Source organism: Leuresthes tenuis, unplaced genomic scaffold (assembly GCF_036924035.1).
Source record: "Leuresthes tenuis unplaced genomic scaffold, fLeuTen1.0.hap1 SCAF_83, whole genome shotgun sequence".
In the NCBI taxonomy this organism is placed as follows: domain Eukaryota; kingdom Metazoa; phylum Chordata; class Actinopteri; order Atheriniformes; family Atherinopsidae; genus Leuresthes; species Leuresthes tenuis.
Genome location: NW_027325437.1, coordinates 10,928 through 153,494, shown reverse-complemented (window position 1 = coordinate 153,494; position 142,567 = coordinate 10,928). Strand labels below are relative to the sequence as shown.

The following is a 142,567-nucleotide window of genomic DNA, read 5'->3' as shown; positions in this document are numbered from 1 at the left end:
AGCGACCATATTCTGGGAGCTACTGTACCCCCAGAAGGTACCCATCCCGCCCCACCCCACTCACCCAACCCCACTCCGGAGGACCTCTACAAAAAACAAACAAACAACAACAAAAAACAAACAAACAAACCACCCGGGTCACACCAGTCGCAGCAGCCCGGGCCTGAGACCCACCATCACCCAGGCCCCCCCAGAGCCCCCCTCAACAGGTGCGCTCTTGTGAAAAAGCAAACAGCGGCAGCAACAAAAACACAACGGGAACACCGTATTGAGGCTTTGTTCTGACCGCTCATTTGGTATGGCGTTTCTTTCAAGCAATTCTCCCGGTTAGCCGACACTCGGCTCACTCCCATAGCCGGGTTAAAGTCTACATCACATTCACTCTCTTTTCTCAGCAGACTAAAAGAAAGTTTCATCTTGGGCTCCCTGAAACTTGCATCCTGCACCGCTGTTTGCTTTTTCACAAGAGTAGAGAAGAGCGCACCGTTCCCAGCGGCACTGCAGTACGGGGTCAATGCTTGGAGTGAACGGAGCAAGCTACTTTTTCAACTCCTATTGCTAAAAATCCATTTAATATGTAGTCCTCGTATAGAGGACATATCAGATATTAAACTGATAAGAACAGATACTACACTTGATCTTAGCCAAAAGGCCGAGAAGCGACAACTGTCCACTGGTTCACGTCCGAGGGCCCTTCCTGGCACAATGCGCACTTGTCCGCTAACACCCCTGTTCTTTTTATGGCCATAGGTGGCCAGAGTGTCACTTTGCACCTCCGCCCACCCGCTGCACTGAGCACTCTTCAGCCCTTTTAAATGGTATAACTTTGCACTCCCGCACGCTCCAGCAAGCACCATTCAAGCAACAACTTTGCACTCCAGCTTCGAACATCGGCACAGTCGCAACAAGTAAGGCGACTCTACTCAGAGAAGTCACTCTGCACAGTAACAAGATTTCTTTTGCACAGACAGAAAGGGCTTCACCCGCAAAGGTAAAGCCTGCCAAAAATAGAAACAACTCATTAGTGCTGCTCTCCACAGAAGTCTTTAGTAAAAGGTGAAAGACTTGTACGTTATGAAGAGAAACCAGAGTACGATTATCCGTCACTGCGGGAGCAGGGCATCAGGCTAGTTGGCATAGCCACCTTCCCCATGGTGAGCTTTGCTTGGTTGAAACGCTTGCTCCCCCCCCCCCCCCCCCCCCCCCCCCCCCTTGCTCCTCGGCTGACCAAGTAGGAACAATCGGGCCCTATTCGATGGCTGCCTTGTCTTTTACTCTGTGCAAAAGACAAGGCAGCAACAAAAACACCACGGGAAAACCGTATTGAGCTTTGTTCTGACCGCTCATTCGGTGTCGCGTTTCTTTCAAGCAATTCTCCCGGTTAGCCCGCACTCGGCTCGCTCCCAGAGCCGTGTTAAGGTCTACTTCGCATTCACTCTCTTTTCTCAGCAGACTCTTGGGATTTTATCAATAAAATGAATTCCTTCACTCAAACTATGTTAAAACTGCTTTGTCCTTCATATTTACCATGTCTTGAAAGATTTAAACAAAAAAACCAACGTTGTACTTTGCAGTAAAAGAAATAGCAAATCTAAAGTTTCAGGAATCCGAGAATAAGCTTACTTTCATGAGTTCTTCACGATTTCGGATTTTGCTATAAAATGAATTCCTTCACTCAAACTAAATTAAAACTGCTAAACCGCTAATCTGTTACATGTAAGGCAGATGTCAAATTCACCGAATTAGGATTATTCGGTATTCGGCAATCGAGCTGTAGCAGCTTCGGTAAAAGAGTATAAGTTGAAGAGTTTGTGAATAAAGGTGTGCGCACACATAGTGAGCTGTAGGAAAATAGGCAGGGAGCAATGCCGGCTGGGGTATATGTTCTTGTATGTTGTCTGACTGTTTGATTTGAATGTGTTGTGTAAGTGTCCTGTTGAATGTTACATGTTTGGGCTTTGACACTTCACGGTGGTTGTTAACTGTGTGGTGTGTCCTGAAATGTTATATGTTTGGGCTGTGTGACATGCTTAATGCTTGTCAGTAGCTACCCACTTATCATATATAGCAAACTGACAACATAAGAAGTCTGGACATACTTTGATAGTAGTTGTAGAAGTATCCTTATTGATAATAGATAAACTAATTCATAGTGATAGAACAGTAGATGAACAGGTGCCTGCACATGTCTCACGAAAATAAAATGGGTGTATGATTGCTGACGGCAGAGCAATACTGCAAACTTATGAGTTCTTGTGGCAAACTTGATTCAGTGTCTTGACGTGTATACGCTGTTTCGCTGACTTGATTGTCACAAGAAACAAAGTGTGTTTGATAAGATCCGACCATTTTATTACGGGAGGATCAGTATGTATGGATTCTGATGTGACTGATAAACCCATTCGTATCGTAAGCATAATCTAATACGTGAGACAACGCCCTGGCACACAATCAAAAAAAAAAAAGAGAGAGCGGTTTTGTGTCCCCACAGTCCATAATGTAGAAAAGAGAGAAAAAAGCCTTTCTGATTTGGTGTGTGTTCTCACAGTGCAGAGTGTAGAGAAAAGAGAGAAAAGAAAGCCGTTTTGGTGTCACGGGTGTTGTAACTTACACACACACATTCTGAAGATTGAGAAAGGAAATTATTTTAGAGGAAGCACTAGAGTTTAGATCCCACATTTGTTGATAGGCATTCATTTATTTGTTCACTTCTGATGAAGTTTCAACAATAAACAACAAACTTTGTATTATGAGAAAGAACCAGACTCATTCTTCAGGAATCCGAAAATAAGCTCTATTTTACGAGTTATGCACGAATTCGGATTCTCCTATAAAACCTTAACTCTAACCAAGTTAAGACTGCTTTGTCCTTCATATTTATTCATGTCTAATCAAGTTTCAACGATAAACAACGTTGTACTTTGTACTTCTTCAGCAATAAGCATCTCTCGACATATGACGAAATACAGATTTTGCTATATAATTAATTCCTTCTATCAGCCTGACTCAAAACTGTTTGTCCTCCTTATTTATCCACTTCAAATCAAGTTTCAACAATTAAACAAATGTTGTAGTTTGAGAAAAAACAACTTAATCTTAAGCCAATCAGTAGGGTAAGAAAGGGTAAGAAAAGGTGCAAATGCCAACCATACATCACTAAAAGGTGGAGCGGAAGTATTCGGCTGCAAGTAGGTGCGAATGCCTGACAATGTATGATCAAAAGAGGGAGCGGAGGTTTTCGGCTGCAAGGTCTGAATGTCCAACCATAATTTGTAAAAACCGGGGAAGAAAAGGCTCGAAAGGCCCGACTATACACCATCAAAAGCGGGAGCGGAGGTGTTCGGCTGCAAGTAGGTGTGAATGTTCGACCATAATTTGTAAAAAGCGGGTAAGAAAAGGTTCGAATGCCCGACTATATATTAACCAAAGCAGGAGGAGAGGTCTTCGGATAAGAGTGGGTGAGAATTTACAACCATAATCTATAAAATGCGGTGAAAAAAAAGGTGTGAATACCCCATAGAACACTAAAAGGTAGAGCGGGAAGTGTTCGGCTGCAAGAAGGTGTGAATGTCTGACCATAGTTTGTAAAAAGCGGGTAAGAAAAGGTTCGAATGCCCGAACATACACCATCAAAGGAGGGAGCGGAGGTGTTCCGCTGTAAGAAGGTGTGAATGTCCGACCATAGTTGGCAAAAAGCAGGTAAGAAAAGATTAAAATACCCGATTGTACACAATCAATAGCGGGAGCAGAGTTGTTCCGCTACTAAAGGTGTGAAAGTCCGACCATGGTTTGTAAAAAGCGGGTAAGAAAAGGTGCGAATGCCCGACAATGTATGATCAAAAGAGGGAGCGGAGGTTTTCGGCTGAAACAAGGTCGAATGTCCATCCATATTTTGTAAAAATCTGGGAAGAAAAGGCTCGAAAGCCCGACTATACACCATCAACAGCTGGAGCGGAGGTGTTCAGCTGCAAGAAGGTCTGAATGTCCATCAATAATTGCTAGAAAACATGGAAGAGAATTTTCGAATATCAAACCGCACATGATCATAAGCGGGAGAGGAGGTGTTCAAATGCAAGAAGGTGTGAATGTCCACCCATAATTACTGCAAAATGGGTAAGAAAAGGTACGAATGCCCAACCATACATGATCCTAACAGGGAGCGGAGGTGTTTGGCTGCGACAAGGTGTGTTTGTCCACCCATAATTAATGAAAAGCGGGCAACAAGTAGGTTTGAATACCCATCATCAAAAGCAGGAGTGGATGTGTTCGGCTACAAGAAGGTTTGAATGTCTGACCATAGTTCGTAAAAAGCGGGTAAGAAAAGGTTCGAATGCCCGAACATACACCATCAAAGGAGGGAGCGGAGGTGTTCCGCTGTAAGAAGGTGGGAATGTCCAACAGTAATTGGCAAAAAGCGGGTAAGAAAAGGTTAAAATACCCTATTGTACACAATCAATAGCGGGAGCAGAGTTGTTCCGCTACTAAAAGGTGTGAAAGTCCGACCATGAATTGAAAAAGCAGGTAAGAAAAGGTGCGAATGCCCGACAATGTATGATCAAAAGAGGGAGCGGAGGTTTTCAGCTGAAAGAAGGTCTGAATGTCCATCCATAATTTGTAAAAATCTGGGAAGAAAAGGCTCGAAAGCCCGACTATACACCATCAACAGCTGGAGCGGAGGTGTTCAGCTGCAAGAAGGTCTGAATGTCCATCAATAATTGCTAGAAAACATGGAAGAGAATTTTCGAATATCAAACCGCACATGATCATAAGCGGGAGAGGAGGTGTTCAAATGCAAGAAGGTGTGAATGTCCACCCATAATTACTGCAAAATGGGTAAGAAAAGGTACGAATGCCCAACCATACATGATCCTAACAGGGAGCGGAGGTGTTTGGCTGCGACAAGGTGTGTTTGTCCACCCATAATTAATGAAAAGCGGGCAACAAGTAGGTTTGAATACCCATCATCAAAAGCAGGAGTGGATGTGTTCGGCTACAAGAAGGTTTGAATGTCTGACCATAGTTCGTAAAAAGCGGGTAAGAAAAGGTTCGAATGCCCGAACATACACCATCAAAGGAGGGAGCGGAGGTGTTCCGCTGTAAGAAGGTGGGAATGTCCAACAGTAATTGGCAAAAAGCGGGTAAGAAAAGGTTAAAATACCCTATTGTACACAATCAATAGCGGGAGCAGAGTTGTTCCGCTACTAAAAGGTGTCAAAGTCCGACCATGAATTGAAAAAGCAGGTAAGAAAAGGTGCGAATGCCCGACAATGTATGATCAAAAGAGGGAGCGGAGGTTTTCAGCTGAAAGAAGGTCTGAATGTCCATCCATAATTTGTAAAAATCGGGGAAGAAAAGGCTCGAAAGCCCGACTATACACCATCAACAGCTGGAGCGGAGGTGTTCAGCTGCAAGAAGGTCTGAATGTCCATCAATAATTGCTAGAAAACATGGAAGAGAATTTTCGAATATCAAACCGCACATGATCATAAGCGGGAGAGGAGGTGTTAAAATGCAAAAAGGTGTGAATGTCCACCCATAATTACTGCAAAATGGGTAAGAAAAGGTACGAATGCCCAACCATACATCATCAAAAGCAGGAGTGGATGTGTTCGGCTACAAGAAGGTTTTAATGTCCATCCATAGTTTGTAAAAAGCGGGTAAGAAAAGGTTCGAATGCCCGAACATACACCATCAAAAGAGGGAGCGGAGGTGTTCCACTGTAAGAAGGTATGAATGTCTGACCATAGTTGGTAAAAAGCGGGTAAGAAAAGGTGAAAATACCCGACTGTACACAATCAATAGCGGGAGCGGAGTTGTTCGGCTACTAAAAGGTGTGAAAGTCCGACCCTGGTTTGTAAAAAGCGGGTAAGAGAAGGTGCGAATGCCCGACAATGTATGATCAAAAGAGGGAGCGGAGGTTTTCGGCTGCAAGAAGGTCTGAATGTCCAACAATAATTTTGTAAAAACTGGGGAAGAAAAGGCTCGAAAGCCCGACTATACATCATCAAAAGCGGGAGCGGAGGTGTTCAGCTGCAAGAAGGTCTGAATGTCCATCAATAATTGCTAGAAAACATGAAAGAAAATTTTCGAATATCAAACCACACATCATCATAAGCGGGAGAGGAGGTGTTCAGCTGCAAGAAGGTGTGAATGTCCGACCATAGTTTGTAAAAAATGGGTAAGAAAAGGTGCGAATGCTCAACCATACATCATCAAAAGCAGGAGTGGATGTGTTCGGCTAAAAGAAGTTTTGAATGTCCGACCATAGTTCGTAAAATGCGGGTAAGAAAAGGTTCAAATGCCCAAACATACACCATCAAAAGAGGGAGCGGAGGTGTTCCGCTGTAAGACGGTGTGAATGTCCAACAATAGTTGGTAAAAAGCGGGTAAGAAAAGGTTAAAATACCCGACTGTACACAATCAATAGCGGGAGCGGAGTTGTTCGGCTACAAGAAGGTGTGAAAGTCCGACCATGGTTTGTAAAAAGCGGGTAAGAAAAGGTTCGAATGCCCGAATATATACCATCAAAAGCGGAAGCGGAGGTGTTCGGCTGCAAGAAGGTGTGAACGTCCAACCAAAGTTTGTAAAAAGCAGTGAAGAAAAGTTTCGAATATCCAACCAAACATAATCAAAAACGGGAGCAGAGCTGTTCGACTGCAAGTAGGTGTGAATGTCAGATCATAATTTGCAAAAAGCTAATGAGAAAGGGTGAGAATGCCCGACTATACACCATCAAATGCGGGAGCGGAAGTGTTCGGCTGTGAGTAGGTGTGAATGTAAAACCATAATTGCTGAAAAATGTGTTAGAAAAGACTAGAATGCCGGACCATACATCATCAAAAGCTGGAAAAGTGGTGTTCGGCTGCAAGTAGGTGTGAATGTCCAGCCATAATTACTCACAAACCGGTAAGAAAAGGTAGTATTGCCAGACCATACATTATCAAAACAGGGAGCGGAGGTGGTTCAGCTGCAAGGTGTGAATGTCTGACTAAAGTTTATAAAAAGCGGGTAAGACAAGGTGCGAATGCCTGACAATGTATGATCAAATGAGGGAGCGGAGGTTTTCGGCTGCAAGGTCTGAATGTACAACCATAATTTGTAAAAACCGGGGAAGAAAAGGCTCGAAAGCCCGACTATACACCATCAAAAGCGGGAGCGGAGGTGTTCGGCTGCAAGTAGGTGTGAATGTTCGACCATAATTTGTAAAAAGCGGGTAAGAAAAGGTTTGAATGCCCGACTATATATTAACAAAAGCAGGAGGAGAGGTCTTCGGATAAGAGTGGGTGAGAATTTCCAACCATAATCAATAAAATGCGGTGAAAAAAAAGGTGTGAATACCCCATAGAACACTAAAAGGTGGAGCAGAAGTGTTCGGCTGCAAGAAGGTGTGACTGTTCGACTATATTTGGTGAAAAGCAGGTGAAGCAAGGTCTGAATGCCCAACCTTACATCATCAAAAACGAGATCAGAGGTGTTTGGCTGCAAGAAGGCCATAGTTTGCCAAAAGCGGGTAAGCTGCGAATGACCGACTAAATATCAACAAAAGTGGGGGCGGAGGTCTTCGGATGCAAGTGGGTGTGACTATCCCACCATACAAGTATGGTGGAGAGGAAGCTGTGAATGGCCGACCATAGTAAAAAGCTGGTGAGAAAAGGTGTGAAAGTCCGACCATGGTTTGTAAAAAGCGGGTAAGAAAAGGTTCGTATGCCCGAATATACACTATCAAAACCGGAAGCGTAGGTGTTCGGCTGCAAGAAGGTGTGAACGTCCGACCAAAGTTCGTAAAAAAGCAGTTAAGAAAAGGTTAGAATATCTAACCAAACATAATCAAAAGCGGGAGCAGAGCTGTTCGACTGCAAGTAGGTGTGAATGTCAGAGAATAATTTGCAAAAAGCTGATGAAAAAGGGTGAGAAATCCCGACTATACACCATCAAATGCGGTAGCGGAGTTGTTCGGCTGTGAGTAGGTGTGATTCTCCAACCATAATTGCTGAAAAATGTGTTAGAAAAGGTAAGAATGCCGGTCCATACATCATCAAAAGCGGGAGAGGTGGTGTTCGGCTGCAAGAAGGTGTGAATGTCCATTAATAATTGCTTTAAAACATGAAAGAAAATTTTCGAATATCAAACCTTACATGATCATTAGCGGGAGAGGAGGTGTTCAGCTGCAAGAAGATGTGAATATCCACCCATAATTACTGAAAAATGGGTAGGAAAAGATGCGAATGTCCAACCATAAATTATCAAAAGCAGGAGTGGAGTTGTTCAGCTACAAGAAGGTATGAAAGTCCAACCATGGTTTGTAAAAAGCGGGTAAGAGAAGGTTCGAATACCCGAATATATACCATCAAAAGCGGAAGCGGGGGTGTTCGGCTGCAAGAAGGTGTGAACGTCCGACCAAAGTTTGTAAAAAGCAGTTAAGAAAAGGTTTGAATATCCAACCGAACATAATCAAAAGCGGGAGCAGAGCTGTTCGACTGCAAGTAGGTGTGAATGTCAGATCATAATTGCTGAAAAATGTGATAGAAAAGACTAGAATGCCGGACAATACATCATCAAAAGCGGGAGAGGTGGTTTTCGGCTGCAAGGTCTGAATGTCCAACCATAATTTGTAAAAATCGGGGAAGAAAAGGCTCGAAAGCCCTATACACCATCAAAAGCGGGAGCAGAGGTGTTCAGGTGCAAGAAGGTCTGAATGTCCGACCAATAATTACTGAAAAATGGGTAAGAAAAGGTGCGAATGCCAAATCATACATCATCAAAAGCAGGAGCGGATGTGTTCGGCTACAAGAAGGTTTGAATGTCCAACCATAGTAAGTAATAGGTGGGTAAGAAAAGGCTCGAATGCCCGACTATACACCATCAAAAGCGGAAGCGGAGGTGTTCGGCTGCAAGACGGTGTGAACGTCCAACCAAAGTTTGTAAAAAGCATTAAGAAAATGTTCGAATATCCAACCAAACATAATCAAAAGCGGGAGCAGAGCTGTTCGACTGCAAGTAGGTGTGAATATCAGATCATAATTTGCAAAAAGCTGATGAGAAAGGGTGAGAATGCCCGACTATACACTATCAAATGTGGGAGCGGAGGTGTTCGTCTGTGAGTAGGTGTGAATGTCCGACCATAATTGCTGAAAAATGTGTTAGAAAAGGTAAGAATGCCGGACCATATATCATCAAAAGCGGGAGAGGTTGTGTTCGGCTGCAAGAAGGTGTGAATGTCCAGCCATAATTACTCACAAACCGGTAAGAAAAGGTACTATTGCCAGACCATATATGATCAAAACAGGGAGCGGAGGTGGTTCAGCTGCAAGAAGGTTTGAATGTCCGACTAAAGTTTGTAAAAAGCGGGTAAGACAAGGTGTGAATGCCCGACAATGTATGATCAAAAGAGGAGCGGAGGTTTTCGGCTGCAAGAAGGTCTGAATGTCCACCCATAATTACTGAAAAATGGGTAAGAAAAGGTGCGAAAGCCCAACTGCACATGATCATAAGTGGATGAGAAGGTAGTAAGTAGTGCAAGTAGGTGTGAATCTAAGATCATAATTTGTAAAAAGCGGGTAAGAAAAGGTAAGAATGCCCAACCATAAATTATCAAAAGCGGCAGCAGAGTTTCGGCTGGTATTTATCAATGTCTAGATAGATTTCAACAAAAAACAACGTTGTACTTTGCAGTAAAAGAAAGTGCAAATCAAAAGTTTTAGGAATCCGAGAATAAGCTTATTTTCATGAGTTCTGCACGATTTCGGATTTTATGTATAAAATGAATTTCTTCACGCAAACTAAGTTAACACTGCTTTGTCCTTCATATGTACCCATTTCTACATATATTTCAAGCATAAACTTCCTCATACTACCCTGAATGAGAAAGAGCCACACTTGTGATTAAGCCATACCTCCCTTTTGAGGAGTTCTGCATGATTTGGGATTTTATCTATAAAATTAATTCCTTCACTCAAACTATGTTAAAACGGCTTTTACCTTCATATTTATCAATGTCTCGATAGATTTAAACAAAAAAAACAACGTTGTACTTTGCAATAAAAGAAAGAGCAAATCAAAAGTTTTAGGAATCCGAGAATAAGCTTATTTTCATGAGTTCTGCACGATTTCAGATTTTATGTATACAATGAATTCATTCACTCAAACCAAGTTAAAACTGCTTTTTCCTTCATATTTATCAATGTCTAGATCGACTTCAACAAAGAACAACATTGTATTTTGCAGTAGAAGAAAGAGCAAAACTGAAGGATCAGGAATCCGAGAATAAGCTTCTTTTCATACGTTCTGCATGATTTGGGATTTTATGTATAAAATGAATTCCTTCTCTCAAACTAAGTTAACACTGCTTTGTCCTTCATATGTACCCATTTCTACATATATTTCAAGCATAAACTTCCTCATACTACCCTGAATGAGAAAGAACCACACTTGTGATTAAGCCATACGCCCCTTTTGAGGAGTTCTGCATGATTTGGGATTTTATCTATAAAATCAATTCCTTCACTCAAACTATGTTAAAACGGCTTTTACCTTCATATTTATCAATGTCTCGATAGATTTAAACAAAAAAACAACGTTGTACTTTGCAGTAAAAGAAAGAGCAAATCTAAAGTTTCAGGAATCCGAGAATAAGCTTACTTTCATGAGTGCTTCACGATTTCGGATTTTGCTATAAAATGAATTCCTTCACTCAAACTAAATTAAAACTGCTAAACCGCTAATCTATTACATGTAAGGCAGATGTCAAATTCACCGAAATAGGATCTAAGGGTATTCGGCCAATCAAGCTGTAGCAGCTTTGGTAAAAGAGTATAAGTTGAAGAGTTTGTGAATAAAGGTGTGCGCACACATAGTGAGCTGTAGGAAAATAGGCAGGGAGCAATGCCGGCTGGGGTATATGTTCTTGTATGTTGTCTGACTGTTTGATTTGAATGTGTTGTGTAAGTGTCCTGTTGAATGTTTGGGCTTTGACACTTCACTGTGGTTGTTAACTGTGTGGTGTGTCCTGAAATGTTATATGTTTGGGCTGTGTGACATGCTTAATGCTTGTCAGTAGCTACCCACTTATTCATATATAGCAACTGACAACATAAGAAGTCTGGACATACTTTGATAGTAGTTGTAGAAGTATCCTTATTGATAATAGATAAACTAATTCATAGTGATAGAACAGTAGATGAACAGGTGCCTGCACGTCTCACGAAAATAAAATGGGTGTATGATTGCTGACGGCAGAGCAATACTGCCAAACTTATGAGTTCTTGTGGCAAACTTGATTCAGTGTCTTGACGTGTATACGCTGTTTCGCTGACTTGATTGTCACAAGAAACAAAGTGTGTTTGATAAGATCCGACCATTTTATTACGGGAGGATCAGTATGTATGGATTCTGATGTGACTGATAAACCCATTCGTATCTTAAGCATAATCTAATACGTGAGACAACGCCCTGGCACACAATCAAAAAAAAAAAGAGAGAGCGGTTTTGTGTCCCCACAGTCCATAATGTAGAAAAGAGAGAAAAAAGCCTTTCTGATTTGGTGTGTGTGCTCATAGTGCAGAGTGTAGAGAAAAGAGAGAAAAGAAAGCCGTTTTGGTGTCACGGGTGTTGTGACTTACACACACACATTTCTGAATTGAGAAAAGAAATTATTTTAGAGGAAGCAGTAGAGTTTAGATCCCACATTTGTTGATAGGCATTCATTTATTTCTTCACTTCTGATGAAGTTTCAACAATAAACAACAAACTTTGTATTATGAGAAAGAACCAGACTCATTCTTCAGGAATCCGAAAATAAGCACGAATTCGGATTCTCCTATAAAACGAATTAATTAACTCAAACCAAGTTAAGACTGCCTTGTCCTTCATATTTATTCATGTCTAATCAAGTTTCAACGATAAACAACGTTGTACTTTGTAGAATGAGAAAGAACTTCTTCAGCAATAAGCATCTCTCGACATATGACGAAGTACAGATTTTGCTAGAAAATTAATTCCTTCTATCAGCCTGACTTAAAACTGTTTGTCCTCCTTATTTATCCACTTCAAATCAAGTTTCAACAAATAAAAAGATGTTGTAGTTTGAGAAAGTACAACTTAATCTTCAGCAATCAGTATAAAAAGAGGTGCAAATGCCAACCATACATACCTAAAAGGTGGAGCGGAAGTATTCAGCTACAAGTAGGTGTGAATGTTCGACTATAATTTGTAAAAAGCGGGTAAGAAAAGGTTCGAATGCCCGACTATATATTAACAAAAGCGGGAGGAGAGGTCTTCGGATGAGAGTGGGTGAGAATTTCCAACCATAATCTATAAAATACGGTGAAAAAAAAATATGTGAATGCCTCATAGAACACTAAAAGCGGAAGTGTTCGGCTGCAAGAAGGTGTGAATGTCCGACTATATTTGGTGAAAAGCAGGTGAAGCAAGGTCTGAATGCCCAACCTTACATCATCAAAAGCGAGATCAGAGGTGTTTGGCTGCAAGAAGACCATAGTTTGCCAAAAGCGGGTAAGCTGCGAATGACCGACTAAATATCAACAAAAGTGGGGGCGGAGGTCTTCGGATGCAAGTGGGTGTGAATATCCCACCATACAAGTATGGTGGAGAGGAAGCTGTGAATGGCCGACCATAGTAAAAGGCGGGTGAGAGAAGGTGCGAATGTCAAACCATACCTGATCAAAAGAGGGAGCGGAGGTGTTCTGCTGTAAGAAGGTGTGAATGTCCAACCATAGTTGGTAAAAAGCGGGTAAGAAAAGGTTAAAATACCCGACTGTACACAATCAATAGCGGGAGCGGAGTTGTTCGGCTACTAAAAGGTGTGAAAGTCCGACCATGGTTTGTAAAAAGCGGGTAAGAAAAGGTGCGAATGCCCGACAATGTATGATCAAAAGAGGGAGTGGAGGTTTTCGGCTGCAAGAAGGTCTGAATGTCCAACCATAATTTGTAAAAACCGGGGAAGAAAAGGCTCGAAAGCCCGACTATACACCATCAAAAGTGGGAGCGGAGGTGTTCAGCTGCAAGACGGTCTGAATGTCCATCAATAATTGCTAGAAAACATGAAAGAAAATTTTCGAATATCAAACTGCACATGATCATAAGCGGGAGAGGAGGTGTTCAGCTGCAAGAAGGTGTGAATGTCTACCCATAATTACTGAAAAATGGGTAAGAAAAGGTGCGAATGCCTAACCATACATCATCAAAAGAGGGAGCGGAGGTGTTCCGCTGTAAGACGGTGTGAATGTCCGACCATAGATGGTAAAAAGCGGGTAAGAAAAGGTTAAATTACCCGACTGTACACAATCAAAAGAGGGAGCGGAGTTGTTCAGCTAAGAGAAGGTGTGAAAGTCCGACCTTGGTTTGTAAAAAGCGGGTAAGAAAAGGTTCGTATGCCCGAATATACACTATCAAAACCGGAAGCGTAGGTGTTCGGCTGCAAGAAGGTGTGAACGTCCGACCAAAGTTTGTAAAAAGCAGTTAAGAAAAGGTTCGAATATCTAACCAAACATAATCAAAAGCGGGAGCAGAGCTGTTCAACTGGAAGTAGGTGTGAATGTCAGATCATAATTTGCAAAAAGCTGATGAGAAAGGGTGAGAATGCCGGACTATACATCATCAAATGCGGGAGCGGAGTTGTTCGGCTGTGAGTAGGTGTGAATCTCCGACCATAATTGCTGAAAAATGTGTTAGAAAAGGTAAAAATGCCGGTCCATACATCATCAAAATCGGGAGAGGTGGTGTTCAGCTGCAAGAAGGTCTAAATGTCCATCAATAATTGCTAGAAAACATGAAAGAAAATTTTCGAAAATCAAACCACACATGATCATAAGTGGGAGAGGAGGTGTTCAGCTGCAAGAAGGTGTGAATGTCCACCCATAATACCTGAAAAATGGGTAAAAAAAAGGTGCGAATGCCCAACCATACATCATCAAAAGCAGGAGTGCATGTGTTCGGCTACAAGAAGGTGTGAACGTCCAACCAAAGTTTGTAAAAAGCAGTTAAGAAAAGGTTCGAATATCCAACCAAACATAATCAAAAGCGGGAGCAGAGCTGTTTGACTGCAAGTAGGTGTGAATGTCAGATCATAATTTGCAAAAAGCTGATGAGAAAGGGTGAGAATGCCCGACTATACACCATCAAATGCGGGAGCGGAGTTGTTCGGCTGTGAGTAGGTGTGAATCTCCGACCATAATTGCTGAAAAATGTGTTAGAAAAGGTAAGAATGCCGGTCCATACATCATCAAAAGCGAGAGAGGTTGTGTTCGGCTGCAAGTAGGTGTGACTGTTCGACTAAAGTTTGTAAAAAGTGGGTAAGACAAGGTGCGAATGCCTGACAATGTATGATCAAAAGCGGGAGCGGAGGTGTTCAGCTGCAAGAAGGTCTACATGTCCATCAATAATTGCTAGAAAACATGAAAGAAACTTTTCGAAAATCAAACCGCACATGATCATAAGTGGGATAGGAGGTGTTCAGCTGCAAGGTGTGAATGTCCACCCATAATTCCTGAAAAATGGGCAAAAAAAAGGTGTGAATGCCCAACCATACATCATCAAAAGCAGGAGTGGAAGTGTTCGGCTACAAGAAGGTGTGAACGTCCAACCAAAATATGTAAAAAGCAGTTAAGAAAAGGTTCGAATATCCAACCAAACATAATCAAAAGCGGGAGCAGAGCTTTCCGACTGCAAGTAGGTGTGAATGTCAGATCATAATTTGCAAAAAGCTGATGAGAAAGGGTGAGAATGCCCGACTATACATCATCAAATGCGGGAGCGGAGTTGTTCGGCTGTGAGTAGGTGTGAATCTCCGACCATAATTGCTGAAAAATGTGTTAGAAAAGGTAAAAATGCCGGTCCATACATCATCAAAAGCGAGAGAGGTTGTGTTCGGCTGCAAGTAGGTGTGAATGTCCAGCCATAATTACTCACAAACGGGTAAGAAAAGGTAGTATTGCCAGACCATATATGATCAAAACAGGGAGCGGAGGTGGTTCAGCTGCAAGAAGGTTTGAATGTCTCCGACTAAAGTTCAAATATATTAAAGAAAGCGGGAGGAGAGGTCTTCGGATGAGAGTGGTTGAAAATTTCCGACCATAATGTATAAAATGCGGTGAAAAAAAGGTGTGATAGAACACTAAAAGGTGGAGCGGAAGTGTTCGGCTGCAAGAAGGTGTGAATGTCCGACTATATTTGGTGAAAAGCAGGTGAAGCAAGGTCTGAATGCCCAACCTTACATCATCAAAAGCGAGATCAGAGGTGTTTGGCTGCAAGAAGGCAATAGTTTGCCAAAAGCGGGTAAGGTGCGAATGTCCGACAAAATATCAACAAAATTTGGGGCAGAGGTCTTCGGATGCAAGTGGGTGTGAATATCCAACCATACAAGTATGGTGGAGAGGAAGCTGTGAATAGCCGACCATAGTTTGGAAAAAGCGGGTAAGAAAAGGTTTGAATACCCGAACATACACCATCAAAAGAGGGAGCGGAGGTGTTCCGCTGTACGAAGGTGTGAATGTCCGACCATAGTTGGTAAAAAGCGGGTAAGAAAAGGTTAAAATACCCGACTGTACACAATCAATAGCGGGAGCGGAGTTGTTCGGCTACAAGAAGGTGTGAAAGTCCGACCATGGTTTGTAAAAAGCGGGTAAGAAAAGGTGCGAATGTCCGACAATGTATGATCAAAAGAGAGAGCGGAGGTTTTCGGATACAAGAAGGTTTGAATGTCCCACCATAGTTTGTAAAAAGCGGGTAAGAAAAGGTTCGAATGCCCGACTATACACAATCAATAGCGGGAGCGGATGTGTTCGGCTACAAGAAGGTGTGAAAGTCCGATCATGGTTTGTAAAAACCGGGAAGAAAAGGCTTGAAAGCCCGACTATACACCATCAAAAAGAAGGTTTGAATGTCCATCAATAATTGCTTTGAAACAAGAAAGTAAATTTTCGAATATCAAACCGTACATGATCATAAGCGGGAGAGGAGGTGTTCCGCTGTAAGACAGTGTGAATGTCCGACCATAGTTGGTAAAAAGCGGGTAAGAAAAGGTTAAAATACCCGACTGTACACAATCAATAGCGGGAGCGGAGTTGTTCGGCTACTAAAAGGTGTGAAAGTCCGACCCTGGTTTGTAAAAAGCGGGTAAGAAAAGGTTCGAATGCCCGAACATACACCATCAAAAGAGGGAGCGGAGGTGTTCCGCTGTAAGACGGTGTGAATGTCCGATCATAGTTGGTAAAAAGCGGGTAAGAAAAGGTTAAAATACCCGACTGTACACAATCAAAAGAGGGAGCGGAGTTGTTCAGCTAAGAGAAGGTGTGAAAGTCCGACCATGGTTTCTAAAAAGCGGGTAAGAAAAGGTTCGTATGCCCGAATATACACTATCAAAACCGGAAGCGTAGGTGTTCGGCTGCAAGAAGGTGTGAACGTCCGACCAAAGTTTGTAAAAAAGCAGTTAAGAAAAGGTTCGAATATCTAACCAAACATAATCAAAAGCGGGAGCAGAGCTGTTCGACTGCAAGTAGGTGTGAATGTCAGAGAATAATTTGCAAAAAGCTGATGAAAAAGGGTGAGAAATCCCGACTATACACCATCAAATGCGTTTGCGGAGTTGTTCGGCTGTGAGTAGGTGTGATTCTCCAACCATAATTGCTGAAAAATGTGTTAGAAAAGGTAAGAATGCCGGTCCATACATCATCAAAAGCGGGAGAGGTGGTGTTCGGCTGCAAGTAGGTGTGAATGTCCATTAATAATTGCTTTAAAACATGAAAGAAAATTTTCGAATATCAAACCTTACATGATCATTAGCGGGAGAGGAGGTGTTCAGCTGCAAGAAGATGTGAATATCCACCCATAATTACTGAAAAATTGGTAGGAAAAGATGCGAATGTCCAACCATAAATTATCAAAAGCAGGAGTGGAGTTGTTCAGCTACAAGAAGGTATGAAAGTCCAACCATGATTTGTAAAAAGCGGGTAAGAGAAGGTTCGAATACCCGAATATATACCATCAAAAGCGGAAGCGGGGGTGTTCGGCTGCAAGAAGGTGTGAACGTCCGACCAAAGTTTGTAAAAAGCAGTTAAGAAAAGGTTTGAATACCCAACCGAACATAATCAAAAGCGGGAGCAGAGCTGTTCGACTGCAAGTAGGTGTGAATGTCAGATCATAATTGCTGAAAAATGTGATAGAAAAGACTAGAATGCCGGACAACACATCATCAAAAGCGGGAGAGATTGTTTTTCGGCTGCAAGTAGATGTGAATGTCCAGCCATAATTACTCACAAACGGGGGAAGAAAAGGTAGTATTTCCAGACCACACATGATCAAAACAGGGAGTGGAGGTGGTTCAGCTGCAAGGTGTGAATGTCTGACTAAAGTTTGTAAAAACCGTGTAAGACAAGGGGCGAATGCCCGACAATGTATGATCAAAAGAGGGAGCGGAGGTTTTCGGCTGCAAGGTCTGAATGTCCAACCGTAATTTGTAAAAATCGGGGAAGAAAAGGCTCGAAAGCCCAACTATACACCATCAAAAGCGGGAGCAGAGGTGTTCAGGTGCAAGAAGGTCTGAATGTCCGACCAATAATTACTGAAAAATGGGTAAGAAAAGGTGCGAATGCCAAATCATACATCATCAAAAGCGGGAGAGGTGGTGTTCGGCTGCAAGTAGGTGTGAATGTCCATTAATAATTGCTTTAAAACATGAAAGAAAATTTTCGAATATCAAACCTTACATGATCATTAGCGGGAGAGGAGGTGTTCAGCTGCAAGAAGATGTGAATATCCACCCATAATTACTGAAAAATTGGTAGGAAAAGATGCGAATGTCCAACCATAAATTATCAAAAGCAGGAGTGGAGTTGTTCAGCTACAAGAAGGTATGAAAGTCCAACCATGGTTTGTAAAAAGCGGGTAAGAGAAGGTTCGAATACCCGAATATATACCATCAAAAGCGGAAGCGGGGGTGTTCGGCTGCAAGAAGGTGTGAACGTCCGACCAAAGTTTGTAAAAAGCAGTTAAGAAAAGGTTTGAATACCCAACCGAACATAATCAAAAGCGGGAGCAGAGCTGTTCGACTGCAAGTAGGTGTGAATGTCAGATCATAATTGCTGAAAAATGTGATAGAAAAGACTAGAATGCCGGACAACACATCATCAAAAGCGGGAGAGATTGTTTTTCGGCTGCAAGTAGATGTGAATGTCCAGCCATAATTACTCACAAACGGGGGAAGAAAAGGTAGTATTTCCAGACCACACATGATCAAAACAGGGAGTGGAGGTGGTTCAGCTGCAAGGTGTGAATGTCTGACTAAAGTTTGTAAAAACCGTGTAAGACAAGGGGCGAATGCCCGACAATGTATGATCAAAAGAGGGAGCGGAGGTTTTCGGCTGCAAGGTCTGAATGTCCAACCGTAATTTGTAAAAATCGGGGAAGAAAAGGCTCGAAAGCCCAACTATACACCATTAAAAGCGGGAGCAGAGGTGTTCAGGTGCAAGAAGGTCTGAATGTCCGACCAATAATTACTGAAAAATGGGTAAGAAAAGGTGCGAATGCCAAATCATACATCATCAAAAGCAGGAGCGGATGTGTTCGGCTACAAGAAGGTTTGAATGTCCAACCATAGTAAGTAATAGGTGGGTAAGAAAAGGCTCGAATGCCCGACTATACACCATCAAAAGCGGAAGCGGAGGTGTTCGGCTGCAAGACGGTGTGAACGTCCAACCAAAGTTTGTAAAAAGCATTAAGAAAATGTTCGAATATCCAACCAAACATAATCAAAAGCGGGAGCAGAGCTGTTCGACTGCAAGTAGGTGTGAATATCAGATCATAATTTGCAAAAAGCTGATGAGAAAGGGTGAGAATGCCCGACTATACACTATCAAATGTGGGAGCGGAGGTGTTCGTCTGTGAGTAGGTGTGAATGTCCGACCATAATTGCTGAAAAATGGGTAAGAAAAGGTACTATTGCCAGACCATATATGATCAAAACAGGGAGCGGAGGTGGTTCAGCTGCAAGAAGGTTTGAATGTCTGACTAAAGTTTGTAAAAAGCGGGTAAGACAAGGTGTGAATGCCCGACAATGTATGATCAAAAGAGGAGCGGAGGTTTTCGGCTGCAAGAAGGTCTGAATGTCCACCCATAATTACTGAAAAATGGGTAAGAAAAGGTGCGAAAGCCCAACCGCACATGATCATAAGTGGATGAGAAGGTAGTAAGTAGTGCAAGTAGGTGTGAATCTAAGATCATAATTTGTAAAAAGCGGGTAAGAAAAGGTAAGAATGCCCAACCATAAATTATCAAAAGCGGCAGCAGAGTTTCGGCTGGTATTTATCAATGTCTAGATAGATTTCAACAAAAAACAACGTTGTACTTTGCAGTAAAAGAAAGTGCAAATCAAAAGTTTTAGGAATCCGAGAATAAGCTTATTTTCATGAGTTCTGCACGATTTCGGATTTTATGTATAAAATGAATTTCTTCACGCAAACTAAGTTAACACTGCTTTGTCCTTCATATGTACCCATTTCTACATATATTTCAAGTATAAACTTCCTCATACTACCCTGAATGAGAAAGAGCCACACTTGTGATTAAGCCATACCTCCCTTTTGAGGAGTTCTGCATGATTTGGGATTTTATCTATAAAATTAATTCCTTCACTCAAACTATGTTAAAACGGCTTTTACCTTCATATTTATCAATGTCTCAATAGATTTAAACAAAAGAACAACGTTGTACTTTGCAATAAAAGAAAGAGCAAATCAAAAGTTTTAGGAATCCGAGAATAAGCTTATTTTCATGAGTTCTGCACGATTTCGGATTTTATGTATAAAATGAATTCATTCACTCAAACCAAGTTAAAACTGCTTTTTCCTTCATATTTATCAATGTCTAGATCGACTTCAACAAAGAACAACATTGTATTTTGCAGTAGAAGAAAGAGCAAAACTGAAGGATCAGGAATCCGAGAATAAGCTTCTTTTCATACGTTCTGCATGATTTGGGATTTTATGTATAAAATGAATTCCTTCTCTCAAACTAAGTTAACACTGCTTTGTCCTTCATATGTACCCATTTCTACATATATTTCAAGCATAAACTTCCTCATACTACCCTGAATGAGAAAGAGCCACACTTGTGATTAAGCCATACCTCCCTTTTGAGGAGTTCTGCATGATTTGGGATTTTATCTATAAAATTAATTCCTTCACTCAAACTATGTTAAAACGGCTTTTACCTTCATATTTATCAATGTCTCAATAGATTTAAGCAAAAAAACAACGTTGTACTTTGCAATAAAAGAAAGAGCAAATCAAAAGTTTTAGGAATCCGAGAATAAGCTTATTTTCATGAGTTCTGCACGATTTGGGATTTTATGTATAAAATGAATTCATTCACTCAAACCAAGTTAAAACTGCTTTTTCCTTCATATTTATCAATGTCTAGATCGACTTAAACAAAGAACAACATTGTATTTTGCAGTAGAAGAAAGAGCAAAACTGAAGGATCAGGAATCCGAGAATAAGCTTCTTTTCATACGTTCTGCATGATTTGGGATTTTATGTATAAAATGAATTCCTTCTCTCAAACTAAGTTAACACTGCTTTGTCCTTCATATGTACCCATTTCTACATATATTTCAAGCATAAACTTCCTCATACTACCCTGAATGAGAAAGAACCACACTTGTGATTAAGCCATACGCCCCTTTTGAGGAGTTCTGCATGATTTGGGATTTTTTCTATAAAATCAATTCCTTCACTCAAACTATGTTAAAACGGCTTTTACCTTCATATTTATCAATGTCTCGATAGATTTAAACAAAAAAACAACGTTGTACTTTGCAGTAAAAGAAAGAGCCAATCAAAAGTTTTAGGAATCCGAGAATAAGCTTATTTTCATGAGTTCTGCACGATTTCGGATTTTATGTATAAAATGAATTCATTCACTCAAACCAAGTTAAAACTGCTTTTTCCTTCATATTTATCAATGTCTAGATCGACTTCAACAAAGAACAACACTGTATTTTGCAGTAGAAGAAAGAGCAACACTGAAGGATCAGGAATCCGAGAATAAGCTTATTTTCTTATGGGCAAGTGGGATCTGCTTTGTCCTTCATATTTATCAATGTGTAGATGGATTTCAACTTCTTCTACTGCATCTTCTTCACACCTTCTTGTAGCCGAACACTTCCGCTCCCGCTATTGATTGTATACAGTCGGGTATTTTAACCTTTTCTTACCCGCTTTTTACCAACTATGGTCGGACATTCACACCGTCTTACAGCGGAACACCTCCGCTCCCGCTTTTTATGGTGTATAGTCGGGCATTCGAACCTTTTCTTACCCGCTATTTACAAACTATGGTAGGACATTCAAACCTTCGTGTATCCGAAAACCTCCGCTCTCTCTTTTGATCATACATTTTCGGACATTCGCACCTTTTCTTACCCGCTTTTTACAAACCATGGTCGGACTGTCACACCTTCTTGTAGCCGAACACATCCGCTCCCGCTATTGATTGTGTACAGTCGGGTATTTTAACCTTTTCTTACCCGCTTTTTACCAAGTATGGTCGGACATTCACACCTTCGTACAGCGGAACACCTCCGCTCCCTCTTTTGATGGTGTATGTTCGGGCATTCAAACCTTTTCTTACCCGCTTTTTCCAAACTATGGTCGGCTATTCACAGCTTCCTCTCCACCATACTTGTATGGTGGGATATTCCCACCCACTTGCATCCGAAAACCTCCGCCCCAAATTTTGTTGATATTTAGTCGGACATTCGCACCTTACCCGCTTTTGGCAAACTATGGCCTTCTTGCAGCCAAACAACTCTGATCTTGCTTTTGATGATGTAAGGTTGGGCATTCAGACCTTGCTTCACCTGCTTTTCACCAAATATAGTCGGACATTCACACCTTCTTGCAGCCGAACACTTCCGCTTTTAGTGTTCTATGAGGCATTCACATATTTTTTTTCACCGTATTTTATAGATTATGGTTGGAAATTCTCACCCACTCTCATCCGAAGACCTCTCCTCCTGCTTTTGTTAATATATAGTCGGGCATTCAAACCTTTTCTTACCCGCTTTTTACATATTATGGTCGAACATTCACACCTACTTGCAGCCGAACACCTCCGCTCCCGCTTTTGATGGTGTATAGTCGGGCTTTCGAGCCTTTTCTTCCCCGGTTTTTACAAATTATGGTTGTACATTCAGACCTTGCAGCCGAAAACCTCCGCTCCCTCATTTGATCATACATTGTCAGGCATTCGCACCTTGTCTTACCCGCTTTTTATAAACTTTAGTCAGACATTCACACCTTGCAGCTGAACCACCTCCGCTCCCTGTTTTGATAATGTATGGTCTGGCAATACTACCTTTTTTTACCGGTTTGTGAGTAATTATGGCTGGACATTCACACCTACTTGCAGCCGAACACCACTTTTCCAGCTTTTGATGATGTATGGTCCGGCATTCTAGTCTTTTCTAACACATTTTTCAGCAATTATGGTTTGACATTCACACCTACTCACAGCCGAACACTTCCGCTCCCGCATTTGATGGTGTATAGTCGGGCATTCTCACCCTTTCTCATCAGCTTTTTGCAAATTATGATCTGACATTCACACCTACTTGCAGTCGAACAGCTCTGCTCCCGCTTTTGATTATGTTTGGTTGGATATTCGAAACTTTTCTTCACTGCTTTTTACAAACTTTGGTTGGACGTTCACACCTTCTTGCAGCCGAACACCTCCGCTTCCGCTTTTGATGGTATATATTCGGGCATTCGAACCTTTTCTTACCCGCTTTTTACAAACCATGGTCGGACTTTCACACCTTCTTGTAGCCGAACAACTCCGCTCCCGCTATTGATTGTGTACAGTCGGGTATTTTAACCTTTTCTTACCCGCTTTTTACCAACTATTGTTGGACATTCACACCGTCTTACAGCGGAACACCTCCGCTCCCTCTTTTGATGGTGTATGTTCGGGCATTCGAACCTTTTCTTACCCGCATTTTACGAACTATGGTCGGACATTCAAAACTTCTTTTAGCCGAACACATCCACTCCTGCTTTTGATGATGTATGGTTGAGCATTCGCACCTTTTCTTACCCATTTTTTACAAACTATGGTCGGAAATTCACACCTTCTTGCAGCTGAACACCTCCTCTCCCGCTTATGATGATGTGTGCTTTGATATTCGAAAATTTTCTTTCATGTTTTCTAGCAATTATTGATGGACATTCAGACCTTCTTGCAGCTGAACACCTCCGCTCCCGCTTTTGATGATGTATAGTCGGGCTTTCGAGCCTTTTCTTCCCCGGTTTTTACAAAATTATTGTTGGACATTCAGACCTTCTTGCAGCCGAAAACCTCCGCTCCCTCTTTTGATCATACATTGTCGGGCATTCGCACCTTCTCTTACCCGCTTTTTACAAACCAGGGTCGGACTTTCACACATTTTAGTAGCCAAACAACTCCGCTCCCGCTATTGATTGTGTACAGTCGGGTATTTTCACCTTTTCTTACCCGCTTTTTACCAACTATGGTCAGACATTCATAACTTCTTACAGTGGAACACCTCCACTCCCTCTTTTGATGGTGTATGTTCGGGCATTCGAACCTTTTCTTACCCGCTTTTTACAAACTATGGTCGGACATTAAAACCTTCTTGTAGCCGAACACATCCACTCCTGCTTTTGATGATGTATGGTTGGGCATTCGTACCTTTTCTTACCCATTTTGCAGTAATTATGGGTGGACATTCACACCTTTTTGCATTTTAACACCTCCTCTCCCGCTTATGATCATGTGCGGTTTGATATTCGAAAATTCTCTTCCATGTTTTCTAGCAATTATTGATGGACATTCAGACCTTCTTGCAGCTGAACACCTCCGCTCCAGCTGTTGATGGTGTATAGTCGGGCTTTCGAGCCTTTTCTTCCCCGATTTTTACAAATTATGGATGGACATTCAGACCTTCTTTCAGCTGAAAACCTCCGCTCCCTCTTTTGATCATACATTGTCGGGCATTCGCACCTTTTCTTACCTGCTTTTTCAATTCATGGTCGGACTTTGACACCTTTTAGTAGCGGAACAACTCTGCTCCCGCTATTGATTGTGTACAATAGGGTATTTTAACCTTTTCTTACCCGCTTTTTGCCAATTACTGTTGGACATTCCCACCTTCTTACAGCGGAACACCTCCGCTCCCTCCTTTGATGGTGTATGTTCGGGCATTCGAACCTTTTCTTACCCGCTTTTTACAAACTATGGTCAGACATTCAAACCTTCTTGTAGCCGAACACATCCACTCCTGCTTTTGATGATGGGTATTCAAACCTACTTGTTGCCCGCTTTTCATTAATTATGGGTGGACAAACACACCTTGTCGCAGCCAAACACCTCCGCTCCCTGTTAGGATCATGTATGGTTGGGCATTCGTACCTTTTCTTACCCATTTTGCAGTAATTATGGGTGGACATTCACACCTTCTTGCATTTGAACACCTCCTCTCCCGCTTATGATCATGTGCGGTTTGATATTCGAAAATTCTCTTCCATGTTTTCTAGCAATTATTGATGGACATTCAGACCTTCTTGCAGCTGAACACCTCCGCTCCAGCTGTTGATGGTGTATAGTCGGGCTTTCAAGCCTTTTCTTCCCAGATTTTTACAAAATATGGATGGACATTCAGACCTTGTTTCAGCCGAAAACCTCCGCTCCCTCTTTTGATCATACATTGTCGGGCATTCGCACCTTTTCTTACCCGCTTTTTACAAACCATGGTCGGACTTTCACACCTTTTAGTAGCGGAACAACTCTGCTCCCGCTATTGATTGTGTACAATCGGGTATTTTAAGCTTTTCTTACCTGCTTTTTGCCAACTATGGTCGGACATTCACACCTTCTTACAGCGGAACACCTCCGCTCCCTCCTTTGATGGTGTATGTTCGGGCATTCGAACCTTTTCTTACCCGCTTTTTACAAACTATGGTCAGACATTCACACCTTCTTGCAGCCGAACACTTCCGCTCTACCTTTTAGTGTTCTATGGGGTATTCACACCTTTTTTTTCACCGCATTTTATAGATTATGGTTGTAAATTCTCACCCACTCTTATCCGAAGACCTCTCCTCCTGCTTTGGTTAATATATAGTTGGGCATTCGAACCTTTTCTTACCCGCTTTTTACAAATTATGGTCGAACATTCACACCTACTTGCAGCCGAACACCTCCGCTCCCGCTTTTGATGGTGTATAGTCGGGCTTTCGAGCCTTTTCTTCCCCGGTTTTTACAAATTATGGTTGGACATTCAGACCTTGCAGCCGAAAACCTCCGCTCCCTCTTTTGATCATACATTGTCAGGCATTCGCACCTACTTGCAGCCGAATACTTCCGCTCCACCTTTTAGTGATGTATGGTTGGCATTTGCACCTTTTCTTACCCTTTCTTACCCTACTGATTGCTTAAGATTAAGTTGTTTTTTCTCAAACTACAACATTTTTTTAATTGTTGAAACTTGATTTGAAGTGGATAAATAAGGAGGACAAACAGTTTTGAGTCAGGCTGATAGAAGGAATTAATTTTATAGCAAAATCTGTATTTCGTCATATGTCGAGAGATGCTTATTGCTGAAGAAGTACAAAGTACAACGTTGTTTATCGTTGAAACTTGATTAGACATGAATAAATATGAAGGACAAAGCAGTCTTAACTTGGTTAGAGTTAAGGTTTTATAGGAGAATCCGAATTCGTGCATAACTCGTAAAATAGAGCTTATTTTCGGATTCCTGAAGAATGAGTCTGGTTCTTTCTCATAATACAAAGTTTGTTGTTTATTGTTGAAACTTCATCAGAAGTGAAGAAATAAATGAATGCCTATCAACAAATGTGGGATCTAAACTCTAGTGCTTCCTCTAAAATAATTTCCTTTCTCAATTCAGAAATGTGTGTGTGTAAGTTACAACACCCGTGACACCAAAACGGCTTTCTTTTCTCTCTTTTCTCTACACTCTGCACTGTGAGAACACACACCAAATCAGAAAGGCTTTTTTCTCTCTTTTCTACATTATGGACTGTGGGGACACAAAACCGCTCTCTCTTTTTTTTTTTGATTGTGTGCCAGGGCGTTGTCTCACGTATTAGATTATGCTTAAGATACGAATGGGTTTATCAGTCACATCAGAATCCATACATACTGATCCTCCCGTAATAAAATGGTCGGATCTTATCAAACACACTTTGTTTCTTGTGACAATCAAGTCAGCGAAACAGCGTATACACGTCAAGACACTGAATCAAGTTTGCCACAAGAACTCATAAGTTTGGCAGTATTGCTCTGCCGTCAGCAATCATACACCCATTTTATTTTCGTGAGACATGTGCAGGCACCTGTTCATCTACTGTTCTATCACTATGAATTAGTTTATCTATTATCAATAAGGATACTTCTACAACTACTATCAAAGTATGTCCAGACTTCTTATGTTGTCAGTTGCTATATATGAATAAGTGGGTAGCTACTGACAAGCATTAAGCATGTCACTCAGCCCAAACATATAACATTTCAGGACACACCACACAGTTAACAACCACCGTGAAGTGTCAAAGCCCAAACATGTAACATTCAACAGGACACTTACACAACACATTCAAATCAAACAGTCAGACAACATACAAGAACATATACCCCAGCCGGCATTGCTCCCTGCCAATTTTCCTACAGCTCACTATGTGTGTGCACACCTTTATTCACAAACTCTTCAACTTATACTCTTTTACCGAAGCTGCTACAGCTCGATTGGCCGAATACCGAATAATCCTAATTCGGTGAATTTGACATCTGCCTTACATGTAACAGATTAGCGGTTTAGCAGTTTTAATTTAGTTTGAGTGAAGGAATTCATTTTATAGCAAAATCCGAAATCGTGAAGAACTCATGAAAGTAAGCTTATTCTCGGATTCCTGAAACTTTAGATTTGCTATTTCTTTTACTGCAAAGTACAACGTTGTTTTTTTTGTTTAAATCTTTCAAGACATGGTAAATATGAAGGACAAAGCAGTTTTAACATAGTTTGAGTGAAGGAATTCATTTTATTGATAAAATCCCAAGAGTCTGCTGAGAAAAGAGAGTGAATGCGAAGTAGACTTTAACACGGCTCTGGGAGCGAGCCGAGTGCGGGCTAACCGGGAGAATTGCTTGAAAGAAACGCGACACCGAATGAGCGGTCAGAACAAAGCCTCAATACGGTTTTCCCGTGGTGTTTTTGTTGCTGCCTTGTCTTTTGCACAGAGTAAAAGACAAGGCAGCCATCGAATAGGGCCCGATTGTTCCTACTTGGTCAGCCGAGGAGCAAGGGGGGGGGGGGGGGGGGGGGGGGGAGCAAGCGTTTCAACCAAGCAAAGCTCACCATGGGGAAGGTGGCTATGCCAACTAGCCTGATGCCCTGCTCCCGCAGTGACGGATAATCGTACTCTGGTTTCTCTTCATAACGTACAAGTCTTTCACCTTTTACTAAAGACTTCTGTGGAGAGCAGCACTAATGAGTTGTTTCTATTTTTGGCAGGCTTTACCTTTGCGGGTGAAGCCCTTTCTGTCTGTGCAAAAGAAATCTTGTTACTGTGCAGAGTGACTTCTCTGAGTAGAGTCGCCTTACTTGTTGCGACTGTGCCGATGTTCGAAGCTGGAGTGCAAAGTTGTTGCTTGAATGGTGCTTGCTGGAGCGTGCGGGAGTGCAAAGTTATACCATTTAAAAGGGCTGAAGAGTGCTCAGTGCAGCGGGTGGGCGGAGGTGCAAAGTGACACTCTGGCCACCTATGGCCATAAAAAGAACAGGGGTGTTAGCGGACAAGTGCGCATTGTGCCAGGAAGGGCCCTCGGACGTGAACCAGTGGACAGTTGTCGCTTCTCGGCCTTTTGGCTAAGATCAAGTGTAGTATCTGTTCTTATCAGTTTAATATCTGATATGTCCTCTATACGAGGACTACATATTAAATGGATTTTTAGCAATAGGAGTTGAAAAAGTAGCTTGCTCCGTTCACTCCAAGCATTGACCCCGTACTGCAGTGCCGCTGGGAACGGTGCGCTCTTCTCTACTCTTGTGAAAAAGCAAACAGCGGTGCAGGATGCAAGTTTCAGGGAGCCCAAGATGAAACTTTCTTTTAGTCTGCTGAGAAAAGAGAGTGAATGCGATGTAGACTTTAACCCGGCTATGGGAGCGAGCCGAGTGTCGGCTAACCGGGAGAATTGCTTGAAAGAAACGCCATACCAAATGAGCGGTCAGAACAAAGCCTCAATACGGTGTTCCCGTTGTGTTTTTGTTGCTGCCGCTGTTTGCTTTTTCACAAGAGCGCACCTGTTGAGGGGGGCTCTGGGGGGGCCTGGGTGATGGTGGGTCTCAGGCCCGGGCTGCTGCGACTGGTGTGACCGGGTGGTTTGTTTGTTTGTTTTTTGTTGTTGTTTGTTTGTTTTTTGTAGAGGTCCTCCGGAGTGGGGTTGGGTTGAGTGGGGTGGGGCGGGATGGGTACCTTCTGGGGGTACAGTAGCTCCCAGAATATGGTCGCTGCAGGCCCCGAGCCTGGTGGACATCAGGCCCTCCTGTCCTGTGTTGGCTCCCTGGTAGCGGGGATGCCTATTGCAGCCAGTCCCTGGCTGCCCCCAGTGTATATCCCCATTCTCCCTTCTGGCTCCTGTACACAGCACACACTCACACATGAAGGGTTTTGGGGGCGTGTGTGTTCGGTGGGGTGTAGTGGACTCTGCAGTAGTTGCACTCTGCAGTTCCCACCCCTGTTTTAATTACACCTTAGACATTACTACTTATCAAACACACTCACACACACACATTAGGTCTTGGGGGGTGGTTACACTGAGTGGCATCTGGTGGGCGGGGCTCTTTGGGTATGTAGGCTGCCCAGAGGGCCACGCTCCCAGTTCTACAAGTTTGGCTGCCCCTCAATTTTAATTGCTCACTATTAGAAAATATTGAAGAGCCAGAAGGGTGAGGGGAGGGGTCTTCTTCGCACACCCCTGCTTCCTGGTTGCTGCTCGGGGCGGGAGGGGCCAGGAGGATTAATTAATTGTTCTGCTGGTTTGGGGTCTGAGGTGGCTGGGGGGCTGCTGGCCCCCTGGTGTGCCCGCTGCACTACACCCCAGCGGAGTCGAGGGAGGGAGGACGTGTGGATGTATGGGACATGAAAGTGTGTGTGGTAATGATTGGGCCTGGATCTTGGACTTGCTGTCGCCTGGCCTGCCTGTGCTTCTCCCGATGGGGGGGGCGGCGTGGCCTCTCTCCGCTGCTCGCGACTTCACCCACCTGTGGGCACGTCTTGACTCCCAGGGCACTTGGCCAGGGGTGCTGGGGCAGGCGCTGACCCACTGTGTGGCTGTCTGGGGCGCTTGGCCCTCCTGGGTATTGGGTGGGGCCTCTGTCGGGGGGTTTGGGGGCGCTCGGGCTCCTGGGGCCCGGATCCAGTGCACGGCCCATGTCTGGGCGGCTGGGGCCTGGCGACGTCGGTGGGCTGTTGCCCCTGGCTCCCGGAGGGCCTCTGCCCTATGCTTATGGGGGCTCTTTCCGGGGGCTTCCTCTGCAGTCTTCTGGGTGGATGCGTGGTTGCCCCTGCGGTGGGCTTCCTGGGTTCTGTGCTCTGTGGGGGCTGCTGGTGGCCTGGGTCTTGTGGCCCTCTCTGCCTGCTTCTGATTGCTTGGGGGGGCTGTGGATTGTGGCCCTGTACGCTTATACACTCATAACTAAGCACGGTTATCATGTAGGTCCTGTGCCATGGGTGTTGCATGTTCTCACACACACACAACCACATTCATTAGTCCAGTAGTATGGTCGCTAAGCAGTTGATGTATTATCATGTCGTCTCAGGTCATCTATATCCACAGCTGTGTTGTATGCGATGTATGTTCTGTTTTTCTCTTCTTTCCTCTTCTTCTTTCCTTGTCCCCCGGTCCGGTTCAGTTCTATTACATGTCATATATTGTAAACAGAAATAAATAAATGGGCATCAAGGGGAGCTTTACATTTATAAAACTTCCCTTGGCAAAGCAAATCTGTTTGGCATCAAAGGTATTCAGACTACAATTCTGCTGCCATAATGCTGAACACGATAAGGGGAAAAAAAAAAAAAGTAAAGAAGACAGTTCTGCCGAAAGCCAGGGACTAGACCTGTTCTAAGTTCTGTACTTTTTAAAAGGGAGCCAACACAGGACAGGAGGGCCTGATGTCCACCAGGCTCGGGGCCTGCAGCGACCATATTCTGGGAGCTACTGTACCCCCAGAAGGTACCCATCCCGCCCCACCCCACTCAACCCAACCCCACTCCGGAGGACCTCTACAAAAAACAAACAAACAACAACAAAAAACATACAAACAAACCACCCGGTCACACCAGTCGCAGCAGCCCGGGCCTGAGACCCACCATCACCCAGGCCCCCCCAGGCCCCCCCTCAACAGGTGCGCTCTTGTGAAAAAGCAAACAGCGGCAGCAACAAAAACACAACGGGAACACCGTATTGAGGCTTTGTTCTGACCGCTCATTTGGTATGGCGTTTCTTTCAAGCAATTCTCCCGGTTAGCCCGCACTCGACTCGCTCCCAGAGCCGTGTTAAAGTCTACTTCGCATTCACTCTCTTTTCTCAGCAGACTAAAAGAAAGTTTCATCTTGGGCTCCCTGAAACTTGCATCCTGCACCGCTGTTTGCTTTTTCACAAGAGTAGAGAAGAGCGCACCGTTCCCAGCGGCACTGCAGTACGGGGTCAATGCTTGGAGTGAACGGAGCAAGCTACTTTTTCAACTCCTATTGCTAAAAATCCATTTAATATGTAGTCCTCGTATAGAGGACATATCAGATATTAAACTGATAAGAACAGATACTACACTTGATCTTAGCCAAAAGGCCGAGAAGCGACAACTGTCCACTGGTTCACGTCCGAGGGCCCTTCCTGGCACAATGCGCACTTGTCCGCTAACACCCCTGTTCTTTTTATGGCCATAGGTGGCCAGAGTGTCACTTTGCACCTCCGCCCACCTGCTGCACTGAGCACTCTTCAGCCCTTTTAAATGGTATAACTTTGCACTCCCGCACGCTCCAGCAAGCACCATTCAAGCAACAACTTTGCACTCCAGCTTCGAACATCGGCACAGTCGCAACAAGTAAGGCGACTCTACTCAGAGAAGTCACTCTGCACAGTAACAAGATTTCTTTTGCACAGACAGAAAGGGCTTCACCCGCAAAGGTAAAGCCTGCCAAAAATAGAAACAACTCATTAGTGCTGCTCTCCACAGAAGTCTTTAGTAAAAGGCGAAAGACTTGTACGTTATGAAGAGAAACCAGAGTACGATTATCCGTCACTGCGGGAGCAGGGCATCAGGCTAGTTGGCATAGCCACCTTCCCCATGGTGAGCTTTGCTTGGTTGAGACGCTTGCCCCCCCCCCCCCCCTTGCTCCTCGGCTGACCAAGTAGGAACAATCGGGCCCTATTCGATGGCTGCCTTGTCTTTTACTCTGTGCAAAAGACAAGGCAGCAACAAAAACACCACGGGAAAACCGTATTGAGGCTTTGTTCTGACCGCTCATTCGGTGTCGCGTTTCTTTCAAGCAATTCTCCCGGTTAGCCCGCACTCGGCTCGCTCCCAGAGCCGTGTTAAAGTCTACTTCGCATTCACTCTCTTTTCTCAGCAGACTTTTGGGATTTTATCAATAAAATGAATTCCTTCACTCAAACTATGTTAAAACTGCTTTGTCCTTCATATTTACCATGTCTTGAAAGATTTAAACAAAAAAACCAACGTTGTACTTTGCAGTAAAAGAAATAGCAAATCTAAAGTTTCAGGAATCCGAGAATAAGCTTACTTTCATGAGTTCTTCACGATTTCGGATTTTGCTATAAAATGAATTCCTTCACTCAAACTAAATTAAAACTGCTAAACCGCTAATCTGTTACATGTAAGGCAGATGTCAAATTCACCGAATTAGGATTATTCGGTATTCGGCCAATCGAGCTGTAGCAGCTTCGGTAAAAGAGTATAAGTTGAAGAGTTTGTGAATAAAGGTGTGCGCACACATGGTGAGCTGTAGGAAAATAGGCAGGGAGCAATGCCGACTGGGGTATATGTTCTTGTATGTTGTCTGACTGTTTGATTTGAATGTGTTGTGTAAGTGTCCTGTTGAATGTTACATGTCTGGGCTTTGACACGCTTCACTGTGGTTGTTAACTGTGTGGTGTGTCCTGAAATGTTATATGTTTGGGCTGTGTGACATGCTTAATGCTTCTCAGTAGCTACCCACTTATTCATATATAGCAACTGACAACGTAAGAAGTCCGGACATACTTTGATAGAGTAGTTGTAGAAGTATCCTTATTGATAATAGATAAACTAATTCATAGTGATAGAACAGTAGATGAACAGGTGCCTGCACATGTCTCACGAAAATAAAATTGATGTATGATTGCTGACGGCAGAGCAATACTGCCAAACTTATGAGTTCTTGTGGCAAACTTGATTCAGTGTCTTGACGTGTATACGCTGTTTCGCTGACTTGATTGTCACAAGAAACAAAGTGTGTTTGATAAGATCCGACCATTTTATTACGGGAGGATCAGTATGTATGGATTCTGATGTGACTGATAAAACCCATTCGTATCTTAAGCACAATCTAATACGTGAGACAACGCCCTGGCACACGATAAAAAAAAAAAGAGAGAGCGGTTTGGTGTCCCCACAGTCCATAATGTAGAAAAGAGAGAAAAAAGCCTTTCTGATTTGGTGTGTGTGCTCACAGTGCAGAGTGTAGAGAAAAGAAAGCCGTTTTGGTGTCACGGGTGTTGTGACTTACACACACACATTTCTAAATTGAGAAAGGAAATTATTTTAGAGGAAGCACTAGAGTTTAGATCCAACATTTGTTGATAGGCATTCATTTATTTCTTCACTTCTGATAAAAATGATAAGACTGACCTAAAGAATTGGAGGCCCATCACACTTTTAAACTTTGACTGTAAACTTTTTAGCAAGGTTTTAACGACACGGATGTCCTCTGTTTTAGAGGAGGTAATTCACCCAGACCAGGCTTGTGCCATCTCAGAGAGACAACTCACCGACAGCCTCGTACTGATTCGAGACATCATTGATTACGCTAGAGACAGAAACACCCGGCTTGTCATCTTAAATTTAGACTTTGAAAAAGCTTTTGATCGGGTGTCGCATCAATATCTCTTTCAGGTGTTGCAGCAATCGAATAGGGCCCGATTGTTCCTACTTGGTGAGATTTGCTTGGTTGAGACGCTTGCTCCCCCCCCTTGCTCCTCGGCTGACCAAGTAGGAACAATCGGGCCCTATTCGATGGCTGCCTTGTCTTTTACTCTGTGCAAAAGACAAGGCAGCCACAAACACCACGGGAACACCGTATTGAGGCTTTGTTCTGACCACTCATTCGGTGTCACGTTTCTTTCAAGCAATTCTCCCGGTTAGCCCACACTCGGCTCGCTTCCAGAGCTGTGTTAAAGTCTACTTCGCATTCACTCTCTTTTCTCAGCAGATTAAAAGAAAGTTTCATCTTGGTCTCCCTGAAACTTCCATCCTGCACCGCTGTTTGCTTTTTCACAAGAGCAGAGAAGAGCGCACCGTTCCCAGCGGCACTGCAGTACTGGGTCGATGCTTGGAGTGAACGGAGCAAGCTTCTTTTTCAACTCCTATTCTTAAAAATCCATTTAATATGTAGTCCTCGTATAGAGGACACATTAAACTGATAAGAACAGATACTACACTTGATCTTAGCCAAAAGGCCGAGAAGCGATAACTGTCCACTGTTTCAGGTCCGAGGGCCCTTGCTGGCACAATGCGCACTTGTAGCAGTGTTCTTTTTATGGCCATAGGTGGCCAGAGTGTCACGTTGCACCTCCGCCCACCCGCTGCACTGAGCACTCTTCAGCCCTTTTAAATGGTATAACTTTGCACTCCCGCATGCTCCAGCAAGCACCATTCAAGCAACAACTTTGCACTCCAGCTTCGAACATCGGCAAAATCGCAACAAGTAAGGCGACTCTACTCAGAGAAGTCACTCTGCACAGTAACAAGATTTCTTTTGCACAGACAGAAAGGGCTTCACCCGCAAAGGTAAAGCCTGCCAAAAATAGAAACAACTCATTAGTGCTGCTCTCCACGAAAGTCTTTAGTAAAAGGCGAAAGACTTGTATGTTATGAAGAGAAACCAGAGTACGATTATCCGTCACTGCGGGAGCAGGGCATCAGGCTAGTTGCCATAGCCACCTTCCCCATGGTGAGCGTTGCTTGGTTGAAACGCTTGCCCCTGTGCAATCGACAAGGCAGCAACAAAAACACCACGGGAACACCGTATTGAGGCTTTGTTCTGACCGCTCATTCGGTGTCGCGTTTCTTTCAAGCAATTCTCCCGGTTAGCCCACACTCGGCTCGCTCCCAGAGCCGTGTTAAAGTCTACTTCGCATTCACTCTCTTTTCTCAGCAGACTCTTGGGATTTTATCTATAAAATGAATTCCTTCACTCAAACTATGTTAAAACTGCTTTGTCCTTCATATTTACCATGTCTAGAAAGATTTAAACAAAAAAAAAACAACGTTGTACTTTGCAGTAAAAGAAAGAGCAAATCTAAAGTTTCAGGAATCCGAGAATAAGCTTACTTTCATGAGTTCTTCACGATTTCGGATTTTGCTATAAAATGAATTCCTTCACTCAAACTAAATTAAAACTGCTAAACCGCTAATCTGTTACATGTAAGGCAGATGTCAAATTCACCGAAATAGGATCTAAGGGTATTCGGCCAATCGAGCTGTAGCAGCTTTGGTAAAAGAGTATAAGTTGAAGAGTTTGTGAATAAAGGTGTGCGCACACATAGTGAGCTGTAGGAAAATAGGCAGGGAGCAATGCCGGCTGGGGTATATGTTCTTGTATGTTGTCTGACTGTTTGATTAGAATGTCTTGTGTAAGTGTCCTGTTGAATGTTACATATTTGGGCTTTGACACTTCACGGTGGTTGTTAACTGTGTGGTGTGTCCTGAAATGTTATATGTTTGGGCTGTGTGACATGCTTAATGCTTGTCAGTAGCTACCCACTTATTCATATATAGCAACTGACAACATAAGAAGTCTGGACATACTTTGATAGTAGTTGTAGAAGTATCCTTATTGATAATAGATAAACTAATTCATAGTGATAGAACAGTAGATGAACAGGTGCCTGCACATGTCTCACGAAAATAAAATGGGTGTATGATTGCTGACGGCAGAGCAATACTGCCAAACTTATGAGTTCTTGTGGCAAACTTGATTCAGTGTCTTGACGTGTATACGCTGTTTCGCTGACTTGATTGTCACAAGAAACAAAGTGTGTTTGATAAGATCCGACCATTTTATTACGGGAGGATCAGTATGTATGGATTCTGATGTGACTGATAAACCCATTCGTATCGTAAGCATAATCTAATACGTGAGACAACGCCCTGGCACACAATCAAAAAAAAAAAGAGAGATCGGTTTTGTGTCCCCACAGTCCATAATGTAGAAAAGAGAGAAAAAAGCCTTTCTGATTTGGTGTGTGTTCTCACAGTGCAGAGTGTAGAGAAAAGAGAGAAAAGAAAGCCGTTTTGGTGTCACGGGTGTTGTAACTTACACACACACATTTCTGAATTGAGAAAGGAAATTATTTTAGAGGAAGCACTAGAGTTTAGATCCCACATTTGTTGATAGGCATTCATTTATTTCTTCACTTCTGATGAAGTTTCAACAATAAACAACAAACTTTGTATTATGAGAAAGAACCAGACTCATTCTTCAGGAATCCGAAAATAAGCTCTATTTTACGAGTTATGCACGAATTCGGATTCTCCTATAAAACCTTAACTCTAACCAAGTTAAGACTGCTTTGTCCTTCATATTTATTCATGTCTAATCAAGTTTCAACGATAAACAACGTTGTACTTTGTACTTCTTCAGCAATAAGCATCTCTCGACATATGACGAAATACAGATTTTGCTATAAAATTAATTCCTTCTATCAGCCTGACTCAAAACTGTTTGTCCTCCTTATTTATCCACTTCAAATCAAGTTTCAACAATTAAAAAAATGTTGTAGTTTGAGAAAAAACAACTTAATCTTAAGCAATCAGTAGGGTAAGAAAGGGTAAGAAAAGGTGCAAATGCCAACCATACATCACTAAAAGGTGGAGCGGAAGTATTCGGCTGCAAGTAGGTGCGAATGCCTGACAATGTATGATCAAAAGAGGGAGCGGAGGTTTTCGGCTGCAAGGTCTGAATGTCCAAACATAATTTGTAAAAACCGGGGAAGAAAAGGCTCGAAAGCCCGACTATACACCATCAAAAGCGGGAGCGGAGGTGTTCGGCTGCAAGTAGGTGTGAATGTTCGACCATAATTTGTAAAAAGCGGGTAAGAAAAGGTTCGAATGCCCGACTATATATTAACCAAAGCAGGAGGAGAGGTCTTCGGATAAGAGTGGGTGAGAATTTACAACCATAATCTATAAAATGCGGTGAAAAAAAAGGTGTGAATACCCCATAGAACACTAAAAGGTAGAGCGGAAGTGTTCGGCTGCAAGAAGGTGTGAATGTCTGACCATAGTTTGTAAAAAGCGGGTAAGAAAAGGTTCGAATGCCCGAACATACACCATCAAAAGAGGGAGCGGAGGTGTTCCGCTGTAAGACGGTGTGAATGTCCGATCATAGTTGGTAAAAAGCGGGTAAGAAAAGGTTAAAATACCCGACTGTACACAATCAAAAGAGGGAGCGGAGTTGTTCAGCTAAGAGAAGGTGTGAAAGTCCGACCATGGTTTGTAAAAAGCGGGTAAGAAAAGGTTCGTATGCCCGAATATACACTATCAAAACCGGAAGCGTAGGTGTTCGGCTGCAAGAAGGTGTGAACGTCCGACCAAGGTTTGTAAAAAAGCAGTTAAGAAAAGGTTCGAATATCTAACCAAACATAATCAAAAGCGGGAGCAGAGCTGTTCGACTGCAAGTAGGTGTGAATGTCAGAGAATAATTTGCAAAAAGCTGATGAAAAAGGGTGAGAAATCCCAACTATACACCATCAAATGCGGCAGCGGAGTTGTTCGGCTGTGAGTAGGTGTGATTCTCCAACCAATGCCGGTCCATACATCATCAAAAGCGGGAGAGGTGGTGTTCGGCTGCAAGTAGGTGTGAATGTCCATTAATAATTGCTTTAAAACATGAAAGAAAATTTTCGAATATCAAACCTTACATGATCAAAAGCGGGAGCAGAGGTGTTCCGCTGTAAGACGGTGTGAATGTCCGACCATAGTTGGTAAAAAGCGGGTAAGAAAAGGTTAAAATACCCGACTGTACACAATCAATAGCGGGAGCGGAGTTGTTCGGCTACAAGAAGGTGTGAAAGTCACACCATGGTTTGTAAAAATCGGGAAGAAAAGGCTCGAAAGCCCGACTATACACCATCAAAAAGAAGGTTTGAATGTCCATCAATAATTGCTTTAAAATAAGAAAGTAAATTTTCGAATATCAAACCGTACATGATCATAAGCGGGAGAGGAGGTGTTCCGCTGTAAGACGGTGTGAATGTCCATTAATAATTGCTTTAAAACATGAAAGAAAATTTTCGAATATCAAACCTTACATGATCATTAGCGGGAGAGGAGGTGTTCAGCTGCAAGAAGATGTGAATATCCACCCATAATTACTGAAAAATGGGTAGGAAAAGATGCGAATGTCCAACCATAAATCATCAAAAGCAGGAGTGGAGTTGTTCAGCTACAAGAAGGTATGAAAGTCCAACCATGGTTTGTAAAAAGCGGGTAAGAGAAGGTTCGAATACCTGAATATATACCATCAAAAGCGGAAGCGGGGGTGTTCGGCTGCAAGAAGGTGTGAAAGTCCGACCAAAGTTTGTAAAAAGCAGTTAAGAAAAGGTTTGAATATCCAACCGAACATAATCAAAAGCGGGAGCAGAGCTGTTCGACTGCAAGTAGGTGTGAATGTCAGATCATAATTGCTGAAAAATGTGATAGAAAAGACTAGAATGCCGGACAATACATCATCAAAAGCGGGAGAGGTGGTTTTTCGGCTGCAAGTAGGTGTGAATGTCCAGCCATAATTACTCACAAACGGGGGAAGAAAAGGTAGTATTTCCAGACCACACATGATCAAAACAGGGAATGGAGGTGGTTCAGCTGCAAGGTGTGAATGTCTGACTAAAGTTTGTAAAAACCGTGTAAGACAAGGGGCGAATGCCCGACAATGTATGATCAAAAGAGGGAGCGGAGGTTTTCGGCTGCAAGGTCTGAATGTCCAACCATAATTTGTAAAAATCGGGGAAGAAAAGGCTCGAAAGCCCGACTATACACCATCAAAAGCGGGAGCAGAGGTGTTCAGGTGCAAGAAGGTCTGAATGTCCGACCAATAATTACTGAAAAATGGGTAAGAAAAGGTGCGAATGCCAAATCACACATCATCAAAAGCAGGAGCGGATGTGTTCGGCTACAAGAAGGTTTGAATGTCCAACCATAGTAAGTAATAGGTGGGTAAGAAAAGGCTCGAATGCCCGACTATACACCATCAAAAGCGGAAGCGGAGGTGTTCGGCTGCAAGACGGTGTGAACGTCCGACCAAAGTTTGTAAAAAGCATTAAGAAAATGTTCGAATATCCAACCAAACATAATCAAAAGCGGGAGCAGAGCTGTTCGACTGCAAGTAGGTGTGAATATCAGATCATAATTTGCAAAAAGCTGATGAGAAAGGGTGAGAATGCCCGACTATACACTATCAAATGTGGGAGCGGAGGTGTTCGTCTGTGAGTAGGTGTGAATGTCCGACCATAATTGCTGAAAAATGTGTTAGAAAAGGTAAGAATGCCGGACCATATATCATCAAAAGCGGGAGAGGTTGTGTTTGGCTGCAAGAAGGTGTGAATGTCCAGCCATAATTACTCACAAACGGGTAAGAAAAGGTACTATTGCCAGACCATATATGATCAAAACAGGGAGTGGAGGTGGTTCAGCTGCAAGAAGGTTTGAATGTCCGACTAAAGTTTGTAAAAAGCGGGTAAGACAAGGTGTGAATGCCCGACAATGTATGATCAAAAGAGGAGCGGAGGTTTTCGGCTGCAAGAAGGTCTGAATGTCCACCCATAATTACTGAAAAATGGGTAAGAAAAGGTGCGAAAGCCCAACCGCACATGATCATAAGTGGATGAGAAGGTGTTCGACTGCAAGTAGGTGTGAATGTAAGATCATAATTTGTAAAAAGCGGGTAAGAAAAGGTAAGAATGCCCAACCATAAATTATCAAAAGCGGCAGCAGAGTTTCGGCTGGTATTTATCAATGTCTAGATAGATTTCAACAAAAAACAACGTTGTACTTTGCAGTAAAAGAAAGAGCAAATCAAAAGTTTTAGGAATCCGAGAATAAGCTTATTTTCATGAGTTCTGCACGATTTCGGATTTTATGTATAAAATGAATTCATTCACTCAAACCAAGTTAAAACTGCTTTTTCCTTCATATTTATCAATGTCTAGATCGACTTCAACAAAGAACAACATTGTATTTTGCAGTAGAAGAAAGAGCAAAACTGAAGGATCAGGAATCCGAGAATAAGCTTCTTTTCATACGTTCTGCATGATTTGGGATTTTATGTATAAAATGAATTCCTTCACTCAAACTAAGTTAACACTGCTTTGTCCTTCATATGTACCCATTTCTACATATATTTCAAGCATAAACTTCCTCATACTACCCTGAATGAGAAAGAACCACACTTGTGATTAAGCCATACGCCCCTTTTGAGGAGTTCTGCATGATTTGGGATTTTATCTATAAAATCAATTCCTTCACTCAAACTATGTTAAAACGGCTTTTGCCTTCATATTTATCAATGTCTCGATAGATTTAAACAAAAAAAAAACAACGTTGTACTTTGCAGTAAAAGAAAGAGCCAATCAAAAGTTTTAGGAATCCGAGAATAAGCTTATTTTCATGAGTTCTGCACGATTTCGGATTTTATGTATAAAATGAATTCATTCACTCAAACCAAGTTAAAACTGCTTTTTCCTTCATATTTATCAATGTCTCAATATATTTAAGCAAAAAAACAACGTTGTACTTTGCAATAAAAGAAAGAGCAAATCAAAAGTTTTAGGAATCCGAGAATAAGCTTATTTTCATGAGTTCTGCACGATTTCGGATTTTATGTATAAAATGAATTCATTCACTCAAACCAAGTTAAAACTGCTTTTTCCTTCATATTTATCAATGTCTAGATCGACTTCAACAAAGAACAACATTGTATTTTGCAGTAGAAGAAAGAGCAAAACTGAAGGATCAGGAATCCGAGAATAAGCTTATTTTCTTATGGGCAAGTGGGAACTGCTTTGTCCTTCATATTTATCAATGTGTATTTGGATTTCAACTTCTTCTACTGCATCTTCTTCACACCTTCTTGTAGCCGAACACTTCCGCTCCCGCTATTGATTGTGTACAGTCGGGTATTTTAACCTTTTCTTACCCGCTTTTTACCAACTATGGTCGGACATTCACACCGTCTTACAGCGGAACACCTCCGCTCCCGCTTTTTATGGTGTATAGTCGGGCATTCGAACCTTTTCTTACCCGCTATTTACAAACTATGGTAGGACATTCAAACCTTCGTGTATCCGAAAACCTCCGCTCTCTCTTTTGATCATACATTTTCGGACATTCGCACCTTTTCATACCCGCTTTTTACAAACCATGGTCGGACTGTCACACCTTCTTGTAGCCAAACACATCCGCTCCCGCTATTGATTGTGTACAGTCGGGTATTTTAACCTTTTCTTACCCTTATGATCATGTGCGGTTTGAGTTTCGAAAAGTTTCTTTCATGTTTTCTAGCAATTATTGATGGACATGTAGACCTTCTTGCAGCTGAACACCTCCGCTCCCGCTTTTGATCATACATTGTCAGGCATTCGCACTTTGTCTTACCCACTTTTTACAAACTTTAGTCGAACAGTCACACCATTTTGCAGCCGAACACCATCTCTACCGCTTTTGATGATGTATGGTCCAGCATTCTTACCTTTTCTAACACATTCTTCAGCAATTATGGTCGGACATTCACACCTACTCAGAGCCGAACACCTCCGCTCCCGCATTTGATGGTCTATAGTCGGGCATTCTACAGCGGAAAAGACTCATTCTTATGTTTGGTTAGATATTCGAACCTTTTCTTAACTGCTTTTTACAAACTTTGGTCGGACGTTCACAATATCTTGCAGCCGAACACCTCCGCTTCCGCTTTTGATGGTGTATATTCGGGCATACGAACCTTTTCTTACCCGCTTTTTACAAACCAAGGTCGGACTTTCACACCTTCTCTTAGCTGAACAACTCCGCTCCCTCATTTGATTGTGTACAGTCGGGTAATTTAACCTTTTCTTACCCGCTTTTTACCATCTATGGTCGGACATTCACACCGTCTTACAGCGGAACACCTCCGTTCCCTCTTTTGATGATGTATGGTTAGGCATTCGCACCTTTTCTTACCCATTTTTCAGTAATTATGGGTAGACATTCACACCTTCTTGCAGCTGAACACCTCCTCTCCTGCTTATGATCATGTGCAGTTTGATATTCGAAAATTTTCTTTCATGTTTTCTAGCAATTATTGATGGACATTCAGACCGTCTTGAAGCTGAACACCTCCGCTCCCACTTTTGATGGTGTATAGTCGGGCTTTCGAGCCTTTTCTTCCCCGGTTTTTACAAATTATGGTTGGACATTCAGACCTTCTTGCAGCCGAAAACCTCCGCTCCCTCTTTTGATCATACATTGTCGGGCATTCGCACCTTTTCTTACCTGCTTTTTCAATTCATGGTCGGACTTTGACACCTTTTAGTAGCGGAACAACTCTGCTCCCGCTATTGATTGTGTACAATAGGGTATTTTAACCTTTTCTTACCCGCTTTTTGCCAATTACTGTTGGACATTCCCACCTTCTTACAGCGGAACACCTCCGCTCCCTCCTTTGATGGTGTATGTTCGGGCATTCGAACCTTTTCTTACCCGCTTTTTACAAACTATGGTCAGACATTCAAACCTTCTTGTAGCCGAACACATCCACTCCTGCTTTTGATGATGGGTATTCAAACCTACTTGTTGCCCGCTTTTCATTAATTATGGGTGGACAAACACACCTTGTCGCAGCCAAACACCTCCGCTCCCTGTTAGGATCATGTATGGTTGGGCATTCGTACCTTTTCTTACCCATTTTGCAGTAATTATGGGTGGACATTCACACCTTCTTGCATTTGAACACCTCCTCTCCCGCTTATGATCATGTGCGGTTTGATATTCGAAAATTCTCTTCCATGTTTTCTAGCAATTATTGATGGACATTCAGACCTTCTTGCAGCTGAACACCTCCGCTCCAGCTGTTGATGGTGTATAGTCGGGCTTTCGAGCCTTTTCTTCCCAGATTTTTACAAAATATGGATGGACATTCAGACCTTGTTTCAGCCGAAAACCTCCGCTCCCTCTTTTGATCATACATTGTCGGGCATTCGCACCTTTTCTTACCCGCTTTTTACAAACCATGGTCGGACTTTCACACCTTTTAGTAGCGGAACAACTCTGCTCCCGCTATTGATTGTGTACAATCGGGTATTTTAACCTTTTCTTACCTGCTTTTTGCCAACTATGGTCGGACATTCACACCTTCTTACAGCGGAACACCTCCGCTCCCTCCTTTGATGGTGTATGTTCGGGCATTCGAACCTTTTCTTACCCGCTTTTTACAAACTATGGTCAGACATTCACACCTTCTTGCAGCCGAACACTTCCGCTCTACCTTTTAGTGTTCTATGGGGTATTCACACCTTTTTTTTCACCGCATTTTATAGATTATGGTTGTAAATTCTCACCCACTCTTATCCGAAGACCTCTCCTCCTGCTTTGGTTAATATATAGTCGGGCATTCGAACCTTTTCTTACCCGCTTTTTACAAATTATGGTCGAACATTCACACCTACTTGCAGCCGAACACCTCCGCTCCCGCTTTTGATGGTGTATAGTCGGGCTTTCGAGCCTTTTCTTCCCCGGTTTTTACAAATTATGGTTGGACATTCAGACCTTGCAGCCGAAAACCTCCGCTCCCTCTTTTGATCATACATTGTCAGGCATTCGCACCTACTTGCAGCCGAATACTTCCGCTCCACCTTTTAGTGATGTATGGTTGGCATTTGCACCTTTTCTTACCCTTTCTTACCCTACTGATTGCTTAAGATTAAGTTGTTTTTTCTCAAACTACAACATTTTTTTAATTGTTGAAACTTGATTTGAAGTGGATAAATAAGGAGGACAAACAGTTTTGAGTCAGGCTGATAGAAGGAATTAATTTTATAGCAAAATCTGTATTTCGTCATATGTCGAGAGATGCTTATTGCTGAAGAAGTACAAAGTACAACGTTGTTTATCGTTGAAACTTGATTAGACATGAATAAATATGAAGGACAAAGCAGTCTTAACTTGGTTAGAGTTAAGGTTTTATAGGAGAATCCGAATTCGTGCATAACTCGTAAAATAGAGCTTATTTTCGGATTCCTGAAGAATGAGTCTGGTTCTTTCTCATAATACAAAGTTTGTTGTTTATTGTTGAAACTTCATCAGAAGTGAAGAAATAAATGAATGCCTATCAACAAATGTGGGATCTAAACTCTAGTGCTTCCTCTAAAATAATTTCCTTTCTCAATTCAGAAATGTGTGTGTGTAAGTTACAACACCCGTGACACCAAAACGGCTTTCTTTTCTCTCTTTTCTCTACACTCTGCACTGTGAGAACACACACCAAATCAGAAAGGCTTTTTTCTCTCTTTTCTACATTATGGACTGTGGGGACACAAAACCGCTCTCTCTTTTTTTTTTTGATTGTGTGCCAGGGCGTTGTCTCACGTATTAGATTATGCTTACGATACGAATGGGTTTATCAGTCACATCAGAATCCATACATACTGATCCTCCCGTAATAAAATGGTCGGATCTTATCAAACACACTTTGTTTCTTGTGACAATCAAGTCAGCGAAACAGCGTATACACGTCAAGACACTGAATCAAGTTTGCCACAAGAACTCATAAGTTTGGCAGTATTGCTCTGCCGTCAGCAATCATACACCCATTTTATTTTCGTGAGACATGTGCAGGCACCTGTTCATCTACTGTTCTATCACTATGAATTAGTTTATCTATTATCAATAAGGATACTTCTACAACTACTATCAAAGTATGTCCCGACTTCTTATGTTGTCAGTTGCTATATATGAATAAGTGGGTAGCTACTGACAAGCATTAAGCATGTCACACAGCCCAAACATATAACATTTCAGGACACACCACACAGTTAACAACCACCGTGAAGTGTCAAAGCCCAAACATGTAACATTCAACAGGACACTTACACAACACATTCAAATCAAACAGTCAGACAACATACAAGAACATATACCCCAGCCGGCATTGCTCCCTGCCTATTTTCCTACAGCTCACTATGTGTGCGCACACCTTTATTCACAAACTCTTCAACTTATACTCTTTTACCGAAGCTGCTACAGCTCGATTGGCCGAATACCGAATAATCCTAATTCGGTGAATTTGACATCTGCCTTACATGTAACAGATTAGCGGTTTAGCAGTTTTAATTTAGTTTGAGTGAAGGAATTCATTTTATAGCAAAATCCGAAATCGTGAAGAACTCATGAAAGTAAGCTTATTCTCGGATTCCTGAAACTTTAGATTTGCTATTTCTTTTACTGCAAAGTACAACGTTGGTTTTTTTGTTTAAATCTTTCAAGACATGGTAAATATGAAGGACAAAGCAGTTTTAACATAGTTTGAGTGAAGGAATTCATTTTATTGATAAAATCCCAAGAGTCTGCTGAGAAAAGAGAGTGAATGCGAAGTAGACTTTAACACGGCTCTGGGAGCGAGCCGAGTGCGGGCTAACCGGGAGAATTGCTTGAAAGAAACGCGACACCGAATGAGCGGTCAGAACAAAGCCTCAATACGGTTTTCCCGTGGTGTTTTTGTTGCTGCCTTGTCTTTTGCACAGAGTAAAAGACAAGGCAGCCATCAAATAGGGCCCGATTGTTCCTACTTGGTCAGCCGAGGAGCAAGGGGGGGGGGGGGGGGAGCAAGCGTTTCAACCAAGCAAAGCTCACCATGGGGAAGGTGGCTATGCCAACTAGCCTGATGCCCTGCTCCCGCAGTGACGGATAATCGTACTCTGGTTTCTCTTCATAACGTACAAGTCTTTCACCTTTTGCTAAAGACTTCTGTGGAGAGCAGCACTAATGAGTTGTTTCTATTTTTGGCAGGCTTTACCTTTGCGGGTGAAGCCCTTTCTGTCTGTGCAAAAGAAATCTTGTTACTGTGCAGAGTGACTTCTCTGAGTAGAGTCGCCTTACTTGTTGCGACTGTGCCGATGTTCGAAGCTGGAGTGCAAAGTTGTTGCTTGAATGGTGCTTGCTGGAGCGTGCGGGAGTGCAAAGTTATACCATTTAAAAGGGCTGAAGAGTGCTCAGTGCAGCGGGTGGGCGGAGGTGCAAAGTGACACTCTGGCCACCTATGGCCATAAAAAGAACAGGGGTGTTAGCGGACAAGTGCGCATTGTGCCAGGAAGGGCCCTCGGACGTGAACCATTGGACAGTTGTCGCTTCTCGACCTTTTGGCTAAGATCAAGTGTAGTATCTGTTCTTATCAGTTTAATATCTGATATGTCCTCTATACGAGGACTACATATTAAATGGATTTTTAGCAATAGGAGTTGAAAAAGTAGCTTGCTCCGTTCACTCCAAGCATTGACCCCGTACTGCAGTGCCGCTGGGAACGGTGCGCTCTTCTCTACTCTTGTGAAAAAGCAAACAGCGGTGCAGGATGCAAGTTTCAGGGAGCCCAAGATGAAACTTTCTTTTAGTCTGCTGAGAAAAGAGAGTGAATGCGATGTAGACTTTAACCCGGCTATGGGAGCGAGCCGAGTGTCGGCTAACCGGGAGAATTGCTTGAAAGAAACGCCATACCAAATGAGCGGTCAGAACAAAGCCTCAATACGGTGTTCCCGTTGTGTTTTTGTTGCTGTTTGATTTGAATGTGTTGTGTAAGTGTCCTGTTGAATGTTACATGTTTGGGCTTTGACACGCTTCACTGTGGTTGTTAACTGTGTGGTGTGTCCTGAAATGTTATATGTTTGGGCTGTGTGACATGCTTAATGCTTCTCAGTAGCTACCCACTTATTCATATATAGCAACTGACAACGTAAGAAGTCCGGACATACTTTGATAGAGTAGTTGTAGAAGTATCCTTATTGATAATAGATAAACTAATTCATAGTGATAGAACAGTAGATGAACAGGTGCCTGCACATGTCTCACGAAAATAAAATTGATGTATGATTGCTGACGGCAGAGCAATACTGCCAAACTTATGAGTTCTTGTGGCAAACTTGATTCAGTGTCTTGACGTGTATACGCTGTTTCGCTGACTTGATTGTCACAAGAAACAAAGTGTGTTTGATAAGATCCGACCATTTTATTACGGGAGGATCAGTATGTATGGATTCTGATGTGACTGATAAAACCCATTCGTATCTTAAGCACAATCTAATACGTGAGACAACGCCCTGGCACACGATAAAAAAAAAAAGAGAGAGCGGTTTTGTGTCCCCACAGTCCATAATGTAGAAAAGAGAGAAAAAAGCCTTTCTGATTTGGTGTGTGTGCTCACAGTGCAGAGTGTAGAGAAAAGAAAGCCGTTTTGGTGTCACGGGTGTTGTGACTTACACACACACATTTCTAAATTGAGAAAGGAAATTATTTTAGAGGAAGCACTAGAGTTTAGATCCAACATTTGTTGATAGGCATTCATTTATTTCTTCACTTTTGATAAAAATGATAAGACTGACCTAAAGAATTGGAGGCCCATCACACTTTTAAACTTTGACTGTAAACTTTTTAGCAAGGTTTTAACGACACGGATGTCCTCTGTTTTAGAGGAGGTAATTCACCCAGACCAGGCTTGTGCCATCTCAGAGAGACAACTCACCGACAGCCTCGTACTGATTCGAGACATCATTGATTACGCTAGAGACAGAAACACCCGGCTTGTCATCTTAAATTTAGACTTTGAAAAAGCTTTTGATCGGGTCTCGCATCAATATCTCTTTCAGGTGTTGCAGCAATCGAATAGGGCCCGATTGTTCCTACTTGGTGGGATTTGCTTGGTTGAGACGCTTGCTCCCCCCCCTTGCTCCTCGGCTGACCAAGTAGGAACAATCGGGCCCTATTCGATGGCTGCCTTGTCTTTTACTCTGTGCAAAAGACAAGGCAGCCACAAACACCACGGGAACACCGTATTGAGGCTTTGTTCTGACCACTCATTCGGTGTCGCGTTTCTTTCAAGCAATTCTCCCGGTTAGCCCACACTCGGCTCGCTTCCAGAGCTGTGTTAAAGTCTACTTCGCATTCACTCTCTTTTCTCAGCAGATTAAAAGAAAGTTTCATCTTGGGCTCCCTGAAACTTCCATCCTGCACCGCTGTTTGCTTTTTCACAAGAGCAGAGAAGAGCGCACCGTTCCCAACGGCACTGCAGTACTGGGTCGATGCTTGGAGTGAACGGAGCAAGCTTCTTTTTCAACTCCTATTCTTAAAAATCCATTTAATATGTAGTCCTCGTATAGAGGACACATTAAACTGATAAGAACAGATACTACACTTGATCTTAGCCAAAAGGCCGAGAAGCGATAACTGTCCACTGTTTCAGGTCCGAGGGCCCTTGCTGGCACAATGCGCACTTGTAGCAGTGTTCTTTTTATGGCCATAGGTGGCCAGAGTGTCACGTTGCACCTCCGCCCACCCGCTGCACTGAGCACTCTTCAGCCCTTTTAAATGGTATAACTTTGCACTCCCGCATGCTCCAGCAAGCACCATTCAAGCAACAACTTTGCACTCCAGCTTCGAACATCGGCACAATCGCAACAAGTAAGGCGACTCTACTCAGAGAAGTCACTCTGCACAGTAACAAGATTTCTTTTGCACAGACAGAAAGGGCTTCACCCGCAAAGGTAAAGCCTGCCAAAAATAGAAACAACTCATTAGTGCTGCTCTCCACGAAAGTCTTTAGTAAAAGGCGAAAGACTTGTATGTTATGAAGAGAAACCAGAGTACGATTATCCGTCACTGCGGGAGCAGGGCATCAGGCTAGTTGCCATAGCCACCTTCCCCATGGTGAGCGTTGCTTGGTTGAAACGCTTGCCCCTGTGCAATCGACAAGGCAGCAACAAAAACACCACGGGAACACCGTATTGAGGCTTTGTTCTGACCGCTCATTCGGTGTCGCGTTTCTTTCAAGCAATTCTCCCGGTTAGCCCACACTCGGCTCGCTCCCAGAGCCGTGTTAAAGTCTACTTCGCATTCACTCTCTTTTCTCAGCAGACTCTTGGGATTTTATCTATAAAATGAATTCCTTCACTCAAACTATGTTAAAACTGCTTTGTCCTTCATATTTACCATGTCTAGAAAGATTTAAACAAAAAAAAACAACGTTGTACTTTGCAGTAAAAGAAAGAGCAAATCTAAAGTTTCAGGAATCCGAGAATAAGCTTACTTTCATGAGTTCTTCACGATTTCGGATTTTGCTATAAAATGAATTCCTTCACTCAAACTAAATTAAAACTGCTAAACCGCTAATCTGTTACATGTAAGGCAGATGTCAAATTCACCGAAATAGGATCTAAGGGTATTCGGCCAATCGAGCTGTAGCAGCTTTGGTAAAAGAGTATAAGTTGAAGAGTTTGTGAATAAAGGTGTGCGCACACATAGTGAGCTGTAGGAAAATAGGCAGGGAGCAATGCCGGCTGGGGTATATGTTCTTGTATGTTGTCTGACTGTTTGATTAGAATGTCTTGTGTAAGTGTCCTGTTGAATGTTACATGTTTGGGCTTTGACACTTCACGGTGGTTGTTAACTGTGTGGTGTGTCCTGAAATGTTATATGTTTGGGCTGTGTGACATGCTTAATGCTTGTCAGTAGCTACCCACTTATTCATATATAGCAACTGACAACATAAGAAGTCTGGACATACTTTGATAGTAGTTGTAGAAGTATCCTTATTGATAATAGATAAACTAATTCATAGTGATAGAACAGTAGATGAACAGGTGCCTGCACATGTCTCACGAAAATAAAATGGGTGTATGATTGCTGACGGCAGAGCAATACTGCCAAACTTATGAGTTCTTGTGGCAAACTTGATTCAGTGTCTTGACGTGTATACGCTGTTTCGCTGACTTGATTGTCACAAGAAACAAAGTGTGTTTGATAAGATCCGACCATTTTATTACGGGAGGATCAGTATGTATGGATTCTGATGTGACTGATAAACCCATTCGTATCGTAAGCATAATCTAATACGTGAGACAACGCCCTGGCACACAATCAAAAAAAAAAAGAGAGAGCGGTTTTGTGTCCCCACAGTCCATAATGTAGAAAAGAGAGAAAAAAGCCTTTCTGATTTGGTGTGTGTTCTCACAGTGCAGAGTGTAGAGAAAAGAGAGAAAAGAAAGCCGTTTTGGTGTCACGGGTGTTGTAACTTACACACACACATTTCTGAATTGAGAAAGGAAATTATTTTAGAGGAAGCACTAGAGTTTAGATCCCACATTTGTTGATAGGCATTCATTTATTTCTTCACTTCTGATGAAGTTTCAACAATAAACAACAAACTTTGTATTATGAGAAAGAACCAGACTCATTCTTCAGGAATCCGAAAATAAGCTCTATTTTACGAGTTATGCACGAATTCGGATTCTCCTATAAAACCTTAACTCTAACCAAGTTAAGACTGCTTTGTCCTTCATATTTATTCATGTCTAATCAAGTTTCAACGATAAACAACGTTGTACTTTGTACTTCTTCAGCAATAAGCATCTCTCGACATATGACGAAATACAGATTTTGCTATAAAATTAATTCCTTCTATCAGCCTGACTCAAAACTGTTTGTCCTCCTTATTTATCCACTTCAAATCAAGTTTCAACAATTAAAAAAATGTTGTAGTTTGAGAAAAAACAACTTAATCTTAAGCAATCAGTAGGGTAAGAAAGGGTAAGAAAAGGTGCAAATGCCAACCATACATCACTAAAAGGTGGAGCGGAAGTATTCGGCTGCAAGTAGGTGCGAATGCCTGACGATGTATGATCAAAAGAGGGAGCGGAGGTTTTCGGCTGCAAGGTCTGAATGTCCAACCATAATTTGTAAAAACCGGGGAAGAAAAGGCTCGAAAGCCCGACTATACACCATCAAAAGCGGGAGCGGAGGTGTTCGGCTGCAAGTAGGTGTGAATGTTCGACCATAATTTGTAAAAAGCGGGTAAGAAAAGGTTCGAATGCCCGACTATATATTAACCAAAGCAGGAGGAGAGGTCTTCGGATAAGAGTGGGTGAGAATTTACAACCATAATCTATAAAATGCGGTGAAAAAAAAGGTGTGAATACCCCATAGAACACTAAAAGGTAGAGCGGAAGTGTTCGGCTGCAAGAAGGTGTGAATGTCTGACCATAGTTTGTAAAAAGCGGGTAAGAAAAGGTTCGAATGCCCGAACATACACCATCAAAGGAGGGAGCGGAGGTGTTCCGCTGTAAGAAGGTGTGAATGTCCGACCATAGTTGGCAAAAAGCAGGTAAGAAAAGGTTAAAATACCCGATTGTACACAATCAATAGCGGGAGCAGAGTTGTTCCGCTACTAAAAGGTGTGAAAGTCCGACCATGGTTTGTAAAAAGCGGGTAAGAAAAGGTGCGAATGCCCGACAATGTATGATCAAAGGAGGGAGCGGAGGTTTTCGGCTGAAACAAGGTCTGAATGTCCATCCATATTTTGTAAAAATCTGGGAAGAAAAGGCTCGAAAGCCCGACTATACACCATCAACAGCTGGAGCGGAGGTGTTCAGCTGCAAGAAGGTCTGAATGTCCATCAATAATTGCTAGAAAACATGGAAGAGAATTTTCGAAAATCAAACCGCACATGATCATAAGCGGGAGAGGAGGTGTTCAAATGCAAGAAGGTGTGAATGTCCACCCATAATTACTGCAAAATGGGTAAGAAAAGGTACGAATGCCCAACCATACATGATCCTAACAGGGAGCGGAGGTGTTTGGCTGCGACAAGGTGTGTATGTCCACCCATAATTAATGAAAAGCGTGCAACAAGTAGGTTTGAATACCCATCATCAAAAGCAGGAGTGGATGTGTTCGGCTACAAGAAGGTTTGAATGTCTGACCATAGTTTGTAAAAAGCGGGTAAGAAAAGGTTCGAATGCCCGAACATACACCATCAAAGGAGGGAGCGGAGGTGTTCCGCTGTAAGAAGGTGTGAATGTCCAACCATAATTGGCAAAAAGCAGGTAAGAAAAGGTTAAAATACCCTATTGTACACAATCAATAGCGGGAGCAGAGTTGTTCCGCTACTAAAAGGTGTGAAAGTCCGACCATGAATTGTAAAAAGCGGGTAAGAAAAGGTGCGAATGCCCGACAATGTATGATCAAAAGAGGGAGCGGAGGTTTTCGGCTGAAAGAAGGTCTGAATGTCCATCCATAATTTGTAAAAATCGGGGAAGAAAAGGCTCGAAATCCCGACTATACACCATCAACAGCTGGAGCGGAGGTGTTCAGCTGCAAGACGGTCTGAATGTCCATCAATAATTGCTAGAAAACATGAAAGAAAATTTTCAAATATCAAACTGCACATGATCATAAGCAGGAGAGGAGGTGTTCAGCTGCAAGAAGGTGTGAATGTCTACCCATAATTACTGAAAAATGGGTAAGAGAAGGTGCGAATGCCTAACCATACATCATCAAAAGAGGGAGCGGAGGTGTTCCGCTGTAAGACGGTGTGAATGTCCGACCATAGATGGTAAAAAGCGGGTAAGAAAAGGTTAAATTACCCGACTGTACACAATCAAAAGAGGGAGCGGAGTTGTTCAGCTAAGAGAAGGTGTGAAAGTCCGACCTTGGTTTGTAAAAAGCGGGTAAGAAAAGGTTCGTATGCCCGAATATACACCATCAAAAGCGGAAGCGGAGGTGTTCGGCTGCAAGATATTGTGAACGTCCGACCAAAGTTTGTAAAAAGCAGTTAAGAAAAGGTTCGAATATCTAACCAAACATAAGAATGAGTCTTTTCCGCTGTAGAATGCCCGACTATAGACCATCAAATGCGGGAGCGGAGGTGTTCGGCTCTGAGTAGGTGTGAATGTCCGACCATAATTGCTGAAGAATGTGTTAGAAAAGGTAAGAATGCTGGACCATACATCATCAAAAGCGGTAGAGGTGGTGTTCGGCTGCAAAAAGGTGTGACTGTTCGACTAAAGTTTGTAAAAAGTGGGTAAGACAAGGTGCGAATGCCTGACAATGTATGATCAAAAGCGGGAGCGGAGGTGTTCAGCTGCAAGAAGGTCTACATGTCCATCAATAATTGCTAGAAAACATGAAAGAAACTTTTCGAAAATCAAACCGCACATGATCATAAGTGGGATAGGAGGTGTTCAGCTGCAAGGTGTGAAGGTCCACCCATAATTCCTGAAAAATGGGCAAAAAAAAGGTGTGAATGCCCAACCATACATCATCAAAAGCAGGAGTGGAAGTGTTCGGCTACAAGAAGGTGTGAACGTCCAAACAAAATATGTAAAAAGAAGTTAAGAAAAGGTTCGAATATCCAACCAAACATAATCAAAAGCGGGAGCAGAGCTGTTCGACTGCAAGTAGGTGTGAATGTCAGATCATAATTTGCAAAAAGCTGATGAGAAAGGGTGAGAATGCCCAACTATACATCATCAAATGCGGGAGCGGAGTTGTTCGGCTGTGAGTAGGTGTGAATCTCCGACCATAATTGCTGAAAAATGTGTTAGAAAAGGTAAAAATGCCGGTCCATACATCATCAAAAGCGAGAGAGGTTGTGTTCGGCTGCAAGTAGGTGTGAATGTCCAGCCATAATTACTCACAAACGGGTAAGAAAAGGTAGTATTGCCAGACCATATATGATCAAAACAGGGAGCGGAGGTGGTTCAGCTGCAAGAAGGTTTGAATGTCAAACTAAAGTTCAAATATATGAACAAAAGCGGGAGGAGAGGTCTTCGGATGAAAGTGGTTGAAAATTTCCAACCATAATGTATAAAATGCGGTGAAAAAAAAGGTTTGATAGAACACTAAAAGGTGGAGCGGAAGTGTTCGGCTGCAAGAAGGTGTGAATGTCCGACTATATTTGGTGAAAAGCAGGTGAAGCAAGGTCTGAATGCCCAACCTTACATCATCAAAAGCGAGATCAGAGTTGTTTGGCTGCAAGAAGGCCATAGTTTGCCAAAAGCGGGTAAGGTGCGAATGTCCGACTAAATATCAACAAAATTTGGGGCGGAGGTTTTCGGATGCAAGTGGGTGTGAATATCCCACCATACAAGTATGGTGGAGAGGAAGCTGTGAATAGCCGACCATAGTTTGGAAAAAGCGGGTAAGAAAAGGTTTGAATGCCCGAACATACACCATCAAAAGAGGGAGCGGAGGTGTTCCGCTGTACGAAGGTGTGAATGTCCGACCATACTTGGTAAAAAGCGGGTAAGAAAAGGTTAAAATACCCTACTGTACACAATCAATAGCGGGAGCGGATGTGTTCGGCTACAAGAAGGTGTGACAGTCCGACCATGGTTTGTAAAAAGCGGGTAAGAAAAGGTGCGAATGTCCGACAATGTATGATCAAAAGAGAGAGCGGAGGTTTTCGGATACACGAAGGTGTGAACGTCCGACCAAAGTTTGTAAAAAGCAGTGAAAAGCGACAAAAAGCATTTTGTGAGTTCTGCATTATTTGGGATTTTGCTTATAAAATGCATTACTTCACTCAAACTATGTTAAAACTGATTTGTCCTTCATATTTACCATGTCTAGAAATATTTAAACAAAAAAACAACGTTGTACTTTGCAGTAAAAGAAAGAGCAAATCTAAAGTTTCAGGAATCCGAGTATAAGCCTGCTTTCATGAGTTCTGCACGATTTCGGATTTTGCTATAAAATGAATTGCTTTGCTCAAACCAAGTTAAAACTGCTTTGTCCTTCCATATTCATCAATGTCTAGATCGACTTCAACAAAGAAAAACATTGGACTTTGCAGTAGAAGAAGTTGAAATCCATCTACACATTAATAAATATGAAGGACAAAGCAGTTCCCACTTGCCCATAAGAAAATAAGCTTATTCTCGGATTCCTGATCCTTCAGTGTTGCTCTTTCTTCTACTGCAAAATACAATGTTGTTCTTTGTTGAAGTCGATCTAGACATTGATAAATATGAAGGAAAAAGCAGTTTTAACTTGGTTTGAGTGAATGAATTCATTTTATACATAAAATCCGAAATCGTGCAGAACTCATGAAAATAAGCTTATTCTCGGATTCCTAAAACTTTTGATTGGCTCTTTCTTTTACTGCAAAGTACAACGTTGTTTTTTTTTTGTTTAAATCTATCAAGACATTGATAAATATGAAGGTAAAAGCCGTTTTAACATAGTTTGAGTGAAGGAATTGATTTTATAGATAAAATCCCAAATCATGCAGAACTCCTCAAAAGGGAGGTATGGCTTAATCACAAGTGTGGCTCTTTCTCATTCAGGGTAGTATGAGGAAGTTTATGCTTGAAATATATGTAGAAATGGGTACATATGAAGGACAAAGCAGTGTTAACTTAGTTTGCGTGAAGAAATTCATTTTATACATAAAATCCGAAATCGTGCAGAACTCATGAAAATAAGCTTATTCTCGGATTCCTAAAACTTTTGATTTGCACTTTCTTTTACTGCAAAGTACAACGTTGTTTTTTGTTGAAATCTATCTAGACATTGATAAATACCAGCCGAAACTCTGCTGCCGCTTTTGATAATTTATGGTTGGGCATTCTTACCTTTTCTTACCCGCTTTTTACAAATTATGATCTTACATTCACACCTACTTGCAGTCGAACACCTTCTCATCCACTTATGATCATGTGCGGTTGGGCTTTCGCAGCTTTTCTTACCCATTTTTCAGTAATTATGGGTGGACATTCAGACCTTCTTGCAGCCGAAAACCTCCGCTCCTCTTTTGATCATACATTGTCGGGCATTCACACCTTGTCTTACCCGCTTTTTACAAACTTTAGTCGGACATTCAAACCTTCTTGCAGCTGAACCACCTCCACTCCCTGTTTTGATCATATATGGTCTGGCAATAGTACCTTTTCTTACCCGTTTGTGAGTAATTATGGCTGGACATTCACACCTTCTTGCAGCCAAACACAACCTCTCCCGCTTTTGATGATATATGGTCCGGCATTCTTACCTTTTCTAACACATTTTTCAGCAATTATGGTCGGACATTCACACCTACTCACAGACGAACACCTCCGCTCCCACATTTGATAGTGTATTGTCGGGCATTCTCACCCTTTCTCATCAGCTTTTTGCAAATTATGATCTGATATTCACACCTACTTGCAGTCGAACAGCTCTGCTCCCGCTTTTGATTATGTTTGGTTGGATATTCGAACATTTTCTTAATGCTTTTTACAAACTTTGGTCGGACGTTCACACCGTCTTGCAGCCGAACACCTCCGCTTCCGCTTTTGATGGTGTATAGTCGGGCATTCGAGCCTTTTCTTACCCACCTATTACTTACTATGGTTGGACATTCAAACCTTCTTGTAGCCGAACACATCCGCTCCTGCTTTTGATGATGTGTGATTTGGCATTCGCACCTTTTCTTACCCATTTTTCAGTAATTATTGGTCGGACATTCAGACCTTCTTGCACCTGAACACCTCTGCTCCCGCTTTTGATGGTGTATAGTCGGGCTTTCGAGCCTTTTCTTCCCCGATTTTTACAAAATATGGTTGGACATTCAGACCTTGCAGCCGAAAACCTCCGCTCCCTCTTTTGATCATACATTGTCGGGCATTCGCCCCTTGTCTTACACGGTTTTTACAAACTTTAGTCAGACATTCACACCTTGCAGCTGAACCACCTCCATTCCCTGTTTTGATCATGTGTGGTCTGGAAATACTACCTTTTCTTCCCCCGTTTGTGAGTAATTATGGCTGGACATTCACACCTACTTGCAGCCGAAAAACCACCTCTCCCGCTTTTGATGATGTATTGTTCGGCATTCTAGTCTTTTCTATCACATTTTTCAGCAATTATGATCTGACATTCACACCTACTTGCAGTCGAACAGCTCTGCTCCCGCTTTTGATTATGTTCGGTTGGATATTCAAACCTTTTCTTAACTGCTTTTTACAAACTTTGGTCGGACGTTCACACCTTCTTGCAGCCGAACACCCCCGCTTCCGCTTTTGATGGTATATATTCAGGTATTCGAACCTTCTCTTACCCGCTTTTTACAAACCATGGTTGGACTTTCATACCTTCTTGTAGCTGAACAACTCCACTCCTGCTTTTGATGATTTATGGTTGGACATTCGCATCTTTTCCTACCCATTTTTCAGTAATTATGGGTGGATATTCACATCTTCTTGCAGCTGAACACCTCCTCTCCCGCTAATGATCATGTAAGGTTTGATATTCGAAAATTTTCTTTCATGTTTTAAAGCAATTATTAATGGACATTCACACCTACTTGCAGCCGAACACCACCTCTCCCGCTTTTGATGATGTATGGACCGGCATTCTTACCTTTTCTAACACATTTTTCAGCAATTATGGTTGGAGAATCACACATATTCACAGCCGAACAACTCCGCTACCGCATTTGATGGTGTATAGTCGGGATTTCTCACCCTTTCTCATCAGCTTTTTGCAAATTATTCTCTGACATTCACACCTACTTGCAGTCGAACAGCTCTGCTCCCGCTTTTGATTATGTTTGGTTAGATATTCGAACCTTTTCTTAACTGCTTTTTTACAAACTTTGGTCGGACGTTCACACCTTCTTGCAGCCGAACACCTACGCTTCCGGTTTTGATAGTGTATATTCGGGAATACGAACCTTTTCTTACCCGCTTTTTACAAACCATGGTCGGACTTTCACACCTTCTCTTAGCTGAACAACTCCGCTCCCTCTTTTGATTGTGTACAGTCGGGTATTTTAACCTTTTCTTACCCGCTTTTTACCAACTATGATCGGACATTCACACCGTCTTACAGCGGAACACCTCCGCTCCCTCTTTTGATGGTGTATGTTCGGGCATTCGAACCTTTTCTTACCCGCTTTTTACAAACCATGGTGTGACTTTCACACCTTCTTGTAGCCGAACAACTCCGCTCCCGCTATTGATTGTGTACAGTCGGGTATTTTAACCTTTTCTTACCCGCTTTTTACCAACTATGGTCGGACATTCACACCGTCTTACAGCGGAACACCTCTGCTCCCGCTTTTGATCATGTAAGGTTTGATATTCGAAAATTTTCTTTCATGTTTTAAAGCAATTATTAATGGACATTCACACCTACTTGCAGCCGAACACCACCTCTCCCGCTTTTGATGATGTATGGACCGGCATTCTTACCTTTTCTAACACATTTTTCAGCAATTATGGTTGGAGAAGCGGGAGGAGAGGTCTTCGGATGAGAGTGGTTGAAAATTTCCGACCATAATGTATAAAATGCGGTGAAAAAAAGGTGTGATAGAACACTAAAAGGTGGAGCGGAAGTGTTCAGCTGCAAGAAGGTGTGAATGTCCGACTATATTTGGTGAAAAGCAGGTGAAGCAAGGTCTGAATGCCCAACCTTACATCATCAAAAGCGAGATCAGAGGTGTTTGGCTGCAAGAAGGCAATAGTTTGCCAAAAGCGGGTAAGGTGCGAATGTCCGACTAAATATCAACAAAATTTGGGGCAGAGGTCTTCGGATGCAAGTGGGTGTGAATATCCAACCATACAAGTATGGTGAAGAGGAAGCTGTGAATAGCCGACCATAGTTTGGAAAAAGCGGGTAAGAAAAGGTTTGAATACCCGAACATACACCATCAAAAGAGGGAGCGGAGGTGTTCCGCTGTACGAAGGTGTGAATGTCCGACCATAGTTGGTAAAAAGCGGGTAAGAAAAGGTTAAAATACCCGACTGTACACAATCAATAGCGGGAGCAGATGTGTTCGGCTACAAGAAGGTGTGAAAGTCCGACCATGGTTTGTAAAAAGCGGGTAAGAAAAGGTGCGAATGTCCGACAATGTATGATCAAAAGAGAGAGCGGAGGTTTTCGGATACAAGAAGGTTTGAATGTCCCACCATAGTTTGTAAAACGCGGGTAAGAAAAGGTTCGAATGCCCGACTATACACAATCAATAGCGGGAGCGGATGTGTTCGGCTACAAGAAGGTGTGAAAGTCCGATCATGGTTTGTAAAAACCGGGAAGAAAAGGCTCGAAAGCCCGACCATACACCATCAAAAAGAAGGTTTTAATGTCCATCAATAATTGCTTTAAAACAAGAAAGTAAATTTTCGAATATCAAACCGTACATGATCATAAGCGGGAGAGGAGGTGTTCCGCTCTAAGACAGTGTGAATGTCCGACCATAGTTGGTAAAAAGCGGGTAAGAAAAGGTTAAAATACCCGACTGTACACAATCAATAGCGGGAGCGGAGTTGTTCGGCTACTAAAAGGTGTGAAAGTCCGACCCTGGTTTGTAAAAAGCGGGTAAGAAAAGGTTCGAATGCCCGAACATACACCATCAAAAGAGGGAGCGGAGGTGTTCCGCTGTAAGACGGTGTGAATGTCCGATCATAGTTGGTAAAAAGCGGGTAAGAAAAGGTTAAAATACCCGACTGTACACAATCAAAAGAGGGAGCGGAGTTGTTCAGCTAAGAGAAGGTGTGAAAGTTCGACCATGGTTTGTAAAAAGCGGGTAAGAAAAGGTTCGTATGCCCGAATATACACTATCAAAACCGGAAGCGTAGGTGTTCGGCTGCAAGAAGGTGTGAACGTCCGACCAAGGTTTGTAAAAAAGCAGTTAAGAAAAGGTTCGAATATCTAACCAAACATAATCAAAAGCGGGAGCAGAGCTGTTCGACTGCAAGTAGGTGTGAATGTCAGAGAATAATTTGAAAAAAGCTGATGAAAAAGGGTGAGAAATCCCGACTATACACCATCAAATGCGGTAGCGGAGTTGTTCGGCTGTGAGTAGGTGTGATTCTCCAACCAAAATTGCTGAAAAATGTGTTAGAAAAGGTAAGAATGCCGGTCCATACATCATCAAAAGCGGGAGAGGTGGTGTTCGGCTGCAAGTAGGTCTGAATGTCCATTAATAATTGCTTTAAAACATGAAAGAAAATTTTCGAATATCAAACCTTACATGATCAAAAGCGGGAGCAGAGGTGTTCCGCTGTAAGACGGTGTGAATGTCCGACCATAGTTGGTAAAAAGCGGGTAAGAAAAGGTTAAAATACCCGACTGTACACAATCAATAGCGGGAGCGGAGTTGTTCGGCTACAAGAAGGTGTGAAAGTCACACCATGGTTTGTAAAAATCGGGAAGAAAAGGCTCGAAAGCCCGACTATACACCATCAAAAAGAAGGTTTGAATGTCCATCAATAATTGCTTTAAAATAAGAAAGTAAATTTTCGAATATCAAACCGTACATGATCATAAGCGGGAGAGGAGGTGTTCCGCTGTAAGACGGTGTGAATGTCCGACCATAGTTGGTAAAAAGCGGGTAAGAAAATGTTAAAATACCCGACTGTACACAATCAATAGCGGGAGCGGAGTTGTTCGGCTACTAAAAGGTGTGAAAGTCCGAGCCTTTTCTTCCCGGTTTTTACAAACCATGATCGGACTTTCACACCTTCTTGTAGCCGAACACATCCGCTCCCGCTATTGATTGTGTATAGTCGGGCATTCGAACCTTTTCTTACCCGCGTTTTACAAACTATGGTGGGACATTCAAACCTTCTTGTATCTGAAAACCTCCGCTCTCTCTTTTGATCATACATTGTCGGACATTCGCACCTTTTCTTACCCGCTTTTTACAAACCATGGTCGGACTTTCACACCTTCTTGTAGCCGAACACATCCGCTCCCGATATTGATTGTGTAAAGTCGGGTATTTTAACCTTTTCTTACCCGCTTTTTACCAACTATAGTCGGACATTCACACCTTCGTACAGCGGAACACCTCCGCTCCCTCTTTTGATGGTGTATGTTCGGGTATTCAAACCTTTTCTTACCCGCTTTTTCCAAACTATGGTTGGCTATTCACAGCTTCCTCTTCACCATACTTGTATGGTTGGATATTCACACCCACTTGCATCCGAAGACCTCTGCCCCAAATTTTGTTGATATTTAGTCGGACATTCGCACCTTACCCGCTTTTGGCAAACTATTGCCTTCTTGCAGCCAAACACCTCTGATCTCGCTTTTGATGATGTAAGGTTGGGCATTCAGACCTTGCTTCACCTGCTTTTCACCAAATATAGTCGGACATTCACACCTTCTTGCAGCCGAACACTTCCGCTCCACCTTTTAGTGTTCTATCACACCTTTTTTTCACCGCATTTTATACATTATGGTCGGAAATTTTCAACCACTCTCATCCGAAGACCTCTCCTCCCGCTTCTCCAACCATAATTGCTGAAAAATGTGTTAGAAAAGGTAAGAATGCCGGTCCAAACATCATCAAAAACGGGAGAGGTGGTGTTCGGCTGCAAGTAGGTGTGAATGTCCATTAATAATTGCTTTAAAACATGAAAGAAAATTTTCGAATATCAAACCTTACATGATCATTAGCGGGAGAGGAGGTGTTCAGCTGCAAGAAGATGTGAATATCCACCCATAATTACTGAAAAATGGGTAGGAAAAGATGCGAATGTCCAACCATAAATTATCAAAAGCAGGAGTGGAGTTGTTCAGCTACAAGAAGGTATGAAAGTCCAACCATGGTTTGTAAAAAGCGGGTAAGAGAAGGTTCGAATACCCGAATATATACCATCAAAAGCGGAAGCGGGGGTGTTCGGCTGCAAGAAGGTGTGAACGTCCGACCAAAGTTTGTAAAAAGCAGTTAAGAAAAGGTTTGAATACCCAACCGAACATAATCAAAAGCGGGAGCAGAGCTGTTCGACTGCAAGTAGGTGTGAATGTCAGATCATAATTGCTGAAAAATGTGATAGAAAAGACTAGAATGCCGGACAATACATCATCAAAAGCGGGAGAGATTGTTTTTCGGCTGCAAGTAGATGTGAATGTCCAGCCATAATTACTCACAAACGGGGGAAGAAAAGGTAGTATTTCCAGACCACACATGATCAAAAAAGGGAGTGGAGGTGGTTCAGCTGCAAGGTGTGAATGTCTGACTAAAGTTTGTAAAAACCGTGTAAGACAAGGGGCGAATGCCCGACAATGTATGATCAAAAGAGGGAGCGGAGGTTTTCGGCTGCAAGGTCTGAATGTCCAACCGTAATTTGTAAAAATCGGGGAAGAAAAGGCTCGAAAGCCCAACTATACACCATCAAAAGCAGGAGCAGAGGTGTTCAGGTGCAAGAAGGTCTGAATGTCCGACCAATAATTACTGAAAAATGGGTAAGAAAAGGTGCGAATGCCAAATCATACATCATCAAAAGCAGGAGCGGATGTGTTCGGCTACAAGAAGGTTTGAATGTCCAACCATAGTAAGTAATAGGTGGGTAAGAAAAGGCTCGAATGCCCGACTATACACCATCAAAAGCGGAAGCGGAGGTGTTCGGCTGCAAGACGGTGTGAACGTCCGACCAAAGTTTGTAAAAAGCATTAAGAAAATGTTCGAATATCCAACCAAACATAATCAAAAGCGGGAGCAGAGCTGTTCGACTGCAAGTAGGTGTGAATATCAGATCATAATTTGCAAAAAGCTGATGAGAAAGGGTGAGAATGCCCGACTATACACTATCAAATGTGGGAGCGGAGGTGTTCGTCTGTGAGTAGGTGTGAATGTCCGACAATAATTGCTGAAAAATGTGTTAGAAAAGGTAAGAATGCCGGACCATATATCATCAAAAGCGGGAGAGGTTGTGTTCGGCTGCAAGAAGGTGTGAATGTCCAGCCATAATTACTCACAAATGGGTAAGAAAAGGTACTATTGCCAGACCATATATGATCAAAACAGGGAGCGGAGGTGGTTCAGCTGCAAGAAGGTTTGAATGTCCGACTAAAGTTTGTAAAAAGCGGGTAAGACAAGGTGTGAATGCCCGACAATGTATGATCAAAAGAGGAGCGGAGGTTTTAGGCTGCAAGAAGGTCTGAATGTCCACCCATAATTACTGAAAAATGGGTAAGAAAAGGTGCGAAAGCCCAACCGCACATGATCATAAGTGGATGAGAAGGTAGTAAGTAGTGCAAGTAGGTGTGAATCTAAGATCATAATTTGTAAAAAGCGGGTAAGAAAAGGTAAGAATGCCCAACCATAAATTATCAAAAGCGGCAGCAGAGTTTCGGCTGGTATTTATCAATGTCTAGATAGATTTCAACAAAAAACAACGTTGTACTTTGCAGTAAAAGAAAGTGCAAATCAAAAGTTTTAGGAATCCGAGAATAAGCTTATTTTCATGAGTTCTGCACGATTTCGGATTTTATGTATAAAATGAATTTCTTCACGCAAACTAAGTTAACACTGCTTTGTCCTTCATATATACCCATTTCTACATATATTTCAAGCATAAACTTCCTCATACTACCCTGAATGAGAAAGAGCCACACTTGTGATTAAGCCATACCTCCCTTTTGAGGAGTTCTGCATGATTTGGGATTTTATCTATAAAATTAATTCCTTCACTCAAACTATGTTAAAACGGCTTTTACCTTCATATTTATCAATGTCTCAATAGATTTAAACAAAAAAACAACGTTGTACTTTGCAATAAAAGAAAGAGCAAATCAAAAGTTTTAGGAATCCGAGAATAAGCTTATTTTCATGAGTTCTGCACGATTTCGGATTTTATGTATAAAATGAATTCATTCACTCAAACCAAGTTAAAACTGCTTTTTCCTTCATATTTATCAATGTCTAGATCGACTTCAACAAAGAACAACATTGTATTTTGCAGTGGAAGAAAGAGCAAAACTGAAGGATCAGGAATCCGAGAATAAGCTTCTTTTCATACGTTCTGCATGATTTGGGATTTTATGTATAAAATTAATTCCTTCTCTCAAACTAAGTTAACACTGCTTTGTCCTTCATATGTACCCATTTCTACATATATTTCAAGCATAAACTTCCTCATACTACCCTGAATGAGAAAGAGCCACACTTGTGATTAAGCCATACCTCCCTTTTGAGGAGTTCTGCATGATTTGGGATTTTATCTATAAAATTAATTCCTTCACTCAAACTATGTTAAAACGGCTTTTACCTTCATATTTATCAATGTCTCAATAGATTTAAGCAAAAAAACAACGTTGTACTTTGCAATAAAAGAAAGAGCAAATCAAAAGTTTTAGGAATCCGAGAATAAGCTTATTTTCATGAGTTCTGCACGATTTCGGATTTTATGTATAAAATGAATTCATTCACTCAAACCAAGTTAAAACTGCTTTTTCCTTCATATTTATCAATGTCTAGATCGACTTCAACAAAGAACAACATTGTATTTTGCAGTAGAAGAAAGAGCAAAACTGAAGGATCAGGAATCCGAGAATAAGCTTCTTTTCATACGTTCTGCATGATTTGGGATTTTATGTATAAAATGAATTCCTTCTCTCAAACTAAGTTAACACTGCTTTGTCCTTCATATGTACCCATTTCTACATATATTTCAAGCATAAACTTCCTCATACTACCCTGAATGAGAAAGAACCACACTTGTGATTAAGCCATACGCCCCTTTTGAGGAGTTCTGCATGATTTGGGATTTTTTCTATAAAATCAATTCCTTCACTCAAACTATGTTAAAACGGCTTTTACCTTCATATTTATCAATGTCTCGATAGATTTAAACAAAGAACAACACTGTATTTTGCAGTAGAAGAAAGAGCAACACTGAAGGATCAGGAATCCGAGAATAAGCTTATTTTATTATGGGCAAGTGGGAACTGCTTTGTCCTTCATATTTATCAATGTGTATTTGGATTTCAACTTCTTCTACTGCATCTTCTTCACACCTTCTTGTAGCCGAACACTTCCGCTCCCGCTATTGATTGTGTACAGTCGGGTATTTTAACCTCTTCTTACCCGCTTTTTACCAACTATGGTCGGACATTCACACCGTCTTACAGCGGAACACCTCCGCTCCCGCTTTTTATGGTGTATAGTCGGGCATTCGAACCTTTTCTTACCCGCTATTTACAAACTATGGTAGGACATTCAAACCTTCGTGTATCCGAAAACCTCCGCTCTCTCTTTTGATCATACATTTTCGGACATTCGCACCTTTTCTTACCCGCTTTTTACAAACCATGGTCGGACTGTCACACCTTCTTGTAGCCGAACACATCCGCTCCCGCTATTGATTGTGTACAGTCGGGTATTTAACCTTTTCTTACCCGCTTTTTACCAAGTATGGTCGGACATTCACACCTTCGTACAGCGGAACACCTCCGCTCCCTCTTTTGATGGTGTATGTTCGGGCATTCAAACCTTTTCTTACCCGCTTTTTCCAAACTATGGTCGGCTATTCACAGCTTCCTCTCCACCATACTTGTATGGTGGGATATTCCAACCAACTTGCATCCGAAAACCTCCGCCCCAAATTTTGTTGATATTTAGTCGGACATTCGCACCTTACCCGCTTTTGGCAAACTATGGCCTTCTTGCAGCCAAACAACTCTGATCTTGCTTTTGATGATGTAAGGTTGGGCATTCAGACCTTGCTTCACCTGCTTTTCACCAAATATAGTCGGACATTCACACCTTCTTGCAGCCGAACACTTCCGCTCCACCTTTTAGTGTTCTATCACACCTTTTTTTTCACCGCATTTTATACATTATGGTTGGAAATTTTCAACCAATTTCATCCGAAGACCTCTCCTCCCGCTTTTGTTAATATATTTGAACTTTAGTTTGACATTCAAACCTTCTTGCAGCTGAACCACCTCCGCTCCCTGTTTTGATCATATATGGTCTGGCAATACTACCTTTTCTTACCCGTTTGTGAGTAATTATGGCTGGACATTCACACCTACTTGCAGCCGAACACAACCTCTCTCGCTTTTGATGATGTATGGACCGGCATTTTTACCTTTTCTAACACATTTTTCAGCAATTATGGTCGGAGATTCACACCTACTCACAGCCGAACAACTCCGCTCCCGCATTTGATGATGTATAGTCGGGCATTCTCACCCTTTCTCATCAGCTTTTTGCAAATTATGATCTGACATTCACACCTACTTGCAGTCGAACAGCTCTGCTCCCGCTTTTGATTATGTTTGGTTGGATATTCGAGCCTTTTCTTAACTTCTTTTTACATATTTTGGTTGGACGTTCACACCTTCTTGTAGCTGAACACTTCCACTCCTGCTTTTGATGATGTATGGTTGGGCATTCACACCTTTTTTTTGCCCATTTTTCAGGAATTATGGGTGGACATTCACACCTTGCAGCTGAACACCTCCTATCCCACTTATGATCATGTGCGGTTTGATTTACGAAAAGTTTCTTTCATGTTTTCTAGCAATTATTGATGGACATGTAGACCTTCTTGCAGCTGAACACCTCCGCTCCCGCTTTTGATCATACATTGTCAGGCATTCGCACTTTGTCTTACCCACTTTTTACAAACTTTAGTCGAACAGTCACACCTTTTTGCAGCCGAACACCATCTCTACCGCTTTTGATGATGTATGGTCCAGCATTCTTACCTTTTCTAACACATTCTTCAGCAATTATGGTCGGATATTCACACCTACTCAGAGCCGAACACCTCCGCTCCCGCATTTGATGGTGTATAGTCGGGCATTCTACAGCGGAAAAGACTCATTCTTATGTTTGGTTAGATATTCGAACCTTTTCTTAACTGCTTTTTACAAACTTTGGTCGGACGTTCACAATATCTTGCAGCCGAACACCTCCGCTTCCGCTTTTGATGGTGTATATTCGGGCATACGAACCTTTTCTTACCCGCTTTTTACAAACCAAGGTCGGACTTTCACACCTTCTCTTAGCTGAACAACTCCGCTCCCTCTTTTGATTGTGTACAGTCGGGTAATTTAACCTTTTCTTACCCGCTTTTTACCATCTATGGTCGGACATTCACACCGTCTTACAGCGGAACACCTCCGCTCCCTCTTTTGATGATGTATGGTTAGGCATTCGCACCTTTTCTTACCCATTTTTCAGTAATTATGGGTAGACATTCACACCTTCTTGCAGCTGAACACCTCCTCTCCTGCTTATGATCATGTGCAGTTTGATATTCGAAAATTTTCTTTCATGTTTTCTAGCAATTATTGATGGACATTCAGACCGTCTTGAAGCTGAACACCTCCGCTCCCACTTTTGATGGTGTATAGTCGGGCTTTCGAGCCTTTTCTTCCCCGGTTTTTACAAATTATGGTTGGACATTCAGACCTTCTTGCAGCCGAAAACCTCCACTCCCTCTTTTGATCATACATTGTCGGGCATTCGCACCTTTTCTTACCCGCTTTTTACAAACCATGGTCGGACTTTCACACCTTCTTGTAGCCGAACAACTCCGCTCCCGCTATTGATTGTGTACAGTCGGGTATTTTAACCTTTTCTTACCCGCTTTTTACCAACTATTGTTGGACATTCACACCGTCTTACAGCGGAACACCTCCGCTCCCTCTTTTGATGGTGTATGTTCGGGCATTCGAACCTTTTCTTACCCGCATTTTACGAACTATAGTCGGACATTCAAAACTTCTTTTAGCCGAAAACATCCACTCCTGCTTTTGATGATGTATGGTTGAGCATTCGCACCTTTTCTTACCCATTTTTTACAAACTATGGTCGGACATTCACACCTTCTTGCAGCTGAACACCTCCTCTCCCGCTTATGATGATGTGTGCTTTGATATTCGAAAATTTTCTTTCATGTTTTCTAGCAATTATTGATGGACATTCAGACCTTCTTGCAGCTGAACACCTCCGCTCCCGCTTTTGATGATGTATAGTCGGGCTTTCGAGCCTTTTCTTCCCCGGTTTTTACAAAATTATTGTTGGACATTCAGACATTCTTGCAGCCGAAAACCTCCGCTCCCTCTTTTGATCATACATTGTCGGGCATTCGCACCTTCTCTTACCCGCTTTTTACAAACCAGGGTCGGACTTTCACACCTTTTAGTAGCCAAACAACTCCGCTCCCGCTATTGATTGTGTACAGTCGGGTATTTTCACCTTTTCTTACCCGCTTTTTACCAACTATGGTCAGACATTCTTACCTTCTTACAGTGGAACACCTCCGCTCCCTCTTTTGATGGTGTATGTTCGGGCATTCGAACCTTTTCTTACCCGCTTTTTACAAACTATGGTCGGACATTAAAACCTTCTTGTAGCCGAACACATCCACTCCTGCTTTTGATGATGTATGGTTGGGCATTCGTACCTTTTCTTACCCATTTTGCAGTAATTATGGGTGGACATTCACACCTTTTTGCATTTTAACACCTCCTCTCCCGCTTATGATCATGTGCGGTTTGATATTCGAAAATTCTCTTCCATGTTTTCTAGCAATTATTGATGGACATTCAGACCTTCTTGCAGCTGAACACCTCCGCTCCCGCTTTTGATCATACATTGTCAGGCATTCGCACTTTGTCTTACCCACTTTTTACAAACTTTAGTCGAACAGTCACACCTTTTTGCAGCCGAACACCATCTCTACCGCTTTTGATGATGTATGGTCCAGCATTCTTACCTTTTCTAACACATTCTTCAGCAATTATGGTCGGATATTCACACCTACTCAGAGCCGAACACCTCCGCTCCCGCATTTGATGGTGTATAGTCGGGCATTCTACAGCGGAAAAGACTCATTCTTATGTTTGGTTAGATATTCGAACCTTTTCTTAACTGCTTTTTACAAACTTTGGTCGGACGTTCACAATATCTTGCAGCCGAACACCTCCGCTTCCGCTTTTGATGGTGTATATTCGGGCATACGAACCTTTTCTTACCCGCTTTTTACAAACCAAGGTCGGACTTTCACACCTTTTAGTAGCGGAACAACTCTGCTCCCGCTATTGATTGTGTACAATCGGGTATTTTAACCTTTTCTTACCTGCTTTTTGCCAACTATGGTCGGACATTCACACCTTCTTACAGCGGAACACCTCCGCTCCCTCCTTTGATGGTGTATGTTCGGGAATTCGAACCTTTTCTTACCCGCTTTTTACAAACTATGGTCAGACATTCACACCTTCTTGCAGCCGAACACTTCCGCTCTACCTTTTAGTGTTCTATGGGGTATTCACACCTTTTTTTTCACCGCATTTTATAGATTATGGTTGTAAATTCTCACCCACTCTTATCCGAAGACCTCTCCTCCTGCTTTGGTTAATATATAGTCGGGCATTCGAACCTTTTCTTACCCGCTTTTTACAAATTATGGTCGAACATTCACACCTACTTGCAGCCGAACACCTCCGCTCCCGCTTTTGATGGTGTATAGTCGGGCTTTCGAGCCTTTTCTTCCCCGGTTTTTACAAATTATGGTTGGACATTCAGACCTTGCAGCCGAAAACCTCCGCTCCCTCTTTTGATCATACATTGTCAGGCATTCGCACCTACTTGCAGCCGAATACTTCCGCTCCACCTTTTAGTGATGTATGGTTGGCATTTGCACCTTTTCTTACCCTTTCTTACCCTACTGATTGCTTAAGATTAAGTTGTTTTTTCTCAAACTACAACATTTTTTTAATTGTTGAAACTTGATTTGAAGTGGATAAATAAGGAGGACAAACAGTTTTGAGTCAGGCTGATAGAAGGAATTAATTTTATAGCAAAATCTGTATTTCGTCATATGTCGAGAGATGCTTATTGCTGAAGAAGTACAAAGTACAACGTTGTTTATCGTTGAAACTTGATTAGACATGAATAAATATGAAGGACAAAGCAGTCTTAACTTGGTTAGAGTTAAGGTTTTATAGGAGAATCCGAATTCGTGCATAACTCGTAAAATAGAGCTTATTTTCGGATTCCTGAAGAATGAGTCTGGTTCTTTCTCATAATACAAAGTTTGTTGTTTATTGTTGAAACTTCATCAGAAGTGAAGAAATAAATGAATGCCTATCAACAAATGTGGGATCTAAACTCTAGTGCTTCCTCTAAAATAATTTCCTTTCTCAATTCAGAAATGTGTGTGTGTAAGTTACAACACCCGTGACACCAAAACGGCTTTCTTTTCTCTCTTTTCTCTACACTCTGCACTGTGAGAACACACACCAAATCAGAAAGGCTTTTTTCTCTCTTTTCTACATTATGGACTGTGGGGACACAAAACCGCTCTCTCTTTTTTTTTTTGATTGTGTGCCAGGGCGTTGTCTCACGTATTAGATTATGCTTAAGATACGAATGGGTTTATCAGTCACATCAGAATCCATACATACTGATCCTCCCGTAATAAAATGGTCGGATCTTATCAAACACACTTTGTTTCTTGTGACAATCAAGTCAGCGAAACAGCGTATACACGTCAAGACACTGAATCAAGTTTGCCACAAGAACTCATAAGTTTGGCAGTATTGCTCTGCCGTCAGCAATCATACACCCATTTTATTTTCGTGAGACATGTGCAGGCACCTGTTCATCTACTGTTCTATCACTATGAATTAGTTTATCTATTATCAATAAGGATACTTCTACAACTACTATCAAAGTATGTCCAGACTTCTTATGTTGTCAGTTGCTATATATGAATAAGTGGGTAGCTACTGACAAGCATTAAGCATGTCACACAGCCCAAACATATAACATTTCAGGACACACCACACAGTTAACAACCACCGTGAAGTGTCAAAGCCCAAACATGTAACATTCAACAGGACACTTACACAACACATTCAAATCAAACAGTCAGACAACATACAAGAACATATACCCCAGCCGGCATTGCTCCCTGCCTATTTTCCTACAGCTCACTATGTGTGTGCACACCTTTATTCACAAACTCTTCAACTTATACTCTTTTACCGAAGCTGCTACAGCTCGATTGGCCGAATACCGAATAATCCTAATTCGGTGAATTTGACATCTGCCTTACATGTAACAGATTAGCGGTTTAGCAGTTTTAATTTAGTTTGAGTGAAGGAATTCATTTTATAGCAAAATCCGAAATCGTGAAGAACTCATGAAAGTAAGCTTATTCTCGGATTCCTGAAACTTTAGATTTGCTATTTCTTTTACTGCAAAGTACAACGTTGGTTTTTTTGTTTAAATCTTTCAAGACATGGTAAATATGAAGGACAAAGCAGTTTTAACATAGTTTGAGTGAAGGAATTCATTTTATTGATAAAATCCCAAGAGTCTGCTGAGAAAAGAGAGTGAATGCGAAGTAGACTTTAACACGGCTCTGGGAGCGAGCCGAGTGCGGGCTAACCGGGAGAATTGCTTGAAAGAAACGCGACACCGAATGAGCGGTCAGAACAAAGCCTCAATACGGTTTTCCCGTGGTGTTTTTGTTGCTGCCTTGTCTTTTGCACAGAGTAAAAGACAAGGCAGCCATCGAATAGGGCCCGATTGTTCCTACTTGGTCAGCCGAGGAGCAAGGGGGGGGGGGGGGGGGGAGCAAGCGTTTCAACCAAGCAAAGCTCACCATGGGGAAGGTGGCTATGCCAACTAGCCTGATGCCCTGCTCCCGCAGTGACGGATAATCGTACTCTGGTTTCTCTTCATAACGTACAAGTCTTTCACCTTTTACTAAAGACTTCTGTGGAGAGCAGCACTAATGAGTTGTTTCTATTTTTGGCAGGCTTTACCTTTGCGGGTGAAGCCCTTTCTGTCTGTGCAAAAGAAATCTTGTTACTGTGCAGAGTGACTTCTCTGAGTAGAGTCGCCTTACTTGTTGCGACTGTGCCGATGTTCGAAGCTGGAGTGCAAAGTTGTTGCTTGAATGGTGCTTGCTGGAGCGTGCGGGAGTGCAAAGTTATACCATTTAAAAGGGCTGAAGAGTGCTCAGTGCAGCGGGTGGGCGGAGGTGCAAAGTGACACTCTGGCCACCTATGGCCATAAAAAGAACAGGGGTGTTAGCGGACAAGTGCGCATTGTGCCAGGAAGGGCCCTCGGACGTGAACCAGTGGACAGTTGTCGCTTCTCGGCCTTTTGGCTAAGATCAAGTGTAGTATCTGTTCTTATCAGTTTAATATCTGATATGTCCTCTATACGAGGACTACATATTAAATGGATTTTTAGCAATAGGAGTTGAAAAAGTAGCTTGCTCCGTTCACTCCAAGCATTGACCCCGTACTGCAGTGCCGCTGGGAACGGTGCGCTCTTCTCTACTCTTGTGAAAAAGCAAACAGCGGTGCAGGATGCAAGTTTCAGGGAGCCCAAGATGAAACTTTCTTTTAGTCTGCTGAGAAAAGAGAGTGAATGCGATGTAGACTTTAATCCGGCTATGGGAGCGAGCCGAGTGTCGGCTAACCGGGAGAATTGCTTGAAAGAAACGCCATACCAAATGAGCGGTCAGAACAAAGCCTCAATACGGTGTTCCCGTTGTGTTTTTGTTGCTGCCGCTGTTTGCTTTTTCACAAGAGCGCACCTGTTGAGGGGGGCTCTGGGGGGGCCTGGGTGATGGTGGGTCTCAGGCCCGGGCTGCTGCGACTGGTGTGACCGGGTGGTTTGTTTGTTTGTTTTTTGTTGTTGTTTGTTTGTTTTTTGTAGAGGTCCTCCGGAGTGGGGTTGGGTTGAGTGGGGTGGGGCGGGATGGGTACCTTCTGGGGGTACAGTAGCTCCCAGAATATGGTCGCTGCAGGCCCCGAGCCTGGTGGACATCAGGCCCTCCTGTCCTGTGTTGGCTCCCTGGTAGCGGGGATGCCTATTGCAGCCAGTCCCTGGCTGCCCCCAGTGTATATCCCCATTCTCCCTTCTGGCTCCTGTACACAGCACACACTCACACATGAAGGGTTTTGGGGGCGTGTGTGTTCGGTGGGGTGTAGTGGACTCTGCAGTAGTTGCACTCTGCAGTTCCCACCCCTGTTTTAATTACACCTTAGACATTACTACTTATCAAACACACTCACACACACACATTAGGTCTTGGGGGGTGGTTACACTGAGTGGCATCTGGTGGGCGGGGCTCTTTGGGTATGTAGGCTGCCCAGAGGGCCACGCTCCCAGTTCTACAAGTTTGGCTGCCCCTCAATTTTAATTGCTCACTATTAGAAAATATTGAAGAGCCAGAAGGGTGAGGGGAGGGGTCTTCTTCGCACACCCCTGCTTCCTGGTTGCTGCTCGGGGCGGGAGGGGCCAGGAGGATTAATTAATTGTTCTGCTGGTTTGGGGTCTGTGGTGGCTGGGGGGCTGCTGGCCCCCTGGTGTGCCCGCTGCACTACACCCCAGCGGAGTCGAGGGAGGGAGGACGTGTGGATGTATGGGACATGAAAGTGTGTGTGGTAATGATTGGGCCTGGATCTTGGACTTGCTGTCGCCTGGCCTGCCTGGGCTTCTCCCGATGGGGGGGGCGGCGTGGCCTCTCTCCGCTGCTCGCGACTTCACCCACCTGTGGGCACGTCTTGACTCCCAGGGCACTTGGCCAGGGGTGCTGGGGCAGGCGCTGACCCACTGTGTGGCTGTCTGGGGCGCTTGGCCCTCCTGGGTATTGGGTGGGGCCTCTGTCGGGGGGTTTGGGGGCGCTCGGGCTCCTGGGGCCCGGATCCAGTGCACGGCCCATGTCTGGGCGGCTGGGGCCTGGCGACGTCGGTGGGCTGTTGCCCCTGGCTCCCGGAGGGCCTCTGCCCTATGCTTATGGGGGCTCTTTCCGGGGGCTTCCTCTGCAGTCTTCTGGGTGGATGCGTGGTTGCCCCTGCGGTGGGCTTCCTGGGTTCTGTGCTCTGTGGGGGCTGCTGGTGGCCTGGGTCTTGTGGCCCTCTCTGCCTGCTTCTGATTGCTTGGGGGGGCTGTGGATTGTGGCCCTGTACGCTTATACACTCATAACTAAGCACGGTTATCATGTAGGTCCTGTGCCATGGGTGTTGCATGTTCTCACACACACACAACCACATTCATTAGTCCAGTAGCATGGTCGCTAAGCAGTTGATGTATTATCATGTCGTCTCAGGTCATCTATATCCACAGCTGTGTTGTATGCGATGTATGTTCTGTTTTTCTCTTCTTTCCTCTTCTTCTTTCCTTGTCCCCCGGTCCGGTTCAGTTCTATTACATGTCATATATTGTAAACAGAAATAAATAAATGGGCATCAAGGGGAGCTTTACATTTATAAAACTTCCCTTGGCAAAGCAAATCTGTTTGGCATCAAAGGTATTCAGACTACAATTCTGCTGCCATAATGCTGAACACGATAAGGGGAAAAAAAAAAAAAGTAAAGAAGACAGTTCTGCCGAAAGCCAGGGACTAGACCTGTTCTAAGTTCTGTACTTTTTAAAAGGGAGCCAACACAGGACAGGAGGGCCTGATGTCCACCAGGCTCGGGGCCTGCAGCGACCATATTCTGGGAGCTACTGTACCCCCAGAAGGTACCCATCCCGCCCCACCCCACTCAACCCAACCCCACTCCGGAGGACCTCTACAAAAAACAAACAAACAACAACAAAAAACATACAAACAAACCACCCGGTCACACCAGTCGCAGCAGCCCGGGCCTGAGACCCACCATCACCCAGGCCCCCCCAGAGCCCCCCTCAACAGGTGCGCTCTTGTGAAAAAGCAAACAGCGGCAGCAACAAAAACACAACGGGAACACCGTATTGAGGCTTTGTTCAGACCGCTCATTTGGTATGGCGTTTCTTTCAAGCAATTCTCCCGGTTAGCCGACACTCGGCTCGCTCCCATAGCCGGGTTAAAGTCTACATCGCATTCACTCTCTTTTCTCAGCAGACTAAAAGAAAGTTTCATCTTGGGCTCCCTGAAACTTGCATCCTGCACCGCTGTTTGCTTTTTCACAAGAGTAGAGAAGAGCGCACCGTTCCCAGCGGCACTGCAGTACGGGGTCAATGCTTGGAGTGAACGGAGCAAGCTACTTTTTCAACTCCTATTGCTAAAAATCCATTTAATATGTAGTCCTCGTATAGAGGACATATCAGATATTAAACTGATAAGAACAGATACTACACTTGATCTTAGCCAAAAGGCCGAGAAGCGACAACTGTCCACTGGTTCACGTCCGAGGGCCCTTCCTGGCACAATGCGCACTTGTCCGCTAACACCCCTGTTCTTTTTATGGCCATAGGTGGCCAGAGTGTCACTTTGCACCTCCGCCCACCTGCTGCACTGAGCACTCTTCAGCCCTTTTAAATGGTATAACTTTGCACTCCCGCACGCTCCAGCAAGCACCATTCAAGCAACAACTTTGCACTCCAGCTTCGAACATCGGCACAGTCGCAACAAGTAAGGCGACTCTACTCAGAGAAGTCACTCTGCACAGTAACAAGATTTCTTTTGCACAGACAGAAAGGGCTTCACCCGCAAAGGTAAAGCCTGCCAAAAATAGAAACAACTCATTAGTGCTGCTCTCCACAGAAGTCTTTAGTAAAAGGCGAAAGACTTGTACGTTATGAAGAGAAACCAGAGTACGATTATCCGTCACTGCGGGAGCAGGGCATCAGGCTAGTTGGCATAGCCACCTTCCCCATGGTGAGCGTTGCTTGGATGAAACGCTTGCCCCTGTGCAATCGACAAGGCAGCAACAAAAACACCACGGGAACACCGTATTGAGGCTTTGTTCTGACCGCTCATTCGGTGTCGCGTTTCTTTCAAGCAATTCTCCCGGTTAGCCCACACTCGGCTCGCTCCCAGAGCCGTGTTAAAGTCTACTTCGCATTCACTCTCTTTTCTCAGCAGACTCTTGGGATTTTATCTATAAAATGAATTCCTTCACTCAAACTATGTTAAAACTGCTTTGTCCTTCATATTTACCATGTCTAGAAAGATTTAAACAAAAAAAAAACAACGTTGTACTTTGCAGTAAAAGAAAGAGCAAATCTAAAGTTTCAGGAATCCGAGAATAAGCTTACTTTCATGAGTTCTTCACGATTTCGGATTTTGCTATAAAATGAATTCCTTCACTCAAACTAAATTAAAACTGCTAAACCGCTAATCTGTTACATGTAAGGCAGATGTCAAATTCACCGAAATAGGATCAAAGGGTATTCGGCCAATCGAGCTGTAGCAGCTTCGGTAAAAGAGTATAAGTTGAAGAGTTTGTGAATAAAGGTGTGCGCACACATAGTGTGCTGTACGAAAATAGGCAGGGAGCAATGCCGGCTGGGGTATATGTTCTTGTATGTTGTCTGACTGTTTGATTTGAATGTGTTGTGTAAGTGTCCTGTTGAATGTTACATGTCTGGGCTTTGACACGCTTCACTGTGGTTGTTAACTGTGTGGTGTGTCCTGAAATGTTATATGTTTGGGCTGTGTGACATGCTTAATGCTTGTCAGTAGCTACCCACTTATTCATATATAGCAACTGACAACATAAGAAGTCCGGACATACTTTGATAGTAGTTGTAGAAGTATCCTTATTGATAATAGATCACTAATTCATAGTGATAGAACAGTAGATGAACAGGTGCTTGCACATGTCTCACGAAAATAAAATGGGTGTATGATTGCTGACGGCAGAGCAATACTGCCAAACTTATGAGTTCTTGTGGCAAACTTGATTCAGTGTCTTGACGTGTATACGCTGTTTCGCTGACTTGATTGTCACAAGAAACAAAGTGTGTTTGATAAGATCCGACCATTTTATTACGGGAGGATCAGTATGTATGGATTCTGATGTGACTGATAAACCCATTCGTATCTTAAGCATAATCTAATACGTGAGACAACGCCCTGGCACACGATAAAAAAAAAAAAAGAGAGAGAGCGGTTTTGTGTCCCCACAGTCCATAATGTAGAAAAGAGAGAAAAAACCCTTTCTGATTTGGTGTGTGTGCTCATAGTGCAGAGTGTAGAGAAAAGAAAGCCGTTTTGGTGTCACGGGTGTTGTGACTTACACACACACATTTCTAAATTGAGAAAGGAAATTATTTTAGAGGAAGCACTAGAGATTAGATCCCACATTTGTTGATAGGCATTCATTTATTTCTTCACTTCTGATGAAGTTTCAACAATAAACAACAAACTTTGTATTATGAGAAAGAACCAGACTCATTCTTCAGGAATCCGAAAATAAGCTCTATTTTATGAGTTATGCACGAATTCGGATTCTCCTATAAAACGAATTCATTAACTCAAACCAAGTTAAGACTGCTTTGTCCTTCATATTTATTCATGTCTAATCAAGTTTCAACGATAAACAACGTTGTACTTTGTAGAATGAGAAAGAACTTCTTCAGCAATAAGCATCTCTCGACATATGACGAAATACAGATTTTGCTATAAAATTAATTCCTTCTATCAGCCTGACTTAAAACTGTTTGTCCTCCTTATTTATCCACTTCAAATCAAGTTTCAACAATTAAAAAAAATTTGTAGTTTGAGAAAGAACAACTTATTCTTCAGCAATCAGTATAAAAAGAGGTGCAAATGCCAACCCTACATACCTAAAAGGTGGAGCGGAAGTATTCAGCTGCAAGTAGGTGTGAATGTTCGACCATAATTTGTAAAAAGCGGGTAAGAAAAGGTTCGAATGCCCGACTATATATTAACAAAAGCGGGAGGAGAGGTCTTCGGATGAGAGTGGGTGAGAATTTCCAACCATAATCTATAAAATACGGTGAAAAAAAATATGTGAATGCCTCATAGAACACTAAAGTGTTCGGCTGCAAGAAGGTGTGAATGTCCGACTATATTTGGTGAAAAGCAGGTGAAGCAAGGTCTGAATGCCCAACCTTACATCATCAAAAGCGAGATCAGAGGTGTTTGGCTGCAAGAAGGCCATAGTTTGCCAAAAGCGGGTAAGCTGCGAATGACCGACTAAATATCAACAAAAGTGGGGGCGGAGGTCTTCGGATGCAAGTGGGTGTGAATATCCCACCATACAAGTATGGTGGAGAGGAAGCTGTGAATGGCCGACCATAGTAAAAGGCGGGTGAGAGAAGGTGCGAATGTCAAACCATACATAATCAAAAAAGGGAGCGGAGGTGTTCTGCTGTAAGAAGGTGTGAATGTCCAACCATAGTTGGTAAAAAGCGGGTAAGAAAAGGTTAAAATACCCGACTGTACACAATCAATAGTGGGAGCGGAGTTGTTCGGCTACTAAAAGGTGTGAAAGTCCGACCATGGTTTGTAAAAAGCGGGTAAGAAAAGGTGCGAATGCCCGACAATGTATGATCAAAAGAGGGAGTGGAGGTTTTCGGCTGCAAGAAGGTCTGAATGTCCAACCATAATTTGTAAAAACCGGGGAAGAAAAGGCTCGAAAGCCCGACTATACACCATCAAAAGTGGGAGCGGAGGTGTTCAGCTGCAAGAAGGTGTGAATGTCTACCCATAATTACTGAAAAATGGGTAAGAAAAGGTGCGAATGCCTAACCATACATCATCAAAAGAGGGAGCGGAGGTGTTCCGCTGTAAGACGGTGTGAATGTCCGACCATAGATGGTAAAAAGCGGGTAAGAAAAGGTTAAATTACCCGACTGTACACAATCAAAAGAGGGAGCGGAGTTGTTCAGCTAAGAGAAGGTGTGAAAGTCCGACCTTGGTTTGTAAAAAGCGGGTAAGAAAACGTTCGTATGCCCGAATATACACCATCAAAAGCGGAAGCGGAGGTGTTCGGCTGCAAGATATTGTGAACGTCCGACCAAAGTTTGTAAAAAGCAGTTAAGAAAAGGTTCGAATATCTAACCAAACATAATCAAAAGCGGGAGCAGAGCTGTTCGACTGGAAGTAGGTGTGAATGTCAGATCATAATTTGCAAAAAGCTGATGAGAAAGGGTGAGAATGCCCGACTATACACCATCAAATGCGGTAGCGGAGTTGTTCGGCTGTGAGTAGGTGTGAATCTCCAACCATAATTGCTGAAAAATGTGTTAGAAAAGGTAAAAATGCCGGTCCATACATAATCAAAATCGGGAGAGGTGGTGTTCAGCTGCAAGAAGGTCTAAATGTCCATCAATAATTGCTAGAAAACATGAAAGAAAATTTTCAAAAATCAAACCACACATGATCATAAGTGGGAGAGGAGGTGTTCAGCTACAAGAAGGTGTGAATGTCCACCCATAATACCTGAAAAATGGGTAAAAAAAAGGTGCGAATGCCCAACCATACATCATCAAAAGCAGGAGTGCATGTGTTCGGCTACAAGAAGGTGTGAACGTCCAACCAAAGTTTGTAAAAAGCAGTTAAGAAAAGGTTCGAATATCCAACCATACATAATCAAAAGCGGGAGCAGAGCTGTTCGACTGCAAGTAGGTGTGAATGTCAGATCATAATTTGCAAAAAGCTGATGAGAAAGGGTGAGAATGCCCGACTATACACCATCAAATGCGGGAGCGGAGTTGTTCGGCTGTGAGTAGGTGTGAATCTCCGACCATAATTGCTGAAAAATGTGTTAGAAAAGGTAAGAATGCCGGTCCATACATCATCAAAAGCGAGAGAGGTTGTGTTCGGCTGCAAGTAGGTGTGAATGTCCAGCCATAATTACTCACAAACGGGTAAGAAAAGGTAGTATTGCCAGACCATATATGATCAAAACAGGGAGCGGAGGTGGTTCAGCTGCAAGAAGGTTTGAATGTCCGACTAAAGTTCAAATATATTAACAAAAGCGGGAGGAGAGGTCTTCGGATGAGAGTGGTTGAAAATTTCCAACCATAATGTATAAAATGCGGTGAAAAAAAGGTGTGATAGAACACTAAAAGGTGGAGCGGAAGTGTTCGGCTGCAAGAAGGTGTGAATGTTCGACTATATTTGGTGAAAAGCAGGTGAAGCAAGGTCTGAATGCCCAACCTTACATCATCAAAAGCGAGATCAGAGGTGTTTGGCTGCAAGAAGGCCATAGTTTGCCAAAAGCGGGTAAGGTGCGAATGTCCGACTAAATATCAACAAAATTTGGGGCGGAGGTCTTCGGATGCAAGTGGGTGTGAATGTCCGACTATATTTGGTGAAAAGCAGGTGAAGCAAGGTCTGAATGCCCAACCTTACATCATCAAAAGCGAGATCAGAGGTGTTTGGCTGCAAGAAGGCCATAGTTTGCCAAAAGCGGGTAAGGTGCGAATGACCGACTAAATATCAACAAAAGTGGGGGCGGAGGTCTTCGGATGCAAGTGGGTATGAATATCCCACCATACAAGTATGGTGGAGAGGAAGCTGTGAATGGCCGACCATAGTAAAAGGCGGGTGAGAGAAGGTGCGAATGTCAAACCATACATAATCAAAACAGGGAGCGGAGGTGTTCTGCTGTAAGAAGGTGTGAATGTCCAACCATAGTTGGTAAAAAGCGGGTAAGAAAAGGTTAAAATTCCCGACTGTACACAATCAATAGCGGGAGCGGAGTTGTTCGGCTACTAAAAGGTGTGAAAGTCCGACCATGGTTTGTAAAAAGCGGGTAAGAAAAGGTGCGAATGCCCGACAATGTATGATCAAAAGAGGGAGTGGAGGTTTTCGGCTGCAAGAAGGTCTGAATGTCCAACCATAATTTGTAAAAACCGGGGAAGAAAAGGCTCGAAAGCCCGACTATACACCATCAAAAGTGGGAGCGGAGGTGTTCAGCTGCAAGACGGTCTGAATGTCCATCAATAATTGCTAGAAAACATGAAAGAAAATTTTCGAATATCAAACTGCACATGATCATAAGCGGGAGAGGAGGTGTTCAGCTGCAAGAAGGTGTGAATGTCTACCCATAATTACTGAAAAATGGGTAAGAAAAGGTGCGAATGCCTAACCATACATCATCAAAAGAGGGAGCGGAGGTGTTCCGCTGTAAGACGGTGTGAATGTCCGACCATAGATGGTAAAAAGCGGGTAAGAAAAGGTTAAATTACCCGACTGTACACAATCAAAAGAGGGAGCGGAGTTGTTCAGCTAAGAGAAGGTGTGAAAGTCCGACCTTGGTTTGTAAAAAGCGGGTAATAAAAGGTTCGTATGCCCGAATATACACTATCAAAACCGGAAGCGTAGGTGTTCGGCTGCAAGAAGGTGTGAACGTCCGACCAAAGTTTGTAAAAAGCAGTTAAGAAAAGGTTCGAATATCTAACCAAACATAATCAAAAGCGGGAGCAGAGCTGTTCAACTGGAAGTAGGTGTGAATGTCAGATCATAATTTGCAAAAAGCTGATGAGAAAGGGTGAGAATGCCCGACTATACATCATCAAATGCGGGAGCGGAGTTGTTCGGCTGTGAGTAGGTGTGAATCTCCGACCATAATTGCTGAAAAATGTGTTAGAAAAGGTAAAAATGCCGGTCCATACATCATCAAAATCGGGAGAGGTGGTGTTCAGCTGCAAGAAGGTCTAAATGTCCATCAATAATTGCTAGAAAACATGAAAGAAAATTTTCGAAAATCAAACCACACATGATCATAAGTGGGAGAGGAGGTGTTCAGCTGCAAGGTGTGAATGTCCACCCATAATTCCTGAAAAATGGGCAAAAAAAAGGTGTGAATGCCCAACCATACATCATCAAAAGCAGGAGTGGAAGTGTTCGGCTACAAGAAGGTGTGAACGTCCAACCAAAATATGTAAAAAGCAGTTAAGAAAAGGTTCGAATATCCAACCAAACATAATCAAAAGCGGGAGCAGAGCTTTTCGACTGCAAGTAGGTGTGAATGTCAGATCATAATTTGCAAAAAGCTGATGAGAAAGGGTGAGAATGCCCGACTAAACATCATCAAATGCGGGAGCGGAGTTGTTCGGCTGTGAGTAGGTGTGAATCTCCGACCATAATTGCTGAAAAATGTGTTAGAAAAGGTAAAAATGCCGGTCCATACATCATCAAAAGTGAGAGAGGTTGTGTTCGGCTGCAAGTAGGTGTGAATGTCCAGCCATAATTACTCACAAACGGGTAAGAAAAGGTAGTATTGCCAGACCATATATGATCAAAACAGGGAGCGGAGGTGGTTCAGCTGCAAGAAGGTTTGAATGTCTCCGACTAAAGTTCAAATATATTAAAGAAAGCGGGAGGAGAGATCTTCGGATGAGAGTGGTTGAAAATTTCCGACCATAATGTATAAAATGCGGTGAAAAAAAGGTGTGATAGAACACTAAAAGGTGGAGCGGAAGTGTTCGGCTGCAAGAAGGTGTGAATGTCCGACTATATTTGGTGAAAAGCAGGTGAAGCAAGGTCTGAATGCCCAACCTTACATCATCAAAAGCGAGATCAGAGGTGTTTGGCTGCAAGAAGGCAATAGTTTGCCAAAAGCGGGTAAGGTGCGAATGTCCGACTAAATATCAATAAAATTTGGGGCAGAGGTCTTCGGATGCAAGTGGGTGTGAATATCCAACCATACAAGTATGGTGGAGAGGAAGCTGTGAATAGCCGACCATAGTTTGGAAAAAGCGGGTAAGAAAAGGTTTGAATACCCGAACATACACAATCAAAAGAGGGAGCGGAGGTGTTCCGCTGTACGAAGGTGTGAATGTCCGACCATAGTTGGTAAAAAGCGGGTAAGAAAAGGTTAAAATACCCGACTGTACACAATCAATAGCGGGAGCGGATGTGTTCGGCTACAAGAAGGTGTGAAAGTCCGACCATGGTTTGTAAAAATCGGGTAAGAAAAGGTGCGAATGTCCGACAATGTATGATCAAAAGAGAGAGCGGAGGTTTTCGGATACAAGAGGGTTTGAATGTCCCACCATAGTTTGTAAAAAGCGGGTAAGAAAAGGTTCGAATGCCCGACTATACACAATCAATAGCGGGAGCGGATGTGTTCGGCTACAAGAAGGTGTGAAAGTCCGATCATGGTTTGTAAAAACCGGGAAGAAAAGGCTCGAAAGCCCGACTATACACCATCAAAAAGAAGGTTTGAATGTCCATCAATAATTGCTTTGAAACAAGAAAGTAAATTTTCGAATATCAAACCGTACATGATCATAAGAGGGAGAGGAGGTGTTCCGCTGTAAGACAGTGTGAATGTCCGACCATAGTTGGTAAAAAGCGGGTAAGAAAAGGTTAAAATACCCGACTGTACACAATCAATAGCGGGAGCGGAGTTGTTCGGCTACTAAAAGGTGTGAAAGTCCGACCCTGGTTTGTAAAAAGCGGGTAAGAAAAGGTTCGAATGCCCGAACATTACACCATCAAAAGAGGGAGCGGAGGTGTTCCGCTGTAAGACGGTGTGAATGTCCGATCATAGTTGGTAAAAAGCGGGTAAGAAAAAGTTAAAATACCCGACTGTACACAATCAAAAGAGGGAGCGGAGTTGTTCAGCTAAGAGAAGGTGTGAAAGTCCGACCATGGTTTGTAAAAAGCGGGTGAGAAAAGGTTCATATGCCCGAATATACACTATCAAAACCGGAAGCGTAGGTGTTCGGCTGCAAGAAGGTGTGAACGTCCGACCAAAGTTTGTAAAAAAGCAGTTAAGAAAAGGTTCGAATATCTAACCAAACATAATCAAAAGCGGGAGCAGAGCTGTTCGACTGCAAGTAGGTGTGAATGTCAGATCATAATTTGCAAAAAGCTGATGAAAAAGGGTGAGAAATCCCGACTATACACCATCAAATGCGGTAGCGGAGTTGTTCGGCTGTGAGTAGGTGTGATTCTCCAACCATAATTGCTGAAAAATGTGTTAGAAAAGGTAAGAATGCCGGTCCATAATTCATCAAAAGCGGGAGAGGTGGTGTTCGGCTGCAAGTAGGTGTGAATGTCCATTAATAATTGCTTTAAAACATGAAAGAAAATTTTCGAATATCAAACCTTACATGATCATTAGCGGGAGAGGAGGTGTTCAGCTGCAAGAAGATGTGAATATCCACCCATAATTACTGAAAAATGGGTAGGAAAAGATGCGAATGTCCAACCATAAATTATCAAAAGCAGGAGTGGAGTTGTTCAGCTACAAGAAGGTATGAAAGTCCAACCATGGTTTGTAAAAAGCGGGTAAGAGAAGGTTCGAATACCCGAATATATACCATCAAAAGCGGAAGCGGGGGTGTTCGGCTGCAAGAAGGTGTGAACGTCCGACCAAAGTTTGTAAAAAGCAGTTAAGAAAAGGTTTGAATACCCAACCGAACATAATCAAAAGCGGGAGCAGAGCTGTTCGACTGCAAGTAGGTGTGAATGTCAGATCATAATTGCTGAAAAATGTGATAGAAAAGACTAGAATGCCGGACAATACATCATCAAAAGCGGGAGAGATTGTTTTTCGGCTGCAAGTAGATGTGAATGTCCAGCCATAATTACTCACAAACGGGGGAAGAAAAGGTAGTATTTCCAGACCACACATGATCAAAACAGGGAGTGGAGGTGGTTCAGCTGCAAGGTGTGAATGTCTGACTAAAGTTTGTAAAAACCGTGTAAGACAAGGGGCGAATGCCCGACAATGTATGATCAAAAGAGGGAGCGGAGGTTTTCGGCTGCAAGGTCTGAATGTCCAACCGTAATTTGTAAAAATCGGGGAAGAAAAGGCTCGAAAGCCCAACTATACACCATCAAAAGCAGGAGCAGAGGTGTTCAGGTGCAAGAAGGTCTGAATGTCCGACCAATAATTACTGAAAAATGGGTAAGAAAAGGTCCGAATGCCAAATCATACATCATCAAAAGCAGGAGCGGATGTGTTCGGCTACAAGAAGGTTTGAATGTCCAACCATAGTAAGTAATAGGTGGGTAAGAAAAGGCTCGAATGCCCGACTATACACCATCAAAAGCGGAAGCGGAGGTGTTCGGCTGCAAGACGGTGTGAACGTCCGACCAAAGTTTGTAAAAAGCATTAAGAAAATGTTCGAATATCCAACCAAACATAATCAAAAGCGGGAGCAGAGCTGTTCGACTGCAAGTAGGTGTGAATATCAGATCATAATTTGCAAAAAGCTGATGAGAAAGGGTGAGAATGCCCGACTATACACTATCAAATGTGGGAGCGGAGGTGTTCGTCCTTGAGTAGGTGTGAATGTCCGACAATAATTGCTGAAAAATGTGTTAGAAAAGGTAAGAATGCCGGACCATATATCATCAAAAGCGGGAGAGGTTGTGTTCGGCTGCAAGAAGGTGTGAATGTCCAGCCATAATTACTCACAAATGGGTAAGAAAAGGTACTATTGCCAGACCATATATGATCAAAACAGGGAGCGGAGGTGGTTCAGCTGCAAGAAGGTTTGAATGTCCGACTAAAGTTTGTAAAAAGCGGGTAAGACAAGGTGTGAATGCCCGACAATGTATGATCAAAAGAGGAGCGGAGGTTTTCGGCTGCAAGAAGGTCTGAATGTCCACCCATAATTACTGAAAAATGGGTAAGAAAAGGTGCGAAAGCCCAACCGCACATGATCATAAATGGATGAGAAGGTAGTAAGTAGTGCAAGTAGGTGTGAATCTAAGATCATAATTTGTAAAAAGCGGGTAAGAAAAGGTAAGAATGCCCAACCATAAATTATCAAAAGCGGCAGCAGAGTTTCGGCTGGTATTTATCAATGTCTAGATAGATTTCAACAAAAAACAACGTTGTACTTTGCAGTAAAAGAAAGTGCAAATCAAAAGTTTTAGGAATCCGAGAATAAGCTTATTTTCATGAGTTCTGCACGATTTCGGATTTTATGTATAAAATGAATTTCTTCACGCAAACTAAGTTAACACTGCTTTGTCCTTCATATGTACCCATTTCTACATATATTTCAAGCATAAACTTCCTCATACTACCCTGAATGAGAAAGAGCCACACTTGTGATTAAGCCATACCTCCCTTTTGAGGAGTTCTGCATGATTTGGGATTTTATCTATAAAATTAATTCCTTCACTCAAACTATGTTAAAACGGCTTTTACCTTCATATTTATCAATGTCTCAATAGATTTAAACAAAAAAACAACGTTGTACTTTGCAATAAAAGAAAGAGCAAATCAAAAGTTTTAGGAATCCGAGAATAAGCTTATTTTCATGAGTTCTGCACGATTTCGGATTTTATGTATAAAATGAATTCATTCACTCAAACCAAGTTAAAACTGCTTTTTCCTTCATATTTATCAATGTCTAGATCGACTTCAACAAAGAACAACATTGTATTTTGCAGTGGAAGAAAGAGCAAAACTGAAGGATCAGGAATCCGAGAATAAGCTTCTTTTCATACGTTCTGCATGATTTGGGATTTTATGTATAAAATGAATTCCTTCTCTCAAACTAAGTTAACACTGCTTTGTCCTTCATATGTACCCATTTCTACATATATTTCAAGCATAAACTTCCTCATACTACCCTGAATGAGAAAGAGCCACACTTGTGATTAAGCCATACCTCCCTTTTGAGGAGTTCTGCATGATTTGGGATTTTATCTATAAAATTAATTCCTTCACTCAAACTATGTTAAAACGGCTTTTACCTTCATATTTATCAATGTCTCAATAGATTTAAGCAAAAAAACAACGTTGTACTTTGCAATAAAAGAAAGAGCAAATCAAAAGTTTTAGGAATCCGAGAATAAGCTTATTTTCATGAGTTCTGCACGATTTCGGATTTTATGTATAAAATGAATTCATTCACTCAAACCAAGTTAAAACTGCTTTTTCCTTCATATTTATCAATGTCTAGATCGACTTCAACAAAGAACAACATTGTATTTTGCAGTAGAAGAAAGATCAAAACTGAAGGATCAGGAATCCGAGAATAAGCTTCTTTTCATACGTTCTGCATGATTTGGGATTTTATGTATAAAATGAATTCCTTCTCTCAAACTAAGTTAACACTGCTTTGTCCTTCATATGTACCCATTTCTACATATATTTCAAGCATAAACTTCCTCATACTACCCTGAATGAGAAAGAACCACACTTGTGATTAAGCCATACGCCCCTTTTGAGGAGTTCTGCATGATTTGGGATTTTTTCTATAAAATCAATTCCTTCACTCAAACTATGTTAAAACGGCTTTTACCTTCATATTTATCAATGTCTCGATAGATTTAAACAAAGAACAACACTGTATTTTGCAGTAGAAGAAAGAGCAACACTGAAGGATCAGGAATCCGAGAATAAGCTTATTTTCTTATGGGCAAGTGGGAACTGCTTTGTCCTTCATATTTATCAATGTGTAGATGGATTTCAACTTCTTCTACTGCATCTTCTTCACACCTTCTTGTAGCCGAACACTTCCGCTCCCGCTATTGATTGTGTACAGTCGGGTATTTTAACCTTTTCTTACCCGCTTTTTACCAACTATGGTCGGACATTCACACCGTCTTACAGCGGAACACCTCCGCTCCCGCTTAAATGGTGTATAGTCGGGCATTCGAACCTTTTCTTACCCGCTATTTACAAACTATGGTAGGACATTCAAACCTTCGTGTATCCGAAAACCTCCGCTCTCTCTTTTGATCATACATTTTCGGACATTCGCACCTTTTCTTACCCGCTTTTTACAAACCATGGTCGGACTGTCACACCTTCTTGTAGCCGAACACATCCGCTCCCGCTATTGATTGTGTACAGTCGGGTATTTAACCTTTTCTTACCCGCTTTTTACCAAGTATGGTCGGACATTCACACCTTCGTACAGCGGAACACCTCCGCTCCCTCTTTTGATGGTGTATGTTCGGGCATTCAAACCTTTTCTTACCCGCTTTTTCCAAACTATGGTCGGCTATTCACAGCTTCCTCTCCACCATACTTGTATGGTGGGATATTCCAACCAACTTGCATCCGAAAACCTCCGCCCCAAATTTTGTTGATATTTAGTCGGACATTCGCACCTTACCCGCTTTTGGCAAACTATGGCCTTCTTGCAGCCAAACAACTCTGATCTTGCTTTTGATGATGTAAGGTTGGGCATTCAGACCTTGCTTCACCTGCTTTTCACCAAATATAGTCGGACATTCACACCTTCTTGCAGCCGAACACTTCCGCTCCACCTTTTAGTGTTCTATCACACCTTTTTTTTCACCGCATTTTATACATTATGGTTGGAAATTTTCAACCAATTTCATCCGAAGACCTCTCCTCCCGCTTTTGTTAATATATTTGAACTTTAGTTTGACATTCAAACCTTCTTGCAGCTGAACCACCTCCGCTCCCTGTTTTGATCATATATGGTCTGGCAATACTACCTTTTCTTACCCGTTTGTGAGTAATTATGGCTGGACATTCACACCTACTTGCAGCCGAACACAACCTCTCTCGCTTTTGATGATGTATGGACCGGCATTTTTACCTTTTCTAACACATTTTTCAGCAATTATGGTCGGAGATTCACACCTACTCACAGCCGAACAACTCCGCTCCCGCATTTGATGATGTATAGTCGGGCATTCTCACCCTTTCTCATCAGCTTTTTGCAAATTATGATCTGACATTCACACCTACTTGCAGTCGAACAGCTCTGCTCCCGCTTTTGATTATGTTTGGTTGGATATTCGAACCTTTTCTTAACTTCTTTTTACATATTTTGGTTGGACGTTCACACCTTCTTGTAGCTGAACACTTCCACTCCTGCTTTTGATGATGTATGGTTGGGCATTCACACCTTTTTTTTGCCCATTTTTCAGGAATTATGGGTGGACATTCACACCTTGCAGCTGAACACCTCCTATCCCACTTATGATCATGTGCGGTTTGATTTTCGAAAAGTTTCTTTCATGTTTTCTAGCAATTATTGATGGACATGTAGACCTTCTTGCAGCTGAACACCTCCGCTCCCGCTTTTGATCATACATTGTCAGGCATTCGCACTTTGTCTTACCCACTTTTTACAAACTTTAGTCGAACAGTCACACCTTTTTGCAGCCGAACACCATCTCTACCGCTTTTGATGATGTATGGTCCAGCATTCTTACCTTTTCTAACACATTCTTCAGCAATTATGGTCGGATATTCACACCTACTCAGAGCCGAACACCTCCGCTCCCGCATTTGATGGTCTATAGTCGGGCATTCTACAGCGGAAAAGACTCATTCTTATGTTTGGTTAGATATTCAAACCTTTTCTTAACTGCTTTTTACAAACTTTGGTCGGACGTTCACAATATCTTGCAGCCGAACACCTCCGCTTCCGCTTTTGATGGTGTATATTCGGGCATACGAACCTTTTCTTACCCGCTTTTTACAAACCAAGGTCGGACTTTCACACCTTCTCTTAGCTGAACAACTCCGCTCCCTCTTTTGATTGTGTACAGTCGGGTAATTTAACCTTTTCTTACCCGCTTTTTACCATCTATGGTCGGACATTCACACCGTCTTACAGCGGAACACCTCCGCTCCCTCTTTTGATGATGTATGGTTAGGCATTCGCACCTTTTCTTACCCATTTTTCAGTAATTATGGGTAGACATTCACACCTTCTTGCAGCTGAACACCTCCTCTCCTGCTTATGATCATGTGCAGTTTGATATTCGAAAATTTTCTTTCATGTTTTCTAGCAATTATTGATGGACATTCAGACCGTCTTGAAGCTGAACACCTCCGCTCCCACTTTTGATGGTGTATAGTCGGGCTTTCGAGCCTTTTCTTCCCCGGTTTTTACAAATTATGGTTGGACATTCAGACCTTCTTGCAGCCGAAAACCTCCACTCCCTCTTTTGATCATACATTGTCGGGCATTCGCACCTTTTCTTACCCGCTTTTTACAAACCATGGTCGGACTTTCACACCTTCTTGTAGCCGAACAACTCCGCTCCCGCTATTGATTGTGTACTGTCGGGTATTTTAACCTTTTCTTACCCGCTTTTTACCAACTATGGTTGGACATTCACACCGTCTTACAGCGGAACACCTCCGCTCCCTCTTTTGATGGTGTATGTTCGGGCACTCGAACCTTTTCTTACCCGCTTTTTACAAACTATGGTCAGACATTCAAACCTTCTTGTAGCGGAACACATCCACTCCTGCTTTTGATGATGGGTATTCAAACCTACTTGTTGCCCGCTTTTCATTAATTATGGGTGGACATACACACCTTGTCGCAGCCAAACACCTCCGCTCCCTGTTTTGATCATGTATGATTGGACATTCGCACCTTTTCTCACCCGCTTTTTACTATGGTCGGCCATTCACACCTTCCTCTCCACCATACTTGTATGGTGGGATATTCCCACCCACTTGCATCCGAAGACCTCCGCCCCCACTTTTGTTGATATTTAGTCGGTCATTCGCAGCTTACCCGCTTTTGGCAAACTATGGCCTTCTTGCAGCCAAACACCTCTGATTTCGCTTTTGATGATGTAAGGTTGGGCATTCAGACCTTGCTTCACCTGCTTTTCACCAAATATAGTCGAACAGTCACACCTTCTTGCAGCCGAACACTTCTGCTCCACCTTTTAGTGTTCTATGGGGTATTCACACCTTTTTTTTCACCGCATTTTATTGATTATGGTTGGAAATTCTCACCCACTCTTATCCGAAGACCTCTCCTCCTGCTTTTGTTAATATATAGTCGGGCATTCAAACCTTTTCTTACCCGCTTTTTACAAATTATGGTCGAACATTCACACCTACTTGCAGCCGAACACCTCCGCTCCCGCTTTTGATGGTGTATAGTCGGGCTTTCGAGCCTTTTCTTCCCCGGTTTTTACAAATTATGGTTGTACATTCAGACCTTGCAGCCGAAAACCTCCGCTCCCTCATTTGATCATACATTGTCAGGCATTCGCACCTTGTCTTACCCGCTTTTTATAAACTTTAGTCAGACATTCACACCTTGCAGCTGAACCACCTCCGCTCCCTGTTTTGATAATGTATGGTCTGGCAATACTACCTTTTTTTACCGGTTTGTGAGTAATTATGGCTGGACATTCACACCTACTTGCAGCCGAACACCACTTTTCCAGCTTTTGATGATGTATGGTCCGGCATTCTAGTCTTTTCTAACACATTTTTCAGCAATTATGGTTTGACATTCACACCTACTCACAGCCGAACACTTCCGCTCCCGCATTTGATGGTGTATAGTCGGGCATTCTCACCCTTTCTCATCAGCTTTTTGCAAATTATGATCTGACATTCACACCTACTTGCAGTCGAACAGCTCTGCTCCCGCTTTTGATTATGTTTGGTTGGATATTCGAAACTTTTCTTCACTGCTTTTTACAAACTTTGGTTGGACGTTCACACCTTCTTGCAGCCGAACACCTCCGCTTCCGCTTTTGATGGTATATATTCGGGCATTCGAACCTTTTCTTACCCGCTTTTTACAAACCATGGTCGGACGTTCACACCTTCTTGTAGCCGAACAACTCCGCTCCCGCTATTGATTGTGTACAGTCGGGTATTTTAACCTTTTCTTACCCGCTTTTTACCAACTATTGTTGGACATTCACACCGTCTTACAGCGGAACACCTCCGCTCCCTCTTTTGATGGTGTATGTTCGGGCATTCGAACCTTTTCTTACCCGCATTTTACGAACTATGGTCGGACATTCAAAACTTCTTTTAGCCGAACACATCCACTCCTGCTTTTGATGATGTATGGTTGAGCATTCGCACCTTTTCTTACCCATTTTTTACAAACTATGGTCGGACATTCACACCTTCTTGCAGCTGAACACCTCCTCTCCCGCTTATGATGATGTGTGCTTTGATATTCGAAAAATTTCTTTCATGTTTTCTAGCAATTATTGATGGACATTCAGACCTTCTTGCAGCTGAACACCTCCGCTCCCGCTTTTGATGATGTATAGTCGGGCTTTCGAGCCTTTTCTTCCCCGGTTTTTACAAAATTATTGTTGGACATTCAGACCTTCTTGCAGCCGAAAACCTCCGCTCCCTCTTTTGATCATACATTGTCGGGCATTCGCACCTTCTCTTACCCGCTTTTTACAAACCAGGGTCGGACTTTCACACCTTTTAGTAGCCAAACAACTCCGCTCCCGCTATTGATTGTGTACAGTCGGGTATTTTCACCTTTTCTTACCCGCTTTTTACCAACTATGGTCAGACATTCTTACCTTCTTACAGTGGAACACCTCCGCTCCCTCTTTTGATGGTGTATGTTCGGGCATTCTAACCTTTTCTTACCCGCTTTTTACAAACTATGGTCGGACATTAAAACCTTCTTGTAGCCGAACACATCCACTCCTGCTTTTGATGATGTATGGTTGGGCATTCGTACCTTTTCTTACCCATTTTGCAGTAATTATGGGTGGACATTCACACCTTTTTGCATTTTAACACCTCCTCTCCCGCTTATGATCATGTGCAGTTTGATATTCGAAAATTCTCTTCCATGTTTTCTAGCAATTATTGATGGACATTCAGACCTTCTTGCAGCTGAACACCTCCGCTCCAGCTGTTGATGGTGTATAGTCGGGCTTTCGAGCCTTTTCTTCCCCGATTTTTACAAATTATGGATGGACATTCAGACCTTCTTTCAGCTGAAAACCTCCGCTCCCTCTTTTGATCATACATTGTCGGGCATTCGCACCTTTTCTTACCTGCTTTTTCAATTCATGGTCGGACTTTGACACCTTTTAGTAGCGGAACAACTCTGCTCCCGCTATTGATTGTGTACAATAGGGTATTTTAACCTTTTCTTACCCGCTTTTTGCCAATTACTGTTGGACATTCCCACCTTCTTACAGCGGAACACCTCCGCTCCCTCCTTTGATGGTGTATGTTCGGGCATTCGAACCTTTTCTTACCCGCTTTTTACAAACTATGGTCAGACATTCAAACCTTCTTGTAGCCGAACACATCCACTCCTGCTTTTGATGATGGGTATTCAAACCTACTTGTTGCCCGCTTTTCATTAATTATGGGTGGACAAACACACCTTGTCGCAGCCAAACACCTCCGCTCCCTGTTAGGATCATGTATGGTTGGGCATTCGTACCTTTTCTTACCCATTTTGCAGTAATTATGGGTGGACATTCACACCTTCTTGCATTTGAACACCTCCTCTCCCGCTTATGATCATGTGCGGTTTGATATTCGAAAATTCTCTTCCATGTTTTCTAGCAATTATTGATGGACATTCAGACCTTCTTGCAGCTGAACACCTCCGCTCCAGCTGTTGATGGTGTATAGTCGGGCTTTCGAGCCTTTTCTTCCCAGATTTTTACAAAATATGGATGGACATTCAGACCTTGTTTCAGCCGAAAACCTCCGCTCCCTCTTTTGATCATACATTGTCGGGCATTCGCACCTTTTCTTACCCGCTTTTTACAAACCATGGCCGGACTTTCACACCTTTTAGTAGCGGAACAACTCTGCTCCCGCTATTGATTGTGTACAATCGGGTATTTTAACCTTTTCTTACCTGCTTTTTGCCAACTATGGTCGGACATTCACACCTTCTTACAGCGGAACACCTCCGCTCCCTCCTTTGATGGTGTATGTTCGGGCATTCGAACCTTTTCTTACCCGCTTTTTACAAACTATGGTCAGACATTCACACCTTCTTGCAGCCGAACACTTCCGCTCTACCTTTTAGTGTTCTATGGGGTATTCACACCTTTTTTTTCACCGCATTTTATAGATTATGGTTGTAAATTCTCACCCACTCTTATCCGAAGACCTCTCCTCCTGCTTTGGTTAATATATAGTCGGGCATTCGAACCTTTTCTTACCCGCTTTTTACAAATTATGGTCGAACATTCACACCTACTTGCAGCCGAACACCTCCGCTCCCGCTTTTGATGGTGTATAGTCGGGCTTTCGAGCCTTTTCTTCCCCGGTTTTTACAAATTATGGTTGGACATTCAGACCTTGCAGCCGAAAACCTCCGCTCCCTCTTTTGATCATACATTGTCAGGCATTCGCACCTACTTGCAGCCGAATACTTCCGCTCCACCTTTTAGTGATGTATGGTTGGCATTTGCACCTTTTCTTACCCTTTCTTACCCTACTGATTGCTTAAGATTAAGTTGTTTTTTCTCAAACTACAACATTTTTTTAATTGTTGAAACTTGATTTGAAGTGGATAAATAAGGAGGACAAACAGTTTTGAGTCAGGCTGATAGAAGGAATTAATTTTATAGCAAAATCTGTATTTCGTCATATGTCGAGAGATGCTTATTGCTGAAGAAGTACAAAGTACAACGTTGTTTATCGTTGAAACTTGATTAGACATGAATAAATATGAAGGACAAAGCAGTCTTAACTTGGTTAGAGTTAAGGTTTTATAGGAGAATCCGAATTCGTGCATAACTCGTAAAATAGAGCTTATTTTTGGATTCCTGAAGAATGAGTCTGGTTCTTTCTCATAATACAAAGTTTGTTGTTTATTGTTGAAACTTCATCAGAAGTGAAGAAATAAATGAATGCCTATCAACAAATGTGGGATCTAAACTCTAGTGCTTCCTCTAAAATAATTTCCTTTCTCAATTCAGAAATGTGTGTGTGTAAGTTACAACACCCGTGACACCAAAACGGCTTTCTTTTCTCTCTTTTCTCTACACTCTGCACTGTGAGAACACACACCAAATCAGAAAGGCTTTTTTCTCTCTTTTCTACATTATGGACTGTGGGGACACAAAACCGCTCTCTCTTTTTTTTTTTGATTGTGTGCCAGGGCGTTGTCTCACGTATTAGATTATGCTTACGATACGAATGGGTTTATCAGTCACATCAGAATCCATACATACTGATCCTCCCGTAATAAAATGGTCGGATCTTATCAAACACACTTTGTTTCTTGTGACAATCAAGTCAGCGAAACAGCGTATACACGTCAAGACACTGAATCAAGTTTGCCACAAGAACTCATAAGTTTGGCAGTATTGCTCTGCCGTCAGCAATCATACACCCATTTTATTTTCGTGAGACATGTGCAGGCACCTGTTCATCTACTGTTCTATCACTATGAATTAGTTTATCTATTATCAATAAGGATACTTCTACAACTACTATCAAAGTATGTCCAGACTTCTTATGTTGTCAGTTGCTATATATGAATAAGTGGGTAGCTACTGACAAGCATTAAGCATGTCACACAGCCCAAACATATAACATTTCAGGACACACCACACAGTTAACAACCACCGTGAAGTGTCAAAGCCCAAACATGTAACATTCAACAGGACACTTACACAACACATTCAAATCAAACAGTCAGACAACATACAAGAACATATACCCCAGCCGGCATTGCTCCCTGCCTATTTTCCTACAGCTCACTATGTGTGTGCACACCTTTATTCACAAACTCTTCAACTTATACTCTTTTACCGAAGCTGCTACAGCTCGATTGGCCGAATACCGAATAATCCTAATTCGGTGAATTTGACATCTGCCTTACATGTAACAGATTAGCGGTTTAGCAGTTTTAATTTAGTTTGAGTGAAGGAATTCATTTTATAGCAAAATCCGAAATCGTGAAGAACTCATGAAAGTAAGCTTATTCTCGGATTCCTGAAACTTTAGATTTGCTATTTCTTTTACTGCAAAGTACAACGTTGTTTTTTTTGTTTAAATCTTTCAAGACATGGTAAATATGAAGGACAAAGCAGTTTTAACATAGTTTGAGTGAAGGAATTCATTTTATTGATAAAATCCCAAGAGTCTGCTGAGAAAAGAGAGTGAATGCGAAGTAGACTTTAACACGGCTCTGGGAGCGAGCCGAGTGCGGGCTAACCGGGAGAATTGCTTGAAAGAAACGCGACACCGAATGAGCGGTCAGAACAAAGCCTCAATACGGTTTTCCCGTGGTGTTTTTGTTGCTGCCTTGTCTTTTGCACAGAGTAAAAGACAAGGCAGCCATCGAATAGGGCCCGACGTACAAGTACAAGTCTTTCACCTTTTACTAAAGACTTCTGTGGAGAGCAGCACTAATGAGTTGTTTCTATTTTTGGCAGGCTTTACCTTTGCGGGTGAAGCCCTTTCTGTCTGTGCAAAAGAAATCTTGTTACTGTGCAGAGTGACTTCTCTGAGTAGAGTCGCCTTACTTGTTGCGACTGTGCCGATGTTCGAAGCTGGAGTGCAAAGTTGTTGCTTGAATGGTGCTTGCTGGAGCGTGCGGGAGTGCAAAGTTATACCATTTAAAAGGGCTGAAGAGTGCTCAGTGCAGCGGGTGGGCGGAGGTGCAAAGTGACACTCTGGCCACCTATGGCCATAAAAAGAACAGGGGTGTTAGCGGACAAGTGCGCATTGTGCCAGGAAGGGCCCTCGGACGTGAACCAGTGTACAGTTGTCGCTTCTCGGCCTTTTGGCTAAGATCAAGTGTAGTATCTGTTCTTATCAGTTTAATATCTGATATGTCCTCTATACGAGGACTACATATTAAATGGATTTTTAGCAATAGGAGTTGAAAAAGTAGCTTGCTCCGTTCACTCCAAGCATTGACCCCGTACTGCAGTGCCGCTGGGAACGGTGCGCTCTTCTCTACTCTTGTGAAAAAGCAAACAGCGGTGCAGGATGCAAGTTTCAGGGAGCCTAAGATGAAACTTTCTGTTAGTCTGCTGAGAAAAGAGAGTGAATGCGATGTAGACTTTAACCCGGCTATGGGAGCGAGCCGAGTGTCGGCTAACCGGGAGAATTGCTTGAAAGAAACGCCATACCAAATGAGCGGTCTGAACAAAGCCTCAATACGGTGTTCCCGTTGTGTTTTTGTTGCTGCCGCTGTTTGCTTTTTCACAAGAGCGCACCTGTTGAGGGGGGCTCTGGGGGGGCCTGGGTGATGGTGGGTCTCAGGCCCGGGCTGCTGCGACTGGTGTGACCGGGTGGTTTGTTTGTTTGTTTTTTGTTGTTGTTTGTTTGTTTTTTGTAGAGGTCCTCCGGAGTGGGGTTGGGTTGAGTGGGGTGGGGCGGGATGGGTACCTTCTGGGGGTACAGTAGCTCCCAGAATATGGTCGCTGCAGGCCCCGAGCCTGGTGGACATCAGGCCCTCCTGTCCTGTGTTGGCTCCCTGGTAGCGGGGATGCCTATTGCAGCCAGTCCCTGGCTGCCCCCAGTGTATATCCCCATTCTCCCTTCTGGCTCCTGTACACAGCACACACTCACACATGAAGGGTTTTGGGGGCGTGTGTGTTCGGTGGGGTGTAGTGGACTCTGCAGTAGTTGCACTCTGCAGTTCCCACCCCTGTTTTAATTACACCTTAGACATTACTACTTATCAAACACACTCACACACACACATTAGGTCTTGGGGGGTGGTTACACTGAGTGGCATCTGGTGGGCGGGGCTCTTTGGGTATGTAGGCTGCCCAGAGGGCCACGCTCCCAGTTCTACAAGTTTGGCTGCCCCTCAATTTTAATTGCTCACTATTAGAAAATATTGAAGAGCCAGAAGGGTGAGGGGAGGGGTCTTCTTCGCACACCCCTGCTTCCTGGTTGCTGCTCGGGGCGGGAGGGGCCAGGAGGATTAATTAATTGTTCTGCTGGTTTGGGGTCTGTGGTGGCTGGGGGGCTGCTGGCCCCCTGGTGTGCCCGCTGCACTACACCCCAGCGGAGTCGAGGGAGGGAGGACGTGTGGATGTATGGGACATGAAAGTGTGTGTGGTAATGATTGGGCCTGGATCTTGGACTTGCTGTCGCCTGGCCTGCCTGTGCTTCTCCCGATGGGGGGGGCGGCGTGGCCTCTCTCCGCTGCTCGCGACTTCACCCACCTGTGGGCACGTCTTGACTCCCAGGGCACTTGGCCAGGGGTGCTGGGGCAGGCGCTGACCCACTGTGTGGCTGTCTGGGGCGCTTGGCCCTCCTGGGTATTGGGTGGGGCCTCTGTCGGGGGGTTTGGGGGCGCTCGGGCTCCTGGGGCCCGGATCCAGTGCACGGCCCATGTCTGGGCGGCTGGGGCCTGGCGACGTCGGTGGGCTGTTGCCCCTGGCTCCCGGAGGGCCTCTGCCCTATGCTTATGGGGGCTCTTTCCGGGGGCTTCCTCTGCAGTCTTCTGGGTGGATGCGTGGTTGCCCCTGCGGTGGGCTTCCTGGGTTCTGTGCTCTGTGGGGGCTGCTGGTGGCCTGGGTCTTGTGGCCCTCTCTGCCTGCTTCTGATTGCTTGGGGGGGCTGTGGATTGTGGCCCTGTACGCTTATACACTCATAACTAAGCACGGTTATCATGTAGGTCCTGTGCCATGGGTGTTGCATGTTCTCACACACACACAACCACATTCATTAGTCCAGTAGTATGGTCGCTAAGCAGTTGATGTATTATCATGTCGTCTCAGGTCATCTATATCCACAGCTGTGTTGTATGCGATGTATGTTCTGTTTTTCTCTTCTTTCCTCTTCTTCTTTCCTTGTCCCCCGGTCCGGTTCAGTTCTATTACATGTCATATATTGTAAACAGAAATAAATAAATGGGCATCAAGGGGAGCTTTACATTTATAAAACTTCCCTTGGCAAAGCAAATCTGTTTGGCATCAAAGGTATTCAGACTACAATTCTGCTGCCATAATGCTGAACACGATAAGGGGAAAAAAAAAAAAAGTAAAGAAGACAGTTCTGCCGAAAGCCAGGGACTAGACCTGTTCTAAGTTCTGTACTTTTTAAAAGGGAGCCAACACAGGACAGGAGGGCCTGATGTCCACCAGGCTCGGGGCCTGCAGCGACCATATTCTGGGAGCTACTGTACCCCCAGAAGGTACCCATCCCGCCCCACCCCACTCAACCCAACCCCACTCCGGAGGACCTCTACAAAAAACAAACAAACAACAACAAAAAACATACAAACAAACCACCCGGTCACACCAGTCGCAGCAGCCCGGGCCTGAGACCCACCATCACCCAGGCCCCCCCAGGCCCCCCCTCAACAGGTGCGCTCTTGTGAAAAAGCAAACAGCGGCAGCAACAAAAACACAACGGGAACACCGTATTGAGGCTTTGTTCTGACCGCTCATTTGGTATGGCGTTTCTTTCAAGCAATTCTCCCGGTTAGCCCGCACTCGACTCGCTCCCAGAGCCGTGTTAAAGTCTACTTCGCATTCACTCTCTTTTCTCAGCAGACTAAAAGAAAGTTTCATCTTGGGCTCCCTGAAACTTGCATCCTGCACCGCTGTTTGCTTTTTCACAAGAGTAGAGAAGAGCGCACCGTTCCCAGCGGCACTGCAGTACGGGGTCAATGCTTGGAGTGAACGGAGCAAGCTACTTTTTCAACTCCTATTGCTAAAAATCCATTTAATATGTAGTCCTCGTATAGAGGACATATCAGATATTAAACTGATAAGAACAGATACTACACTTGATCTTAGCCAAAAGGCCGAGAAGCGACAACTGTCCACTGGTTCACGTCCGAGGGCCCTTCCTGGCACAATGCGCACTTGTCCGCTAACACCCCTGTTCTTTTTATGGCCATAGGTGGCCAGAGTGTCACTTTGCACCTCCGCCCACCTGCTGCACTGAGCACTCTTCAGCCCTTTTAAATGGTATAACTTTGCACTCCCGCACGCTCCAGCAAGCACCATTCAAGCAACAACTTTGCACTCCAGCTTCGAACATCGGCACAGTCGCAACAAGTAAGGCGACTCTACTCAGAGAAGTCACTCTGCACAGTAACAAGATTTCTTTTGCACAGATAGAAAGGGCTTCACCCGCAAAGGTAAAGCCTGCCAAAAATAGAAACAACTCATTAGTGCTGCTCTCCACAGAAGTCTTTAGTAAAAGGCGAAAGACTTGTACGTTATGAAGAGAAACCAGAGTACGATTATCCGTCACTGCGGGAGCAGGGCATCAGGCTAGTTGGCATAGCCACCTTCCCCATGGTGAGCTTTGCTTGGTTGAGACGTTTGCCCCCCCCCCCCCCCCCTTGCTCCTCGGCTGACCAAGTAGGAACAATCGGGCCCTATTCGATGGCTGCCTTGTCTTTTACTCTGTGCAAAAGACAAGGCAGCAACAAAAACACCACGGGAAAACCGTATTGAGGCTTTGTTCTGACCGCTCATTCGGTGTCGCGTTTCTTTCAAGCAATTCTCCCGGTTAGCCCGCACTCGGCTCGCTCCCAGAGCCGTGTTAAAGTCTACTTCGCATTCACTCTCTTTTCTCAGCAGACTTTTGGGATTTTATCAATAAAATGAATTCCTTCACTCAAACTATGTTAAAACTGCTTTGTCCTTCATATTTACCATGTCTTGAAAGATTTAAACAAAAAAACCAACGTTGTACTTTGCAGTAAAAGAAATAGCAAATCTAAAGTTTCAGGAATCCGAGAATAAGCTTACTTTCATGAGTTCTTCACGATTTCGGATTTTGCTATAAAATGAATTCCTTCACTCAAACTAAATTAAAACTGCTAAACCGCTAATCTGTTACATGTAAGGCAGATGTCAAATTCACCGAATTAGGATTATTCGGTATTCGGCCAATCGAGCTGTAGCAGCTTCGGTAAAAGAGTATAAGTTGAAGAGTTTGTGAATAAAGGTGTGCGCACACATGGTGAGCTGTAGGAAAATAGGCAGGGAGCAATGCCGACTGGGGTATATGTTCTTGTATGTTGTCTGACTGTTTGATTTGAATGTGTTGTGTAAGTGTCCTGTTGAATGTTACATGTCTGGGCTTTGACACGCTTCACTGTGGTTGTTAACTGTGTGGTGTGTCCTGAAATGTTATATGTTTGGGCTGTGTGACATGCTTAATGCTTCTCAGTAGCTACCCACTTATTCATATATAGCAACTGACAACGTAAGAAGTCCGGACATACTTTGATAGAGTAGTTGTAGAAGTATCCTTATTGATAATAGATAAACTAATTCATAGTGATAGAACAGTAGATGAACAGGTGCCTGCACATGTCTCACGAAAATAAAATTGATGTATGATTGCTGACGGCAGAGCAATACTGCCAAACTTATGAGTTCTTGTGGCAAACTTGATTCAGTGTCTTGACGTGTATACGCTGTTTCGCTGACTTGATTGTCACAAGAAACAAAGTGTGTTTGATAAGATCCGACCATTTTATTACGGGAGGATCAGTATGTATGGATTCTGATGTGACTGATAAAACCCATTCGTATCTTAAGCACAATCTAATACGTGAGACAACGCCCTGGCACACGATAAAAAAAAAAAGAGAGAGCGGTTTGGTGTCCCCACAGTCCATAATGTAGAAAAGAGAGAAAAAAGCCTTTCTGATTTGGTGTGTGTGCTCACAGTGCAGAGTGTAGAGAAAAGAAAGCCGTTTTGGTGTCACGGGTGTTGTGACTTACACACACACATTTCTAAATTGAGAAAGGAAATTATTTTAGAGGAAGCACTAGAGTTTAGATCCAACATTTGTTGATAGGCATTCATTTATTTCTTCACTTCTGATAAAAATGATAAGACTGACCTAAAGAATTGGAGGCCCATCACACTTTTAAACTTTGACTGTAAACTTTTTAGCAAGGTTTTAACGACACGGATGTCCTCTGTTTTAGAGGAGGTAATTCACCCAGACCAGGCTTGTGCCATCTCAGAGAGACAACTCACCGACAGCCTCGTACTGATTCGAGACATCATTGATTACGCTAGAGACAGAAACACCCGGCTTGTCATCTTAAATTTAGACTTTGAAAAAGCTTTTGATCGGGTGTCGCATCAATATCTCTTTCAGGTGTTGCAGCAATCGAATAGGGCCCGATTGTTCCTACTTGGTGAGATTTGCTTGGTTGAGACGCTTGCTCCCCCCCCTTGCTCCTCGGCTGACCAAGTAGGAACAATCGGGCCCTATTCGATGGCTGCCTTGTCTTTTACTCTGTGCAAAAGACAAGGCAGCCACAAACACCACGGGAACACCGTATTGAGGCTTTGTTCTGACCACTCATTCGGTGTCACGTTTCTTTCAAGCAATTCTCCCGGTTAGCCCACACTCGGCTCGCTTCCAGAGCTGTGTTAAAGTCTACTTCGCATTCACTCTCTTTTCTCAGCAGATTAAAAGAAAGTTTCATCTTGGGCTCCCTGAAACTTGCATCCTGCACCGCTGTTTGCTTTTTCACAAGAGTAGAGAAGAGCGCACCGTTCCCAGCGGCACTGCAGTACGGGGTCAATGCTTGGAGTGAACGGAGCAAGCTACTTTTTCAACTCCTATTGCTAAAAATCCATTTAATATGTAGTCCTCGTATAGAGGACATATCAGATATTAAACTGATAAGAACAGATACTACACTTGATCTTAGCCAAAAGGCCGAGAAGCGACAACTGTCCACTGGTTCACGTCCGAGGGCCCTTCCTGGCACAATGCGCACTTGTCCGCTAACACCCCTGTTCTTTTTATGGCCATAGGTGGCCAGAGTGTCACTTTGCACCTCCGCCCACCTGCTGCACTGAGCACTCTTCAGCCCTTTTAAATGGTATAACTTTGCACTCCCGCACGCTCCAGCAAGCACCATTCAAGCAACAACTTTGCACTCCAGCTTCGAACATCGGCACAGTCGCAACAAGTAAGGCGACTCTACTCAGAGAAGTCACTCTGCACAGTAACAAGATTTCTTTTGCACAGACAGAAAGGGCTTCACCCGCAAAGGTAAAGCCTGCCAAAAATAGAAACAACTCATTAGTGCTGCTCTCCACAGAAGTCTTTAGTAAAAGGCGAAAGACTTGTACGTTATGAAGAGAAACCAGAGTACGATAATCCGTCACTGCGGGAGCAGGGCATCAGGCTAGTTGGCATAGCCACCTTCCCCATGGTGAGCTTTGCTTGGTTGAGACGCTTGCCCCCCCCCCCCCCCCCCCCCCCCTTGCTCCTCGGCTGACCAAGTAGGAACAATCGGGCCCTATTCGATGGCTGCCTTGTCTTTTACTCTGTGCAAAAGACAAGGCAGCAACAAAAACACCACGGGAAAACCGTATTGAGGCTTTGTTCTGACCGCTCATTCGGTGTCGCGTTTCTTTCAAGCAATTCTCCCGGTTAGCCCGCACTCGGCTCGCTCCCAGAGCCGTGTTAAAGTCTACTTCGCATTCACTCTCTTTTCTCAGCAGACTTTTGGGATTTTATCAATAAAATGAATTCCTTCACTCAAACTATGTTAAAACTGCTTTGTCCTTCATATTTACCATGTCTTGAAAGATTTAAACAAAAAAACCAACGTTGTACTTTGCAGTAAAAGAAATAGCAAATCTAAAGTTTCAGGAATCCGAGAATAAGCTTACTTTCATGAGTTCTTCACGATTTCGGATTTTGCTATAAAATGAATTCCTTCACTCAAACTAAATTAAAACTGCTAAACCGCTAATCTGTTACATGTAAGGCAGATGTCAAATTCACCGAATTAGGATTATTCGGTATTCGGCCAATCGAGCTGTAGCAGCTTCGGTAAAAGAGTATAAGTTGAAGAGTTTGTGAATAAAGGTGTGCGCACACATGGTGAGCTGTAGGAAAATAGGCAGGGAGCAATGCCGACTGGGGTATATGTTCTTGTATGTTGTCTGACTGTTTGATTTGAATGTGTTGTGTAAGTGTCCTGTTGAATGTTACATGTCTGGGCTTTGACACGCTTCACTGTGGTTGTTAACTGTGTGGTGTGTCCTGAAATGTTATATGTTTGGGCTGTGTGACATGCTTAATGCTTCTCAGTAGCTACCCACTTATTCATATATAGCAACTGACAACGTAAGAAGTCCGGACATACTTTGATAGAGTAGTTGTAGAAGTATCCTTATTGATAATAGATAAACTAATTCATAGTGATAGAACAGTAGATGAACAGGTGCCTGCACATGTCTCACGAAAATAAAATTGATGTATGATTGCTGACGGCAGAGCAATACTGCCAAACTTATGAGTTCTTGTGGCAAACTTGATTCAGTGTCTTGACGTGTATACGCTGTTTCGCTGACTTGATTGTCACAAGAAACAAAGTGTGTTTGATAAGATCCGACCATTTTATTACGGGAGGATCAGTATGTATGGATTCTGATGTGACTGATAAAACCCATTCGTATCTTAAGCACAATCTAATACGTGAGACAACGCCCTGGCACACGATAAAAAAAAAAAGAGAGAGCGGTTTGGTGTCCCCACAGTCCATAATGTAGAAAAGAGAGAAAAAAGCCTTTCTGATTTGGTGTGTGTGCTCACAGTGCAGAGTGTAGAGAAAAGAAAGCCGTTTTGGTGTCACGGGTGTTGTGACTTACACACACACATTTCTAAATTGAGAAAGGAAATTATTTTAGAGGAAGCACTAGAGTTTAGATCCAACATTTGTTGATAGGCATTCATTTATTTCTTCACTTCTGATAAAAATGATAAGACTGACCTAAAGAATTGGAGGCCCATCACACTTTTAAACTTTGACTGTAAACTTTTTAGCAAGGTTTTAACGACACGGATGTCCTCTGTTTTAGAGGAGGTAATTCACCCAGACCAGGCTTGTGCCATCTCAGAGAGACAACTCACCGACAGCCTCGTACTGATTCGAGACATCATTGATTACGCTAGAGACAGAAACACCCGGCTTGTCATCTTAAATTTAGACTTTGAAAAAGCTTTTGATCGGGTGTCGCATCAATATCTCTTTCAGGTGTTGCAGCAATCGAATAGGGCCCGATTGTTCCTACTTGGTGAGATTTGCTTGGTTGAGACGCTTGCTCCCCCCCCTTGCTCCTCGGCTGACCAAGTAGGAACAATCGGGCCCTATTCGATGGCTGCCTTGTCTTTTACTCTGTGCAAAAGACAAGGCAGCCACAAACACCACGGGAACACCGTATTGAGGCTTTGTTCTGACCACTCATTCGGTGTCACGTTTCTTTCAAGCAATTCTCCCGGTTAGCCCACACTCGGCTCGCTTCCAGAGCTGTGTTAAAGTCTACTTCGCATTCACTCTCTTTTCTCAGCAGATTAAAAGAAAGTTTCATCTTGGTCTCCCTGAAACTTCCATCCTGCACCGCTGTTTGCTTTTTCACAAGAGCAGAGAAGAGCGCACCGTTCCCAGCGGCACTGCAGTACTGGGTCGATGCTTGGAGTGAACGGAGCAAGCTTCTTTTTCAACTCCTATTCTTAAAAATCCATTTAATATGTAGTCCTCGTATAGAGGACACATTAAACTGATAAGAACAGATACTACACTTGATCTTAGCCAAAAGGCCGAGAAGCGATAACTGTCCACTGTTTCAGGTCCGAGGGCCCTTGCTGGCACAATGCGCACTTGTAGCAGTGTTCTTTTTATGGCCATAGGTGGCCAGAGTGTCACGTTGCACCTCCGCCCACCCGCTGCACTGAGCACTCTTCAGCCCTTTTAAATGGTATAACTTTGCACTCCCGCATGCTCCAGCAAGCACCATTCAAGCAACAACTTTGCACTCCAGCTTCGAACATCGGCAAAATCGCAACAAGTAAGGCGACTCTACTCAGAGAAGTCACTCTGCACAGTAACAAGATTTCTTTTGCACAGACAGAAAGGGCTTCACCCGCAAAGGTAAAGCCTGCCAAAAATAGAAACAACTCATTAGTGCTGCTCTCCACGAAAGTCTTTAGTAAAAGGCGAAAGACTTGTATGTTATGAAGAGAAACCAGAGTACGATTATCCGTCACTGCGGGAGCAGGGCATCAGGCTAGTTGCCATAGCCACCTTCCCCATGGTGAGCGTTGCTTGGTTGAAACGCTTGCCCCTGTGCAATCGACAAGGCAGCAACAAAAACACCACGGGAACACCGTATTGAGGCTTTGTTCTGACCGCTCATTCGGTGTCGCGTTTCTTTCAAGCAATTCTCCCGGTTAGCCCACACTCGGCTCGCTCCCAGAGCCGTGTTAAAGTCTACTTCGCATTCACTCTCTTTTCTCAGCAGACTCTTGGGATTTTATCTATAAAATGAATTCCTTCACTCAAACTATGTTAAAACTGCTTTGTCCTTCATATTTACCATGTCTAGAAAGATTTAAACAAAAAAAAAACAACGTTGTACTTTGCAGTAAAAGAAAGAGCAAATCTAAAGTTTCAGGAATCCGAGAATAAGCTTACTTTCATGAGTTCTTCACGATTTCGGATTTTGCTATAAAATGAATTCCTTCACTCAAACTAAATTAAAACTGCTAAACCGCTAATCTGTTACATGTAAGGCAGATGTCAAATTCACCGAAATAGGATCTAAGGGTATTCGGCCAATCGAGCTGTAGCAGCTTTGGTAAAAGAGTATAAGTTGAAGAGTTTGTGAATAAAGGTGTGCGCACACATAGTGAGCTGTAGGAAAATAGGCAGGGAGCAATGCCGGCTGGGGTATATGTTCTTGTATGTTGTCTGACTGTTTGATTAGAATGTCTTGTGTAAGTGTCCTGTTGAATGTTACATATTTGGGCTTTGACACTTCACGGTGGTTGTTAACTGTGTGGTGTGTCCTGAAATGTTATATGTTTGGGCTGTGTGACATGCTTAATGCTTGTCAGTAGCTACCCACTTATTCATATATAGCAACTGACAACATAAGAAGTCTGGACATACTTTGATAGTAGTTGTAGAAGTATCCTTATTGATAATAGATAAACTAATTCATAGTGATAGAACAGTAGATGAACAGGTGCCTGCACATGTCTCACGAAAATAAAATGGGTGTATGATTGCTGACGGCAGAGCAATACTGCCAAACTTATGAGTTCTTGTGGCAAACTTGATTCAGTGTCTTGACGTGTATACGCTGTTTCGCTGACTTGATTGTCACAAGAAACAAAGTGTGTTTGATAAGATCCGACCATTTTATTACGGGAGGATCAGTATGTATGGATTCTGATGTGACTGATAAACCCATTCGTATCGTAAGCATAATCTAATACGTGAGACAACGCCCTGGCACACAATCAAAAAAAAAAAGAGAGATCGGTTTTGTGTCCCCACAGTCCATAATGTAGAAAAGAGAGAAAAAAGCCTTTCTGATTTGGTGTGTGTTCTCACAGTGCAGAGTGTAGAGAAAAGAGAGAAAAGAAAGCCGTTTTGGTGTCACGGGTGTTGTAACTTACACACACACATTTCTGAATTGAGAAAGGAAATTATTTTAGAGGAAGCACTAGAGTTTAGATCCCACATTTGTTGATAGGCATTCATTTATTTCTTCACTTCTGATGAAGTTTCAACAATAAACAACAAACTTTGTATTATGAGAAAGAACCAGACTCATTCTTCAGGAATCCGAAAATAAGCTCTATTTTACGAGTTATGCACGAATTCGGATTCTCCTATAAAACCTTAACTCTAACCAAGTTAAGACTGCTTTGTCCTTCATATTTATTCATGTCTAATCAAGTTTCAACGATAAACAACGTTGTACTTTGTACTTCTTCAGCAATAAGCATCTCTCGACATATGACGAAATACAGATTTTGCTATAAAATTAATTCCTTCTATCAGCCTGACTCAAAACTGTTTGTCCTCCTTATTTATCCACTTCAAATCAAGTTTCAACAATTAAAAAAATGTTGTAGTTTGAGAAAAAACAACTTAATCTTAAGCAATCAGTAGGGTAAGAAAGGGTAAGAAAAGGTGCAAATGCCAACCATACATCACTAAAAGGTGGAGCGGAAGTATTCGGCTGCAAGTAGGTGCGAATGCCTGACAATGTATGATCAAAAGAGGGAGCGGAGGTTTTCGGCTGCAAGGTCTGAATGTCCAAACATAATTTGTAAAAACCGGGGAAGAAAAGGCTCGAAAGCCCGACTATACACCATCAAAAGCGGGAGCGGAGGTGTTCGGCTGCAAGTAGGTGTGAATGTTCGACCATAATTTGTAAAAAGCGGGTAAGAAAAGGTTCGAATGCCCGACTATATATTAACCAAAGCAGGAGGAGAGGTCTTCGGATAAGAGTGGGTGAGAATTTACAACCATAATCTATAAAATGCGGTGAAAAAAAAGGTGTGAATACCCCATAGAACACTAAAAGGTAGAGCGGAAGTGTTCGGCTGCAAGAAGGTGTGAATGTCTGACCATAGTTTGTAAAAAGCGGGTAAGAAAAGGTTCGAATGCCCGAACATACACCATCAAAAGAGGGAGCGGAGGTGTTCCGCTGTAAGACGGTGTGAATGTCCGATCATAGTTGGTAAAAAGCGGGTAAGAAAAGGTTAAAATACCCGACTGTACACAATCAAAAGAGGGAGCGGAGTTGTTCAGCTAAGAGAAGGTGTGAAAGTCCGACCATGGTTTGTAAAAAGCGGGTAAGAAAAGGTTCGTATGCCCGAATATACACTATCAAAACCGGAAGCGTAGGTGTTCGGCTGCAAGAAGGTGTGAACGTCCGACCAAGGTTTGTAAAAAAGCAGTTAAGAAAAGGTTCGAATATCTAACCAAACATAATCAAAAGCGGGAGCAGAGCTGTTCGACTGCAAGTAGGTGTGAATGTCAGAGAATAATTTGCAAAAAGCTGATGAAAAAGGGTGAGAAATCCCAACTATACACCATCAAATGCGGTAGCGGAGTTGTTCGGCTGTGAGTAGGTGTGATTCTCCAACCATAATTGCTGAAAAATGTGTTAGAAAAGGTAAGAATGCCGGTCCATACATCATCAAAAGCGGGAGAGGTGGTGTTCGGCTGCAAGTAGGTGTGAATGTCCATTAATAATTGCTTTAAAACATGAAAGAAAATTTTCGAATATCAAACCTTACATGATCAAAAGCGGGAGCAGAGGTGTTCCGCTGTAAGACGGTGTGAATGTCAAACCATAGTTGGTAAAAAGCGGGTAAGAAAAGGTTAAAATACCCGACTGTACACAATCAATAGCGGGAGCGGAGTTGTTCGGCTACAAGAAGGTGTGAAAGTCACACCATGGTTTGTAAAAATCGGGAAGAAAAGGCTCGAAAGCCCGACTATACACCATCAAAAAGAAGGTTTGAATGTCCATCAATAATTGCTTTAAAATAAGAAAGTAAATTTTCGAATATCAAACCGTACATGATCATAAGCGGGAGAGGAGGTGTTCCGCTGTAAGACGGTGTGAATGTCCATTAATAATTGCTTTAAAACATGAAAGAAAATTTTCGAATATCAAACCTTACATGATCATTAGCGGGAGAGGAGGTGTTCAGCTGCAAGAAGATGTGAATATCCACCCATAATTACTGAAAAATGGGTAGGAAAAGATGCGAATGTCCAACCATAAATCATCAAAAGCAGGAGTGGAGTTGTTCAGCTACAAGAAGGTATGAAAGTCCAACCATGGTTTGTAAAAAGCGGGTAAGAGAAGGTTCGAATACCTGAATATATACCATCAAAAGCGGAAGCGGGGGTGTTCGGCTGCAAGAAGGTGTGAAAGTCCGACCAAAGTTTGTAAAAAGCAGTTACGAAAAGGTTTGAATATCCAACCGAACATAATCAAAAGCGGGAGCAGAGCTGTTCGACTGCAAGTAGGTGTGAATGTCAGATCATAATTGCTGAAAAATGTGATAGAAAAGACTAGAATGCCGGACAATACATCATCAAAAGCGGGAGAGGTGGTTTTTCGGCTGCAAGTAGGTGTGAATGTCCAGCCATAATTACTCACAAACGGGGGAAGAAAAGGTAGTATTTCCAGACCACACATGATCAAAACAGGGAATGGAGGTGGTTCAGCTGCAAGGTGTGAATGTCTGACTAAAGTTTGTAAAAACCGTGTAAGACAAGGGGCGAATGCCCGACAATGTATGATCAAAAGAGGGAGCGGAGGTTTTCGGCTGCAAGGTCTGAATGTCCAACCATAATTTGTAAAAATGGGGGAAGAAAAGGCTCGAAAGCCCGACTATACACCATCAAAAGCGGGAGCAGAGGTGTTCAGGTGCAAGAAGGTCTGAATGTCCGACCAATAATTACTGAAAAATGGGTAAGAAAAGGTGCGAATGCCAAATCACACATCATCAAAAGCAGGAGCGGATGTGTTCGGCTACAAGAAGGTTTGAATGTCCAACCATAGTAAGTAATAGGTGGGTAAGAAAAGGCTCGAATGCCCGACTATACACCATCAAAAGCGGAAGCGGAGGTGTTCGGCTGCAAGACGGTGTGAACGTCCGACCAAAGTTTGTAAAAAGCATTAAGAAAATGTTCGAATATCCAACCAAACATAATCAAAAGCGGGAGCAGAGCTGTTCGACTGCAAGTAGGTGTGAATATCAGATCATAATTTGCAAAAAGCTGATGAGAAAGGGTGAGAATGCCCGACTATACACTATCAAATGTGGGAGCGGAGGTGTTCGTCTGTGAGTAGGTGTGAATGTCCGACCATAATTGCTGAAAAATGTGTTAGAAAAGGTAAGAATGCCGGACCATATATCATCAAAAGCGGGAGAGGTTGTGTTCGGCTGCAAGAAGGTGTGAATGTCCAGCCATAATTACTCACAAACGGGTAAGAAAAGGTACTATTGCCAGACCATATATGATCAAAACAGGGAGTGGAGGTGGTTCAGCTGCAAGAAGGTTTGAATGTCCGACTAAAGTTTGTAAAAAGCGGGTAAGACAAGATGTGAATGCCCGACAATGTATGATCAAAAGAGGAGCGGAGGTTTTCGGCTGCAAGAAGGTCTGAATGTCCACCCATAATTACTGAAAAATGGGTAAGAAAAGGTGCGAAAGCCCAACCGCACATGATCATAAGTGGATGAGAAGGTGTTCGACTGCAAGTAGGTGTGAATGTAAGATCATAATTTGTAAAAAGCGGGTAAGAAAAGGTAAGAATGCCCAACCATAAATTATCAAAAGCGGCAGCAGAGTTTCGGCTGGTATTTATCAATGTCTAGATAGATTTCAACAAAAAACAACGTTGTACTTTGCAGTAAAAGAAAGTGCAAATCAAAAGTTTTAGGAATCCGAGAATAAGCTTATTTTCATGAGTTCTGCACGATTTCGGATTTTATGTATAAAATGAATTCATTCACTCAAACCAAGTTAAAACTGCTTTTTCCTTCATATTTATCAATGTCTAGATCGACTTCAACAAAGAACAACATTGTATTTTGCAGTAGAAGAAAGAGCAAAACTGAAGGATCAGGAATCCGAGAATAAGCTTCTTTTCATACGTTCTGCATGATTTGGGATTTTATGTATAAAATGAATTCCTTCACTCAAACTAAGTTAACACTGCTTTGTCCTTCATATGTACCCATTTCTACATATATTTCAAGCATAAACTTCCTCATACTACCCTGAATGAGAAAGAACCACACTTGTGATTAAGCCATACGCCCCTTTTGAGGAGTTCTGCATGATTTGGGATTTTATCTATAAAATCAATTCCTTCACTCAAACTATGTTAAAACGGCTTTTACCTTCATATTTATCAATGTCTCGATAGATTTAAACAAAAAAAAAAACAACGTTGTACTTTGCAGTAAAAGAAAGAGCCAATCAAAAGTTTTAGGAATCCGAGAATAAGCTTATTTTCATGAGTTCTGCACGATTTCGGATTTTATGTATAAAATGAATTCATTCACTCAAACCAAGTTAAAACTGCTTTTTCCTTCATATTTATCAATGTCTCAATATATTTAAGCAAAAAAACAACGTTGTACTTTGCAATAAAAGAAAGAGCAAATCAAAAGTTTTAGGAATCCGAGAATAAGCTTATTTTCATGAGTTCTGCACGATTTCGGATTTTATGTATAAAATGAATTCATTCACTCAAACCAAGTTAAAACTGCTTTTTCCTTCATATTTATCAATGTCTAGATCGACTTCAACAAAGAACAACATTGTATTTTGCAGTAGAAGAAAGAGCAAAACTGAAGGATCAGGAATCCGAGAATAAGCTTATTTTCTTATGGGCAAGTGGGAACTGCTTTGTCCTTCATATTTATCAATGTGTATTTGGATTTCAACTTCTTCTACTGCATCTTCTTCACACCTTCTTGTAGCCGAACACTTCCGCTCCCGCTATTGATTGTGTACAGTCGGGTATTTTAACCTTTTCTTACCCGCTTTTTACCAACTATGGTCGGACATTCACACCGTCTTACAGCGGAACACCTCCGCTCCCGCTTTTTATGGTGTATAGTCGGGCATTCGAACCTTTTCTTACCCGCTATTTACAAACTATGGTAGGACATTCAAACCTTCGTGTATCCGAAAACCTCCGCTCTCTCTTTTGATCATACATTTTCGGACATTCGCACCTTTTCATACCCGCTTTTTACAAACCATGGTCGGACTGTCACACCTTCTTGTAGCCAAACACATCCGCTCCCGCTATTGATTGTGTACAGTCGGGTATTTTAACCTTTTCTTACCCTTATGATCATGTGCGGTTTGAGTTTCGAAAAGTTTCTTTCATGTTTTCTAGCAATTATTGATGGACATGTAGACCTTCTTGCAGCTGAACACCTCCGCTCCCGCTTTTGATCATACATTGTCAGGCATTCGCACTTTGTCTTACCCACTTTTTACAAACTTTAGTCGAACAGTCACACCATTTTGCAGCCGAACCCCATCTCTACCGCTTTTGATGATGTATGGTCCAGCATTCTTACCTTTTCTAACACATTCTTCAGCAATTATGGTCGGACATTCACACCTACTCAGAGCCGAACACCTCCGCTCCCGCATTTGATGGTCTATAGTCGGGCATTCTACAGCGGAAAAGACTCATTCTTATGTTTGGTTAGATATTCGAACCTTTTCTTAACTGCTTTTTACAAACTTTGGTCGGACGTTCACAATATCTTGCAGCCGAACACCTCCGCTTCCGCTTTTGATGGTGTATATTCGGGCATACGAACCTTTTCTTACCCGCTTTTTACAAACCAAGGTCGGACTTTCACACCTTCTCTTAGCTGAACAACTCCGCTCCCTCATTTGATTGTGTACAGTCGGGTAATTTAACCTTTTCTTACCCGCTTTTTACCATCTATGGTCGGACATTCACACCGTCTTACAGCGGAACACCTCCGCTCCCTCTTTTGATGATGTATGGTTAGGCATTCGCACCTTTTCTTACCCATTTTTCAGTAATTATGGTTGGACATTCAGACCTTCTTGCAGCCGAAAACCTCCACTCCCTCTTTTGATCATACATTGTCGGGCATTCGCACCTTTTCTTACCCGCTTTTTACAAACCATGGTCGGACTTTCACACCTTCTTGTAGCCGAACAACTCCGCTCCCGCTATTGATTGTGTACTGTCGGGTATTTTAACCTTTTCTTACCCGCTTTTTACCAACTATGGTTGGACATTCACACCGTCTTACAGCGGAACACCTCCGCTCCCTCTTTTGATGGTGTATGTTCGGGCACTCGAACCTTTTCTTACCCGCTTTTTACAAACTATGGTCAGACATTCAAACCTTCTTGTAGCGGAACACATCCACTCCTGCTTTTGATGATGGGTATTCAAACCTACTTGTTGCCCGCTTTTCATTAATTATGGGTGGACATACACACCTTGTCGCAGCCAAACACCTCCGCTCCCTGTTTTGATCATGTATGATTGGACATTCGCACCTTTTCTCACCCGCTTTTTACTATGGTCGGCCATTCACACCTTCCTCTCCACCATACTTGTATGGTGGGATATTCCCACCCACTTGCATCCGAAGACCTCCGCCCCCACTTTTGTTGATATTTAGTCGGTCATTCGCAGCTTACCCGCTTTTGGCAAACTATGGCCTTCTTGCAGCCAAACACCTCTGATTTCGCTTTTGATGATGTAAGGTTGGGCATTCAGACCTTGCTTCACCTGCTTTTCACCAAATATAGTCGAACAGTCACACCTTCTTGCAGCCGAACACTTCTGCTCCACCTTTTAGTGTTCTATGGGGTATTCACACCTTTTTTTTCACCGCATTTTATTGATTATGGTTGGAAATTCTCACCCACTCTTATCCGAAGACCTCTCCTCCTGCTTTTGTTAATATATAGTCGGGCATTCAAACCTTTTCTTACCCGCTTTTTACAAATTATGGTCGAACATTCACACCTACTTGCAGCCGAACACCTCCGCTCCCGCTTTTGATGGTGTATAGTCGGGCTTTCGAGCCTTTTCTTCCCCGGTTTTTACAAATTATGGTTGTACATTCAGACCTTGCAGCCGAAAACCTCCGCTCCCTCATTTGATCATACATTGTCAGGCATTCGCACCTTGTCTTACCCGCTTTTTATAAACTTTAGTCAGACATTCACACCTTGCAGCTGAACCACCTCCGCTCCCTGTTTTGATAATGTATGGTCTGGCAATACTACCTTTTTTTACCGGTTTGTGAGTAATTATGGCTGGACATTCACACCTACTTGCAGCCGAACACCACTTTTCCAGCTTTTGATGATGTATGGTCCGGCATTCTAGTCTTTTCTAACACATTTTTCAGCAATTATGGTTTGACATTCACACCTACTCACAGCCGAACACTTCCGCTCCCGCATTTGATGGTGTATAGTCGGGCATTCTCACCCTTTCTCATCAGCTTTTTGCAAATTATGATCTGACATTCACACCTACTTGCAGTCGAACAGCTCTGCTCCCGCTTTTGATTATGTTTGGTTGGATATTCGAAACTTTTCTTCACTGCTTTTTACAAACTTTGGTTGGACGTTCACACCTTCTTGCAGCCGAACACCTCCGCTTCCGCTTTTGATGGTATATATTCGGGCATTCGAACCTTTTCTTACCCGCTTTTTACAAACCATGGTCGGACGTTCACACCTTCTTGTAGCCGAACAACTCCGCTCCCGCTATTGATTGTGTACAGTCGGGTATTTTAACCTTTTCTTACCCGCTTTTTACCAACTATTGTTGGACATTCACACCGTCTTACAGCGGAACACCTCCGCTCCCTCTTTTGATGGTGTATGTTCGGGCATTCGAACCTTTTCTTACCCGCATTTTACGAACTATGGTCGGACATTCAAAACTTCTTTTAGCCGAACACATCCACTCCTGCTTTTGATGATGTATGGTTGAGCATTCGCACCTTTTCTTACCCATTTTTTACAAACTATGGTCGGACATTCACACCTTCTTGCAGCTGAACACCTCCTCTCCCGCTTATGATGATGTGTGCTTTGATATTCGAAAAATTTCTTTCATGTTTTCTAGCAATTATTGATGGACATTCAGACCTTCTTGCAGCTGAACACCTCCGCTCCCGCTTTTGATGATGTATAGTCGGGCTTTCGAGCCTTTTCTTCCCCGGTTTTTACAAAATTATTGTTGGACATTCAGACCTTCTTGCAGCCGAAAACCTCCGCTCCCTCTTTTGATCATACATTGTCGGGCATTCGCACCTTCTCTTACCCGCTTTTTACAAACCAGGGTCGGACTTTCACACCTTTTAGTAGCCAAACAACTCCGCTCCCGCTATTGATTGTGTACAGTCGGGTATTTTCACCTTTTCTTACCCGCTTTTTACCAACTATGGTCAGACATTCTTACCTTCTTACAGTGGAACACCTCCGCTCCCTCTTTTGATGGTGTATGTTCGGGCATTCTAACCTTTTCTTACCCGCTTTTTACAAACTATGGTCGGACATTAAAACCTTCTTGTAGCCGAACACATCCACTCCTGCTTTTGATGATGTATGGTTGGGCATTCGTACCTTTTCTTACCCATTTTGCAGTAATTATGGGTGGACATTCACACCTTTTTGCATTTTAACACCTCCTCTCCCGCTTATGATCATGTGCAGTTTGATATTCGAAAATTCTCTTCCATGTTTTCTAGCAATTATTGATGGACATTCAGACCTTCTTGCAGCTGAACACCTCCGCTCCAGCTGTTGATGGTGTATAGTCGGGCTTTCGAGCCTTTTCTTCCCCGATTTTTACAAATTATGGATGGACATTCAGACCTTCTTTCAGCTGAAAACCTCCGCTCCCTCTTTTGATCATACATTGTCGGGCATTCGCACCTTTTCTTACCTGCTTTTTCAATTCATGGTCGGACTTTGACACCTTTTAGTAGCGGAACAACTCTGCTCCCGCTATTGATTGTGTACAATAGGGTATTTTAACCTTTTCTTACCCGCTTTTTGCCAATTACTGTTGGACATTCCCACCTTCTTACAGCGGAACACCTCCGCTCCCTCCTTTGATGGTGTATGTTCGGGCATTCGAACCTTTTCTTACCCGCTTTTTACAAACTATGGTCAGACATTCAAACCTTCTTGTAGCCGAACACATCCACTCCTGCTTTTGATGATGGGTATTCAAACCTACTTGTTGCCCGCTTTTCATTAATTATGGGTGGACAAACACACCTTGTCGCAGCCAAACACCTCCGCTCCCTGTTAGGATCATGTATGGTTGGGCATTCGTACCTTTTCTTACCCATTTTGCAGTAATTATGGGTGGACATTCACACCTTCTTGCATTTGAACACCTCCTCTCCCGCTTATGATCATGTGCGGTTTGATATTCGAAAATTCTCTTCCATGTTTTCTAGCAATTATTGATGGACATTCAGACCTTCTTGCAGCTGAACACCTCCGCTCCAGCTGTTGATGGTGTATAGTCGGGCTTTCGAGCCTTTTCTTCCCAGATTTTTACAAAATATGGATGGACATTCAGACCTTGTTTCAGCCGAAAACCTCCGCTCCCTCTTTTGATCATACATTGTCGGGCATTCGCACCTTTTCTTACCCGCTTTTTACAAACCATGGCCGGACTTTCACACCTTTTAGTAGCGGAACAACTCTGCTCCCGCTATTGATTGTGTACAATCGGGTATTTTAACCTTTTCTTACCTGCTTTTTGCCAACTATGGTCGGACATTCACACCTTCTTACAGCGGAACACCTCCGCTCCCTCCTTTGATGGTGTATGTTCGGGCATTCGAACCTTTTCTTACCCGCTTTTTACAAACTATGGTCAGACATTCACACCTTCTTGCAGCCGAACACTTCCGCTCTACCTTTTAGTGTTCTATGGGGTATTCACACCTTTTTTTTCACCGCATTTTATAGATTATGGTTGTAAATTCTCACCCACTCTTATCCGAAGACCTCTCCTCCTGCTTTGGTTAATATATAGTCGGGCATTCGAACCTTTTCTTACCCGCTTTTTACAAATTATGGTCGAACATTCACACCTACTTGCAGCCGAACACCTCCGCTCCCGCTTTTGATGGTGTATAGTCGGGCTTTCGAGCCTTTTCTTCCCCGGTTTTTACAAATTATGGTTGGACATTCAGACCTTGCAGCCGAAAACCTCCGCTCCCTCTTTTGATCATACATTGTCAGGCATTCGCACCTACTTGCAGCCGAATACTTCCGCTCCACCTTTTAGTGATGTATGGTTGGCATTTGCACCTTTTCTTACCCTTTCTTACCCTACTGATTGCTTAAGATTAAGTTGTTTTTTCTCAAACTACAACATTTTTTTAATTGTTGAAACTTGATTTGAAGTGGATAAATAAGGAGGACAAACAGTTTTGAGTCAGGCTGATAGAAGGAATTAATTTTATAGCAAAATCTGTATTTCGTCATATGTCGAGAGATGCTTATTGCTGAAGAAGTACAAAGTACAACGTTGTTTATCGTTGAAACTTGATTAGACATGAATAAATATGAAGGACAAAGCAGTCTTAACTTGGTTAGAGTTAAGGTTTTATAGGAGAATCCGAATTCGTGCATAACTCGTAAAATAGAGCTTATTTTCGGATTCCTGAAGAATGAGTCTGGTTCTTTCTCATAATACAAAGTTTGTTGTTTATTGTTGAAACTTCATCAGAAGTGAAGAAATAAATGAATGCCTATCAACAAATGTGGGATCTAAACTCTAGTGCTTCCTCTAAAATAATTTCCTTTCTCAATTCAGAAATGTGTGTGTGTAAGTTACAACACCCGTGACACCAAAACGGCTTTCTTTTCTCTCTTTTCTCTACACTCTGCACTGTGAGAACACACACCAAATCAGAAAGGCTTTTTTCTCTCTTTTCTACATTATGGACTGTGGGGACACAAAACCGCTCTCTCTTTTTTTTTTTGATTGTGTGCCAGGGCGTTGTCTCACGTATTAGATTATGCTTACGATACGAATGGGTTTATCAGTCACATCAGAATCCATACATACTGATCCTCCCGTAATAAAATGGTCGGATCTTATCAAACACACTTTGTTTCTTGTGACAATCAAGTCAGCGAAACAGCGTATACACGTCAAGACACTGAATCAAGTTTGCCACAAGAACTCATAAGTTTGGCAGTATTGCTCTGCCGTCAGCAATCATACACCCATTTTATTTTCGTGAGACATGTGCAGGCACCTGTTCATCTACTGTTCTATCACTATGAATTAGTTTATCTATTATCAATAAGGATACTTCTACAACTACTATCAAAGTATGTCCAGACTTCTTATGTTGTCAGTTGCTATATATGAATAAGTGGGTAGCTACTGACAAGCATTAAGCATGTCACACAGCCCAAACATATAACATTTCAGGACACACCACACAGTTAACAACCACCGTGAAGTGTCAAAGCCCAAACATGTAACATTCAACAGGACACTTACACAACACATTCAAATCAAACAGTCAGACAACATACAAGAACATATACCCCAGCCGGCATTGCTCCCTGCCTATTTTCCTACAGCTCACTATGTGTGTGCACACCTTTATTCACAAACTCTTCAACTTATACTCTTTTACCGAAGCTGCTACAGCTCGATTGGCCGAATACCGAATAATCCTAATTCGGTGAATTTGACATCTGCCTTACATGTAACAGATTAGCGGTTTAGCAGTTTTAATTTAGTTTGAGTGAAGGAATTCATTTTATAGCAAAATCCGAAATCGTGAAGAACTCATGAAAGTAAGCTTATTCTCGGATTCCTGAAACTTTAGATTTGCTATTTCTTTTACTGCAAAGTACAACGTTGTTTTTTTTGTTTAAATCTTTCAAGACATGGTAAATATGAAGGACAAAGCAGTTTTAACATAGTTTGAGTGAAGGAATTCATTTTATTGATAAAATCCCAAGAGTCTGCTGAGAAAAGAGAGTGAATGCGAAGTAGACTTTAACACGGCTCTGGGAGCGAGCCGAGTGCGGGCTAACCGGGAGAATTGCTTGAAAGAAACGCGACACCGAATGAGCGGTCAGAACAAAGCCTCAATACGGTTTTCCCGTGGTGTTTTTGTTGCTGCCTTGTCTTTTGCACAGAGTAAAAGACAAGGCAGCCATCGAATAGGGCCCGACGTACAAGTACAAGTCTTTCACCTTTTACTAAAGACTTCTGTGGAGAGCAGCACTAATGAGTTGTTTCTATTTTTGGCAGGCTTTACCTTTGCGGGTGAAGCCCTTTCTGTCTGTGCAAAAGAAATCTTGTTACTGTGCAGAGTGACTTCTCTGAGTAGAGTCGCCTTACTTGTTGCGACTGTGCCGATGTTCGAAGCTGGAGTGCAAAGTTGTTGCTTGAATGGTGCTTGCTGGAGCGTGCGGGAGTGCAAAGTTATACCATTTAAAAGGGCTGAAGAGTGCTCAGTGCAGCGGGTGGGCGGAGGTGCAAAGTGACACTCTGGCCACCTATGGCCATAAAAAGAACAGGGGTGTTAGCGGACAAGTGCGCATTGTGCCAGGAAGGGCCCTCGGACGTGAACCAGTGTACAGTTGTCGCTTCTCGGCCTTTTGGCTAAGATCAAGTGTAGTATCTGTTCTTATCAGTTTAATATCTGATATGTCCTCTATACGAGGACTACATATTAAATGGATTTTTAGCAATAGGAGTTGAAAAAGTAGCTTGCTCCGTTCACTCCAAGCATTGACCCCGTACTGCAGTGCCGCTGGGAACGGTGCGCTCTTCTCTACTCTTGTGAAAAAGCAAACAGCGGTGCAGGATGCAAGTTTCAGGGAGCCTAAGATGAAACTTTCTGTTAGTCTGCTGAGAAAAGAGAGTGAATGCGATGTAGACTTTAACCCGGCTATGGGAGCGAGCCGAGTGTCGGCTAACCGGGAGAATTGCTTGAAAGAAACGCCATACCAAATGAGCGGTCTGAACAAAGCCTCAATACGGTGTTCCCGTTGTGTTTTTGTTGCTGCCGCTGTTTGCTTTTTCACAAGAGCGCACCTGTTGAGGGGGGCTCTGGGGGGGCCTGGGTGATGGTGGGTCTCAGGCCCGGGCTGCTGCGACTGGTGTGACCGGGTGGTTTGTTTGTTTGTTTTTTGTTGTTGTTTGTTTGTTTTTTGTAGAGGTCCTCCGGAGTGGGGTTGGGTTGAGTGGGGTGGGGCGGGATGGGTACCTTCTGGGGGTACAGTAGCTCCCAGAATATGGTCGCTGCAGGCCCCGAGCCTGGTGGACATCAGGCCCTCCTGTCCTGTGTTGGCTCCCTGGTAGCGGGGATGCCTATTGCAGCCAGTCCCTGGCTGCCCCCAGTGTATATCCCCATTCTCCCTTCTGGCTCCTGTACACAGCACACACTCACACATGAAGGGTTTTGGGGGCGTGTGTGTTCGGTGGGGTGTAGTGGACTCTGCAGTAGTTGCACTCTGCAGTTCCCACCCCTGTTTTAATTACACCTTAGACATTACTACTTATCAAACACACTCACACACACACATTAGGTCTTGGGGGGTGGTTACACTGAGTGGCATCTGGTGGGCGGGGCTCTTTGGGTATGTAGGCTGCCCAGAGGGCCACGCTCCCAGTTCTACAAGTTTGGCTGCCCCTCAATTTTAATTGCTCACTATTAGAAAATATTGAAGAGCCAGAAGGGTGAGGGGAGGGGTCTTCTTCGCACACCCCTGCTTCCTGGTTGCTGCTCGGGGCGGGAGGGGCCAGGAGGATTAATTAATTGTTCTGCTGGTTTGGGGTCTGTGGTGGCTGGGGGGCTGCTGGCCCCCTGGTGTGCCCGCTGCACTACACCCCAGCGGAGTCGAGGGAGGGAGGACGTGTGGATGTATGGGACATGAAAGTGTGTGTGGTAATGATTGGGCCTGGATCTTGGACTTGCTGTCGCCTGGCCTGCCTGTGCTTCTCCCGATGGGGGGGGCGGCGTGGCCTCTCTCCGCTGCTCGCGACTTCACCCACCTGTGGGCACGTCTTGACTCCCAGGGCACTTGGCCAGGGGTGCTGGGGCAGGCGCTGACCCACTGTGTGGCTGTCTGGGGCGCTTGGCCCTCCTGGGTATTGGGTGGGGCCTCTGTCGGGGGGTTTGGGGGCGCTCGGGCTCCTGGGGCCCGGATCCAGTGCACGGCCCATGTCTGGGCGGCTGGGGCCTGGCGACGTCGGTGGGCTGTTGCCCCTGGCTCCCGGAGGGCCTCTGCCCTATGCTTATGGGGGCTCTTTCCGGGGGCTTCCTCTGCAGTCTTCTGGGTGGATGCGTGGTTGCCCCTGCGGTGGGCTTCCTGGGTTCTGTGCTCTGTGGGGGCTGCTGGTGGCCTGGGTCTTGTGGCCCTCTCTGCCTGCTTCTGATTGCTTGGGGGGGCTGTGGATTGTGGCCCTGTACGCTTATACACTCATAACTAAGCACGGTTATCATGTAGGTCCTGTGCCATGGGTGTTGCATGTTCTCACACACACACAACCACATTCATTAGTCCAGTAGTATGGTCGCTAAGCAGTTGATGTATTATCATGTCGTCTCAGGTCATCTATATCCACAGCTGTGTTGTATGCGATGTATGTTCTGTTTTTCTCTTCTTTCCTCTTCTTCTTTCCTTGTCCCCCGGTCCGGTTCAGTTCTATTACATGTCATATATTGTAAACAGAAATAAATAAATGGGCATCAAGGGGAGCTTTACATTTATAAAACTTCCCTTGGCAAAGCAAATCTGTTTGGCATCAAAGGTATTCAGACTACAATTCTGCTGCCATAATGCTGAACACGATAAGGGGAAAAAAAAAAAAAGTAAAGAAGACAGTTCTGCCGAAAGCCAGGGACTAGACCTGTTCTAAGTTCTGTACTTTTTAAAAGGGAGCCAACACAGGACAGGAGGGCCTGATGTCCACCAGGCTCGGGGCCTGCAGCGACCATATTCTGGGAGCTACTGTACCCCCAGAAGGTACCCATCCCGCCCCACCCCACTCAACCCAACCCCACTCCGGAGGACCTCTACAAAAAACAAACAAACAACAACAAAAAACATACAAACAAACCACCCGGTCACACCAGTCGCAGCAGCCCGGGCCTGAGACCCACCATCACCCAGGCCCCCCCAGGCCCCCCCTCAACAGGTGCGCTCTTGTGAAAAAGCAAACAGCGGCAGCAACAAAAACACAACGGGAACACCGTATTGAGGCTTTGTTCTGACCGCTCATTTGGTATGGCGTTTCTTTCAAGCAATTCTCCCGGTTAGCCCGCACTCGACTCGCTCCCAGAGCCGTGTTAAAGTCTACTTCGCATTCACTCTCTTTTCTCAGCAGACTAAAAGAAAGTTTCATCTTGGGCTCCCTGAAACTTGCATCCTGCACCGCTGTTTGCTTTTTCACAAGAGTAGAGAAGAGCGCACCGTTCCCAGCGGCACTGCAGTACGGGGTCAATGCTTGGAGTGAACGGAGCAAGCTACTTTTTCAACTCCTATTGCTAAAAATCCATTTAATATGTAGTCCTCGTATAGAGGACATATCAGATATTAAACTGATAAGAACAGATACTACACTTGATCTTAGCCAAAAGGCCGAGAAGCGACAACTGTCCACTGGTTCACGTCCGAGGGCCCTTCCTGGCACAATGCGCACTTGTCCGCTAACACCCCTGTTCTTTTTATGGCCATAGGTGGCCAGAGTGTCACTTTGCACCTCCGCCCACCTGCTGCACTGAGCACTCTTCAGCCCTTTTAAATGGTATAACTTTGCACTCCCGCACGCTCCAGCAAGCACCATTCAAGCAACAACTTTGCACTCCAGCTTCGAACATCGGCACAGTCGCAACAAGTAAGGCGACTCTACTCAGAGAAGTCACTCTGCACAGTAACAAGATTTCTTTTGCACAGACAGAAAGGGCTTCACCCGCAAAGGTAAAGCCTGCCAAAAATAGAAACAACTCATTAGTGCTGCTCTCCACAGAAGTCTTTAGTAAAAGGCGAAAGACTTGTACGTTATGAAGAGAAACCAGAGTACGATTATCCGTCACTGCGGGAGCAGGGCATCAGGCTAGTTGGCATAGCCACCTTCCCCATGGTGAGCTTTGCTTGGTTGAGACGTTTGCCCCCCCCCCCCCCCCCTTGCTCCTCGGCTGACCAAGTAGGAACAATCGGGCCCTATTCGATGGCTGCCTTGTCTTTTACTCTGTGCAAAAGACAAGGCAGCAACAAAAACACCACGGGAAAACCGTATTGAGGCTTTGTTCTGACCGCTCATTCGGTGTCGCGTTTCTTTCAAGCAATTCTCCCGGTTAGCCCGCACTCGGCTCGCTCCCAGAGCCGTGTTAAAGTCTACTTCGCATTCACTCTCTTTTCTCAGCAGACTTTTGGGATTTTATCAATAAAATGAATTCCTTCACTCAAACTATGTTAAAACTGCTTTGTCCTTCATATTTACCATGTCTTGAAAGATTTAAACAAAAAAACCAACGTTGTACTTTGCAGTAAAAGAAATAGCAAATCTAAAGTTTCAGGAATCCGAGAATAAGCTTACTTTCATGAGTTCTTCACGATTTCGGATTTTGCTATAAAATGAATTCCTTCACTCAAACTAAATTAAAACTGCTAAACCGCTAATCTGTTACATGTAAGGCAGATGTCAAATTCACCGAATTAGGATTATTCGGTATTCGGCCAATCGAGCTGTAGCAGCTTCGGTAAAAGAGTATAAGTTGAAGAGTTTGTGAATAAAGGTGTGCGCACACATGGTGAGCTGTAGGAAAATAGGCAGGGAGCAATGCCGACTGGGGTATATGTTCTTGTATGTTGTCTGACTGTTTGATTTGAATGTGTTGTGTAAGTGTCCTGTTGAATGTTACATGTCTGGGCTTTGACACGCTTCACTGTGGTTGTTAACTGTGTGGTGTGTCCTGAAATGTTATATGTTTGGGCTGTGTGACATGCTTAATGCTTCTCAGTAGCTACCCACTTATTCATATATAGCAACTGACAACGTAAGAAGTCCGGACATACTTTGATAGAGTAGTTGTAGAAGTATCCTTATTGATAATAGATAAACTAATTCATAGTGATAGAACAGTAGATGAACAGGTGCCTGCACATGTCTCACGAAAATAAAATTGATGTATGATTGCTGACGGCAGAGCAATACTGCCAAACTTATGAGTTCTTGTGGCAAACTTGATTCAGTGTCTTGACGTGTATACGCTGTTTCGCTGACTTGATTGTCACAAGAAACAAAGTGTGTTTGATAAGATCCGACCATTTTATTACGGGAGGATCAGTATGTATGGATTCTGATGTGACTGATAAAACCCATTCGTATCTTAAGCACAATCTAATACGTGAGACAACGCCCTGGCACACGATAAAAAAAAAAAGAGAGAGCGGTTTGGTGTCCCCACAGTCCATAATGTAGAAAAGAGAGAAAAAAGCCTTTCTGATTTGGTGTGTGTGCTCACAGTGCAGAGTGTAGAGAAAAGAAAGCCGTTTTGGTGTCACGGGTGTTGTGACTTACACACACACATTTCTAAATTGAGAAAGGAAATTATTTTAGAGGAAGCACTAGAGTTTAGATCCAACATTTGTTGATAGGCATTCATTTATTTCTTCACTTCTGATAAAAATGATAAGACTGACCTAAAGAATTGGAGGCCCATCACACTTTTAAACTTTGACTGTAAACTTTTTAGCAAGGTTTTAACGACACGGATGTCCTCTGTTTTAGAGGAGGTAATTCACCCAGACCAGGCTTGTGCCATCTCAGAGAGACAACTCACCGACAGCCTCGTACTGATTCGAGACATCATTGATTACGCTAGAGACAGAAACACCCGGCTTGTCATCTTAAATTTAGACTTTGAAAAAGCTTTTGATCGGGTGTCGCATCAATATCTCTTTCAGGTGTTGCAGCAATCGAATAGGGCCCGATTGTTCCTACTTGGTGAGATTTGCTTGGTTGAGACGCTTGCTCCCCCCCCTTGCTCCTCGGCTGACCAAGTAGGAACAATCGGGCCCTATTCGATGGCTGCCTTGTCTTTTACTCTGTGCAAAAGACAAGGCAGCCACAAACACCACGGGAACACCGTATTGAGGCTTTGTTCTGACCACTCATTCGGTGTCACGTTTCTTTCAAGCAATTCTCCCGGTTAGCCCACACTCGGCTCGCTTCCAGAGCTGTGTTAAAGTCTACTTCGCATTCACTCTCTTTTCTCAGCAGATTAAAAGAAAGTTTCATCTTGGGCTCCCTGAAACTTGCATCCTGCACCGCTGTTTGCTTTTTCACAAGAGTAGAGAAGAGCGCACCGTTCCCAGCGGCACTGCAGTACGGGGTCAATGCTTGGAGTGAACGGAGCAAGCTACTTTTTCAACTCCTATTGCTAAAAATCCATTTAATATGTAGTCCTCGTATAGAGGACATATCAGATATTAAACTGATAAGAACAGATACTACACTTGATCTTAGCCAAAAGGCCGAGAAGCGACAACTGTCCACTGGTTCACGTCCGAGGGCCCTTCCTGGCACAATGCGCACTTGTCCGCTAACACCCCTGTTCTTTTTATGGCCATAGGTGGCCAGAGTGTCACTTTGCACCTCCGCCCACCTGCTGCACTGAGCACTCTTCAGCCCTTTTAAATGGTATAACTTTGCACTCCCGCACGCTCCAGCAAGCACCATTCAAGCAACAACTTTGCACTCCAGCTTCGAACATCGGCACAGTCGCAACAAGTAAGGCGACTCTACTCAGAGAAGTCACTCTGCACAGTAACAAGATTTCTTTTGCACAGACAGAAAGGGCTTCACCCGCAAAGGTAAAGCCTGCCAAAAATAGAAACAACTCATTAGTGCTGCTCTCCACAGAAGTCTTTAGTAAAAGGCGAAAGACTTGTACGTTATGAAGAGAAACCAGAGTACGATAATCCGTCACTGCGGGAGCAGGGCATCAGGCTAGTTGGCATAGCCACCTTCCCCATGGTGAGCTTTGCTTGGTTGAGACGCTTGCCCCCCCCCCCCCCCCCCCCCCCCCCCCCTTGCTCCTCGGCTGACCAAGTAGGAACAATCGGGCCCTATTCGATGGCTGCCTTGTCTTTTACTCTGTGCAAAAGACAAGGCAGCAACAAAAACACCACGGGAAAACCGTATTGAGGCTTTGTTCTGACCGCTCATTCGGTGTCGCGTTTCTTTCAAGCAATTCTCCCGGTTAGCCCGCACTCGGCTCGCTCCCAGAGCCGTGTTAAAGTCTACTTCGCATTCACTCTCTTTTCTCAGCAGACTTTTGGGATTTTATCAATAAAATGAATTCCTTCACTCAAACTATGTTAAAACTGCTTTGTCCTTCATATTTACCATGTCTTGAAAGATTTAAACAAAAAAACCAACGTTGTACTTTGCAGTAAAAGAAATAGCAAATCTAAAGTTTCAGGAATCCGAGAATAAGCTTACTTTCATGAGTTCTTCACGATTTCGGATTTTGCTATAAAATGAATTCCTTCACTCAAACTAAATTAAAACTGCTAAACCGCTAATCTGTTACATGTAAGGCAGATGTCAAATTCACCGAATTAGGATTATTCGGTATTCGGCCAATCGAGCTGTAGCAGCTTCGGTAAAAGAGTATAAGTTGAAGAGTTTGTGAATAAAGGTGTGCGCACACATGGTGAGCTGTAGGAAAATAGGCAGGGAGCAATGCCGACTGGGGTATATGTTCTTGTATGTTGTCTGACTGTTTGATTTGAATGTGTTGTGTAAGTGTCCTGTTGAATGTTACATGTCTGGGCTTTGACACGCTTCACTGTGGTTGTTAACTGTGTGGTGTGTCCTGAAATGTTATATGTTTGGGCTGTGTGACATGCTTAATGCTTCTCAGTAGCTACCCACTTATTCATATATAGCAACTGACAACGTAAGAAGTCCGGACATACTTTGATAGAGTAGTTGTAGAAGTATCCTTATTGATAATAGATAAACTAATTCATAGTGATAGAACAGTAGATGAACAGGTGCCTGCACATGTCTCACGAAAATAAAATTGATGTATGATTGCTGACGGCAGAGCAATACTGCCAAACTTATGAGTTCTTGTGGCAAACTTGATTCAGTGTCTTGACGTGTATACGCTGTTTCGCTGACTTGATTGTCACAAGAAACAAAGTGTGTTTGATAAGATCCGACCATTTTATTACGGGAGGATCAGTATGTATGGATTCTGATGTGACTGATAAAACCCATTCGTATCTTAAGCACAATCTAATACGTGAGACAACGCCCTGGCACACGATAAAAAAAAAAAGAGAGAGCGGTTTGGTGTCCCCACAGTCCATAATGTAGAAAAGAGAGAAAAAAGCCTTTCTGATTTGGTGTGTGTGCTCACAGTGCAGAGTGTAGAGAAAAGAAAGCCGTTTTGGTGTCACGGGTGTTGTGACTTACACACACACATTTCTAAATTGAGAAAGGAAATTATTTTAGAGGAAGCACTAGAGTTTAGATCCAACATTTGTTGATAGGCATTCATTTATTTCTTCACTTCTGATAAAAATGATAAGACTGACCTAAAGAATTGGAGGCCCATCACACTTTTAAACTTTGACTGTAAACTTTTTAGCAAGGTTTTAACGACACGGATGTCCTCTGTTTTAGAGGAGGTAATTCACCCAGACCAGGCTTGTGCCATCTCAGAGAGACAACTCACCGACAGCCTCGTACTGATTCGAGACATCATTGATTACGCTAGAGACAGAAACACCCGGCTTGTCATCTTAAATTTAGACTTTGAAAAAGCTTTTGATCGGGTGTCGCATCAATATCTCTTTCAGGTGTTGCAGCAATCGAATAGGGCCCGATTGTTCCTACTTGGTGAGATTTGCTTGGTTGAGACGCTTGCTCCCCCCCCTTGCTCCTCGGCTGACCAAGTAGGAACAATCGGGCCCTATTCGATGGCTGCCTTGTCTTTTACTCTGTGCAAAAGACAAGGCAGCCACAAACACCACGGGAACACCGTATTGAGGCTTTGTTCTGACCACTCATTCGGTGTCACGTTTCTTTCAAGCAATTCTCCCGGTTAGCCCACACTCGGCTCGCTTCCAGAGCTGTGTTAAAGTCTACTTCGCATTCACTCTCTTTTCTCAGCAGATTAAAAGAAAGTTTCATCTTGGTCTCCCTGAAACTTCCATCCTGCACCGCTGTTTGCTTTTTCACAAGAGCAGAGAAGAGCGCACCGTTCCCAGCGGCACTGCAGTACTGGGTCGATGCTTGGAGTGAACGGAGCAAGCTTCTTTTTCAACTCCTATTCTTAAAAATCCATTTAATATGTAGTCCTCGTATAGAGGACACATTAAACTGATAAGAACAGATACTACACTTGATCTTAGCCAAAAGGCCGAGAAGCGATAACTGTCCACTGTTTCAGGTCCGAGGGCCCTTGCTGGCACAATGCGCACTTGTAGCAGTGTTCTTTTTATGGCCATAGGTGGCCAGAGTGTCACGTTGCACCTCCGCCCACCCGCTGCACTGAGCACTCTTCAGCCCTTTTAAATGGTATAACTTTGCACTCCCGCATGCTCCAGCAAGCACCATTCAAGCAACAACTTTGCACTCCAGCTTCGAACATCGGCAAAATCGCAACAAGTAAGGCGACTCTACTCAGAGAAGTCACTCTGCACAGTAACAAGATTTCTTTTGCACAGACAGAAAGGGCTTCACCCGCAAAGGTAAAGCCTGCCAAAAATAGAAACAACTCATTAGTGCTGCTCTCCACGAAAGTCTTTAGTAAAAGGCGAAAGACTTGTATGTTATGAAGAGAAACCAGAGTACGATTATCCGTCACTGCGGGAGCAGGGCATCAGGCTAGTTGCCATAGCCACCTTCCCCATGGTGAGCGTTGCTTGGTTGAAACGCTTGCCCCTGTGCAATCGACAAGGCAGCAACAAAAACACCACGGGAACACCGTATTGAGGCTTTGTTCTGACCGCTCATTCGGTGTCGCGTTTCTTTCAAGCAATTCTCCCGGTTAGCCCACACTCGGCTCGCTCCCAGAGCCGTGTTAAAGTCTACTTCGCATTCACTCTCTTTTCTCAGCAGACTCTTGGGATTTTATCTATAAAATGAATTCCTTCACTCAAACTATGTTAAAACTGCTTTGTCCTTCATATTTACCATGTCTAGAAAGATTTAAACAAAAAAAAAACAACGTTGTACTTTGCAGTAAAAGAAAGAGCAAATCTAAAGTTTCAGGAATCCGAGAATAAGCTTACTTTCATGAGTTCTTCACGATTTCGGATTTTGCTATAAAATGAATTCCTTCACTCAAACTAAATTAAAACTGCTAAACCGCTAATCTGTTACATGTAAGGCAGATGTCAAATTCACCGAAATAGGATCTAAGGGTATTCGGCCAATCGAGCTGTAGCAGCTTTGGTAAAAGAGTATAAGTTGAAGAGTTTGTGAATAAAGGTGTGCGCACACATAGTGAGCTGTAGGAAAATAGGCAGGGAGCAATGCCGGCTGGGGTATATGTTCTTGTATGTTGTCTGACTGTTTGATTAGAATGTCTTGTGTAAGTGTCCTGTTGAATGTTACATATTTGGGCTTTGACACTTCACGGTGGTTGTTAACTGTGTGGTGTGTCCTGAAATGTTATATGTTTGGGCTGTGTGACATGCTTAATGCTTGTCAGTAGCTACCCACTTATTCATATATAGCAACTGACAACATAAGAAGTCTGGACATACTTTGATAGTAGTTGTAGAAGTATCCTTATTGATAATAGATAAACTAATTCATAGTGATAGAACAGTAGATGAACAGGTGCCTGCACATGTCTCACGAAAATAAAATGGGTGTATGATTGCTGACGGCAGAGCAATACTGCCAAACTTATGAGTTCTTGTGGCAAACTTGATTCAGTGTCTTGACGTGTATACGCTGTTTCGCTGACTTGATTGTCACAAGAAACAAAGTGTGTTTGATAAGATCCGACCATTTTATTACGGGAGGATCAGTATGTATGGATTCTGATGTGACTGATAAACCCATTCGTATCGTAAGCATAATCTAATACGTGAGACAACGCCCTGGCACACAATCAAAAAAAAAAAGAGAGATCGGTTTTGTGTCCCCACAGTCCATAATGTAGAAAAGAGAGAAAAAAGCCTTTCTGATTTGGTGTGTGTTCTCACAGTGCAGAGTGTAGAGAAAAGAGAGAAAAGAAAGCCGTTTTGGTGTCACGGGTGTTGTAACTTACACACACACATTTCTGAATTGAGAAAGGAAATTATTTTAGAGGAAGCACTAGAGTTTAGATCCCACATTTGTTGATAGGCATTCATTTATTTCTTCACTTCTGATGAAGTTTCAACAATAAACAACAAACTTTGTATTATGAGAAAGAACCAGACTCATTCTTCAGGAATCCGAAAATAAGCTCTATTTTACGAGTTATGCACGAATTCGGATTCTCCTATAAAACCTTAACTCTAACCAAGTTAAGACTGCTTTGTCCTTCATATTTATTCATGTCTAATCAAGTTTCAACGATAAACAACGTTGTACTTTGTACTTCTTCAGCAATAAGCATCTCTCGACATATGACGAAATACAGATTTTGCTATAAAATTAATTCCTTCTATCAGCCTGACTCAAAACTGTTTGTCCTCCTTATTTATCCACTTCAAATCAAGTTTCAACAATTAAAAAAATGTTGTAGTTTGAGAAAAAACAACTTAATCTTAAGCAATCAGTAGGGTAAGAAAGGGTAAGAAAAGGTGCAAATGCCAACCATACATCACTAAAAGGTGGAGCGGAAGTATTCGGCTGCAAGTAGGTGCGAATGCCTGACGATGTATGATCAAAAGAGGGAGCGGAGGTTTTCGGCTGCAAGGTCTGAATGTCCAACCATAATTTGTAAAAACCGGGGAAGAAAAGGCTCGAAAGCCCGACTATACACCATCAAAAGCGGGAGCGGAGGTGTTCGGCTGCAAGTAGGTGTGAATGTTCGACCATAATTTGTAAAAAGCGGGTAAGAAAAGGTTCGAATGCCCGACTATATATTAACCAAAGCAGGAGGAGAGGTCTTCGGATAAGAGTGGGTGAGAATTTACAACCATAATCTATAAAATGCGGTGAAAAAAAAGGTGTGAATACCCCATAGAACACTAAAAGGTAGAGCGGAAGTGTTCGGCTGCAAGAAGGTGTGAATGTCTGACCATAGTTTGTAAAAAGCGGGTAAGAAAAGGTTCGAATGCCCGAACATACACCATCAAAGGAGGGAGCGGAGGTGTTCCGCTGTAAGAAGGTGTGAATGTCCGACCATAGTTGGCAAAAAGCAGGTAAGAAAAGGTTAAAATACCCGATTGTACACAATCAATAGCGGGAGCAGAGTTGTTCCGCTACTAAAAGGTGTGAAAGTCCGACCATGGTTTGTAAAAAGCGGGTAAGAAAAGGTGCGAATGCCCGACAATGTATGATCAAAGGAGGGAGCGGAGGTTTTCGGCTGAAACAAGGTCTGAATGTCCATCCATATTTTGTAAAAATCTGGGAAGAAAAGGCTCGAAAGCCCGACTATACACCATCAACAGCTGGAGCGGAGGTGTTCAGCTGCAAGAAGGTCTGAATGTCCATCAATAATTGCTAGAAAACATGGAAGAGAATTTTCGAAAATCAAACCGCACATGATCATAAGCGGGAGAGGAGGTGTTCAAATGCAAGAAGGTGTGAATGTCCACCCATAATTACTGCAAAATGGGTAAGAAAAGGTACGAATGCCCAACCATACATGATCCTAACAGGGAGCGGAGGTGTTTGGCTGCGACAAGGTGTGTATGTCCACCCATAATTAATGAAAAGCGGGCAACAAGTAGGTTTGAATACCCATCATCAAAAGCAGGAGTGGATGTGTTCGGCTACGAGAAGGTTTGAATGTCTGACCATAGTTTGTAAAAAGCGGGTAAGAAAAGGTTCGAATGCCCGAACATACACCATCAAAGGAGGGAGCGGAGGTGTTCCGCTGTAAGAAGGTGTGAATGTCCAACCATAATTGGCAAAAAGCAGGTAAGAAAAGGTTAAAATACCCTATTGTACACAATCAATAGCGGGAGCAGAGTTGTTCCGCTACTAAAAGGTGTGAAAGTCCGACCATGAATTGTAAAAAGCGGGTAAGAAAAGGTGCGAATGCCCGACAATGTATGATCAAAAGAGGGAGCGGAGGTTTTCGGCTGAAAGAAGGTCTGAATGTCCATCCATAATTTGTAAAAATCGGGGAAGAAAAGGCTCGAAATCCCGACTATACACCATCAACAGCTGGAGCGGAGGTGTTCAGCTGCAAGACGGTCTGAATGTCCATCAATAATTGCTAGAAAACATGAAAGAAAATTTTCAAATATCAAACTGCACATGATCATAAGCAGGAGAGGAGGTGTTCAGCTGCAAGAAGGTGTGAATGTCCGACCATAGATGGTAAAAAGCGGGTAAGAAAAGGTTAAATTACCCGACTGTACACAATCAAAAGAGGGAGCGGAGTTGTTCAGCTAAGAGAAGGTGTGAAAGTCCGACCTTGGTTTGTAAAAAGCGGGTAAGAAAAGGTTCGTATGCCCGAATATACACCATCAAAAGCGGAAGCGGAGGTGTTCGGCTGCAAGATATTGTGAACGTCCGACCAAAGTTTGTAAAAAGCAGTTAAGAAAAGGTTCGAATATCTAACCAAACATAAGAATGAGTCTTTTCCGCTGTAGAATGCCCGACTATAGACCATCAAATGCGGGAGCGGAGGTGTTCGGCTCTGAGTAGGTGTGAATGTCCGACCATAATTGCTGAAGAATGTGTTAGAAAAGGTAAGAATGCTGGACCATACATCATCAAAAGCGGTAGAGGTGGTGTTCGGCTGCAAAAAGGTGTGACTGTTCGACTAAAGTTTGTAAAAAGTGGGTAAGACAAGGTGCGAATGCCTGACAATGTATGATCAAAAGCGGGAGCGGAGGTGTTCAGCTGCAAGAAGGTCTACATGTCCATCAATAATTGCTAGAAAACATGAAAGAAACTTTTCGAAAATCAAACCGCACATGATCATAAGTGGGATAGGAGGTGTTCAGCTGCAAGGTGTGAAGGTCCACCCATAATTCCTGAAAAATGGGCAAAAAAAAGGTGTGAATGCCCAACCATACATCATCAAAAGCAGGAGTGGAAGTGGTCGGCTACAAGAAGGTGTGAACGTCCAAACAAAATATGTAAAAAGAAGTTAAGAAAAGGTTCGAATATCCAACCAAACATAATCAAAAGCGGGAGCAGAGCTGTTCGACTGCAAGTAGGTGTGAATGTCAGATCATAATTTGCAAAAAGCTGATGAGAAAGGGTGAGAATGCCCAACTATACATCATCAAATGCGGGAGCGGAGTTGTTCGGCTGTGAGTAGGTGTGAATCTCCGACCATAATTGCTGAAAAATGTGTTAGAAAAGGTAAAAATGCCGGTCCATACATCATCAAAAGCGAGAGAGGTTGTGTTCGGCTGCAAGTAGGTGTGAATGTCCAGCCATAATTACTCACAAACGGGTAAGAAAAGGTAGTATTGCCAGACCATATATGATCAAAACAGGGAGCGGAGGTGGTTCAGCTGCAAGAAGGTTTGAATGTCAAACTAAAGTTCAAATATATGAACAAAAGCGGGAGGAGAGGTCTTCGGATGAAAGTGGTTGAAAATTTCCAACCATAATGTATAAAATGCGGTGAAAAAAAAGGTTTGATAGAACACTAAAAGGTGGAGCGGAAGTGTTCGGCTGCAAGAAGGTGTGAATGTCCGACTATATTTGGTGAAAAGCAGGTGAAGCAAGGTCTGAATGCCCAACCTTACATCATCAAAAGCGAGATCAGAGTTGTTTGGCTGCAAGAAGGCCATAGTTTGCCAAAAGCGGGTAAGGTGCGAATGTCCGACTAAATATCAACAAAATTTGGGGCGGAGGTTTTCGGATGCAAGTGGGTGTGAATATCCCACCATACAAGTATGGTGGAGAGGAAGCTGTGAATAGCCGACCATAGTTTGGAAAAAGCGGGTAAGAAAAGGTTTGAATGCCCGAACATACACCATCAAAAGAGGGAGCGGAGGTGTTCCGCTGTACGAAGGTGTGAATGTCCGACCATACTTGGTAAAAAGCGGGTAAGAAAAGGTTAAAATACCCTACTGTACACAATCAATAGCGGGAGCGGATGTGTTCGGCTACAAGAAGGTGTGACAGTCCGACCATGGTTTGTAAAAAGCGGGTAAGAAAAGGTGCGAATGTCCGACAATGTATGATCAAAAGAGAGAGCGGAGGTTTTCGGATACACGAAGGTGTGAACGTCCGACCAAAGTTTGTAAAAAGCAGTGAAAAGCGACAAAAAGCATTTTGTGAGTTCTGCATTATTTGGGATTTTGCTTATAAAATGCATTACTTCACTCAAACTATGTTAAAACTGATTTGTCCTTCATATTTACCATGTCTAGAAATATTTAAACAAAAAAACAACGTTGTACTTTGCAGTAAAAGAAAGAGCAAATCTAAAGTTTCAGGAATCCGAGTATAAGCCTGCTTTCATGAGTTCTGCACGATTTCGGATTTTGCTATAAAATGAATTGCTTTGCTCAAACCAAGTTAAAACTGCTTTGTCCTTCCATATTCATCAATGTCTAGATCGACTTCAACAAAGAAAAACATTGGACTTTGCAGTAGAAGAAGTTGAAATCCATCTACACATTGATAAATATGAAGGACAAAGCAGTTCCCACTTGCCCATAAGAAAATAAGCTTATTCTCGGATTCCTGATCCTTCAGTGTTGCTCTTTCTTCTACTGCAAAATACAATGTTGTTCTTTGTTGAAGTCGATCTAGACATTGATAAATATGAAGGAAAAAGCAGTTTTAACTTGGTTTGAGTGAATGAATTCATTTTATACATAAAATCCGAAATCGTGCAGAACTCATGAAAATAAGCTTATTCTCGGATTCCTAAAACTTTTGATTGGCTCTTTCTTTTACTGCAAAGTACAACGTTGTTTTTTTTTGTTTAAATCTATCAAGACATTGATAAATATGAAGGTAAAAGCCGTTTTAACATAGTTTGAGTGAAGGAATTGATTTTATAGATAAAATCCCAAATCATGCAGAACTCCTCAAAAGGGAGGTATGGCTTAATCACAAGTGTGGCTCTTTCTCATTCAGGGTAGTATGAGGAAGTTTATGCTTGAAATATATGTAGAAATGGGTACATATGAAGGACAAAGCAGTGTTAACTTAGTTTGCGTGAAGAAATTCATTTTATACATAAAATCCGAAATCGTGCAGAACTCATGAAAATAAGCTTATTCTCGGATTCCTAAAACTTTTGATTTGCACTTTCTTTTACTGCAAAGTACAACGTTGTTTTTTGTTGAAATCTATCTAGACATTGATAAATACCAGCCGAAACTCTGCTGCCGCTTTTGATAATTTATGGTTGGGCATTCTTACCTTTTCTTACCCGCTTTTTACAAATTATGATCTTACATTCACACCTACTTGCAGTCGAACACCTTCTCATCCACTTATGATCATGTGCGGTTGGGCTTTCGCAGCTTTTCTTACCCATTTTTCAGTAATTATGGGTGGACATTCAGACCTTCTTGCAGCCGAAAACCTCCGCTCCTCTTTTGATCATACATTGTCGGGCATTCACACCTTGTCTTACCCGCTTTTTACAAACTTTAGTCGGACATTCAAACCTTCTTGCAGCTGAACCACCTCCACTCCCTGTTTTGATCATATATGGTCTGGCAATAGTACCTTTTCTTACCCGTTTGTGAGTAATTATGGCTGGACATTCACACCTTCTTGCAGCCAAACACAACCTCTCCCGCTTTTGATGATATATGGTCCGGCATTCTTACCTTTTCTAACACATTTTTCAGCAATTATGGTCGGACATTCACACCTACTCACAGACGAACACCTCCGCTCCCACATTTGATAGTGTATAGTCGGGCATTCTCACCCTTTCTCATCAGCTTTTTGCAAATTATGATCTGATATTCACACCTACTTGCAGTCGAACAGCTCTGCTCCCGCTTTTGATTATGTTTGGTTGGATATTCGAACATTTTCTTAATGCTTTTTACAAACTTTGGTCGGACGTTCACACCGTCTTGCAGCCGAACACCTCCGCTTCCGCTTTTGATGGTGTATAGTCGGGCATTCGAGCCTTTTCTTACCCACCTATTACTTACTATGGTTGGACATTCAAACCTTCTTGTAGCCGAACACATCCGCTCCTGCTTTTGATGATGTGTGATTTGGCATTCGCACCTTTTCTTACCCATTTTTCAGTAATTATTGGTCGGACATTCAGACCTTCTTGCACCTGAACACCTCTGCTCCCGCTTTTGATGGTGTATAGTCGGGCTTTCGAGCCTTTTCTTCCCCGATTTTTACAAAATATGGTTGGACATTCAGACCTTGCAGCCGAAAACCTCCGCTCCCTCTTTTGATCATACATTGTCGGGCATTCGCCCCTTGTCTTACACGGTTTTTACAAACTTTAGTCAGACATTCACACCTTGCAGCTGAACCACCTCCATTCCCTGTTTTGATCATGTGTGGTCTGGAAATACTACCTTTTCTTCCCCCGTTTGTGAGTAATTATGGCTGGACATTCACACCTACTTGCAGCCGAAAAACCACCTCTCCCGCTTTTGATGATGTATTGTCCGGCATTCTAGTCTTTTCTATCACATTTTTCAGCAATTATGATCTGACATTCACACCTACTTGCAGTCGAACAGCTCTGCTCCCGCTTTTGATTATGTTCGGTTGGATATTCAAACCTTTTCTTAACTGCTTTTTACAAACTTTGGTCGGACGTTCACACCTTCTTGCAGCCGAACACCCCCGCTTCCGCTTTTGATGGTATATATTCAGGTATTCGAACCTTCTCTTACCCGCTTTTTACAAACCATGGTTGGACTTTCATACCTTCTTGTAGCTGAACAACTCCACTCCTGCTTTTGATGATTTATGGTTGGACATTCGCATCTTTTCCTACCCATTTTTCAGTAATTATGGGTGGATATTCACATCTTCTTGCAGCTGAACACCTCCTCTCCCGCTAATGATCATGTAAGGTTTGATATTCGAAAATTTTCTTTCATGTTTTAAAGCAATTATTAATGGACATTCACACCTACTTGCAGCCGAACACCACCTCTCCCGCTTTTGATGATGTATGGACCGGCATTCTTACCTTTTCTAACACATTTTTCAGCAATTATGGTTGGAGAATCACACATATTCACAGCCGAACAACTCCGCTACCGCATTTGATGGTGTATAGTCGGGATTTCTCACACTTTCTCATCAGCTTTTTGCAAATTATTCTCTGACATTCACACCTACTTGCAGTCGAACAGCTCTGCTCCCGCTTTTGATTATGTTTGGTTAGATATTCGAACCTTTTCTTAACTGCTTTTTTACAAACTTTGGTCGGACGTTCACACCTTCTTGCAGCCGAACACCTACGCTTCCGGTTTTGATAGTGTATATTCGGGAATACGAACCTTTTCTTACCCGCTTTTTACAAACCATGGTCGGACTTTCACACCTTCTCTTAGCTGAACAACTCCGCTCCCTCTTTTGATTGTGTACAGTCGGGTATTTTAACCTTTTCTTACCCGCTTTTTACCAACTATGATCGGACATTCACACCGTCTTACAGCGGAACACCTCCGCTCCCTCTTTTGATGGTGTATGTTCGGGCATTCGAACCTTTTCTTACCCGCTTTTTACAAACCATGGTGTGACTTTCACACCTTCTTGTAGCCGAACAACTCCGCTCCCGCTATTGATTGTGTACAGTCGGGTATTTTAACCTTTTCTTACCCGCTTTTTACCAACTATGGTCGGACATTCACACCGTCTTACAGCGGAACACCTCTGCTCCCGCTTTTGATCATGTAAGGTTTGATATTCGAAAATTTTCTTTCATGTTTTAAAGCAATTATTAATGGACATTCACACCTACTTGCAGCCGAACACCACCTCTCCCGCTTTTGATGATGTATGGACCGGCATTCTTACCTTTTCTAACACATTTTTCAGCAATTATGGTTGGAGAAGCGGGAGGAGAGGTCTTCGGATGAGAGTGGTTGAAAATTTCCGACCATAATGTATAAAATGCGGTGAAAAAAAGGTGTGATAGAACACTAAAAGGTGGAGCGGAAGTGTTCAGCTGCAAGAAGGTGTGAATGTCCGACTATATTTGGTGAAAAGCAGGTGAAGCAAGGTCTGAATGCCCAACCTTACATCATCAAAAGCGAGATCAGAGGTGTTTGGCTGCAAGAAGGCAATAGTTTGCCAAAAGCGGGTAAGGTGCGAATGTCCGACTAAATATCAACAAAATTTGGGGCAGAGGTCTTCGGATGCAAGTGGGTGTGAATATCCAACCATACAAGTATGGTGAAGAGGAAGCTGTGAATAGCCGACCATAGTTTGGAAAAAGCGGGTAAGAAAAGGTTTGAATACCCGAACATACACCATCAAAAGAGGGAGCGGAGGTGTTCCGCTGTACGAAGGTGTGAATGTCCGACCATAGTTGGTAAAAAGCGGGTAAGAAAAGGTTAAAATACCCGACTGTACACAATCAATAGCGGGAGCGGATGTGTTCGGCTACAAGAAGGTGTGAAAGTCCGACCATGGTTTGTAAAAAGCGGGTAAGAAAAGGTGCGAATGTCCGACAATGTATGATCAAAAGAGAGAGCGGAGGTTTTCGGATACAAGAAGGTTTGAATGTCCCACCATAGTTTGTAAAACGCGGGTAAGAAAAGGTTCGAATGCCCGACTATACACAATCAATAGCGGGAGCGGATGTGTTCGGCTACAAGAAGGTGTGAAAGTCCGATCATGGTTTGTAAAAACCGGGAAGAAAAGGCTCGAAAGCCCGACCATACACCATCAAAAAGAAGGTTTTAATGTCCATCAATAATTGCTTTAAAACAAGAAAGTAAATTTTCGAATATCAAACCGTACATGATCATAAGCGGGAGAGGAGGTGTTCCGCTCTAAGACAGTGTGAATGTCCGACCATAGTTGGTAAAAAGCGGGTAAGAAAAGGTTAAAATACCCGACTGTACACAATCAATAGCGGGAGCGGAGTTGTTCGGCTACTAAAAGGTGTGAAAGTCCGACCCTGGTTTGTAAAAAGCGGGTAAGAAAAGGTTCGAATGCCCGAACATACACCATCAAAAGAGGGAGCGGAGGTGTTCCGCTGTAAGACGGTGTGAATGTCCGATCATAGTTGGTAAAAAGCGGGTAAGAAAAGGTTAAAATACCCGACTGTACACAATCAAAAGAGGGAGCGGAGTTGTTCAGCTAAGAGAAGGTGTGAAAGTTCGACCATGGTTTGTAAAAAGCGGGTAAGAAAAGGTTCGTATGCCCGAATATACACTATCAAAACCGGAAGCGTAGGTGTTCGGCTGCAAGAAGGTGTGAACGTCCGACCAAGGTTTGTAAAAAAGCAGTTAAGAAAAGGTTCGAATATCTAACCAAACATAATCAAAAGCGGGAGCAGAGCTGTTCGACTGCAAGTAGGTGTGAATGTCAGAGAATAATTTGAAAAAAGCTGATGAAAAAGGGTGAGAAATCCCGACTATACACCATCAAATGCGGTAGCGGAGTTGTTCGGCTGTGAGTAGGTGTGATTCTCCAACCAAAATTGCTGAAAAATGTGTTAGAAAAGGTAAGAATGCCGGTCCATACATCATCAAAAGCGGGAGAGGTGGTGTTCGGCTGCAAGTAGGTCTGAATGTCCATTAATAATTGCTTTAAAACATGAAAGAAAATTTTCGAATATCAAACCTTACATGATCAAAAGCGGGAGCAGAGGTGTTCCGCTGTAAGACGGTGTGAATGTCCGACCATAGTTGGTAAAAAGCGGGTAAGAAAAGGTTAAAATACCCGACTGTACACAATCAATAGCGGGAGCGGAGTTGTTCGGCTACAAGAAGGTGTGAAAGTCACACCATGGTTTGTAAAAATCGGGAAGAAAAGGCTCGAAAGCCCGACTATACACCATCAAAAAGAAGGTTTGAATGTCCATCAATAATTGCTTTAAAATAAGAAAGTAAATTTTCGAATATCAAACCGTACATGATCATAAGCGGGAGAGGAGGTGTTCCGCTGTAAGACGGTGTGAATGTCCGACCATAGTTGGTAAAAAGCGGGTAAGAAAATGTTAAAATACCCGACTGTACACAATCAATAGCGGGAGCGGAGTTGTTCGGCTACTAAAAGGTGTGAAAGTCCGAGCCTTTTCTTCCCGGTTTTTACAAACCATGATCGGACTTTCACACCTTCTTGTAGCCGAACACATCCGCTCCCGCTATTGATTGTGTATAGTCGGGCATTCGAACCTTTTCTTACCCGCGTTTTACAAACTATGGTGGGACATTCAAACCTTCTTGTATCCGAAAACCTCCGCTCTCTCTTTTGATCATACATTGTCGGACATTCGCACCTTTTCTTACCCGCTTTTTACAAACCATGGTCGGACTTTCACACCTTCTTGTAGCCGAACACATCCGCTCCCGATATTGATTGTGTAAAGTCGGGTATTTTAACCTTTTCTTACCCGCTTTTTACCAACTATAGTCGGACATTCACACCTTCGTACAGCGGAACACCTCCGCTCCCTCTTTTGATGGTGTATGTTCGGGTATTCAAACCTTTTCTTACCCGCTTTTTCCAAACTATGGTTGGCTATTCACAGCTTCCTCTTCACCATACTTGTATGGTTGGATATTCACACCCACTTGCATCCGAAGACCTCTGCCCCAAATTTTGTTGATATTTAGTCGGACATTCGCACCTTACCCGCTTTTGGCAAACTATTGCCTTCTTGCAGCCAAACACCTCTGATCTCGCTTTTGATGATGTAAGGTTGGGCATTCAGACCTTGCTTCACCTGCTTTTCACCAAATATAGTCGGACATTCACACCTTCTTGCAGCCGAACACTTCCGCTCCACCTTTTAGTGTTCTATCACACCTTTTTTTCACCGCATTTTATACATTATGGTCGGAAATTTTCAACCACTCTCATCCGAAGACCTCTCCTCCCGCTTCTCCAACCATAATTGCTGAAAAATGTGTTAGAAAAGGTAAGAATGCCGGTCCAAACATCATCAAAAACGGGAGAGGTGGTGTTCGGCTGCAAGTAGGTGTGAATGTCCATTAATAATTGCTTTAAAACATGAAAGAAAATTTTCGAATATCAAACCTTACATGATCATTAGCGGGAGAGGAGGTGTTCAGCTGCAAGAAGATGTGAATATCCACCCATAATTACTGAAAAATGGGTAGGAAAAGATGCGAATGTCCAACCATAAATTATCAAAAGCAGGAGTGGAGTTGTTCAGCTACAAGAAGGTATGAAAGTCCAACCATGGTTTGTAAAAAGCGGGTAAGAGAAGGTTCGAATACCCGAATATATACCATCAAAAGCGGAAGCGGGGGTGTTCGGCTGCAAGAAGGTGTGAACGTCCGACCAAAGTTTGTAAAAAGCAGTTAAGAAAAGGTTTGAATACCCAACCGAACATAATCAAAAGCGGGAGCAGAGCTGTTCGACTGCAAGTAGGTGTGAATGTCAGATCATAATTGCTGAAAAATGTGATAGAAAAGACTAGAATGCCGGACAATACATCATCAAAAGCGGGAGAGATTGTTTTTCGGCTGCAAGTAGATGTGAATGTCCAGCCATAATTACTCACAAACGGGGGAAGAAAAGGTAGTATTTCCAGACCACACATGATCAAAAAAGGGAGTGGAGGTGGTTCAGCTGCAAGGTGTGAATGTCTGACTAAAGTTTGTAAAAACCGTGTAAGACAAGGGGCGAATGCCCGACAATGTATGATCAAAAGAGGGAGCGGAGGTTTTCGGCTGCAAGGTCTGAATGTCCAACCGTAATTTGTAAAAATCGGGGAAGAAAAGGCTCGAAAGCCCAACTATACACCATCAAAAGCAGGAGCAGAGGTGTTCAGGTGCAAGAAGGTCTGAATGTCCGACCAATAATTACTGAAAAATGGGTAAGAAAAGGTGCGAATGCCAAATCATACATCATCAAAAGCAGGAGCGGATGTGTTCGGCTACAAGAAGGTTTGAATGTCCAACCATAGTAAGTAATAGGTGGGTAAGAAAAGGCTCGAATGCCCGACTATACACCATCAAAAGCGGAAGCGGAGGTGTTCGGCTGCAAGACGGTGTGAACGTCCGACCAAAGTTTGTAAAAAGCATTAAGAAAATGTTCGAATATCCAACCAAACATAATCAAAAGCGGGAGCAGAGCTGTTCGACTGCAAGTAGGTGTGAATATCAGATCATAATTTGCAAAAAGCTGATGAGAAAGGGTGAGAATGCCCGACTATACACTATCAAATGTGGGAGCGGAGGTGTTCGTCTGTGAGTAGGTGTGAATGTCCGACAATAATTGCTGAAAAATGTGTTAGAAAAGGTAAGAATGCCGGACCATATATCATCAAAAGCGGGAGAGGTTGTGTTTGGCTGCAAGAAGGTGTGAATGTCCAGCCATAATTACTCACAAATGGGTAAGAAAAGGTACTATTGCCAGACCATATATGATCAAAACAGGGAGCGGAGGTGGTTCAGCTGCAAGAAGGTTTGAATGTCCGACTAAAGTTTGTAAAAAGCGGGTAAGACAAGGTGTGAATGCCCGACAATGTATGATCAAAAGAGGAGCGGAGGTTTTAGGCTGCAAGAAGGTCTGAATGTCCACCCATAATTACTGAAAAATGGGTAAGAAAAGGTGCGAAAGCCCAACCGCACATGATCATAAGTGGATGAGAAGGTAGTAAGTAGTGCAAGTAGGTGTGAATCTAAGATCATAATTTGTAAAAAGCGGGTAAGAAAAGGTAAGAATGCCCAACCATAAATTATCAAAAGCGGCAGCAGAGTTTCGGCTGGTATTTATCAATGTCTAGATAGATTTCAACAAAAAACAACGTTGTACTTTGCAGTAAAAGAAAGTGCAAATCAAAAGTTTTAGGAATCCGAGAATAAGCTTATTTTCATGAGTTCTGCACGATTTCGGATTTTATGTATAAAATGAATTTCTTCACGCAAACTAAGTTAACACTGCTTTGTCCTTCATATATACCCATTTCTACATATATTTCAAGCATAAACTTCCTCATACTACCCTGAATGAGAAAGAGCCACACTTGTGATTAAGCCATACCTCCCTTTTGAGGAGTTCTGCATGATTTGGGATTTTATCTATAAAATTAATTCCTTCACTCAAACTATGTTAAAACGGCTTTTACCTTCATATTTATCAATGTCTCAATAGATTTAAACAAAAAAACAACGTTGTACTTTGCAATAAAAGAAAGAGCAAATCAAAAGTTTTAGGAATCCGAGAATAAGCTTATTTTCATGAGTTCTGCACGATTTCGGATTTTATGTATAAAATGAATTCATTCACTCAAACCAAGTTAAAACTGCTTTTTCCTTCATATTTATCAATGTCTAGATCGACTTCAACAAAGAACAACATTGTATTTTGCAGTGGAAGAAAGAGCAAAACTGAAGGATCAGGAATCCGAGAATAAGCTTCTTTTCATACGTTCTGCATGATTTGGGATTTTATGTATAAAATTAATTCCTTCTCTCAAACTAAGTTAACACTGCTTTGTCCTTCATATGTACC

The 142,567-nt window shown here is 42.9% G+C and overlaps 30 non-coding genes and 2 pseudogenes across 30 annotated transcripts; 10 read left to right on the top strand and 22 right to left on the bottom strand.

Annotated features, from left to right (window-relative positions):
• Positions 1–473: 473 nt before the first annotated feature.
• Positions 474–664, bottom strand: LOC140286303 (U2 spliceosomal RNA). Its single transcript, XR_011911143.1, has one exon. It is a non-coding gene; the product is annotated as a U2 spliceosomal RNA (small nuclear RNA).
• Positions 665–980: 316 nt separating this feature from the next.
• LOC140286343 (U5 spliceosomal RNA) lies at positions 981–1,094 on the bottom strand. The gene has a single exon (XR_011911179.1). It is a non-coding gene; the product is annotated as a U5 spliceosomal RNA (small nuclear RNA).
• Positions 1,095–27,466: 26,372 nt separating this feature from the next.
• Positions 27,467–27,580, top strand: LOC140286341 (U5 spliceosomal RNA). The gene has a single exon (XR_011911178.1). It is a non-coding gene; the product is annotated as a U5 spliceosomal RNA (small nuclear RNA).
• A 316-nt stretch (positions 27,581–27,896) lies between these two features.
• LOC140286302 (U2 spliceosomal RNA) lies at positions 27,897–28,087 on the top strand. The gene has a single exon (XR_011911142.1). It is a non-coding gene; the product is annotated as a U2 spliceosomal RNA (small nuclear RNA).
• A 2,634-nt stretch (positions 28,088–30,721) lies between these two features.
• On the bottom strand, positions 30,722–30,912 carry LOC140286301 (U2 spliceosomal RNA). Its single transcript, XR_011911141.1, has one exon. It is a non-coding gene; the product is annotated as a U2 spliceosomal RNA (small nuclear RNA).
• A 316-nt stretch (positions 30,913–31,228) lies between these two features.
• LOC140286329 (U5 spliceosomal RNA) lies at positions 31,229–31,342 on the bottom strand. The gene has a single exon (XR_011911167.1). It is a non-coding gene; the product is annotated as a U5 spliceosomal RNA (small nuclear RNA).
• Positions 31,343–33,617: 2,275 nt separating this feature from the next.
• Positions 33,618–33,801, bottom strand: LOC140286311 (U2 spliceosomal RNA). Its single transcript, XR_011911150.1, has one exon. It is a non-coding gene; the product is annotated as a U2 spliceosomal RNA (small nuclear RNA).
• Positions 33,802–34,109: 308 nt separating this feature from the next.
• LOC140286337 (U5 spliceosomal RNA) lies at positions 34,110–34,223 on the bottom strand. Its single transcript, XR_011911174.1, has one exon. It is a non-coding gene; the product is annotated as a U5 spliceosomal RNA (small nuclear RNA).
• Positions 34,224–45,271: 11,048 nt separating this feature from the next.
• On the top strand, positions 45,272–45,385 carry LOC140286346 (U5 spliceosomal RNA). The gene has a single exon (XR_011911182.1). It is a non-coding gene; the product is annotated as a U5 spliceosomal RNA (small nuclear RNA).
• A 316-nt stretch (positions 45,386–45,701) lies between these two features.
• On the top strand, positions 45,702–45,892 carry LOC140286306 (U2 spliceosomal RNA). Its single transcript, XR_011911146.1, has one exon. It is a non-coding gene; the product is annotated as a U2 spliceosomal RNA (small nuclear RNA).
• A 1,713-nt stretch (positions 45,893–47,605) lies between these two features.
• On the bottom strand, positions 47,606–47,789 carry LOC140286315 (U2 spliceosomal RNA). Its single transcript, XR_011911154.1, has one exon. It is a non-coding gene; the product is annotated as a U2 spliceosomal RNA (small nuclear RNA).
• A 308-nt stretch (positions 47,790–48,097) lies between these two features.
• Positions 48,098–48,211, bottom strand: LOC140286336 (U5 spliceosomal RNA). Its single transcript, XR_011911173.1, has one exon. It is a non-coding gene; the product is annotated as a U5 spliceosomal RNA (small nuclear RNA).
• A 22,586-nt stretch (positions 48,212–70,797) lies between these two features.
• Positions 70,798–70,911, top strand: LOC140286340 (U5 spliceosomal RNA). Its single transcript, XR_011911177.1, has one exon. It is a non-coding gene; the product is annotated as a U5 spliceosomal RNA (small nuclear RNA).
• A 316-nt stretch (positions 70,912–71,227) lies between these two features.
• Positions 71,228–71,418, top strand: LOC140286300 (U2 spliceosomal RNA). Its single transcript, XR_011911140.1, has one exon. It is a non-coding gene; the product is annotated as a U2 spliceosomal RNA (small nuclear RNA).
• A 2,634-nt stretch (positions 71,419–74,052) lies between these two features.
• Positions 74,053–74,243, bottom strand: LOC140286299 (U2 spliceosomal RNA). The gene has a single exon (XR_011911139.1). It is a non-coding gene; the product is annotated as a U2 spliceosomal RNA (small nuclear RNA).
• Positions 74,244–74,559: 316 nt separating this feature from the next.
• On the bottom strand, positions 74,560–74,673 carry LOC140286328 (U5 spliceosomal RNA). The gene has a single exon (XR_011911166.1). It is a non-coding gene; the product is annotated as a U5 spliceosomal RNA (small nuclear RNA).
• A 20,114-nt stretch (positions 74,674–94,787) lies between these two features.
• Positions 94,788–94,914, top strand: LOC140286349 (U5 spliceosomal RNA; annotated as a pseudogene).
• Positions 94,915–95,230: 316 nt separating this feature from the next.
• LOC140286297 (U2 spliceosomal RNA) lies at positions 95,231–95,421 on the top strand. Its single transcript, XR_011911138.1, has one exon. It is a non-coding gene; the product is annotated as a U2 spliceosomal RNA (small nuclear RNA).
• A 2,634-nt stretch (positions 95,422–98,055) lies between these two features.
• On the bottom strand, positions 98,056–98,246 carry LOC140286296 (U2 spliceosomal RNA). Its single transcript, XR_011911137.1, has one exon. It is a non-coding gene; the product is annotated as a U2 spliceosomal RNA (small nuclear RNA).
• Positions 98,247–98,562: 316 nt separating this feature from the next.
• LOC140286327 (U5 spliceosomal RNA) lies at positions 98,563–98,676 on the bottom strand. Its single transcript, XR_011911165.1, has one exon. It is a non-coding gene; the product is annotated as a U5 spliceosomal RNA (small nuclear RNA).
• Positions 98,677–100,953: 2,277 nt separating this feature from the next.
• On the bottom strand, positions 100,954–101,144 carry LOC140286344 (U2 spliceosomal RNA). Its single transcript, XR_011911180.1, has one exon. It is a non-coding gene; the product is annotated as a U2 spliceosomal RNA (small nuclear RNA).
• A 316-nt stretch (positions 101,145–101,460) lies between these two features.
• LOC140286326 (U5 spliceosomal RNA) lies at positions 101,461–101,574 on the bottom strand. The gene has a single exon (XR_011911164.1). It is a non-coding gene; the product is annotated as a U5 spliceosomal RNA (small nuclear RNA).
• Positions 101,575–103,858: 2,284 nt separating this feature from the next.
• Positions 103,859–104,042, bottom strand: LOC140286310 (U2 spliceosomal RNA). Its single transcript, XR_011911149.1, has one exon. It is a non-coding gene; the product is annotated as a U2 spliceosomal RNA (small nuclear RNA).
• A 308-nt stretch (positions 104,043–104,350) lies between these two features.
• LOC140286335 (U5 spliceosomal RNA) lies at positions 104,351–104,464 on the bottom strand. The gene has a single exon (XR_011911172.1). It is a non-coding gene; the product is annotated as a U5 spliceosomal RNA (small nuclear RNA).
• Positions 104,465–117,987: 13,523 nt separating this feature from the next.
• On the top strand, positions 117,988–118,114 carry LOC140286348 (U5 spliceosomal RNA; annotated as a pseudogene).
• Positions 118,115–118,430: 316 nt separating this feature from the next.
• LOC140286332 (U2 spliceosomal RNA) lies at positions 118,431–118,621 on the top strand. Its single transcript, XR_011911169.1, has one exon. It is a non-coding gene; the product is annotated as a U2 spliceosomal RNA (small nuclear RNA).
• A 2,634-nt stretch (positions 118,622–121,255) lies between these two features.
• On the bottom strand, positions 121,256–121,446 carry LOC140286319 (U2 spliceosomal RNA). Its single transcript, XR_011911158.1, has one exon. It is a non-coding gene; the product is annotated as a U2 spliceosomal RNA (small nuclear RNA).
• A 316-nt stretch (positions 121,447–121,762) lies between these two features.
• LOC140286325 (U5 spliceosomal RNA) lies at positions 121,763–121,876 on the bottom strand. Its single transcript, XR_011911163.1, has one exon. It is a non-coding gene; the product is annotated as a U5 spliceosomal RNA (small nuclear RNA).
• Positions 121,877–124,153: 2,277 nt separating this feature from the next.
• LOC140286307 (U2 spliceosomal RNA) lies at positions 124,154–124,344 on the bottom strand. Its single transcript, XR_011911147.1, has one exon. It is a non-coding gene; the product is annotated as a U2 spliceosomal RNA (small nuclear RNA).
• A 316-nt stretch (positions 124,345–124,660) lies between these two features.
• Positions 124,661–124,774, bottom strand: LOC140286324 (U5 spliceosomal RNA). The gene has a single exon (XR_011911162.1). It is a non-coding gene; the product is annotated as a U5 spliceosomal RNA (small nuclear RNA).
• A 2,289-nt stretch (positions 124,775–127,063) lies between these two features.
• LOC140286308 (U2 spliceosomal RNA) lies at positions 127,064–127,247 on the bottom strand. The gene has a single exon (XR_011911148.1). It is a non-coding gene; the product is annotated as a U2 spliceosomal RNA (small nuclear RNA).
• Positions 127,248–127,555: 308 nt separating this feature from the next.
• Positions 127,556–127,669, bottom strand: LOC140286334 (U5 spliceosomal RNA). Its single transcript, XR_011911171.1, has one exon. It is a non-coding gene; the product is annotated as a U5 spliceosomal RNA (small nuclear RNA).
• Between the last annotated feature and the right edge of the window lie 14,898 nt (positions 127,670–142,567).